Here is a 143,054-nt window from a genome sequence, read left to right as displayed (position 1 = left end):
CTCTTGCCACCCTACACACTGCTTTAGCATTCCAAACTAAGCAGTCCCTATATGCATTCCACAGGCTGTCCAGATCCATTTCATTCCAATTCACTGACTCTAACTCCTTCTCAACTTGGTCCTGTATTCATCTGCCATTTCTTTGATCCTCAGATTCTCAACATTCAGTCTTTCTCCCTGACTGCTCCTCTCTCTCCTGATCCACCTTACTCCTCTCAGCTTGATCTTGCATACCACAATCATATGATCTGACAGACCTCAACATCGTCCTCTCACGACCCTTGTATCAGCAACTATTCCCATCATCGACCTCTCTACTAGCACGTAATCAATCAGGCTTCTTTCAACACGATCTCCGTTCCCTCTATACAATGTATGTTTGAGTGGTAGGTGGTGGCGACCATCATCCACTCGCTTGATGTAGTGCTGCCTACTTCTTCCTTAGCCTTTATCATTCTTTTTCTGTGCCTGCCTTCCTCTCTTCCTACTTCTCCTATCTTTCCTGTCACTTCTTATTGCTTTTCTTCCCTTTACAGGTGGCTTTACATTGAGTGAGAAGCCAAATGGTTTCCTGTAAGCCAAGAAACCATTTACAACGCTGGGTGGTAACCATATAACGAAACCATAAGTGCTCCCTACGTGTCAACAAGTGGGTTGGTGGAGGGTTAGTGCCCCTCCCCGCAAAACAAATAACTCAAAGTCAAATGGCCACCCCTTACGGGATTGTGGCATCTGGCAATAGATAGATATATAGACCTTTGTGTTTGAAGTATCAGTTACAAATGCACAACCTCCTATCCTGATACATATCCTTTGGTCACCTCCCATTATCATTTTCTCCTGGTACTCCATTACATCCCATTAAATCATCCTCAGTACCAGTGCTTACTCTTCCATTCATATCCCCCATTATGATCACTTTATAGCTCCTAGGCATTTCTCCCACTATCTTCCAGCTCATCCTAAAACCTGTCTTTCTCTCATTCACTCCTGTCCTCACACGGTGCATACGCTACAATCACCGCCACTTTCACCTTCTCAAACTTGAACTTGACATACACACACCTCGACCTGACACATTTGTAGTCTCTCATTCCACTCTGACACACCTCATTCATCAACAGAGCAAATCTTTCCTTGCATTTTCCTCGCCCATTCATTCCCGATCTTACACATTTCACACCCTCCCACTCCTTCACTTCACATCCTTTCATCTTCGTTTCACATAGTGCCATCACGGTATATCTCGCACTCTTGAACTCATTCACCACTTCCACCCTCTTGCTGTCCTCATTCACACCTCTCACATTCCACATGGCCATGCGAATCTGCCCATTTGGTTGGGGCCCTGGGCAGGTATAGGGCCCTCCGAGGCTCTCTGAAACAACTGCCTTGATTAAGTGATTTTGGATAGGGGAATCTGGGGGACACTTAACCCTGCCTGAAACCCCGGTTGTATGGTTACCACCCAGTGTAGTAAATGGTTTCCTGGGTACAGGAAACCATTTGGCTTGTCACTCAGTGTAGAGAGCATATGGCATCTCTACATTGAGTGAGTGGATGATGGGCGCCCCCTCCACCACATTTCCTTTGTACAGAGGAATAATTATACCTGACTTCCAATCCTCTGGGACTATACCTTCTTCCACATCAATTCTAATACTATCTCTCTCCCGTGCATCAGCCTTTCACCACACACTTCATCCATTCTTGGGGCTTTCTCCAGTTTGACTTTCTTCATTGCTTCCACTACTTCCATCCTACATATCTTTTCCTCTCTTCACATCCTTCCTTTTCCCAGCCATTCCCCAGTCACTTATACTCGGATTACTTTCATTATCTATAGTCAACAATTCCATAAAAGTGTTCTCTACATCTACTCACTTTTTCTCCCCTCTCCACTAGCAATCTGCCATTTTTATCTTTCTTCTACTGCTACTTTATCACACAGCCTAACTCTCTTTCCCTCCTTCCAGAACATTTTCTTACATTCCCTCCACTTTACATTAAAATTTCTTCGAAACTCCTCATCCACTCTCTTCCTACTCTCTCTCTTACTAATCTTTTTCTCTTTCTTCTTCTCGACATATAACTCTATTTCCTCTCTCAGCTTCCTCCACGCCTCTGCTTCCCATCCATTCACTTTATGTTTTCTTCCTTTGCGCCAAAGCTTATCTCACCTCTTCATACCACTATGTTGTTCCTTGCATCCCCTTTTGTTTTCTCTTCACCCTACACACCATCTCACATGCTGCACAGACATCTTCTGTGATTACGTGGCACATAACTTCCACTTCCCCATCTCCTCTAAATTATATTTCCCCAGTTGTTCCTCCAATTGTCTCCTATATTGTCTTTTTTCTTTTCACCCTCTTGCAACCTTTCTACCCTCTTTGAATGGACTGCTTCCTCCTGCCCTTCTCTCCTATTCATCCATCGCATTTGCCCTAGCTTGCAACATTACCAATCATTGGTCAGAGAGTCCACTTCCCCAGCCTTTGTATGCTCCCGCATCCAGCCCATATCTTCTTAATACCTCATCCACACACACGTAATCAAACAATACCTTCTGTTCATTCAGTTCTCCCACCCTTTTCATCACTCGCCATGTATACCTGCGGATCATTTTTTGCCTAAAGAGGGCATTGGCTATCACCAGTCCCCTCCCCACACAAATGTTCACTAGAGCACTACCATTCACGTTCACTTCTTCAGGCACGCCCTACTCATCAGATGCTCCATCCACCTTTACATTCCCTACATTTCCATTCATATCTCCAATCAAAAACACTCTTTCACTCCTCTCTAACTTTTCTATGCATGCTTCCACATTTGTCCAGAAGTCTTCTTTTACTGTGCTAGAACAGATTTCAGGCTCTAAGTAATGCCGAGTGTGAAATTGATGAGTTGAACTATAATCTAGACTAACATAAGTGATAAGAGAATCAGCGGAGTTAGTACGGAAAGCTAATACAACCAAAACCAACAAGTATTCGGAAAAGACACTCGAACTCATGAAATGGAGAAAGGAAATAAAGGTAAAAACAAAAAGAGATGAAATAGAACGAGCAGACTTAAATAGGTTTATGAACAAGAGATAGAGAAAAGACAAAAGAAAGACATAGATCAGGTCAAAGAAACGATTAAAAAAGGAAAAATTCTGAAGCAGGTCCGAAGTAAAGTGACACTAGGAAGGCAACACATTATTCTACTGAAAGACAAAAACGGTGAAGTTATTAAATGCAGAGTTGAGATGGTTAAGAGACTTGAAGAATTTTACAAAGAACTGTGTTCATCAAAAACAACAGCATCAGTAGCTAACCTTTCAAATGACTCAAGTGAAATACCTGAAATAACACCAGAAGAAGTAGATAATTCTCTTAAAAATATGAGAAGAGGGAAGGCCCCAGGAAAAGATTAAATAGTAGCAGATTACTGCTGAATGCATGAGTAGAAGTACAAAGCAGGCTCGCCCATTATTCACTCAGTGTATAAGAAATGAAGAAAATTTCCAAAACATGGTGTAATGCAATACTTATTTACCTCTACAAAAAAGGCTACTCGAAAGATCTTAAAAACTATCGACCCATTAGCCTATCATCAGTTATTTACAAACTCTTCGTTAAAGTCCATACAAACAGAATAACAACAATCTTTTAAGAAAACCAGCCTCGTGAACAGGCAGGATTCCGAAGCGGATATTCGACTACTGATCATCTACACATAGTGAATCAACTAATTGACAAAACTACAGAATATAATAAACCACTGTGCTTAGGTTTTGTTAAGTAGGAAAACGCTTTCGATTCAGTGGAGCGCATAGCAATTATGAATTCATTGCGAGAACAAGGAGTAAATGGGGACCTTGTAAAACCGATAGAAAACATAGAAAAAGAGGGAACTGCCACAGTTAAATTAAGATTGAGAAGGGCGTGCTTCTGGGAGATGCAATTTCACCAAATTTATTTACAGCATGCATAGAAAGTTTTGTCAGAAAGGTAGACTAGGAAAACAAAAGAGTAAACATACATGGAGAAATTCTGAACCATTTAGGATATCCAGAATGACATTGTCCATATCTCAGAAACAGCAGAGCCATTGCAAGAAATTTTAAATGACCTAACAGAGAAAGTCTCAAAGTAGGGCTAATAATGAACCGGAGTAAAGCTTTGTTTAATCCAAATACACAAATGTGTGTTATCAGAATAAGCGAAGAAATTCTTAAAGAAGTCGAGGAGTACAATTACTTGGGGCAAATATTAAAATTAACGAAAGACCATGAGAGCGACATAAAAAGACGCATTACAGTTGGATGGAAAGCTTTATCATGAAAAGTAACTTACCAATATATATGAAACGAAAAGTGTATTAAAACGAATGTATATTTCCATCTATGACAAAATATTATGAGACCTGGAAACTGACAAATTTCATGGAAAATCAACTAACCAGTTCTCAAAGGGGAATGGTATGGTCAATGTTGGGAATATCTTTAAGAGACAGGAAAAGATCAACTTTCTTCAGAGCAGACTATAGTCAAGGGCATTATAGAAGTTATAAGAGAACGGAAATGGAGATGGGCAGATCATGTAGCAAGAATAAGGGAAAACCGAAGGAACAAGAGGGTGACTGATTGGACTCGAAAAGATTGTAAGCATAGCAGAAAAAGGCTAGACAAGAACTAGTGAGGAGGGATACAGAAGTTTGCGGAGAAAACATCAGAAATTGGCTCAGTCAAGGAATTCGTGCAGAAGGTTGGGGGAGGCATTTGTTAAGCAGTGGACTTGCAATGGCTGATGATGATGATGATGATGATGATGATGATGATATCTATCTATCTATCTATATCTATCTATCTATCTATCTATATATATATATATATATATATATATATATATATATAGGGGACTGTGGCTGAATCGGTGGAGAGATGGTCTGCACTCCTAATGGACCCAGGTTCGAATCCCCGCTGGGGCAGGGAAGAGTTTAAGGATTTGAATTTCATAAAGCAGACATTACTGACCTACCTGGAGCCCCGCCGCCCTGACATAAAAATACACCCCCTATACCAGTACACCAGTCCTATATGACACAGCCCTACATGTATTCAATATGGACGGTGGGTGTTAGCTCCTAAATGGTGACAGTGGAGGTGTATGGTATTAAGGAAGACAACTGGGCCTTGGGAGCCTATATATATACATATATATATATATATATATATATATATATATATATATATATATATATATATATATATATATATATATATATATATATATTCATGATGTAAGAAAGTAATTTCATTTTTGTTACTAGCTGATGTACTGTACCACTCACGTATTGAATTCTTCATTTTTAATGTACCTAACTGTGAATGAAAGCAGTAATTGTTATCACTGATTTCCAAGCCATCCACGACCTGAATGTCGAGCTAAGTCGTAAGGAAATCGTTGTGCTTTGCCCTAACAACGTGGTGTGTGTGTGTGTGTGTGTGGGTTGCTGCCGAAATAGGTTAGGAAATATTAGCCTAAGTCTTTCTTATGAATATACATAAACGTAATTCTCAACTGGCGCTTCCTGCATGTAACATAATTTGAGGAAACTTATTGATAAGCTAAGGTAGTATTTTGTGTAGAAAATGAACACCTACAATAAGATGGCGTATTATCCACGTTATTGCAATTCAACCATCCCTGACCCTCACGCCGTCTACGGGTGGGACGTAAATTGTTTCATTTGTAATTGAAGAACACACACACACACACACACACACACACACACACACACACACACACACACACACACACACGATACATGGAATAGCCGAGTGAACAGAGTAAGAAACATTCTGCACGCAGGGTTAGTCAGTTCTTTCAGCTGTTGCATTTCCTTTGCTGCTATGTTGTATGTTTCATTACTTTCTTGCTCTCTAGAGGTGGTTGTATTTTCAAGCTGGAGGGACTTAACCCTCCTCTGTCGAAGGTGTCATTCCAAACAACAATATGGTCTGGTAGCTACCAGAGTAAAACGGAAAGTACGTCATCGTTGTGAAAGGGTTATGCAGTAACGCACAATACCTCATGGAGAGAGAGAGAGAGAGAGAGAGAGAGAGAGAGAGAGAGAGAGAGAATGTAGTAGGATGATTGGGATGCAGGTGCACCACATATGTGTCTGCACAGCTGTTGGTGATGATTACCTGCACTGAACTCTGTGGACTGAACCGAAGAGCGAGGTGGAAATCACACAACTTTCTCTTCTTAAATCTTTAACTATCTTTATGATTAACTACTTTTACGACTGTGGTTTACTGCCAGTATTATTCATGTGCAGTCGATAAGCAAAAATCAGTTTTTACTGAATACAAGTGTGAACCAGACTGGCGGCTACACTGCTTTATACGGAACCATCATAACATTCTGAATGCGGAGCACCCCCACACTACCTTGTGTGTGGAACCCTCATTCCAGTACTTTGAATATTAGGCCATCAATATATCACTCGATATAGTCATTACCATTATTAAGTTACTGTGATTATACATCCATCATTACAGTACTCAGGATAATTAGCCAACTTTTCACTTCTCTCCATCAGGAACACCCTTACACTGGGCCACAAGATACATCATTATTCTGTTCTAAATACGAAGCACACAGTGCTATACAGAACATCATCACATTACTCTCAGTACGGAACATTATCACATTATTCTCAGTACAGAACAACACTACACCATACCCATAGAGTGGAACATCATCATAACGCTGCCAGTACGGAACATTGTCACGCTACTCTCAATACAGAACAGCATCACACTTTTCTCAGTACGGACTTCAGCAAACTGCTATCCATCTGGGTCATCATTATTATAACCATAACATCAAACATTATCACAGGGCACTAATCTTAATACTGAATTACCGTTGCACTATTTTGAATACAGAACATCATCACACTACTCTCAGTGCCAGAAATCGTTAGGCTACTGAGCTCTTATTACGAACACCTTTACCTTGACTCATAGGAACCTACGGCTCTTTCTTGCATAAAATAAAACTGTCTTTCATTATATATATATATATACATATATGTTAGAGAGAGAGAGAGAGAGAGAGAGAGAGAGAGAGAGAGAGAGAAAATCATCATCATCAGCCATAACTACTCCACTGCTGAACAAAGGCCTCCCCCAATTTTTTCCACGAATTCCTTGACTGAGCCAATCTTTGCCACGTTTTCCCTGCAAATTTCTCAATCTCATCCTTCCACCTCCTGTCTGGCCTTTTTCTGCTACGCTTACATTCTCTTGGTGTCCAGTCCGTCAGCTTCTTACTCCAACGGTTATCACTTATTCTTGCTACATGGCCTGCCCACCTCCATTTCTGTTCGTTTATAACTTCTATAATATCTTTGACTTTAGTTTGCTCTCTCACCCAAGTTGATCTTTTCCTGTCCCTTAAAGATATTCCGAACACTGACCTTGTCATAAATGACTTTGTAGTTTGTTGTAGTGGAGTTTAGATCAGTTATATATATATATATATATATATATATATATATATATATATATATATATATATATATATATATATATATATATTAGACTTGTGGAGCTGCCTATCTATCTATTTATCTATTATGATTTGTAATTATAATATGGAGTCCTAACAACCTTTTCATTGCTCTCTGAGAACGGATTAATTTATTTTCCATTGATTTTGTCAGTTTCCAGGTCTCACAACCATACGTCATAGCTGGAATTATACATTCGTTATATACTTTTCGTTTCATACAAACTGGCAAGCTACTTTTCATAATGTCTCTGTGTTTACTGATGGCTTTCAATCCAATTGTAATGCGTCTTTTTATTTCGCTATCATGATCTTTCGATAATTTTAGTACTTGTCCCAAGTAGTTGTACTCCTTAACTTCTTCAAAAATTTCATGGCTTATTCTGATAACTCTCTTTGGTGTTTGTGGATTAAACATTACTTTAGTTTTACTTCTGTTCATCTTCAGTCCTACTTTTAGACTTTCTCTGTTCAGGTCATTTAACATTTCTTGCAATGCCTCCGCTGTTTCTGAGATTAGGACAATGTCATCTGCAAATCTTAAATGGTTTAGCTTTTCTCCATCAATGTTCATTCCTTTGTTTTCCCAGTCTAGCTTTCTGAACATACTTTCTGGGCATGATATATATATATATATATATATATATATATATATATATATATATATATATATATATATATATATATATATATATATATATATATATATATATATAGCCTGACGCCCTAATCCCGCAAAGGGATTTATATATATATATATATATATATATATATATATATATATATATATATATATATATATATATATATATATAGGATGTTTCCCCCAAGGAAAGGGAGGTAGCCGAGACAGGACGACACACTCCCAATTCACTCATCCACTCAAACACATTCATTCGCATCTTAGCGCCAAAAGGGAGAAGGGACAGATCCTCACCGCACCACACCGCACGAGGGTCAACAGCGCAGTTCAATCAGTGACATCCACAGCAGGGCCCGACAGCAGAGCTGGTTTACCCCTGCCACATCATAATAGACACATTCCCTTACCCGCACTTGACCTGATCAGCTGATTAGACCTAATGCGGGAGAATATCCCCTCAGGGCTGCGTCATCATTTACTCATTCACAGTTTCTGTCCATTTATTTCTGTCATGCACACCCACTCTTCCTTGCTCAACAGACATCCCTCTCGCATCCAACGCTCTCTTCACACTGTCCGTCCATCCTATTCGTGGTCTTCCTCTCAGCCTTACACCTCTCACATCATAACTAGTTATCTTTTTCACCAATCGCTCATTATCCATTCTCTCCATATGCCCAAACTATCCACCCACTTAGTGTAGTGGTACTCTGTTAAAAAGTAGCTCTACATAGAGTGGCAAACCAAATAATTTTCTGTAAACCAGGAAAGCATTTATATTGCTGGGTGGTAATCTTATAACCAACCGACAGGTGTTTCCTACGTGTCAGCAGATGGGTTGGCGAAGGGTTAGTGCCCCTTCCCGGAAAACAGCTAACTAAAAATACGAACAAGAAGCCTCGGACCAGGACTGACCAAAGGTAACGACTAAGGACCGAACAAAGGACATGATACAGATGGTGACGTGGAAATTAAGGGGGGCAAATTAATGACGAGGTGAAAGAGAGAGAGAGAGAGACTATCCAGGTGCTTGAGGGTGCGAAAGTGGATGTATGTGGATTAACTGAAACTAAAAAATGAGGTGAGAGTGTGAGAGAATGGGAGCATAGATGGGGTATATGTGCAGGAGTAGGTGAGAATGAGAGGGCAAAAGGAGTGTGTATCGTTGTGAGTAACAGATGGAAGAATATAAGAGAGTATTGATCAGTTGGCTCAAGGATTGTGTGGGAAAGATTGAAAGCTGGACTACAAAGGAAGAGAGTGTATGTGAGTGAAGTGGAGGGGGACAGAGGGAGGGGGAGGCTAAGGATGAGATGGAGGGATGGAGTGGAGAGGTATATGAGAGAGTTGGGAGCAGGGCAGTGAAATGGCGGCGAATAGGGCGACGTGGAGGCGATTTGTTTGTGGGCACCCCGCATGGGATTAAGGCGTCTGACAATATATATATATATATATATATATATATATATATATATATATATATATCCCATAAGGAGAACACTCTAATCCTATTTGCTCTAGTTCAATTTTCCTTTCTACCCCTGAAAGACCATGTACAGTACCTCTTGTGCCTCTGAAAGGGATTATAAGAGGTCCAGGAACTTTCTTTTTCGGCTTTCGCAGACTAATGCTTAGTATAGGTGCACACTTGTTTATTATTACTGGTGACCTCAAATGACATCGGAGGTCACCCTCATAATTATCGCCAATGTTCTGACTGGAGGTCATGTGAGTCTTCTTGCCAAGAACTGGGCTGCTGGGTCCAGTCATTTGAACATGTATTACCGATGACCTCAAGTTACCTCCGAGTAGTGACCTAAAATGACCTCGAAGGTCAACCTTACATAGCCTATGTCCGAATCGGAGATCATTTGAGCCTCCATGTTAAGAATTCGGCTGCTGAGTCCAGTCGTTCAAGCGTGTGTTATCTGTGACCTCAGATGACCTCGAAGATCAACCTGACATAGCCTATGTTCGAACTGGAGGTCATATGAGTCTCTGTGCCAAAAATTGGGCTGCAAGAGTACCCGGCGTTGCCCGGGCATGTAGAAAAAAAAAGGCGAACACTCTACCAGTGACCTTAAATGACCCAGATCTGAATTTTTACCTCCCTAACACCATCCTTGGGTCACCTTGATTCAGAATATATATGGGTCTGGGGGTCTCTGACTTTTCTTTGGGCGGGAATGAAGGACAACAACCAACAAACAAACAATGCGGCTCATATATATATATATATATATATATATATATATATATATATATATATATATATATCATCATCAATCATCAATCGTCCATCAGTCATGCATCATCCATCATCCATCAATCATCAATCATCCATGCATCATCCATCCATCATCAGCCATTTGAGTACCCACTGCAGGCCCGGTCTATCCCGACTTAAGTCGGGACGATACAGCCAATGTATCTCTACCAAGTGGCTTAGACTGTCTGGTAGAGATTGCATGTAAGGTGAGAAGTGCTTGTAAGTGTAACTGTAGTGTTGGAGTGGCTTTGGATGTGTGTGTAGTCTGTGAACCAAGTGTAACCAGCCCGTACAAGCCAACTTGGTGCAAGCATACTTTATAGTAAGTGACACTGGTTCAACCACAGCACCCCTTTTGTCCGCCAATGCAGTACGTGGCCAGGTGAACACTCCCAAAGTTTATTACCCTGGCTGGGCGCGAAGCCTGGTTCACCCGTATACGAAGCGCACACTGTACCACTGTACAACAGAGGCTCCATATATATATATATATATATATATATATATATATATATATATATATATGTATATATATATATATATATATATATATATATATATATGTATATATATATATATATATATATATATATATATATATATATATATATATATATATATATATATATATATATATATATATATATATATATATATATATATATATATATATATATATATATATATATATATATATATATATATATATATATATATTTATGGTGGTCCTTATTAGATGGCCAAAATGGACTAATGGAATTCCTCTGCTTCCCCCCCCCCAGTAGTAGTTCCACTTAACACAAAAACTGAAAACTGAAAATTGGCCCTAATCAGCCTTCATTTAGAGGTCGCCCTTGACTAGTAAAGAGGATGACCTTGATAAGACAGCCCTTACTGCACATCATGGGGCCAAAACAAACATAAGAAGAGCGAAAACTACTCAATTGTTTTTTTACTTGATACAGTAAGCACATTAACACTAGATACACATGAATCGGCATAAGCGTACAAGGCGTAGGGTCTGTGGGTGTGGGATCATTATATTCACTGGTTGAGGATCATTTCTTGAGCAAGACAGACTTCGTCAGAACAAGGTGACTCTGACGGCAGTCTGCAGCGACTTGGAGCAGGAACTGGAGCTGCTCTTCCCCCACTGTCAGCTTCTTACTGAGCTCCTGAACGAGAGCCACCGCCCATTCTGCCCGGTCATTCACGACGGGGACAGCTGCAACAATGGCCTTGGTCCTCAAAAATTCATATTTGTGTGACGAAGTGTCAGGTGGCTGAGTCAGGATCCCCACTGGCAAACCTAGCTTAACGAAGAATTCTTTTGTATTCTTTGTCAGAAGTTTATAAAGCCCGTTGTCAGTGAGGAACGTCGACTCGGGAAGCCATGGACTCTTGGGTGGTCTATCAGCGGCCTTGTCTTCTAGCACCTTTGCCATGTGGCTCTTCACATCGTCAAAATCCACTCATTGAGGAAAGCAAATCAAACTGCTTCCTTGGACAGGTATCATAAGTGGTAAATTGCTTATTCTTTTTGGCATAAGCAATATTCTTGTTTCGGTGTTGCATCAACGCCCTCATCAGAGTCCAGTTGCTCAATGGGGCTTTGATGGGAAGTGACGCTGTTGTCCAATCCTTCATGCAGACGAGGACAGAAAAGAGAGAAAGATCTAGAATCACTTGTTCCTCAGTCTTTGCCATCTTGAACTGGCTTAGGAAAACCCACATCTTGATAGAATACACTGCTTTGGTCGTGCAGCGAGCTCGATGCATGACGCCTGGCACACAGAACTTCTCTGTTGGAAACACCTCCAAGGAAGATAATGGACGGATCCAAAAGTTCTTGATAGTCATCCCGTAACATAAGCACCTGAAATCTCATGAACTGAATCAGTTCAGTTGCGGACTGAGAAATTGCTTTTTTTGGTGATCTCATCTGTTTCACCTGGTTGGAACTAGTTTTGGTCGATGAAGGCTCAGTGGTCTCGAAAACGCATGAAGAGCAACACCTCTGAACTGGTTGAGGCAGATCCCAGTGTTGCTTCGAAGGCAGCTGCAAACAGCAAGTCTATAAAATGGTGTCTGCACGCCAAGTACAAGAGGTCGCGTCCCAGTTTTGCCTCAGCGAGAGTGCAGGCATCTCCATGTTGACCAGTGTTTGATGCTATTGTGTTAAAACACATTGCCTTCACTTGCTATGTAATCCTCCACTCTTTGAGGTACTCCATGATAGCATGAGCTCATTCTTCTCCAGTTGAGGATGGAATCTGGGGGGACTCCAGGTAGCTGCTTGGGACCAAGTCCCGACACAATCACTGGGAGTCAGTTGACATGCTTGTGAGAGGTGAGGTCCTCCATCATCTTGTCGTCCCAGTGGACTATCAGAGGACATTCTCCCTGGAGATGTTCCTTCCGTTCTTGCACACAGCAAGCTCGATCCTCTCTTCAAAGACGGTTAATAGAACTCTGATTGATGATGTACTCAGAGACGCCCATACTAAAGCTTCCAGCTGCCTCAGCCAGGATAAATGTTGCCATCCTGGAGGACATTTGGGTCAGGTCCAAGGCAATGGACAGCTGAGAAGTCATACATTCTTCATGCCTCTCATTCTCTTGGGTGGGACAGGACTCATCCACTAGCTTCTTTGGGTGGCTCCTCCTCCTCATCCTGGCTTTCATCAGTGTTGCTGGAGGATGAAGAAATCAAGACAACTCTACTATTTGTGGCCTCCATCACAGCCTCGGCTCTTTAATTCCTCTCTGTTTCATCTTCCACCTGCTTGGCTTTGTTCATTGTGTGACGAAGATGGATGGTGTCCACACCACCCATTGAGCCAGGACGACCCTTCTGTCTCTGCAGCTGAAGGTACTCCCAGTCTTTAAGATAGCTAACCAGCTTTTTGGCATCTCCATGCGCAGAGTCAAAGAGATCTTTCAATTGTTCTACAAACTCAGCTCCTTGGATTTATGGCTTTCACAGGTTCTGGAGGTGTGCTTCCTCAAGGATGTCTTCCAATTGTTCTACGAGCTCAGCATCCTTGGCCTTATGGCTCCCACTGATTCTGGGGGCATGCTTCTTCATGGCACGGGGCTCCTGCTGACTGGGAATGTGTGCTTTGTCCCACAAACGCCGTGGCCTGAACAGGCTGACAGCTTCTTTCGATGGGGGTACATGAAATACCCAGAAGCTTGCCGATATGAGGGCAGCTTTGAGTCTTTGATATCATCCACTAATAATCCGAGTAAATAGAAGCATTTCCTCATATTCATCTGCAAAATAGAGAAAAAAGAAATGGTTATATGGAGAGTAACACCAGAGATGTACTACAGCGCGTAGGATTATGAACTTTGGAAAGTGGGGGACGACCTGTAGAGATTATTCAGTCCAAAGATTTTTCATATCTGATTTTTTTCTTAACCAACAAAAAAAATTTAGGGGGGGCAAGCAAGGAAATTCAAGACTTCGAAAATAAAGACCACCCTAATATATATATATATATATATATATATATATATATATATATATATATATATATATATATATATATATATATATATATATATATATATATATAGAACATAATGATATACAGACATATATATATATATAATATATATTTATATAATACAGATAGATAGATAGGTAGGTAAAATAAATAGCCTGATTGATTGATTGACTGATTAATACGTATATATGTGCTGTCCAGAATATGTTCTTACCTAATTATTCTTACCTAATTGTATCTTTACAGGAATGAGTCAAGCTCGTACTGACCCGTGTCTTAAACCATATTTATCGTACATATCCTTAAATTTGTGAATTGTTTTGGCACACACTATTTCATTCGGTAGTGCATTCCATTGATCAATTGCTCTGTTTGGGAAACTGAATTTCCTTACGTCTTTATCACCTCTCTTCTTATGCAGTTTTTTGCAGTGTCCTCTTGCTGATGCTTCTCTATATGTTAAGTAATTATTTATGTCTATTTTCTCCTTCCCTGATATGCACTTATATAGCATTATCATGTCACCTCTTTTCCTTCTCTCCTGTAGTGTTGGTAGATTCAGTTTATTTAGTCTTTCTTCGTAGCTTAGGTCCCTTAAGCTTGGTATCCATCTTGTAGCGGCCCTTTGAACTTTTTCTATCTTGTCTATGTGTTTTTTGAGATGAGGACTCCAGACTACTGATGCATATTCCAGGGTTGGTCTAATGAATGATGTTATTATCCTTCTTAGCATGTCTTCATTTATGTATGTGAATGCTATTCACATACAAGCAGTGTATACATGTTCCGTACCTTCTTGCTGATGTGGTCAGCCGGAGATAGTTTGTTATTGATAATCACACCTAGGTCCTTCTCTCTTTCTGATCTGTGTAGGGTTTTATTTCCTAACTTATAATCCCAATCAGGTCTTTTTCCACTTTTACCAAGCTTGATTACGTGACACTTGTCCACATTGAATTCCATTTGCCATGTATTACTCCATTCATGAAGTTTATTTAATTCTTCTTGTAGCTCTTTACAAGAGTCTGTGTTAGTAATTCTCCTTTGTATTTTTGCATCAACTGTAAAAATATTCAGATAGCTCTCATTTCCAGTGTTACTGTTTATATCATTTATATACACTAAAAACATGATTGGTGCCAGCACTGAACCCTGTGGTACTCCACTAGTCACTTCTTTCCATGATGAGTAGTTTCCTCTTAGTACTGTTCTCATTTCTCTTTTTATGAGAAAGTCTTGCATCCAACAAAACAGTTTGCCTCGAATTCCTCCTTGATGGTACAGTTTCCATAAAAGTCTTTGGTGTGGTACTGTGTCAAAAGCTTCCTTGAAATCTAAATAGATACTGTCCACCCATCCTTCTCTTCCCTGTATTGTGTTTGTTACTCTGTCATAGTAGCTCAACAGATTAGTAACACATGATTTTCCTTTTCTGAAACCAAACTGTCTTTCTGTTATCATACTGTGTTCTTATAGATGATTTACCCAAGCTTTTCTTATAAGCTTTTCTAATACCTTGCTTACCACACTGGTCAGTGATACTGGTCGGTAGTTGAGTGGATTTTGTCTATTTCCTTTCTTGAATAAGGGGACAATATTTGCTTTCTTCCAAATATCAGGTAGTTTACCTTGACTCAATGATTTGTTGAAAATTAAAAATAATGGTTTACTTAACTCCTTTGCACATTATCCTAGTACCCAACATGAAATTTCATCAGGACCACTTGCTTTTCCTCTGTCTAATTTACTTAACTCCTCCTGTATTACTTTTTCTGCTATTTGTGTATCTGGTAGTATGTGTGGACATGCATATTCCACATAGTCCCTTTCAAAAATTTTTTCTTTTGTAAAAACTAATTGGAAATTCTTATTTAGTGCTTCACAAATATCTTTCCCTTGCGTATAAGTGATTCCCTCGTCCGTAATGGATTGTATTATATCTTTTACTTTGGTTTTGCTTCTGATGTAGCTGTAAAACAGCTTTGGTTGATCACTACTTTTATTTATTAAATCCTCCTCAAACTGTTTTTGGGCTTCCCTCCTTATTCTTGTATAATCGTTTCTTGCCTGTTTGTAATTATTATACACCCTTTCACTATTGTGTCTTCTGTATCTATTCCACAACAAATCTTTTCTTTCTTTTGATTTTTTACATTATTGAACCATTTCTGTATTTTCTTATCTGCTTCTTTGTGCTGTGGGATATACTTCTGGACTCCTATTTCATAAAATTCACAGAATTTTTTATATACAGCATTTAAATCTTGTCCTCTAAGCTCATTCTCCCAATCAACTTCTAAGAAATACTTCTTTTGGTCTTGATAATTTCCCTTTCTATAGTTTAGGCTCTTTTTGTAACTTTCATTGCTGTTTACTATGTCATATGCTATCCTGAAGTTGTAATTTAGTACTGCATGATCGCTTTTGCCGAGTGGAGGGTGATATATTAAACTGTCAATATCATTTTCTTGCCTAGTAAATATTAGATCTAGCACTGAAGGTACATCGAGTCCTCTTTTTCTGGTGGTTTCCCTCACATGTTGCGTTAGGAAAAACTCTTGCACGAGATCCAGGAGCTTTTGGTCCCAACAGCTTTCTTGGCTAATTACATCTAGAGTATTCCAATTTATATTTGTATTAAAATCTCCAGTTAGTATAATTCTTTTCGATTTCTCTTCCATTTTATGTAGTAATGATCTTAAACTCTGAATTGTACTCTCTGCCAGGTCCTCATATTCGTCTCTTTCCCATGTGTTTGATCTGGGTGGCATGTACAAATTGGCTACAATTACTTTCCCTTCAGATGTGTCGATCTCTACTGCAATCAGTTCTACTTGTGATGGTATATCTAGTTTTATTTCATTGACTTTTAGATTTTTCTTGGTTAATATTATAATTCCTCCTCCTTTTTTAAATATCTGTCTCTTCTCCATATATTGTATTCCTCTAAGTTTAGTATGTCATTGGATATCCTCGGTGTTAATTTTGTTTCAGTTAGGCATATTATTTGTGGTTCATTTTCTCTGACATAATCATTCATCTCTAGTAATTTAGATACCATTCCATCCACATTTGAGTACATCAACTTTATCATCTTGTTTATATACTTGTCATGACATGGTTTTACTACCTTCCTCCTTTTTATTCCATCCTGTTTATGTACCACTTTCGTACCTGCAATCCTATTACTTTGTAAAAAAAATTTGTTCTTCTCCTTTTCTGATCTTCCCTCTTTTTTTGTTTTTGCTTCCTCCCTCTTCTCTTTCAGTAATTCCAGTTCCTCTTGTGTTAGGCATCTTTTTATCCATACATTTTTGAACTCCTCTTTTTCCATAAGATTCTTTGCATTTTTTAGTACCTCCTCCACAGTGTTTACACTCTGGAAAGTCACCTTTAGAGGTCTTGTCTTGTTTTTCTCGTATTTCCCTAACCTTTTGTGTTCCTCTATGTCTTTACTACAGATTTCCTCTGATACTTCTTTCAGTAAGCTCATTACATTTGCCATCTCCTTTTTGTCTCTTGTGATCTTGTTTTTTACTTCTTCCTCTTCTATACCAGTGATTACTATAGATTTGTTTATATCTACTGAATCTCTGATTAACTTTGGATTTTTTGGATTATTCTTTTCACTTCCTGTTTAATGCTTTTCTCCTCCACCCTTGTTTCTAAGTCTTTCTTTACTTTCACCATTTCAGCATACGTGGTTTCCACATCATTTTTGTAGCTTTGCACACCTTCATTCATCTGTGTTATCTTCTCCCCAATATCACTGCTTTGGTCTATCAGACTACTTACTTGCCTAATTGTCTCTGTATCATTTTTGAACTCTTCCATAACACTCTCGTGATTGACTACTGTACTTGCCATTTCACTTATTTTCTTCCTAAGTGTACCCAATTCCACTGTTAGTTCACTGATGGTTGTGCCTTTCTTGTTGGCCTCCTTTCCTAGTTTTTCTATTTCTTCCTTTTGCAAGTGCATCTGCTTCTTTATTTCATCAATTTAATTTTTGAAAGCCATTTCTAGTTTCTGTACACGTTCAACCAGTCTATTGTGCATCTCCACTTCAACCAATTCTTGGTAGAAATCATCATCTTGCTTTCTACCTTTATCCCTTTTCTTTTCCAAATTTGCTTTACTAAAGTATGTGTCCATTTTGCAATACTAAAAGCACAGAGTACATGTACTTACATTCCCCGTGCAGCTGTAGTCTAAATAAACCTCAGCTGACTGAGCGCATTCCTTCGCCTCTTGGTTCTCTTTTCTGTTTGAACAAGTCTTGTTTAAACTTCTTATATTTTTTTTCTTTTAATATTGAAAAATCATTTAGTCTAACCTGGTACAGAGCTTGACTCATATAAAGATACTAATTTAGGTAATGCCACTGGCCGTGCTGGTTCGGAGCGCCGAGGTCGCACGCCTGCTATCTGTGACTCCTCCTGTGTGTGTGTGTGTGTGTGTGTGTGTGTGACTTTTTCATATCGATGCCAGCATTTTTGGCCAGCTCCATGCTGCCTTTATTCTTATTCATGTTTTCTTTCTTGCATTTTTTCTTTCTTTTTTAATTGTGGCAGGCACTTCTGCCCTACTGAATTAACCAATTCCTACCAGACCTGGATACAAAGACCAGCCTATGACCTGGTTGTGTCCACAAGGTCTTCGTTGCTAGCCAATTACATGTTGCCTAGCGATGGCCGAAAAAACGTTTTTTCGTACTTGTCACGTTTTGAACTGTAGAAGAATTAGTAATGGTTGTAGAAAGCTCTGACTTCTTTAGGCGTGATCTTGAGTACATTCCATATAGGAAGTGTGCCACCATTTTTCCCCTCTCTCATCAAGTTTTCCTGCAAAGACTTGCCTCAGTGTCCCTAGCAGTCTTGTTTAATTGTGGTGGGGACTTCTACCCTTCAGAATTAACCGATTCCGACCAAAGCTAGACACAATGACCAGCCTGCGATCTACTTGTTTTCATAAGCTTTGGGTTGCTAGGCAACTAGTTGCCTAGCAACGGCCTGCTTAGCCCCTCCGTGGCCGTGAGTCCAGAAATTGTTGGGTAACAATCGTCAACCCCAGCACTTTTTGTTTTTTTCAAATTTTGAAAACTGATTTTTTTCTTACCAAATTGAAGGGAAGCATCTGGCAAACTTGGCAATGCAATTTTTAGCTTCCTAAACCCATCTTGTGCTTCATAATGAAGCGCGAAAAAAAAAAAATGCAAAATGACTGCGTGCACACATGTGAAAACTAAGAAGATTGAAAACACATTGCATTAAGAAATATCCATATTTTCACCTCCAAAAAGATTTTAATGGGGAATGGCTACATACATGTATTGTGAAGAAAATCAGTATATAATATGGGAGGTTTCATATTTTTTCCCACACTTTTTGATGTTTATTGTGTTTATGCAAGTATCAAATTACTTCTTTTGTTTGAATGGTTTGTGTCCAGAGGCTGGAGATAGTAAGCTATTTTTAGACACTAACCAGTTAAGGGTCCTCCTTTGTGTGTACAGGCTGAACAACAATGGCCTGCTTAGATTTGGCCATCGTCACCTACCGGCTTGCCTTAATATTTAATGGCCAGGACTCCCGTGTGAGGGATATTGTTGGATGGGTACAAAGCGTACTGCCCTCCACCTGCTGGCTCACAGTAATGAAGCTCTTACACTGGGGTTCCCCTTTTACTATCTTTTAGGAATGCCTTCTTCCATCCTCTGTTTGGGATACTTGGCACAAATGGGTTAATACTATGATCACCAAATATACCTGAGGTCGCGTATTATTCAGAAAACGATGTCCTTTGGAACAGAAATTAATAATTGATATACAGTAGAACAGAAAAATAATGCACAGGTTGGACAGTGACTGCATATAAAAGAAAGAAATATGTACCAGTTCCCACTTTAAACTTTATGGAAGTGTGGTACTCTATGGTGTGACTGTGAATCGTAGAGTGAAAATATTGGCTACAGGAATGTCGAGGAAAACATACTGTACATTAAACGTAGTGGAAACAAAAAGTTTGTTGATTAGGCAAAGAGTGGTGGGGAAACTAGTCTATGTTCTGTATGAGTGAACTATAAGCCAGGAAAAATGAAAAGCGAAGATGGTGATGGCCGGATAGTGTCAGTAAATATCTGAGAAATCAAAGTACTGTTGACGAAAAAGCAAAAGAACTGATGAGTAACGGAACTTTTTGGATGAAGTATGAATAGAGCACAAGAATATCCAGTTCTTAAGTTTATGCTAATCGTCTGCACGAGTTTAAGAATTATACTAAGGTCCAGTTTGCCCGCTGCTCGGCTGTGATCAAAGTCCCCAGTTGTACCGCAAGATGAAGAGCAGCCTGGGGAACCAAAGTCAGGGCAAGAGTCTGACAGGCCGCTGAATGGGACTCCTGAGTTTCCTGCTACGAAGTGGGTATGCTAAACTATTAACCACTTTCTCCTTCAACGTATGGGAATGTTCTGTCGCGATCCATGTTTTTTTTTTTTTTTTTTTTTTTTTTTTTTTACCCTCCTGACTGTAGGGAGATCTCAGGTAAGATTTCTGAAAGGCAGTGTTAACAGACTGGGAAGAGTTCAGTGATCTGTTAATGATTTTCTGTGGTAATGGGGCTCAAAGTTGAAGCCACCAGTAAATCAGGTAAAACACATGGGAATAGTTTTGAAGAATAGAACTTTAAAGATTGCCATTCTTTAGAAAAAATGTATTCCTAACATCAGACGCTTTAAAGTTCTTTCGTCAAACAATACAAAGACAAATTAGCTCGTGCGATAAAAATATAAAAATGATCAAAGAAACCTGAACAAAACCATAAGTTCATAATAAATATATGTCTGAAATAAAGAATAAAGACCAAAGAATACTTCGGGTAGAGCCTGAACATGTTGCATGCACAGACAGGTTAGATCCAGTTGTAAATACTTGGTTAATGCACGTGATTAGGCCTTAAGCTAAAACTAGGATTCACGGTGGGTGCCTGGAAAACTTGAGTCATAAACATGGAAGAATTTTTAAATATTCTTACAGATTAATACTGTACAACTAATTTTGAAAATTACAGTAGTTCATCCGTAATTGCAGTTAGTACCCATTTCACTGCGATTGGTTGACCCGGATAACTTATTCAAGCTCGGACACACACACACACACACACACACACACACACACACACACACACACACACACACAAAAGCTAACACCACAAATTTTGTGCATGACAAACCCTAGCAGCCAAAGGTTGAGGAAATTACCTCGAACAAACTGAATTTGATACACGAGCAATTTTGCTTAAGCTAACACAGTTGGCCTTGTTCTTGAAAGAAATCTTGCAGTCACAGCTAAAAAAGTATTTTTATTTGTACCTGACACCAGTATGGGCGTGTGCGTGGTGCATGTGCATGGCGTGGTGTGGCGTGACGGTACGTGGAGAAGCCAGGTCAGGTCAACTGTACTCCTCGCTGGCGCACATGGAAGCTTTGTTTACCTTTGATCAGCTGGTGGGGGACCTGGTAATGCGGCTGCCGGGGCACCTGGACACCGCAAACAGTTACTTGCAGAGTTACCAGAGCGTGGTGGTGGACCAAAGCCGGGGGCAGGAGGTGAAAGGCAACCCCCTTCACGTTTATGCTCTCATTAAGCGACTGGTGCTGTATTGGCCTGACCTCAGCAACACCATCACTGCATATATTGATAGAGGTATGCTTCTTAAAATATACTTCTGTATACTTCACATTTTATTCTCATGTGTATATTTTATATTGCACTATCACAGGCACTTTCTTTATTGTACTCATGTTAGCATACTTCTTACTGCACTGTTATTGACATGCGTTTGGGGGACATTCCTATAGCCAAATAGCCTTGTCTCACCTCTGTCTCTGTCTGTCTGTCTGTCTGTTTCTCTCTCTCTCTCTCTTAGAATTAATGCCTAACTTTCACTACCAAGAGGATAATTGTCCTCTGTGAACTAATACAGTTTTAAACTGTTAACTTTCCACTTTGGACCAGAAACATGGAGTAATTCTACATTCAGAGTGAGTCCTCAACAATTAATATCCATGTAAAGTATATTTTTCTCTCTCATCTCTGTTCGAAGTCTAAAGAAAAATCATAGTGACGAATGTTGAGGTATACAGTATCTGTAAATGATTTATATTCATTGTTTACTTGCTGCTGAAATACTAATGTCTTGCATGAATTAATCTCCTTAATTAACCTTTAACTATACAGGTGATGTCGCATGTGAGGATAAACATCCCGAATGCGATTCATGGGCGATGACCAACAAGTGTTTGCTGAACCAACCCTACATGATGCTTCATTGTACCCGTTCCTGCCACTTATGTATCGACAGTGGTGAGTAATGCCTTATACTTAAAACTGAACTTGCGACGTGAAAGGCAGGTGCATATATTTTTAGGGTATTTGGGGGAGGCGGTACCTCAGTCGGTAGAGAGGTGGCCTGCAGTCCTACCGGACCCAGGTTCAAATCCCAGCTGGGGCAGGGAACAACTTGAGGATTTGAATGTAATAAAAGCAGACTTTACTGATCTACCAGAAGACCCGCCGACATGTAAAAATACCCCCGCTGATACTAATACACCAGTCTTGTATGAGACAGCCCTAGCATGTATTCAATATGGACGGTGGGTGTTAGAGTCGAAGTTGTGACATGTAGAGGTGTATGTTATGTAGGAGGACTACTGGTCCTTAGGAGCAGGCTGTGAAGCCTATGCCCAGAGTCGGACACATAAAAAAAAAAAAAAAATCTGTAAAGCAAGTGACAATAATAGAACATGTCTGACCAATTTACATCATTGTTAACCGCTCCTTATAATATGGGAACCAGGCTGGTTACATGTAATAACCACAGACGATTTAAAAACAATCATCAGATATTAGTGGCTGTATTTTCCTTTCGAGGTTATATGTGGATTATAGAGAATACCTGCATGGGATTCTTAGTTCAGCAACGAATATACATCTGTAAAAATCATACACTGAGGGAGAATACTTCATCACTACTAAAAAGCACTTTAACAATACGCCACAATTGCCCCAAGAGCAGTATCTGGCACCTAAAAACAATCAGTATGTCACGGGTAATATAAGTTTTGCCTCGCTAATTACATCGTAAAGCAGGAATAGTTCAGTGACGCAAAATAGTGTGTAGGAGTTGTGGCAAGGGTATATGAAGCTCATGGACAAAGGGAAAAGGCATCTCAGTGTTAAAAAATGGTTCATTTAACGTAATATAGGTGATTTAGGTTCTCGAATGCGAGATCCTTAGTGTTTCATTTATTTTCGCTTAGTATTAATGACAAAGAAAAAGTAATACTTTTACTCAGAATGAAGTCAGTAGATGAACGACAATACCTAACTCAATGTGAAACTCAGAATTTTATATTCTGTTGTGTAACTGATCTTTAAGAATATGGCCGTAAGCTACAGCTGTGTGGAATATCCAGGAAGCGGGTAATAGATGGGATGTTAGTGATAGATGATATATGGGCGATAGATGGGATATGGGTGATAGATGGGATATGGGTGATAGATGGGATGTGGGTGATAGATGGGATGTGAGTGATAGATAGCATATGGGTGAGAGATGGGATGAGGGTGATAGATGAGCTGTGATGTGCACAGGCATTCAGAAGAGCAGGGGCTCAGTTGAAAGAAGAAGCAATCCCCTAACATTTTTTTCAATGAAATCCGCAATGGCATATAGGCTCTCTCTCTCTCTCTCTCTCTCTCTCTCTCTCTCTCTCTCTCTCTCTCTCTATATATATATATATATATATATATATATATATATATATATATATATATATATATATATATGTTAGGGGATTGCTTTTTCTTTCAACTGAGCCCCTGCTCTTCTGAATGCCTGTACACATCACAGCTCATCTATCATCCACATCCCATCTCTCACCCATATGCTATCTATCACCCACATCCCATCTATCACCCACATCCCATCTATCACCCATATCCCATCTATCACCCATATCCCATCTATCACCCATATATCATCTATCTTCTTCATTTTTGCAACATTCGTGGCCTTTCCTCTAACTTTCGCTCTGTTGAGCACCACCTCTCCTCCTTTAAACCTCACCTTCTTTTTCTAACGGAGACTCAGCTGTCTGAGGCAACTGACAGCAAACCCTTTTCTGTATCCCCCTACTTTCTCTATACTCATTTCAAAGCCAAAGGTGGCTGTTGTGTATATATATATACGCAACGACTTATCTTGCTCTCGTGTTCCTGAACTCGATTCTTCTGAATTCTCTACACTCTGGCTTCGGCTTTCCTATCATTCTCTGACTAAATATATCTGTGCTGTTTACTTATCCCCTAATTCTACTGACTATCAAAAATTCTTTGACTATCTTACTTCTACGATGGAACACATTCTATCCATTTCTCCTTTCTCTGAAATCTCCATTCTAGGAGATTTCAATGTTCACCACCACCTTTGGCTCTCCTTTCCTTTCATGGATCCACCTGGTGAACAAGCCTACATCTTTTCTATCCTTAATGACCTAGAGCAGCTTGTACAGCACCCTACCCGTATCCCTGACCGCCTTGGAGAGAGCTCCAACATACTTGACCTCTTCCTCACAACTAATCCTTCTGCTTACTCTGTTAATCTTTTCTCTCTGTTGGGCTCCTCCGATCACAACCTTATTACCTTAACCTGTCCTATCACTCTGGTACGGCCTGTGGACCCTCCAGGGAAACGTCGTCTGTGGCATTTTGGAGCCGCGGACTGGGAGGCCCTCAGGCAGTACTTCTTTGATTTTCCCTGGAATGAGTATTGCTTCCATGGCCGGGAGCCATCTGAGTGTGCCTTGCGCATTACGGAGGTTATTCTCTCGGGCATGGAAGCATACATTCCTTTCTCATATCCTTTGACTAACGCAAGAAAGCCTTGGTTTAATCACGCTTGTTCTAATGCTGTCCGCAACAAGGAGAGGGCCTACAAAAGGTACCGGAGCCAACCCACCCCTGAATCACATCATCTTTATGTTTCTGCCTAGAATCGTGCTAAGTCTGTTCTTCGCTCTACTAAAAATAATTTCATCCGTACTAAATGCTCTCAACTCTCCAACTCGAATTTTTCCCGCTTCTTCTGGCACCTTGCCAAAAATCTTTCTAACAACTTTACCTCATCATCCTTCCCTCCTCTTTTCTACTCTGATGGTTCTGTAGCTATTTCTTCTACTGATAAAGCAGATCTCTTCGCACAGACTTTCTCCTCCAATTCCACCTTAGACGATTCCGGTGCTGTTCCTCCATCACTTCCCTCCTCTGACTTCCTCATGGCTGACATTAAAATTTCTTCAGTTGATGTATTTTCTGCCATCACTGGCCTCTGTACTAACAAGGCATATGGGCCTGATGGGGTCCCTCCTGTTGTTCTCAAGAACTGTGCTTCTGTGCTTACACCCTGCCTAGGCAAACTCTTTCGCCTTTGTCTGTCAACTTGTACCTATCCTTCTTGCTGGAAGTTTGCTCTCATTCAGCCAGTCCCAAAGAAGGGTGACCACTCCCAACCCTCCAACTATCGTCCAATTGCTTTAACGTCCTGTATTTCAAAAGTTTTCTAGTCAAATCTCAATAGAAAAGTTTTAAGACATCTTTCCTGTCACAACCTTCTTTCTGATCGTCAGTATGGGTTCCGTCAGGGACGCTCCACTGACGATCTTCTCACCTACCTTTCAGACTCCTGGTCATCCTCCTTTCGGGACTTTGGCGAAAGCTTTGCCATTGCACTTGACATCTCAAAGGCTTTCGATCGAGTCTGGCATAAATCTTTAATTTCCAAACTGCCCTCCTACGGTTTCTATCCTTCTATCTGTGCCTTCATCACTAGCTTCCTTTCTGGTCGTTCTATAGCCACTGTTGTAGACGGCCATCGTTCTTCTCCTAGATCTATCAACAGTGGTGTTCTTCAGGGCTCTGTCCTATCACCAACTCTCTTCCTTTTATTCATCAATGATCTTCTAAGATGTACATCTAACCCTATCCACTCATACGGTGATGACTCCACCCTTCACCTTTCCATTCGGTTCCCGCAACGCCCATCTCAACAGTTACTTCAACAAACAAGGGATGAGGCTATGGCACAGGTAATGTCTGACTTGGCTCGTATCTCTGACTGGGGTAAAAATAATCTGGTTGTTTTTAATGCATCTAAGACTCAGTTCTTACACCTGTCAGCCCTACAGGGTCTTCCACAGGTGTACCCACTAATGTTTAATAATATTCAGCTTGATCCTGCATCATCCTTGAACATGCTCGGGATTTCATTTACTCGGGACTTATCTTGGAGGGATCATGTTGCATCTCTTGTGGGATCTGCTTCCAGGAGATTGGGTGTGCTTTGCCGACTCCGCTCTTTCTTTGCCCCTGCACAATTGTTGACTCTATACAGGGGTTATATCCGTCCCTGTTTGGAGTGCAGCTCTCGTGTGTGGGGGGGCTCCCCACATACAGCTCTTCTCAATAGGGTGGAGTCAAAGGCTTTTCGTCTCATTAACTCTCCTCCTCTTACTGACTCCTGTCAACCTCTGTCTCTTTGGCACACTGTTGCATCTTTATCTCTTTTCTGTCGCTGCTTTGGTGGTCGCTGCTCCTCTGAGCTGTCCGCTTGCATTCCTCCGCCTCTGCGGCAGGCGCGTGGCGCCCGTCTGGCAGCAAACTCTCATCCCTTTTCTGTCCAACTCTCTGGTGCAAGAGTTGGTTGTTGCTCCCAGTCTTTCATTTATGCGGCGAGTCAACTCTGGGGCTGTCTCCCTCTGTCTGTGTTTCCTGCTGCCTGTGATCTCCAGTCTTTCAGGTGCAGTGTGTCCGGGCATCTCAAAATGATCGGATCTTGAATTTGGCTCTCTATTGTATTTTGTTTTTCTCTTGGAGGGAACTGTTACTGCGGGCTTATGGCCTTTGGTTCCTTCTTCCTAACATTAAAAAAAAAATGTATATATATATATATATATATATATATATATATATATATATATATATATATATATATATATATATATATATATATATATATATATATATATATATATACATATATATATATATATATATATATATATATATATATATATATATATATATATATATATATATATATGCATTGGCGGACACAAGGGGTGCTGTGGTTGAGCCAGTGTCGCATACTATAAAGTATGCTTGCACCCAGTTGGCTTGTGCGGGCCAATTACACTTGGTTCACAGACTACACACACATCCAAAGCCACTACAACACTACAATTACATTTACAAGCACTTGTTACCCTACATACAATCTCTACTAGACAGCCTAAGCCACTTGGTAGAGATACATTGGCTGTATCGTCCTGACTTCGGTCGGGATAGGCCAGTCCTGCGATACACAAACGGCTGATGATGATGATATATATATATATATATATATATATATATATATATATATATATATATATATATATATATATATATATATATATATATATATATATATATATATATATATATATATATATATATATATATATATATATACATACGTATATATATAAATAAATATCTATCTATCTATCTATCTATATATATATATATATATATATATGTATATATATATATATATATATATATATATATATATATATATATATATATATATATATATATATATATATATATATATATATATATATATATATATATATATATATATATATATATATATATATATATATATATATATATATATATATATATATATATATATATATATATATAAATATATATATGTATATATATATATATATATATATATATATATATATATATATATATATATATATATATATATATATATATATATATATATATATATATATATATATATATATATATATATATATATATATATATACAGAAAAATGTTAAAATTGCATGTGGTATATGTTCTTGAATTGTATTAAATTCAATGAATTATATTAATAAGAGAGAATAAGAAAAGAGTGGATGAGGAATTTGAGTGTAAAGTGGAGGGAATGTGAGAAAATGTTCTAGAAAGGGGTAAAGGGAGTTAGACAGGGTGTCAAAGAAGTTAGTCGGGAAGCGAAAGATAATAATGGTAGATTACTATTGGAGAAGGGAGAAAAAGTGAGGAGATGGAGAGAACACTTTAAGGAATTGCAGAACATAGAGAATGAAAGTAATGCGACTATCAGTGCCTGCGGAATGGCTGGGAGACCGAGGGATGTGAGAAGAGAAGAAGAAATCAGTAGGATGCAAGTTGTGGAAGCAGCGAAGAAAGTCAAAATGGGGAAAGCCCCAGGAATTGATGGAGTGTTTGGTGAAATGCTGAAGCATGGGGGAGAGATAGTAGTAGAATGGGTGCGGAAGATGTGCAGATTGGCCTGGAAGGAAGGTAGGGTCCCGGAGGATTGAAAGTCAATGTAATTATTCCCCTGTACAAAGGAAAAGGGGGAAAAGAAGTGTGTGGTAATCATAGGGGCATTTGTCTTCTTAGTGTAATAAAAGTATATTGTAGGATACTTACTGACAGGGATATAACAGAGGAAGTTGTTGGAGAAGAACAGCGGGGCTTTAGGAAGGGAAGAAGTTGTGTTGATCAGATATTCATTCTTAGATCTTTAATGTAAAAGTTTCTAGAGAAGGGAAAGAAGTTATATCGGCCTTCATGGATTTGGAGAAAGCATATGATAGGGTGGATAGGCATAGATTGTGGAGAGAATTACGAATATGTGGAGTAGATGGGAAGTTGCTGAATGCCATAAAGAGTATATGTGAGAGTGCAATGGCTGCAGTGCATGTGGATAGAGAACTGAGTGAATATTCTTATCTGAAGGTTGGATTGAAACATGGATGTCATGTCTCTGTGGTTGTTCAATCTGCATATGGGTGGGGTTATAAAAGAGGTACAAGGTAGGGCAGTGGATGTTGGAGCGGCCATAATGAAAGAGAGCAGTGTTTGGAAACTCCCTCTACTGTTGTTTGCAGATGATACTGTGTTGTTAAGTGAAGACGAAGAGGAGCTCTAAGGTTTGGTGGATGAGTCTGGGAGAGTGGGTAAGAAGCAGAATCTAAAGGTGAGTGCAGGGAAGAGTAAAGTTATGGTATTCGAGTGAAGTGAAGTCAGTGAATGTACAGTGAGGTTAGATGAGGAGGAAATGGAAAATATGAGTGCGTTTAAGTACTTGGGTAGTGTGATGACTAAGGATGGAAGTTTATAGGGTGAAGTGCTTGAAAAGGTACAACAAGGAAGAAGAGTTACTGGTTCCTTGAAAGCAGTGATGTGAAACTGGGAAGTGAGCATGGAAGTGAAATAGTTACTACATGACAGTATCGCGATATCAGCTCCAACTAATGGAAGTGAAGCTTGGACCTTCTTGGAGAGACAGAAGTCAAGTGTGAGAGCAGTGGAAATGAGTTATTTGAGAGGACCATGTGCAGTCTCATGGAGAGACAGACTGACGAATGAAGAGGTGAAGGAGCGTTGTGGTGTGGATGTGGATGTGAGAGGAAGCGTTGGGAGAAACACATTGAGGTGGTTTGTCATGTGGAGAGGATGGAGAGTGACAAATTGGCGAGGAGAGTGTATCGGAGTGGGGTGGAGGGAGAGGGAGGGAGGGGGAGGCCAAGGATGAGATGGAGGGATGGAGTGGAGAGGTATATTGGAGAGAGGTGTGTGAGCTGGGAGCAGGCTTTGGACATGGCGACCTGGAGGCGATTTGTTTGTGACCACCCCTTATATGGGATGAAGGCGTCTGAATAGATACATAGATAAATTTTTATATATAAAAGTTATTAAAGGAAATAAACGAAAATTTATTGTAAAAAAGGCATGTTTTTTGCTGCAAGATTTTGAAAAGATATGAAGATATTGAAGTGTTGCAGTGCGTTTACAATTTTTTAATGTTACTTATATTGACTTTTATCTCGCTCATCATATAAATCACAGTATTTTGGAGATCCGTTATTAAGAGGACAAAGCAGAAAACTATTCAAAAAGAGAGGCGACAAAGATATAAAAAAGTTTAGTTTCCCTAGTAAAGCAATTGACCTTTGGAATGCACTGCCAGACCCAAATGGAACTATGTGTCAATACCATTCAGAAATTTTAAGATTTGTATGATAAATATGACTTAGAAAACGGGACAATAAGAGTTTGACTCAGTCCTGCAAAAATGAAATATTAGGTAAAAAAATTAGGTAGGAACACACACACACACACACACACACACACACACACACACACACACACACACACACACACACACACACACACACACACACACACACACACACACACACACCACACACACACACTCACTTGTTATGGTATGGTACCTTGCTCTAAAATTACTGTGAAATGTGCCCAGACGCGACTTGAGAATACTGTTTGTACTAGGCCAACAAGTGCTGAAGACAGTAGCTTTAGCAATCCGCAAATAGGAGGTGGGGTGGACAAGGTGGGGGCAAGTCCTATTCTGAAGAGGTCCTCTGCTCTACAGTGTGTACACGTTAAATAATGTGACATTTCAAATGGGGGCTGGGAACAAGGGTCTGACTGGGAGGCCCCGCATGGTTTTGACACTGGCCGAAGAGGGTTGCCTTCCCGTGGTGGTTTCGATATAACTGGCTGGCTCCACTGGCCATTGATACAAATGTCAGCCAGTTCCTTCCCTGTCCTCCGAAGAAGGATGATGAAATGCAGGAAAAGAGATACTTCAGCCTGCAGTCCACCTGATTCACATTCGTGTTTTTTTTTTATGTGAAGAAGAAGGAACCAAAGGCCATGAGCCCGCAAAATTGTTCCTTCCAAGAGAAAAACAAAATACAAGAGAGAGCCAAATTCAAGATCCATTCATTTCGAGATGCCTGGACACACTGCGTTTGAAAGACTGGAGATCATAGGAAGCAGGAAATACAGACAGAGGAGACAGTTCCAGGGTTGACCTGTTGCATAAATGAAGGACTGGGAGTAACGGTTAACTCTTGCATTAGAAGGTTGGACAGAAAAGGGGTGAGAGTTTGCTGCTAGACGGGTGCTATGCGCCCGTCGTAGAAGTGGAGGAATGCATGCAGACATTTCAGAGGAAAAGTGACCATTGAAGTATCGATAGAAAAGAGATAAAGATGCAACATTGCGGCGATGACACAGAGGTTGAAGGGAGTCAGTAAGTGGGGGAGAGTTAATGAGACGAAAAGCCTTTGACTCCACCCTATTGAGAAGAGCTGTATGTGGGGAGCTTTCCCACACATGAGAGTTGTACTCCACATAGGGGCAGATAAAACCCCTGTATAGAGTCAACAACTGTGCAGGGGCAAAGAAGCAACGGAGTCGGCTTAGCACACCCAATCGCTTGGAAGCAGATTTTACAAGAGATGTAATATGATCTTTCCAAGACAAGTCCCGAGCAAATGAAACCCCAAGCATGTTCAAGGATGATGCAGGATTAAGTTGAGTATTATTAAACATAAGTGGGTATACCTGTGGAAGATTTTGTCAGGTTGATAGGTGCAAAAATTGAGTCTTTGATGCATTAAAAACAACCAGATTATTTTTACCCCAGTCAGAGATACGAGCCAAGTCAGACATTAGGTGTGCCATAGCCTCATCCCTTGCCTGTTGAAGTAACTGTTGAGATGGACGTTGTGGGAATTGAATGGAAGGGTGAAGGATGGAGTCATTAGCGTTTGAGTGGATAGGGTTAGATGTACAGCTTAGAAGGTCATTGATGAATAAAAGGAAGAGAGTTGGTGATAGGACAGAGCCCTGAGGAACACCACTGTTAGCAGATCTAGAAGATGAACGATAGCCGTCTACAACAGCGGCTATAGAACTACCAGAAAGGAAGCTAGAGATGAAGGCACAGAAAGAAGGATAGAAACCGTAAGAGGGCAGTTTAGATATTAAAGATTTATGCCAGACTCGATCAAAAGCCTTTGAGATATCAAGTGCAATGGTAAAGCTTTCGCCAAAGTCCCGAAAGCAGGATGACCGGGAGTCTGAAAGGTAGGTGAGAAGGTCGCCTGTGGAGCGTCCCTGACGGAACCCATGCTGACGATCAGAAAGAAGGTTATGATAGGAAAGATGCTTTAAAATTTTTTTATTAAGAATAGACTCAAAAACTTTTGAGATACAGGATGTTAAAGCAATTGGACGATAGTTAGACGGTTGAGAATGGTCACCCTTCTTTGGGACTGGCTGAATGAGAGCAAACTTCCAGCAAGAAGGAAAGGTACAAGTTGAAAGACAAAGGCGAAAGAGTTTGCCTAGGCAGGGTGTAAGCACAGAAGCACAGTTCTTGAGAACAACAGGAGGGACTCCATCAGGCCCATATGCCTTATTAGTACTGAGGCCAGCAATGGCAGAAAATATATCAGCTGAAGAAATTTTAATGTTAGCCATGAGGAAGTCTGAGGGGGGAAATGATGGAGGAACAGCACCGGAATCGTCTAAGGTGGAATTGGAGGAGAAAGTCTGAGCGAAGAGATCTGCTTTATCAGTAGAAGAAATAGCTACAGAGCCATCAGAGTAGAAAAGTGGAGGGAAGGATGATGAGGTAAAGTTGTTAGAAAGGTTTTTGGCAAGGTGCCAGAAGGAGCGGGGAGAGTTCGAGTTGGAGAGTTGAGAGCATTTTGTACGGATGAAATAATTTTTAGCAGAGCGAAGAACAGTCTTAATACGATTCCGGGCAGAAATGTATAAAAGATGTGATTCAGGGGTGGGTTGGCTCCAGTACTTTTTATAGGCCCTCTCCTTGTTGTGGACGGCATTAGAACAAGTGTGATTAAACCAAGGCTTTCTTGCGTTAGTCAAAGGATATGAGAAAGGAATGTATGCGTCTATGCCCGAGAGAATAACCTCCGTAATGCGCAAGGCACACCCAGATGGCTCCCGGCCATGGAAGCAATAATCATTCCAGGGAAAATCAAAGAAGTACTGCCTGAGGGCCTCCCAATCCGCAGCTCCAAAGTGCCAGAGACGACGTTTTTTGGGAGGGTCCGCAGGCCATACCAGAGCAATAGGACAGGTTAAGGTGATAAGGTTATGATCGGAGGAGCCCAATGGAGAGAAAAAATTAAGAGAGTAAGCAGAAGGATTAGTTGTAAGGAAGAGATCAAGTACGTTGAAGCTCTCTCCAAGGTGGTCAGGGATACGGGTAGGGTGCTTTACAAGCTGCTCTAGGTCATTAAGGATAGAAAAGGTGTAGGTTTGTTCACCAGGTGGATCAGTGAAAGGAGAGGAGAGCCAAAGGTAGTGGTGAACATTGAAAAGGAGAGATGGATAGAATGTGTTCCATCGTAGAAGTAAGATAGTCAAAGAATTTTTGATAGTCAGTAGAATTAGGGGATAAGTAAACAGCACAGATATATTTAGTCAGAGAATGACAGGAAAGCCGAAGCCAGAGTGTAGAGAATTCAGAAAAATCGAGTTCAGGAACATGAGAGCAAGATAAGTCGTTGTGTATATATACACAACAGCCACCTTTGGCTTTGAAATGAGTATAGAGAAAGTAGGAGGATACAGAAAAGGGTTTGCTGTCAGTTGCCTCAGACAGCTGAGTCTCAGTTAGGAAAAGAAGGTGAGGTTTAGAGAAGGAGAGGTGGTGCTCAACAGAGCGAAAGTTGGAGGAAAGGCCACGAATGTTGCAGAAATGAAGAAGAAGAGAGTCAGACAGTGGTTCCAGGCACCTTGAGTCATCGCCGGGAGAGGGGCTGAAGGTGGGGGCATTTATGGTCCCCCCCCCCTGGGGACTCCGAGGCTATGTTATTCGACGCCTAGGCATACAACAATAACAACAAAATGGTCAGCAGATATTTGTGGGATATCTGCATTTAAAACACTCCACAAGAAATAAGCTGAGCTCACATTCTCCTATGGCAGAGTTCAAAACGTCAGTAAAGATCGGAGAACCGTAACTTATAAACCATTACAGGCGTGCACAGTCTAGAGTTTAGTGCCTGACCCAAGGAAACAAGAATATCCTGTCAATCCCTGTTTCGTACTGACTTATACATCATCATCATTATCATCACCAACGTCCACTATGGACAAGAAAAAAAGCTTATACCAAAAGTAGAACAGTATCCACCAATTAAACGGACTAGTTGAATAATTAACCATGAATTATTCAAGACTCCGAATTGCTGTTTTGACATCACAAGCATTACCACTTGCACATATTTTTTTGGAGATGCACTTCATATCCGCCTGTGGCAGTCATTCCATGGTCGAGGGGTGGTGTTTACTGTTTACCACTTTGTTTTATGCACATTTCACCACAAATAAATTGTAATTTCTTGGGCCTTTCTCATTTTACAGATTTACCAATACAAAAAAAATGATGTGATCAAAAGAAGTAGGCCTGAAAATTATAATGGAGACACAAAAACAGGATTTTCTTACCTGAAAAGTTAGAGTTGCATCGCAGTACCAATTAGAGACCTGTGTCCCTGACCAGTATGGTCGCAAAATTGTGGGGGGGGGGAATCTTGAAAGACAGGTGAATGAAATATCTATAGGAGAAGGACATTTGGGCAGGAAGTCAGTTTGGATTCAGAAATGGAAGGTTGTGTGTCTCTATTGTGGTGAGCTTCTACTCAAGGGTGATTGACGTGCTACAAGAGAGATTACAGGGTGAATTGTGTGTACTTAGATCAGAAAAAAGGCTTTGACTAGGTACCAAATAAGAGACTAATGTGGAAATTGGAACACATAGGACTGAAGGGGAACTTTTTGGAGTGGATGAGAGACTTCATGAGAGATCGACAGATGAGCACAGTAATAAAGGACAGGATATCAGGGTGGGGGGAAATAACAAGTGGAGTCCTGCAGGGCTCGATGCTGGAGCCTGTAATGTTCCTGATTTACGTAAAGGATATGGTGGATGGAATGAACAGTTATGCAAGTCTGTTTGCAGACAATGCAAAGATCATGAGAAGAGTAGAAGTTGAAGAGGACTGCAAAATGCTGCAAGAAGATCTGGACAAGATTTTGGCCTACGACTGGAGTAGGGTATGGGAAACGAATTTTCTTTTTTTTTCTTTTCTTTTTTTAAGGAAAATATTGGAAATGGGTAGAAGTACTAAGAGTCCATCACTGAATTACTTGATGGAAATGGAACCAGTCACAAAAGCGAGAGAAGAGAAGGACCTAGGAGTGTTAGTCCAGGATAATTGTCACCCGAAAAACACATTAACAAAATTGTTAGACATAATATGAGCTCTTGACAAACATATGAGTGGCTCTTCAATACCCAGATGAGATGATGAAATAATTGATAGTGGCTCTGATCTGCCCCAGGTTAGTATATGCAGCAGTGGTTTGGTCCCCACATAAAAAGAAAGATATAAACAAAATCGAGAGAACACAAACAGCAGCAACCAAAATGGTCCCTAGCCTGACAGATCTATCGTACAAGGAAATGCTAGAAAAGCTGGGTCTTCCTTCCTTAGACGAAAGAAGAGAGAGGGGTTACATGATTGCAGTGCTCATGGCCATGATGGAAGTAGATAAAACTGACAGAGAAGATCTGTTTGTATGGGATGGGGGAGCAACAAGAGGACATGGGAAGAAATTGAAAAAGACAAGTTGCTTAAGGATATCAAGATATACAGTTTTCCATGCAGATGCATTGACCTGTGGAATAGCCTGGGCAAAGAGATCGTCCAGTCCAAAAACATAAATGAGTTTAAAGCAGAGTTTGACTGCTTGAGACACGGAGACCAGGCCCTACGAGCGTAGCTCATTTCCCGTACGTCACAACTAGGTAAATGCAACTAAGTAAATACATCCAGCTGGCTTGGACCAGGCCAGCTGTCGAAGCAGATCAGTTCTCTTCTATACATATCTTAGGAAGACTCAGCTGGAAGGCTGGTATTCGTTGTAAATTGATTTGTGTGCTAAAAATTCACAAAATAAAAAAGTACATAATGAGCATGAGTTTACAATAAGATAGCGCGAATTATAACAATAACATTTTAAAATACAGGCCGAGCATAAAGTCCCTGATTTTGACAAAAAAGGCACTTATCTTTCCCTAATTTTGAATAAGTTGCCCTCTCTTATTGTAGGAACTAAAAAGAGTGATGAAGTGCGATTAGTGAAAGAGATAACTGGATCGGATGTGAGAGGTGTAAAGCTGAGAAGAAGACCACGAATGGGATGATTGGACGATGTAAGGAGAGCGTTAGATGCGAGAGGGATGTCTGTAGAGCCAGAAAGAGTAGCTGTGCACGTTAGGAATGATTTGTGAGAAACTGTAAATGAAAATTGGTGACGCGGCCTTGAGGGGATATTCTCCCGCATTTGGTGTGATCATTTGATCAGGTCAGGTGCGGGTAAGGGGGTGGGTCCATTATGATGTTGCAGAGGTAAACCAGTTCTGCTGTCGGTCCCTGCTGCGGATGTCACTGATTGCACTGCGCAGTTGACCCTCGTGCGCTGCGGTGTGGTGAGGATCTGTCCCTTCTCCCCTTGGGGCTAAGATTCGAATAGATGTGTGTGTGTGTGTGTGTGTGTGTGTGTGTGTGTGTGTGTGTGTGTGTGTGTGTGCGTAAATCAGGAGTGTGTCGTCCTGTCTCGGCTACCCCCTTTCTTTGCGGGGAAACAGCCAAGGTATATAGATAGATAGATAGACATTTATTTTTTACTAAAAGGACACTTTTGATGTGAAGAAGAACGGCAGGGGCTCAAGCACCCCGAGTCCCCCCCACCTTGTGCACGTCCCTGCAGATGAGATGTGTCTGATGTATGGGATGTAGGTGATAGATATGTCTGATAGATGGGATGTGGGTGATAAGATTTGAGTGATAAATGGGTCACGGGATGGGATGGCGACAGATATATGTGTGATAAATGGGATGTGAGTGATAGATGGGATATGGGTGATTGATGGGATGTGGATGACAAATGAAATGTGGGTGATAAATAGGATATGGGTGATAGATGGGATATGGGTGATAGATGGGATATGGGTGATAGATGGGATATGGGTGATAGATGGGATATGGGTGATAGATGGGATATGGGTGATAGATGGGATGTGAGTGGTAGGTGGGATATAGGTGATAGGTGGGATATGGGTGATAGGTGGGATATAGGTGATAGGTGGGATATGGGTGATAGATGGGATGCGGGTGACAAACAGGTCGTGTGTGACAATGTAGGAAATAAATGGGATGTGATGGATAGCTAAAATGTTGGTGATAGATGGACTGTGGGTAGTGAGCAATAAGTGAGATGTAGGAAATGAGTGACTGATGCAATATGAGTAGGTCTAGTAGGTGGGATGTGAGAACGGAAATGTCTTAAACATATTTTGAAATAGGTGGCGTACTCTGTTGGTTAATTCTTGTTACTCCAGATGATTATATTTTGCTAAGACCTTCTGTAGCCAAGGGGCACATAAAAACTATATCTAATCTCCCCTAGTTCGCAAGTCTCCTTTAAAAAAAAAAAAAAAAAAAAAAGCCTCATCTGGAAGTAGTGAAAATATGATAAAAAATTTCATCCTCTACTGCATTATTATACTCCTGGTTCAAAAATCTAGCGCTAGAGAAGTTATAAAGAGATTCCAGTTTGTTTTTATGACTTTCACTGCTTCTCCAAGAGTCCAGTGACATTAAAAAAAAAAAAAAAAAATGCAGATACTGCAACCTCAACATTTTTTTTTTTATGCGATGAAGAAGGAACCAAAGGCCATGAGCCCGATGTAACAGTTCCCACCAAGAGAAAAACAAAATACAATAGAGAGCCAAATTCAAGATCCGATCATTTTGAGACGCCTGGACACACTGCGTTTGAAAGACTGGAGATCATAGGCAGCAGGAAATACAGACAGATGGAGACAGTTCCAGAGTTGACCTGTTGCATAAATGAAAGACTGGGAGTAACGGTTAACTCTTGCATTAGAGAGTTGGACAGAAAAGGGATGAGAGTTTGTTGCCAGACGAGTGCTGCGCGCCCATCGTAGAGGTGGAGGAATGCAAGCAGACAGTTCAGAGGAGCAGTGACCATTAAAGTAGTGATAGGAAAGAGATAAAGATGCAACAGTGCAGCGAAGAGACAGAGGTTGAAGGGAGTTTAGTAAGAGGAGGAGAGTTAATGAGACAAAAAGCCTTTGACTCCACCCTATTGAGAAGAGCTGTATGTGGGGAGCCTCCCCACACATGAGAGTTGTACTCCACACAGGGGCGGATAAAACCCCTGTATAGAGTCAACAATTGTGTAGGGGTAAAGAAAGAGCAGAGTCGGCTTAGCACACCCAATCTCTTGGAAGCAATTTTACAAGAGATGTAATATGATCTTCCCAAGATAAGTCCCAAGTAAATGAAACCCCAAGCATGTTCAAGGATAATGCAGGATTAAGCTGAATATTATTAAACATTAGTAGGTATACCTGTGGAAGATTTTGTTGGGTTGATAGGTGTAAGAACTCTCTTAGATGCATTAAAAACAACCATATTATTTTTACCCCAGTCAGAGATACGAGCCAAGTCAGACATTACCTGTGCCATAGCCTCATCCCTTGTTTGTTGAAGTAACTGTTGAGATGGGCGTTGTGGGAACCGAATGGAAAAGTGAAGGGTGGAGTCATCAGCGTATGAGTGGATAGGGTTAGATGTACAGCTTAGAAGATCATTGATGAATAAAACGAAGAGAGTTGGTGATAGGACAGAGCCCTGAGGAACACCACTGTTGATAGATCTAGGAGAAGAACGATGGCCGTCTACAACAGCGGCTATAGAACGACCAGAAAGGAAGCTAGCGATGAAGGCACAGATAGAAGGATAGAAACCGTAGGAGGGCAGTTTGGAAATTAAAGATTTATGCCAGACTCGATCGAAAGCCTTTGAGATGTCAAGTGCAATGGCAAAGCTTTCGCCAAAGTCCCGAAAGGAGGATGACCAGGAGTGTGAAAGGTAGTTGAGATCGCCAGTGGAGCGTCCCTGACGGAACCCGTACTGACAATCGGAAAGAAGGTTGTGATAGGAAAGATGCCTTAAAATTTTTCTATTGAGAATTGACTCGAAAACTTTTGAAATACAGGACGTTAAAGCAATTGGACGATAGTTGGAGGGTTGGGAGTGGTCACCCTTCTTTGGGACTGGCTGAATGAGAGCAAACTTCCAGCAAGAAGGAAAGGTACAGTTGACAGACAAAGGCGAAAGAGTTTGCCTAGGCAGGGTGTAAGCACAGAAGCACAGTTCTTGAGAACAACAGGAGGGACCCCATCAGGCCCATATGCCTTGTTAGTACTGAGGCCAGTGATGGCAGAAAATACATCAACTGAAGAAATTTTAATGTCAGCTATGAGTGTCACGAATCAATTCGCGACATTTCCTTTTTGTGAGAAGCCACGAACTATTAGTGGAAAACTCACTGTGTATCGCTCAGTTAACCGTTTCTCTCTCCATTTCGGGGTATACTTTTCAAATAATTCGTCACCGTTTTCAAAAAGTGACCGATTTAATGCACGTCACTAAGTGCGCTACTGAGCGATACAATTATTTCTTTATCGTTTGCCTCTGCTTCCCTCAACCGTTAGCCACGCCTTGCGTCCTGCCCATTCAATGTATTTGAATTCAGTCTTGTGTTTGCTGTGACGGAGAAAGGGTCTGTGCTCAGAAGTGGAGAGGTCAGCTAGCACCCCAAGCTCCATTAGTACAGTTAATCCCAGTACTCCACCCCACTCCTCGGGTGATACATAGTATTCATCGACTGGTATTTCCTTTGTGTATTTTGTAGTTTTAAGAGCTTAGTTAAGGTGTTTTTCCCTAGGCGTAAGTATTTAGCTTCTGTGTGAGTGAGCGAGTGCGTCTCATTTAATTTGATTTGAAATGTAATGTTAAATTTATTTTTGTAATCAATAAATTTAACAGTTCTATTTCTTGAGCTTAATGTAGAGTAAAAATCTTGTTTCATTTCTCCATAATTAAGCTTATTTTCCATATAGCTCCTAGCTTGCATAAACGTTTGCTTTCATAACTGGTACTTAGACCAGTCTTGTTGTATTAACTTAAAATCCGTTGTGCCAGGAGTTAATGCATCAGCAAGAACCTGATGTTATTATTATTAGTATTAGTTATTTATTGTCAGGGGTGATGTAACTTTCTCCAGAGGCTAACAGTACAGTAATTCAGCAATTGTGAGTAATTAGTCTCTGCTGTGTACTGTTGAGAAAGTTTATAAATTCTCGTTCTTAGAGAATCGTGCACAAGCCAGCGTAAAGTAATCGTTGCTTGATGTAGCAAGACAATCATTGTCTCTGCGCTTCAATATTATTGAATATAAATATCAATTTAAATAATATTTAACCATTTATATCAAAATTACCGTGATAATATAAAAACCCCGTGACAATTGGCGACCTCATTCCAGGATATTAACTCCTAGCTCTAAAGCTATTCACGAGATAGTGCTCACTCATTCATATATAGGTATTTATCATTAAAGTTTATAGGCACAAGCTTACTGGTGTTTACCCTTAATTTAGCAAGTGAATTTTGCTTTATTAATCAATAGAGTACTTAACTCTAGTTTATTCTTGGTAACGCCACACGATTTTATTCGCTCCTGGGAAGTCGGCGTACCCATTGTGTTTATTATTGAGTCTTCCCAGTCATTTACATTTTTGATTTATTTTTTGCCAGTTAACTGGATAAGACTGGTCACCACTAGCTTGTGTCTGTACTCTATACGTGTGTTTATTAGTATTCGTCGCTAAGCAGTCAGTGCTCAATTTCGGGTTGCTTAATAAATTAGCGCCATGGCTACCGCTGTATTTGTACAGGAAGCCAGAGATATGGGTCTCACAGACCCAGAGAAAATACAGAGTTACGTTCTCTCACGGTTCAATTACGAGCAAGAACGTGAGAAAGATGCTCGTGAAGAGCGTAGGATTCAGCGCGAATACGAGCGAGAACAGCGTGAGGAACGTGAAAGAGAGCGTGCATATGAACAAGAGCAGCGTGAGAAAGCGCGAATACGAGCGGGAACAACGAGAACACGAACGTGCCGAGCGAGAAGCACGGGAAAAACATGAACTTGAAGTGCTGAAGCTCAAGCGAGATTCCTTGGCTTCAGACACGTCTGCTGCAGTTGGTCCAAGCTCCACGAGCTTTCTCCCTGCACATGTCCTGGCGACCCCACGCATCAAGCTTCCTTCATACAAGGAAAGCGAGCGAATCGAGCCGTACATAGCTCGTTTTGAGGACATGGCAGACATGTATCAACTGGATGAGGCAGCTAAGCGGCTTCAGTTTCTTAGTTTATTTGAGGGCCCCGCCCTCGATATTCTCCACAGAATTCGTGGAGACAATCTCACATATGAGATGATGAAAGCTGCACTCATTAAGGCGTATGGTCTCACAGTAGACGACGCCAAAGTTCAGTTCATGCGAGCTCGTCTCCAAGACAAGGAGACAGCTGTTCAGTTCCTTGATCGTCTCACAGCTTACTTAAATGAGTGGATGGAGAAAGATGAAACTCCTTCCACGCGTGAGGGGATAATTGACCTTATGCTGCGTACACAGCTAGAGAGGTCGTGGCCTGCTGAGCTCATAGCACAGCTTAAGATCTGCCAGGTGAAAGATGCCAGCCAAATGGCAGAAAAGGCTGACGCATTCTTTACTGCATACGGGTATCAAGCTCGTAAGCAAAACACCTGGAGTAGAAAAGATACTGCCAAGTCTGGGAAGCCGTCTCAGACTGAATCCCAGCACCAAGGCCGTTCTCAGAGTAATGGTCAAGGTCCAAAACCGCAGTGGAAGGACCAGGGGCAAAACACTCAGAAACCTGAGTGGAAGAGGTACAACAAGTACCCTAACCAGCAGCAGTATCAGCCACGCAACCGACCGACGGGACAAAGTTTTTCACCACCAACTCAAAAGAGGCAGGAAGCGAATGCAGCCTTCATTCCTCAGCAGCAGCCTGGTGGTCACATCCCTACCAGTGTGGGTACTTCCCCACAGTTCACTAGTCCCACAGTGACAGTGAACCCCCCTCCACAGATGGCCAATGTTCCATCTCCCCAATATAACCTTCAAGGCACAATGTTTGCCACATCAATTCAGCAGCCTCATGAGTGGCTAGCTGCTTCCTCCACAGGCCCTCCCACAGGTGACAGTACCTTCCTTGTTCAGCCAGGGTTTGTGGGAGACATTCCTGTGAAGGTCCTGAGAGATAATGGTTCCTCAGGTTGCTCTGTCAAGCAGAGTCTAGTTCGGCCTGAACAGTATACAGGTCGACAGATCCATGCAAAGCTTATTGATGGATCAGTGAGATTGTTCCCTGAGGCATGTATCCAGGTGGCATCTCCATTTTATACTGGTACGACACTTGCAGTTGTCATGCCAGAGCCTCTATTTGACTTAATAGTAGGCAATATTCAAGGAGTCAAGGATAGTTGCTCCGATGATGACGCTACTCAGACTTCGGCTGCTGCGGTAAAACGAGCCATGACTGAGGCTCCAGACTGTGTCACCCCAGTGATCATTGAATCGCCGCAAGATCTGATGTGTAGTCAACTTGTTGTGCAAGAACAACATTCTGACCCGACACTTGCTACCGTGCGGAACAAACAAAAGGGTCGAGTGATTAAGTATTCACGGGGAGGTCGAGCCAAGTTCCTTCGTAAACAAGGACGGCTCTACCGTGAGTCACGAACACCCGAGGGCGAGGTTCGACTGCAGTTTGTCATTCCCGCCAAGTACCGCCTAGCAGTGTTACAATGGGGTCATTGTTCAGCCTCAGGAGGTCACATGGGCAAAAGGAAGACCCAGGGCCGTATCCGAGCTGACTTTTTCTGGCCAGGGATGGGACGGGACATAGATAGTTTTGTCCGTTCTTGCAGTGTGTGCCAAAGTATCACCACTAATCAGGGACATGCCCTTCCTGTGCCATTTGTAACCACACCTGTAATCTCTGAGTCAGTTGAGAGACAGGGTAGTGGTGAAGTGGGTGCAGACCTGACGTCTCGCCCATTGGCCCCACAGGACACATTATGTCCAGGGCCTTTACATACATATTATGTACCGTAGGTTAAGGGGGAAGTTGAGAGGCGACTTGAGGCTATGGAAGACCCAAGTTTGCATAAGGATTCTCAGCTTCCCGGTACTAATAGAAGTACTGTAGGTTAAGGGGGAAGTTCGAGAGAGAACTCCGCAGTGGCGACTTGAGGCTATGGAAGACCCAAGTTTGCACAAGGATTCTCAGCTTCCCGGTACTAATAGAAGTACTGTAGGTTAAGGGGGAAGTTCGAGAGAGAACTCCGCAGTGGCGACTTGAGGCTATGGAAGACCCAAGTTTGCACAAGGATTCTCAGCTTCCCGATACTAATATAAGTATTGTAGGTTAAGGGGGAAGTTCGAGAGAGAACTCCGCAGAGGCGACTTGAGGCTATGGAAGACCCAAGTTTGCACAAGGATTCTCAGCTTTCCGGTACTAATATAAGTATTGTATTGTAGGTTAAGGGGGAAGTGAGAACTCTGCAGAGGCGACTTGAGGCTATGGAAGACCCAAGTTTGCACAAGGATTCTCAGCTTCCCGATATTAATATAAGTACTGTAGGTTAAGGCACAGGTTGAGGACCCGTGTGCGGCTCGAGGCTATGGAAGACCCGAGTTTGCACAGGGATTCTCAACTTGCCGACCATAATCGTGTGCTATAATTAATGGCGACCTCGAGTGTACTTTTCATAGCATGTACTGACTGCTAGCCAGAGAGAGTAATTGTAACATAATAAGAATTTTGTCTCATTGACACTTTTGATGCTCCACCTTAATTGGTTTTGCAGGTTCAGCAATGGGTGTAGCAGTTTTGCTGTGCGGGCCAGCTGATCGTCTGCCGCACGCTGCCGCCTCTTCTCCTCTGCCTTCGTCGTCGCCATATTATTTACTGTGTCATTTTACACGTAGGTACAGTTACACTACAACTGTCACACCTACACCGCGTATTACATACACCACGCTACACAACAATTAGTTGTCAGTGTAAATGTAGCGAATTTTCGCTCAGTTTGACCTGAGTACAGGATTTTCACCGTCATCACGGAGTTTTTCCCTCAAGCTTGCTTCTATTAACGTAAATACGAGGTTTTTTCACTCACTGGCGACTGCGATTTTCTCCTGTAGCAGGATAGCACACACACCACAGTGTGAATCTTGTGTGACTGAGTTAGGATTTATATGTATGTATATTGAAATCTTTCTTCTGAAGGAAGAAAGATTTAATTTTCATGGGGCGTAATGTCACGAATCAATTCGCGACATTTCCTTTTTGTGAGAAGCCACGAACTATTAGTGGAAAACTCACTGTGTATCGCTCAGTTAACCGTTTCTCTCTCCATTTCGGGGTATACTTTTCAAATAATTCGTCACCGTTTTCAAAAAGTGACCGATTTAATGCACGTCACTAAGTGCGCTACTGAGCGATACAATTATTTCTTTATCATTTGCCTCTGCTTCCCTCAACCGTTAGCCACGCCTTGCGTCCTGCCCATTCAATGTATTTGAATTCAGTCTTGTGTTTGCTGTGACGGAGAAAGGGTCTGTGCTCAGAAGTGGAGAGGTCAGCTAGCACCCCAAGCTCCATTAGTACAGTTAATCCCAGTACTCCACCCCACTCCTCGGGTGATACATAGTATTCATCGACTGGTATTTCCTTTGTGTATTTTGTAGTTTTAAGAGCTTAGTTAAGGTGTTTTTCCCTAGGCATAAGTATTTAGCTTCTGTGTGAGTGAGCGAGTGCGTCTCATTTAATTTGATTTGAAATGTAATGTTAAATTTATTTTTGTAATCAATAAATTTAACAGTTCTATTTCTTGAGCTTAATGTAGAGTAAAAATCTTGTTTCATTTCTCCATAATTAAGCTTATTTTCCATATAGCTCCTAGCTTGCATAAACGTTTGCTTTCATAACTGGTACTTAGACCAGTCTTGTTGTATTAACTTAAAATCCGTTGTGCCAGGAGTTAATGCATCAGCAAGAACCTGATGTTATTATTATTAGTATTAGTTATTTATTGTCAGGGGTGATGTAACTTTCTCCAGAGGCTAACAGTACAGTAATTCAGCAATTGTGAGTAATTAGTCTCTGCTGTGTACTGTTGAGAAAGTTTATAAATTCTCGTTCTTAGAGAATCGTGCACAAGCCAGCGTAAAGTAATCGTTGCTTGATGTAGCAAGACAATCATTGTCTCTGCGCTTCAATATTATTGAATATAAATATCAATTTAAATAATATTTAACCATTTATATCAAAATTGCAGTGATACTATAAAAACCCCGTGACAATGAGGAAGTCAGAGGGGGGAAGTGATGGAGGAAAAGCACCGGAATTGTCTAAGGTGGAATTGGAGGAGAAAGTCTGTGCGAAGAGATCTGCTTTATCAGTAGAAGAAATAGCTACAGAAACATCAGAGTAAAAAAGAGGAGGGAAGGATGATGAGGAAAAATTGTTAGAAAGATTTTTGGCAAGGTGCCAGAAGGAGTGGGAAAAATTCGAGTTGGAGAGTTGAGAGCATTTAGTATGGATGAAATTATTTTTAGTAGAGCGAAGAACAGACTTAGCACGATTCCGGGCAGAAACGTAAAGATGATGTGATTCAGGGGTGGGTTGGCTCTGGTACCTTTTGTAGGCCCTCTCCTTGTTGTGGACAGCATTAGAACAAGCGTGATTTAACCAAGGCTTTCTTGCGTTATTCAAAGGATATGAGAAAGGAATGTATGCTTCCATGCCTGAGAGAATAACCTCCGTAATGCGCAAGGCACACTCAGATGGCTCCCGGCCATGGAAGCAATAATCATTCCAGGGAAAATCAAAGAAGTACTGCCTGAGGGCCTCCCAGTCCTCGGCTCCAAAATGCCACAGACGACGTTTCCCTGGAGGATCCACAGGCTGTACCGGAGTGATAGGACAGGTTAAGGTAATAAGGTTGTGATCGGAGGAGCCCAATGGATAGAAAAGATTAACAGAGTAAGCAGAAGGATTAGTTGTGAGGAAGAGGTCAAGTATGTTGGAGCTCTCTCCAAGGCGGTCAGGGATACAGGTAGGGTGCTGTACAAGCTGCTCTAGGTCATTAAGGATAGAAAAGATGTAGGCTTGTTCACCAGGTGGATCCGTGAAAGGAGAGGAGAGCCAAAGGTGGTGGTGAACATTGAAATCTCCTAGAATGGAGATTTCAGAGAAAGAAGAAATGGATAGAATGTGTTCCATCGTAGAAGTAAGATAGTCAAAGAATTTTTGATAGTCAGTAGAATTAGGGGATAAGTAAACAGCACAGATATATTTAGTCAGAGAATGACAGGAAAGCCGAAGCCAGAGTGTAGAGAATTCAGAAGAATCGAGTTCAGGAACACGAGAGGAAGATAAATCGTTGCATATATATACACAACAGCCACCTTTGGCTTTGAAATGAGTTTAGAGAAAGTATGAGGATACAGAAAAGGGTTTGCTGTCAGTTGCCTCAGACAGCTGAGTCTTAGTTAGAAAAAGAAGGTGAGGTTTAGAGGAGGAGAGGTGGTGCTCAACAGAGCGAAAGTTAGAGGAAAGGCCGCGAATGTTGCAGAAATGAAGAAGAAGAGAGTCAGACAGTGGTTCCAAGCACCTCGAGTCATCACCGGGAGATGGGCGGATGGTGGGGGCATTTATGGTCCCCCCCCCCTTGGGGACTCCGAGGCTTGGTGATGAGACGCCATTTTAGTTGAATTTTGAATAGGAAGTGTAGTGTGTACTGTGCATGTAGTCTGGTGTAGATAGGTAGAGAAATTTGTACTGGAGAGCATGCTGGCCTACTCTCTGTGTAACTGAGACACTGAAAAAGTTCAGCAAAGGGGGATGGTCAGGAACTAGTCCTGAGGGCTGATGAAACGGGAGCTCCAGCACTCCCTGTCATCAGCTTTCCATCCACCTCGGGAGTACTGCCCTGCTCGACTGGTGCTACAGTCTACTCCTCTGAGTAGACTGGCAACGGCAGAAAGAACGATTTTTTTGTATTTTTCACATTTTGACCTGTAGAAGCATTATTAACCCTCTCGCACACCATACGTTTCCATTAAGTTTCAGTTCCATGCACAGAACGAAAACCTCGCTCAGGCTGGCTCCACGCAAGCAGCAAGGGAAAAATTTCTATGGCCCGATTTATCCCCAAAAAGTACTTATATTGTTATAAATCACTTCCCATCATCTTCGATGATGTTTATATTATAAGATATAAAAAAATATAAAGCAAATGAATAAATGTACAGAAATGAAACCTGAATAAACCTTTACGTGAAAACTAGCTTCTCATAGCTTCCCAACATCACCGTGAAAAATTTTTCCTGTGACGCACAGCTGCAAAGGACATGTCTATATGCAGAATTTCACGATCTTTCATCTGTGAAAGTTTCAAGTCGATACGTCCAACAGTTTTCGAGTAAATTAAAAAAAAAAAAACGCCTAAAAACATTTGATTTGTTTCTTATATTGTATGTTGTTAGTGACACTGTAACAAACATATATGTAAATTCTATCCAGTTTTGTAGCCCAAAGGTTAAGGAAGCCCATGATATAATTCACAGTGTTATAACCATTATTGCTATGGAGAAAATGAATTTTGTAAAGTTACGATGGGTTGAATGCGGTTTGCGCTGTGACAGCACGAACGCTCAGGCCCGTAGGCTATGTTCGTCTTTCGTAACGTTTCCCCATTATTTTCACACATATGTTACTTTGCTTTACAAAAGTATGCATAGGAAATCATCAGCTTCATCAAGCTTTCTTCAGATTTTTTATGCGACCTACAGTATACTTTACGAGTAAAATGACGGAGAATAGCAATGAAATGCACCGCATTTTCCCTATGAGAAATATATAGTAAACACGCAATTTATACCTTACAATACAATAGTAAAAAAGCTAGACAAATAAGCTGGTTACTCAAGTCCTCTAGCAGTGTTGTAGTGTTTCTTGAAAGGAGATGGAATTGCAGAGAGGACGACAGGTACGATCACAGCTGGAGTATGTGTGTGTGAGTATTTGTGATGTGTGAGTGTCTGTGTATGTGTGTGTGAGTGTCTGTCTGTCTGTGGTTCTGTGCATGTGTGTGTGTGTGTGTGTGTGTGTGTGTGTGTGTGTGTGTGTGTGTGTGTGTGTGTGTGTGTGTGCGATGTGATTTACTGCTGTATGCTTTCATCAGTATGGTGGTCTCTGGAAAGGTGAAAAATGTCGTCTGAGTGATGGCAGTAAGAGTTGTAGTAACACCAGTTGTGGCAGTGGTGAAAGGACCAGTGGTGGCAGTGATCAAAGGAATTGTGGCAGTGATGGTGCTACTACCACTCTCTACAGTGCTTATCACGGCAGCTTTGACCGCAGGTTTGCCCTGATCACTTATAGGGTCATATTTCACCCTTGCTCTCCTGCTCCTCATTCTCTCCTCCTGAACATATTCACTTTCCATTTCACATTCATTACTTTCTTCACTCTCACTTCCACTGAATAAGTATTTCATGTAATCATTCTCAGATAAGTCCTTGTGAGACATTTTTCAGGTTTAGTGTAATGTAACAATAGCAAGGGAACGGTGAAAATCAGTTAGGAATTTTCAAATCTTGCTTTCTCTGAAAATATATAAGAAACAGTTATAAACGTCCTTCACAAGCACACTGCACTATATACAACACAGTATCACTATGCACATGTGAGATATGGACGGTGCCGTAGCAGCCAAACACGGGTTTAAATGCCCGGCCATGCATTCACACACCCTTTCAGCCTGACTGATGGGACAATACTGAGCTAAATATAGGCCGCCTACCTTTCCGATAAGCTCCCGGCTGTTGCCATATATTTCCCCTGGACCTGGCAACCCTCAGCTTTGACTTAACAAAATTTGATGCAAATCCATCCACAGGAAAAGTTTCTACGACCATTTATAGGGAAGTTGCATCATGTTGCATCATCAGTTACTCTTCATATTGCAAGGCTTATGACTCGTGGTGCGTCATCTTGCATGAGGGAGTTAATGTGTGCAGAAAGCTCAGACTTCTTATGGTGCAATCTTGAGGTCATTCCCTGTCGGAAGTGTGCCATCCATTTTCCCTCTGTCCTCTAGTTTTTGAGTGGCAACCCTGCGAAGATTAACCTCAGCATCCCTAGCAACTAGTACGAGTTTTCAATAATGGCCCCCTAGTTCCCCAGCGGCTCTATGGAAATGCATGAAACTTTGCATGCTTATTATTCTACAGTACCCTCACATCCAACACGGTAATATTGTCATGCACGGGTCCTGTGTTGGACCAAGAATGTGTTGGACAAACAACAGAGCTTATGGAGAAAAATCAATTATGTCAGCAACCCTAGGAAAAGTCACCTTAAATTTCTACCATATTCCTATACATATATTGGTACTACCGTAATTATAATAAATGGTACGGTACTATGAAAGATAACTAACTTTTTAGGATAGTGTTGGTGGGCTTGCTGGCCTTGGCGATGTCCATATTCCTCTCCCCTTTCTTCTTCCTCTCAATGATTTCTAGCTTGGTGGCCTGAGGGAGGTGCTGCCGCTTCTAAGGGTTCTCAGAAGGCTTCCTAGGCATCGTGAGCAGAGTAAAGTACAGTAGCAAGGGCAGAAAATGCAGCGAGAGAAAAGCACTGTCCAATGAGAATTATGCGACTGAGTGGCTCTGTGGCAGAAGAAATTTAAACAAAACATCACGTGAGAGCAGAAGCGTTTTTAATTGGGCGACCATACGATCAAGTCATGATAGCGGTCAGGGGAGGCTACTTGATCGAAAGTTTTGATTGGTTGTCAGCATCATGGGAATGTCCAGTATGACCATATTAGACCAGGGGCGATCGTGCTAGAGACGAACTCTGCGGATTTCGCCCACTTCTCGGAGCTCCGTCCGTATTAACCTAACGCACCTGCGTTACAGTAATTAAAACTTAATAAATTGTATTAATTTTTTGCACTCCGTCCTGGACATGAATCGTGCTGGACAAACGGATGTTGGATGCGAGGGTACTGTACAATGTTCTATTGTGCACCTATGTGCCACATTGGCCAGGTCAGGCTCAAAGGCCATCCAGTGTAAAAATGGTGAAAATAGCTAAAATCATGACTATGCTCTTGCCAAATGCTAAGGCTCCGAAGATTATTAAGCCAGGGCCATTATTCTTGAATGGAATGTTGCACTGGAGTACCTCCATACAAAAATGATATTTAGTGTCGAAACTCACTTCCAGTCACTAGTGCCACCTAGAAGTTGTACCTCTGGTGAGTCATTCTGTGAATCTCAAGTTCCCTAGCTCCACAGTGGGTGGATGGAATCGAATAAAACTTTGCGTGATTGTATATGTTAATGAATATTACAAGTATGCTTCGTACATCCTTGACCTATATCTGCCAGATCAGGGGTCAAAAGTCATCAAGTGCATAAATATGAATAGTGCTAAAATTACAATCTTGCTCGCACAAAATGCTAAGGCTCAGAAGATTATTAAGCCAGGGCCATGATTCTAGGGTGGAATGTTGCACTGATTACCTTCTTATAGAAATTACTTTTAGTGTTGAAAATCACTTCCAGTCACTGGCACCACAGCCTATAATTTGTACTTTGCATGTACCATTCTGTGAATTTCATGTCCTCTAGCTCCACAGTGGGTGGATGGACTCGAATGAAATTTTGCATGCTTTTAGGCGTTGGTAAATACCATAAGTCTGCTTCATACAGCCAGGACATTATATCTGCCAGGTTAGGGTTCAGTGGTCAGCAAATGCAAAATATGAAAATCGCTAAAATCACAACCAGGATCACGCAAAATGCTAAGGATCCGAAGGTTATTGACCCAGAGCCATGATTCTTGGGTGGCATGTTGTCCTTCGATATCGCCATACAAGAGTGACTTTTCATACTGAAACTCCTTCCAGTCGCTGACAAAACTTGGTTCACTTAGAGCTGGCTATCATTGCCTACTGGCTTCTTTACACATTTATTAGTTAACGTCAAATAAATTCATACAGTTCGTGACAAACTTCCTCGTTGTGTAATGGCATGATGTTATCCATTAATCCCTTGAGGAAAAACAGTTTTCATTCATTTTTTTTTACCACCAAACGATTTTACCCAGCTAAACTTGAGAAATCTCTTAACAAAGTTTGAAACTAGATAATGGCACAATGATCATTAAGTTGTACTTCCTGCATTAATTCAACTTAAGACTGCCAACTCTCCATACAAAAGGCTGAACTGTACTGAGAGGGTAATACGGCAGTATGAGGGTATCAGAAATAGCCTTGGAAATTATGCATTTATAGTACTGTCATAATCTGCCATTGAGCTATATGAAATAAACTGCAAAATGAAGAACATTTCTGCTAAATAAAGGTGAACGAATTATAGTGTGGCCTGTGTATTTATGTAAGTTTTGGCACTATCTGTCCCCGTGTGAGGCGGTGGTGTGCTCGGCCCGAAATCAAGAGGCCCTGGGTTCGATTCCTGTGCCAATCACTCGACTTTTGAGTAGGGTTTCCTTAGCCCCAGCTTGTCTGCACCTGGAACTGATATAGAGACCTAAATTTGTAAATTAACAGTTGTGTAATGTTGTTCAGGGAAATGTTGTTGGGTGCTTTCCTTAACAGACATGTTTATGTGTTTGCAATTATCCCTTGCCACAAAATATTGTGTGAGAATGTTAGGTTAAACCTCGACTATTTGTTTTTCTGTAATCCAATTCCTCACTAACTGTTCCTTATCTATCCCTCCCCTTCCTTCAGAATTTGCCACAAGCTTTACAATACTTTGGGCTAATATACTGTCACTCATCTGTTTCCCCCCCTCACCCCTGTGATAGGGATGTTGTCAGCAGCCAGAGAGGTGCGCGATCGTGCAGCAGAGACGGTAATGCCGGTTGAAGGAGATCTGCACGGCGCCGCCTTGGCCCTTAGCCGGCTGCAACAAGTGTACCGACTGCCCATTGGTTCCATTATGGGCGGTACACTCGCTGGTGTGACCTCAGCTATCAGTAAGTGTTAGCACTGGGGAATGACAGTAAGCTATGGTAACTAATGAGCGTAATAAATGTTAATAATGGGTTATGCTACTGATGGGTGCAGCAGCTGTTGGTAGGGGGTCATGGTAACGGGAGGGTTCAAGTGTCTAATGCAGCAATTCCCAACCTGGGGGAAATTTACTGAGGGAAAAACAAATCACTAGCAATTAGCCGACAGAAAAAAAAAATTCTCATAGAATGTGGCGATTGACTTCAAACTTTATTTTCCTGGTATCAACACTGAACATATTTCAATGAGGTTGTTGAGGAACTCATTCATGTGCCAGGTGGATGATGTCTCTGAGGGAATGCAGGATGAGTTCTTGGCGCTCACACATGACTTTTCCACCAATGATGAACTTCGTGCACAAGACCTCGAGGATTTCTGGCTTCATGTTTGCGGAGCATACCCACAGCTGAGCACCAACGCAATGAAAATTCTCATTCTGTTTTCCACAACTTATCTGTGTGAATCTGGTTTCTCTACTTTACTCACAATCATACCCAATGCACGAAACCATCTTGAAGTAGAATGACATGCATTGCGTGCTCTCTGCTACCTCCCCTGACACTGAGGCACTGATCAGCAAGAAGCAATTTCAGCCATCGCACTAAATGACTAAGTCACAAGTAAAAAAAGGAATTTTTTATTTTCTATTTATTACGGTTTTTGTATTATTAGGCAAAAAAAATTGTGTTTTGACTTGTTTTTTTCCTTGTCTATATGAAGGGCGAAATCCGAACAGGTGAACTGGCTGAAGGGGGAAAAGACAAAATAGGTTGGGAACCAGTGGTCTAATGGGTGTTAGTACTTGATCGAAGCAGTTGACCATGTTACCAAGTCATTCTTGTGAGTGATGGTTATGAGCCATGCTAGTTGGTTATGGTGGAGGGTGAGCAAAATTATTCTCTAATGCAAGGAAGAATATAAAAGACAAATATATAAAAGACAAATTCAAGATCCGTTCATTTCGAGATGTCTAGACACATTGCATTTAGAAGAGTGAAGGTCATAAACAGAAGGAAATAGAGTGTTAGTATTGGGTAATGGTAGCTTGTAGTAGGTGCTGCAACTGCGTGATGTCGCTGGTTATGGTAACTGATAGGTACCCTTGCTAACAACCAGTCGTCTAGCATGGCTACTATAGTCCAAAACATGTAAAGCAAGATAACTGCTTTATATATCTTCAGCCACCTCCTGGAGGTAACAGTCTTTGTATAAAACTCATGGCCTTCACACTGACAAGTTCCTCGACCTGCTTATCGTATTTAAGAACGATTTGATACTAAATAGTAATAATACTGTATATTTTCGAAATTCATATTTGTAGAACAAAGGGAAAACAGAGTAAGAAAAGAAAGAGCTCTCAGCTTGAATATTGCTCACCCTTGTGGAATGGATGTGGAGAGGGTTGCATTAAAACTAGACAAAATTCAGAACAAGGCTGTTAGAATTATTAACAACCCTGCCATTACAAATAAACTACCTCCCCTACAAGTAAGAAGGAATGTTGCCTCCCTTGCATTATTTCTCAGATATTTTTATGGCAAATGCTCAGACGAAGTTGAGTCCATGGTGCCACCTCTCCATGCCTTCCCTTGTGCTACACAGGCATCTGGTAGTGCTCATGACTGGAATGTCACTCAGCCATATTGCAGAACTTCTGCCTATCAGAATTCTTTCATTCCCTGTACTGCATCTCTTTGGAACTCGCCTCCCCAGAGTTGTTTCCCTCCAAACTTCAACCCACAGCTGTTAAAGTCTGTTACAGATATTTTATGAACAGAGGACATCAGTAATCTGGTGTATGGATTATTTTTTGTATTCATTTGTTTTTCCTTCCTCTGTTCTGTTATTATATATATATATATATATATATATATATATATATATATATATATATATATATATGTGTGTGTGTGTGTGTGTGTGTGTGTGTGTGTGTGTGTGTGTGTGTGTGTGTGTCTGGGAGAAAATGCAGCCAGATAGACAATTTCCTGGTCAGGAAGGGTGATGGAAGGTTGGTGAAGAATGTTAAAGTTAAGTGTGTCCAGCAACACAAGGTATTGTATTATGTGACATGGTGCTTATTGAGCGGATGATGAATAAGAGTACCTAAACACCTAGGAGGAGAATATGAAAGTTAAAAAATTCAAGCAGTAAGGGATGCCTTCTATAGGGAGATGAATAGTGTGGTGGCTGAATAGAGAGCAGTTGACTCTCAAGCACAACCCCTTGAGAGTTACTGATTCAGTGTGTTGATGGACAAGGGACCCACCAAGACATAAAGTAACTTAGTGGTGGTATAAGGATGTAGAAGCTGCAGAAAAGGAGAAAAAGCAGGCTTTTCCTGGAAAGGAAAAAGCGTGGTAACAAAGAGGAATACTTGGCTGGCAAGCGTAAGGCGAGAAAAGAGTTTTACAGGGCACAATCTGAGTCTCAGAGACTTTTACTTGATAACCTAAATAGTGTGAAATGGAAGAATATGATATTTAAGGTGGCAAATCAGATGAAGAGGGAAAACAGGGATATCAAAGGTAACCAGTGTGTGAAGACTGATGAAGGAAAGGTAGTGGTGAACAGTGGGGATACTAAGGACACCTGGAGAGAGCATTACAACCGGTTCTTGAATGAGGAGCTTGATTGGGAGAGGGAATGTTTGGAGTCAGCAGATCCAGTGTGTGGCCCTTGGCCTTTGATTGACGCTGTTACTGTGAGCAGGGCAATAGGCAGGATGCAGGTGGGGAAGTCAACAGGTGTGTCTGGGTTGGCTGCTGAAATGTTGAAAGCCTCAGGAGATATAGGAGCGTTAGTCACTGACTTGATAAAAACGATCTATATGAGTGTGTTGTCCCAGTCTAGTCTACTAGACTAGTGCAGAGTGTTGCTGATGTTTGTGAGCATTGTACATTGAAAGTAAATGTAGAAAAGAGTAAAGTGATGGTCATTGAGAGAGAAGGTGGCTCCCAGTGCGATGTTACAGTCAATGGAGAGAGACTGGAATTGGTGAGAGAATTGAAATACTTGGGTATAGTGATAGAAAAGAGAGGAAACTGCAAAAGAAGTGGAGAGTAGAGTGACACAAGGAAGAAAAGTAGATGGTGCAATGAAGCTTTGATAAGAAACAGAGGCTTGAGTGTTGCAGCTGCACGAAACTTACATTAAGGACTGTTAGTGCCAACTTTACATTATGGATGTGAGACTATGGTGTGATATGAAAATGAAAAGTCAAGAGTGAGAGCAGTGGACATGGGACTGCTGAGGAATGTATGTGGAGTACAGAGAGTGGATAGGTTATGAAATAATGGGATTCGTGACAGATGTGGAGTGAGGATGTCTATAGACACCAGAATTGGAGAGAGTGTACTGAGACGGCATGATCATGTGGAGAGCAAGGATAACATAAGTGTGATGAAAAAGGTATATCTGAGCGAATTTGAAGGAGGCAGGAGGCAAGGTAGGCCAAGGAGAGGTGGAGAGATATGGTGGATGAGTGTGTGAGGAAGAGAGGTTTGGAAGTCGGTGAAGTTAGGGAACTGACAAGAGATCGAGCTGGCTGGATGAATGTTGTGAGAGGTGCATATTTGACACCCCTTCTAAACCTAACAGCGTCCAGACTGACTCTGTCTTAAACGTCTCTGTAAAGCTACAGAACGTGGTGAATGTGTTTGGCGTATCAGACAGAGCCAAGATTCCGGGGCTTCAATGGTGAGCGAATGGAAGCGTGGCCCATTGGATTAGGCAAATTTGGGCTGTCTGAACATTGCCACTCCTCACCCAGCCCTGGGGTGGGAAAAGAGGTCCGGATGATGATGGTGATGAAAGGAGGTCCGGATAATGATGATCATGATCATGATTATGTGTTGTCCCAGATGATTGGCTGAAGAGTGTAATTATAAATGTGTACAAAAGGGATGAGTGGTGCCCTAGAAAGAGGAAATAATAGAGGCACAAAGCTTTTGGATCCAATAATGAAGGTAATGGAGAGAGTTCTTGAATGTTTGATTGGAGAAAAGTGAATATTGATGAGATGAAGCTTGAGTTTATGCCTGACAAAGGGACCACTGATACCATATTCATTGTTCGACAACTTCAGGAAAAATATATAGGAAAGAAAAGGGATCTGTACTTTGTTTTTGATAATTTGGTGAAGGCCTTTGACAGAGTTCCTTGAGGGGTGGTGAAGTGGGTAATGAAAATACCTGGGATCGAGAAGTGGCTGGCTAGGATGGCTATGGCAACGTACGAGTATGTGGGTACTAGCACCCAGGTAAAGGTGAATGGAAATTTGAGTGATGAGTTTTCCATGAATATTGGTGTGCACCAGGGGTCAATCATGAGCCGCTTGTTGTTAATCATGGTACTTGAAGCCCTCTCACATGACTTCAGAAATGGACTCCCGTGAGAGATGTTGTATGCTGATGATTTGGTGTTGATTTGCAGAGAATGAAAGGGAGGCGGATTAAAAACTTACGAAGCGGAGAAATGGTATGAGGCACAAGGGCTTAATAGTAACTGCAGATAACACAAAATTGATGGTATCTAGGGCTGGTGGCAGTACTGTCAAAGAAAAGGGAGAGTGGCCATGTGCGGTTTGTCACAGGGCATGGGAAGCAAGTCCATCTTGTGCAGTGTTTGTGATAAGTGGGTGCATAAGAGATGTGATGGTATTAGAGGTAGACTGCGAGATAATGCTGATTTCTTGTGTGCGATGTGTCGGGGAGAGTAGGTGGAGATTTTCAGGCATGAAAGGATTGATCTTGTTGGTGCGTCTCTTGAGTGTGTGGAAGAGTTTTGTTGTCTGGGAGACATGTTATGTGCAGGAGGTGGGGCTCTGTGGCTCTGTGGCTTACGTGATGAGGGGTTGAAAGAAGTTCAGGGAGCTGTTACCTCTCCTGACATTGAGAGGGCCCTTCCTCCGTGCTAAGGGATCTTTGTATGTGGCATGTGTTAGGAATGTAATGCTGTATGGCAGTGAGACCTGGGCAGTAATTGAAGAGGATATTCGTAGTCTCAAATGTACAGAAATGACTATGATTAGGTGGATGTGCTATACGTCCCTGAGTCCGAGGCCTGGGGGGAGGGGGTACTAGGTTTACAATGGAAGAGTTGAGAGATAGGATGGGACTGGGGTGTACTTGTGTTGTGATGAGGAGAGGCAGATTGAGATGGTTTGGACGTGTGGAGAGGATGGGGGATGATAATTGGGTGCAGAAAGTGAGAAGTACACTGGTGGACATGTGTGCTGGGAAGGACTTTGGCAGTAGCTAATACCCTTTTCATTCACAAGATAATCTAAGGTCTATACGGTGAGTAATAAGGAGGATGGAAGGTGAACTGGATGAACGTAAGGCAATGATTGATGACTGTGTGTGTGGATAATCAAATGAGATGATCTGTGCTTGATAAGATAGTGTCTGGACTTTCGGAGAACAGATTGATCAGAAAATAGAGGTGCAGAGCTGTTGGTGAACAGAGGTAATGGAAGACAGGAGGAAGCAGTTGTTGCAAAGAGGGTAGAAAAATGAAAAGAAAAAAAAGAGGTGAAAAATCAGGGAGAACCTTGGGAGAGACGGCATAGATGTGAGGTGGAGCAGATGAAGGAGGTGCAAGGTACGTGTAAGTTATTCATGAAAGAAATCTGTGTTCCATGTGAGGTACTGTATTGTGTGGGATGAATAATCATCATAATCATCATCACAGGAACAGACTGTAGCACCAATCGAATAGGTCCTTACTCCCAAGATGGATGGAATGCTGATGACAGGGAGAAATGGAGCTCCCGTTTCATCAGCCCTCTGGACTAGCTTCCGACCATACTCCTCTGTTGAACCTTTTCAATGTTTCACTATCACAGAGATTAGGCATGCATGCCCTCCAGTACGAGTACAAGCTCCTCTAACCTTCAACACCAAACTACATGCACATTACACACTACACTTTCTGTTAAAAGAAAAAATTGGTATCTAAACACCAAGCCTCAGAGTACCCAGGGCGGGAGACCATAAGAGCCCTCACCATCCGCCCCTCTCCCATTGACGACCAAGCAAGATGCCTGGAACCACTGTCTGACTCACTTCTTCATTTCTGCGACATTCGTGGTCTTTCCTCTAACGTTCTCTCTATTGAACAACACCTCTCTTCCTCTAAACCTCGTCTTCTCCTTCTCACTGAGGCTCAACTGTCTGATGTGAATGATAGCAGACCCTTCTCTGTATCTTCCTACTTCCTCTATACTCACTTCAAAGCCAAAGGTGGCTGTTGTGTATAATTATGTATGGAACACCATATCTTGCTGTCATGTTCCTAAACTTGAATCTTCTAAATTCTCTGTTCTATAGCTTTGGTTATCCTGTCATTGTCTAACTAAATATATCTGTGCTGTATACTTATCCCTCAAATTCTTCTGACTATGAAAACTTCTTCCACTATCATTCGTCTATGGTGGAATAGATAATATTAATTTCTCATTTCTCTGAAATCTCCATTCGAGGGGATTTCAATGTTCACTACAACCTTTGGCTTTCCTCTCCTTTCGCTGAGCCACCTGGTGAACAAGCCTACATCTTTTCTATCCTTAACGACCTAGAGCAGCTTGTACAGAACCCTACCTGCATTGTTGACTGCCTTGGAGAGAGTTCTGACATACCAGACCTTTCCCCTACAACGAATCCTTCTGCTTGCATTGTTAATCTTTTCTGTCAATTGGGCTCCTCCAATCACAACCTTATCACGTTAACCTGTCCCATCGCTCCAGTAAGGCATGTGGACTTTTCCGGGAAGCAGCAGCTGCGGCATCTGCTGACTGTGAGGCCCTCAAGCAAGACTTCTTTTACTTTTCCTAAAACGATTATTGCCTCTATGGCCAAGAGCCATTTGAGTGAGCCTTGTGCATTCCAGAGATTATTCTCTCCGGCAGGGAAGCATACATTCTCTTCTCTTAGCCTGTGACTAATGCAAAAAAAAAAAAAAAAAATGATTTAATTATGCTTATTCTAAAGCTGTCCACAACAAAAAGAGGACCTACAGGAGGTACCGGAGCCAACCCACCCCTGAATCTCATCTCCTTTATGCTTCTGCTCGGAATCATCCTAAGATTGTTCTTCATCCTTCTGAAAATCATTTCAATCGTACTAATTGCTCTGGACTCTCCAACTCAAATTCTTCCTACTCATTTTGGCACCTTGCCAAAAACCTTTCTAACAACTTTACCTCATAATCCGTCCAACCTCTTTCCCACTTCAATGGCTCTTTAGCTGTTGCTTCTACTGATAAAGCAGAATTCTTCGCTCACACTTTCTCCTCCAGCTCCATCTTAGATGATTCCGGTGCTATTCCTCCATCACTTCCTCCCCTCTGAATTCCTCATTGCTGACATTAAAATTTCAGTTGATGTATTTTCTGCCATCACTGGCTTCAATACTAATAAGGCATATGAGCCTCCTGTTGTACTCAAGAACTTCTGTTTTTGTGCTTTTACCCTGCCTACATAAACTATTTCGACATTGTCAATTTGTGTCTTTCCTTCTTGCTGGAATTACTTTCTCATTCAGCCTGTCATAAAGAAGGGTGACCAATCTCAGTCACATAACTACCACCCAATTGCTTTAACATTTTGTATTTCAAAAGGTTTTTAACCTATCATTGAAAAAAATAAGGCACCTTTCCTGTCACAATCTTCTTTCCGATCTCAGTATGGGTTCCACCAGGGATACTCTACTGGCGATCCTCTTACCTACCTTTCAGGCTCCTTGTCATCTGCCTGTGGGGACTTCAGCAAAAGCTTTGCCATTGCACTTGTTATTTCTAAGGCTATCGATAGAGTCTGCCATAAATCTTGAATTTTCAAACTGCTCTCTTATGGTTTCTATCCTTCTCTTTGCGCCTTTATCTCTAGCTTCCTTTCTGATAGTTCTATAACTGATGCTGTAGACGGCCACCGTTCTTTTCCTAGGGTTATCAGTAGTAGTGTTCCTCAGGGCTATGTCCTAACACCTTCTCCATTCCTTCTATTTATCAATGATTTTCTGAGCTGTACTGTACATCTAACCCTATCCACTCTGATGACTCCATCCATCAGCTTTCCATTCGCTTTTTGCAGTGTCCATCTTACCAGTGACTTCAACAAGAAAAGGATGCAACTATGGCACACCAAATGTCTGACTTGGCTCCTATCTCTGATTGGGATAAAACTAATCTTGTTGTTACCTCCTCCAAAGAAGTTGGAGGAGGTTATGTATTCGCCTGTGTTTGTCTATTTGTTCGTCTGTCCACACGATATCTCCAAAAGTTCTGAATAACTTTCAATGAAATTTTGTGGAAGAGTGGGCTATGGGCCAAGAAGGAATTGATTAACTTTGGGGGCGGATCTGGATCAGGATCATATGTATCCCACATTCAAAAGTCCTCAGTGAAATTATAGATAGATAGATAGATATAGATATAGATATATAGATATAAATATAGATATATAGATATAGATATAGATACATATTGGAAGAGTGGGCCATGGACCAAGAGAGAATTGATTAAATTCCGGGCCGGATCCGGATCCGGATCTGGATCCAGATCCTATGTATCCTGCACAATATCGCCAAAAGTTCTCAATGAATTTCAATAAAATTTTGTGGAGGGATGTGGCATGGGTTAAGGAACAATTGACTGAATTTGGTGGCTGATCCGGATCCTATGTTTTCCACACAATATCTTCACGGATCCAGATCCGGATCCCTTTAAATGGCAATGGTATTGGTGGAGGTATGCGCTCTCTTAGTGCTTTCTAGATTTTAATGCATCAAAACCTCAGTTCTTACGTCTTTCAACCCTTCAAAATCCTCCTCATGAGCATCCTCCAATCTTTAGCAATATCCAACTCAAATCTTCCTCATCATCTATAAACATATTTCATATTTCATTCCTTCGGGATTATCTTGGAAAGATCATATAACCTCTCGTGTAAAATCTACTTCCAAGAGATTAGGTGTCCTAAGCCGGCTATGTGCCTTCTTTACTCCTGCACAGTTGTAACTTTACAATCTGGTGTTATTCGCCCCTCTCATGTCAGGGAAGGCTCCGCACATACAGCTCTTCTCAACAGGGTGGAGTCAGAGGTTTTTCATCTCATAATCTCTTCTCTTTCTGGCTCCCTTCAACCTGCTTGCATCCCTCCACAACTACGGCGGGTAATAAACTTTCATCCCTTTCCTATCCAACTCTTTAATGCATGAGTTAACTGTTACTTCCGGTCCATAATGTAAGTAACAGGTCAACTGTGGAACTGCCCTCCTTTGTCTGTATTTCCTACTGCCTATGACCTGCTGTCTTTCAAATACAGTGTGTACAGACATCTAGAAATGAACGGATCTTGACTTTGGCTCTCTGTCAACTTGTTATTGCTTTTTCTATGAGAACAATCATGTGGGTTTTCGGCATTTGATTCCATCTTCCTTGCATAACAAAATATAATTCACTGCAGGTCCATTGCTGACCATAACCTCTGCAAACCTTCTTTATGAATTCTTTGACTGAGCCAATCTAATATACTGTAGCACTAGGCATGTGTGTGTGTGTGTGTGTGTGTGTGTGTGTGTGTGTGTGTGTGTGTGTGGTGTGTGTGTGTGTGTGGGTGGGTGGGTGGGTGGGTGTGTACATTAAATTCGCTGATGTGAAAAAAATTGGTCCCATCACGATTGAAAAAGTTTTACTATATTTACTGAGCAATCAAAGTTTGATCAAAAAACGCCGTCCCGGCGTAAGTGAAATTAAGGTTGCATTCACTATAGAGTTTTTGATGACTTTATATCGATGTCGCCTTGACAGCCGATGTTGACAACGTTAAACTAGAACAGCATATAAACGGGACTCGGATTACCTGAAATGATCGCAAAGCACGCGCGAAGCACAGGGAAACAAATGAGGGGCAACGTTAGACTAGAACAGCACATAAGCGGACCAGCATGGGCCCCTTCGATGTCGCCTTGACGGCCGATAATGACAACGTTAGACTAGAACAGCACATAAACGTGACTCGGATTACCTGAAACGATCGCATTGCGCGCGCAGAGCGCGAGGAAACGAGTGAGAAGCACGAGGAAACAAGCGCGAAGCACGAGAAAGCGAGCGTGCAGTGCAAGAGCCCTCCGCAGGAGCAAGTGTGAGAGGGCCCGAAGTGCCCATGAGCACGTGTCTTTGCTAAGTTTTGCCTGCAAACTTCACTATTTCTTGTCTCCACCTCTTGGTTGGCCCTTTTCTGCTACGCTTGTAATCTCTCAGAGTCCACATAGTCAGCGTCTTGCTGCATCAGATATCCCTCATTTTTGCTACATGACCTGCTTCGTTTCTATTCTAACTTTTATAAAGACTGATTAGTCTGCTCTCTCATCCAAGTCAATTTCTTCCTGTATCTTAAAGATATGCCCAAAACTGACTTTTCCAATGCTCTGTGAAAATGAAATAGTACAAGCCGACTAGGTGCAAGCATACTTTACAGTACGTGACACTGGTTCAACCACAGCACCCCTTTTGTGCGCCAAAGCAGTACGTGGCCAGAAGAAATCTCCCAAAGTTTATTATCCAGGCGGGGCACGAACCCTCGTTCTTCCATGTACAAATATGCACACTCTACCACTGTAACACAGAGGCTCCCTTTATATATATATATATATATATATATATATATATATATATATATATATATATATATATATATATATATATGGAAATGGTTGAACATGTTTGCTATTGTTGCAACTCATGGCTCGTGGGTCATCAATTCCGGCGACTTCAGGAAATGGCCACATCAATTGGGTTTTTCCAAATATTTTTTGTTGATGTTGTCTGATGTGTGATAGTGAGTTATGTGTGGCAACTATGTTTGTTGTAGTGCCGGGTGGCTGCATTGCCGTCTGGGCCTATTGGATTCATTTGGAGTAATATTTTGTGTTAATAATGTAGCAAGGAAGAGTGATAGCCGCATTTAAGTTGTCTCTTTAACCCTTCATTATTAACGTGTTTTGCATTCTCTAGGTACACTATCTATCTATTTATTGCCAGAGGCCTTAGTCCCGAAAGGGATGACCACAGACAAATCGCCTCCATATAGGATGTCCACTTCCAATTTACTGCCCTCCCGTACTCTCTCATATACCTCGCCACTCCATCCCTCCGTACCATCCTCGGCGTCCCATTCCCTCTCCATCCCTTCCACCTCACTCACACACATTCTCCTCGTTAGTCATACTCTCCATCCTCTCCTCATGGCCAAACCACATCAGCGAATTACTCCTAATGCTTTCTATCACATTCTCATCCACACTACTGTATAACGCTCCTTCACTTCCTGACATGTCAGTCTGTCTCTCCATGTAATTCCAAACGCTCCACTCAGATAACTCACTTCCACTGCTCTCACTTTTCACCTGTGTCCTTTCACAAAGGTCCAAGCTTTCCACTACTTTCAAAGAACCGGCAACCTTTCTTTCATGTTTTACTTATTCAAGCACTTCATCCTCCCAACTCCATCCTTAATCATCACACTACCCAAGTACTTAAATGCACTCACATTTTCCATTTCCTCATCATCCACCCTCACTGTCCATTAAGACACTTCATTTCTCTCAAGGACCATAACTTTACTCCTCCCTACATTCATCTCTAGATTCGTTTCTTACACACTCTCCCAAACTCATTCACCAGACCTTGCAGTTCCTATTTGTCCTCACTTAAAAATACAGTACCATCTGCAAACAATACCACAGGAAGTTTCCAAATACTGCCTTCTCTCATCAGGGTCGCTCCAGCATCGACTGCCCTACCTTGTATCTCGTTTATAACACCATCCATGCAGGGATTAAACAACCATAGAGACATGACTCATCTATGTTTCAGTCCAACATTCATATAGAAAATTCAGTTAGTTCACTATTCACACGCCTTCATACCCACTCTTCACTGCATTCAACGTTTGCTCTACCTCTATCTGTATTTCCTATGATCTCCAGTCTTTCAAACGCAGTGTGTCCAGGCATCTCGAAATGAATGGATCTTGAATTTGGCTCTCTTTTGTACTGTTTTTGTTTCTTTCCTGGAAGGAACGTTAATGCGGGCTCAGCTTTTCATTCCTTCTTCCTCGCATTATATATATATATATATATATATATATATATATATATATATATATATATATATATATATATATATATATATATATATATATATATATATATATATATATATATATATATATATATATTTATATATATATATATATCTATATATATATTTATCTATATTAATCTATATATATATATCTCTCTCTCTCTCTCTCTCTCTCTCTCTCTCTCTATATATATATATATATATATATATATATATATATATTCTTAATATCTCCGACATTCCTTGTATATCCAATCTGACATAATTATGCTTTTTCCAAATCCATGAAGGCCGCATACAACTTCTTTTCCTTCTCTTAAAACTTTTTCTCCTACCACCTACGGATTAGTATCTGATCTGCACGACCTCTTCCTTTCCTAAAAACCTCCCTGTTCTTCAACTAATTACTCTGTAAGTATCCCATCATGTACTTTTCCTGTTACACTCAGAAGACAAATGCCCCTATGATTACCACACACTTCTTTTTCATGGTGTCCTGTTCCCCTTTTCCTTTTCTAATCCCCCAGGACTGTGCCTTCCTCACAGGCCAGTCTACACATCTTACATATCCATTCCACTACTATCACTCCCTATTGTTTCATCACTTCACTGCACACTCTATCGTTTCCTGGGGCTTTCCCCATTTTAATTTTCTTCATTGTTTCCACTACTTCCATTCTACTGATCTCTTCCTCCCTTTTCACCTCCCTCCTTCTCCCAGCCATTCCCAGCCACTTATACACGCATTACTTTCATTGTCTAGGTTTAACATTTCTTTAAAGTGTTCTCTTCTTATACTCACTTTTTCTTCCTTCTCCACTAGCAATCTAACATTTTTGTCTTTCACTCCCCTATTAACATCTTTATCACCCTGTCTAACTCTCTTTCTCTCTTTCCAGATAATTTTCCCTCCATTTTACACTCATGTTCCTTTCAAATTCCTCGTTCATTCTCTTCATACTATCTCTCACTAATCTTTCCACCACTCTCTTCCCCTCTGCATATAACTCTCTCTTCCATCTCTCAATTTCCTTCATGCCTCTGCTTTCCATCTACTCACTATATACTTTCTTCTTTTGCGCCACAGCTTGTCTTACCTCTTCATTCCACCTTGGTCTTCCTTGCACCCCCTTTCGTCTTCTTTTCACAGCACACACCGCATCATATGCTGCACAGATTTCTTCTGTGAATATCTTGCACCCCCCTCCACCTCCCCAATTTGGTCCAAATCCTACTTACCTAATCGCTTATCCACATCTGGCTTATATTTTGTCGTTTTTGAATCTTCTTGTACCATTTCTACCCTATTTGTATGAGCTATTTCCTTCTGTCCTTCCCTCTTTCTATTCCTCCATTGTACTTGAAAACCCCCAAGTGATGGTCAGAAAGTCCACTCCCCCAACCTGTGTATGTTTTTGCATCCATTACACACTTCTCATTATGTCATACACGCATACAGTTTATGATCAGTCATTGCATTCCATTCATACAGTTCACCACCCACGCTTCTACCACTCTCCATGTATACCTCTGGATCATTTTGTGCCCCCTTCCAACACAAACGTCCACCAGAGCACTACCATTCTCATCCACTTCTGTAGGCACACCCCGCTTGGTAACAACTTCATCCACCATCACATTCCCTACTTTTCCGTTTATATTCCAATCAAAAACACTAATATCTTTTAAATTTTTCCATGCATGTTTCCACAGGGGTTTTATTCGCCCCTGTGCGGAGTACAACTCTCATGTGTGGGGAGGCTTCCCACATACAGCTCTTCTCAATAGGGTGGAGTCAAAGGCTTTCCGTCTCATTAACTCTCCTCCTCTTACCGACCCCCTTCAATCTCTGTCTCTTCGCTGCACTGTTGCATCTTTATCTCATTTCTATCTCTACTTCAATGGTCGCTGCTCCTCTGAACTGTCTGCTTGCATTCCTCCACTTCTATGACGGGCGCGTAGCACCCGTCTATCAGCAAACTCTCATTCCTTTTCTATCCAACTCTCTAATGCAAGAGTTAACCTTACTCCCAGTCCTTCATTAATGCAACAGGTCAACTTGGGAACTGTCTCCCTCTGTCTGTATTTCCTGCTTCCTATTATCTCCAGTCTTTCAAACGCAGTGTGTCCAGGCATCTCGAAATGATCGGATCTTGAATTTGGCTCTCTCTTGTACTTTGTTTTTCTCTTGGAAGGAACAATAATTGCAGGCTTGCGGCCTTTGGTTCCTTCTTCCTCACATAAAAAAAAAAACCTCTCCTTTCACTCTGCTTGCACGATCTTGCGTTGGCGTATACACACACATAATCGCCCACGTTTGTAATCCTACTTTAAATCTTACCCACACAATCCTTGAACCAACTGATCCATACTCTCTTTTATTCTCCTTCCATATCTTGCACACAACAATACATACTCCCTCTTTTGCTCTGTCATTCTCACCTACTCGTGTGTATGTACCCCATCCATATTCCCATTGTCTGACTCTCTCACCTCTTCTTTCAGTCTCAGTTCATCCTCATACGGATGTCCACTTTTGCACCCTCAAGCAACTTAACAATCTCTTTCTTTTTCACCTTATCATTCGCACCCCTTACATTCCACGTTCCATTACATACCATGCTCTTTGTTCGGTCCTTGGTTGTAATCTGTTTGTCAGTTCTGATTTGAGGTTTCTTATTTGTACGAGTATTTTTAGTTAGTTGTTTTCGGGGGACGCGCATTAACCTTCCGCTAACCCACTTCTTGACACATAGGGAACACGTATTGGTTGGTTGCAAGGTTACCTAGTTGGCTGATAGGTTGGTTATAAGGTTTCTCAACGTTGTATGTGATTTCTTGTTTTACAGGATATCATTTGGTTTGCCACTCAATGTACAGCTACCCTGAAATAAGAGTACCACTGCTCTAAGTGAGTGGATGATGGGCGTCCCCACCGACACTAACGCGGGGTATAGTATATCCGAAATTGGGAGGGGGAAAATCAGTTCGTAAAAAAATACAAAGAAAAAAAAAATACATGACAACTTCAAATCATGTACTAAGGTTTTCCTCTAAAAACCAAAAGAGAAAACGAAAGGATAGTATTGAATGGGACACTTAAAAAAACAACAGAACCGATTGAAAAAGGACACATAGTTGCTAAAGGCATATAAATAATAGTACGATGTTTCTCTGTGGTCCACATATGCCAAAGTCGTGTGGGTTTTGTCTGTGGATGGTTAAACCTTTCATAATCACCACAAACTGTAGAAGGGATAGATCAAAATGGATCTTTTTTTTGAGTACCTAAAAAAAGACCATTTCATTGCAATATATATTTTTTATCACTTCCCTTGTAACTGAATTATGTGTGTGTGTGTGTGTGTGTGTGTGTATGTATATATATTTGTGAGATGATAGTTTTGGGCAAATTCCAAGGCCATTATAGGGGATGTAAACCAAAAATATGGCAAACGGGGGAAGGGAATGACTGACGAGGAATCCTCTTTTTTTTTTTTTTTTTCAGTATGATTCACCCAGTTTTGATTTCCTTATATCTCAGTGACACAAAAATAAGAATTAAAGTTGATGATGTATATTCCAATTTCCACTCAGTTAATGCCGGCGTGCTTCAGGGATCAGTTCTGGCATCAACCCTGTTCCTGGTTCATATTAATGATCTCTTATCTGTCACCCACAATCCCAACCATTCATATGCAGATGACTCAACTCTTCATAGTTCATTCACACTCAGACACCCATTTACAAAGTCTGATATCTCTAACTCTCAACTCAGTACAGCCATCTTTATAAATCAAGACTTATCTACGATCAGTGAATGGGGACAAAACAACCTTGTCTCATTTAATGCTAGTAAAACTAAATACATATACAATTTACAATGAGTCAGGTATTGCCAGATTCGTATATTACCTTCAATGCTACAAATATTCCCATCTCCAAAAGTATTGAAATCCTCCGTGTCTCACTTAACAAAGCCCTCAGCTGGACCTCTCATGTCAGATCACTTGCTAAAACTGCCTCAAAGAAACTTGGATTATTGTACAGAGTCCATAACTTCTTCACTGACCAGCAGTTAGTTATAATTTTAAGTCATGTGCGCTCTCAGCTTGAATACTGCTCACCCTTGTGGAATGGATGTGGAGAGGTTGCATTAAAAAAACTAGACAAAATTCAGAACAACGCTGTTAGAATTATTAATAACCCTGCTACTACTAGTAAACTAGCTCCCCTACAAGTAAGAAGGAATGTTGCCTCCCTTGCATTGTTTTAGATATTATTATAGCAAATGCTCAGACGAAGTTGCGTCCATTGTGCCACCTCTCCATGCCTTCCCTCGTGCTACACGGGCATCTGGTAGCACTCATGACTAGGCTGTCACACTACCATATTGGAGAACTTCTGCTTATCGGAATTCTTTCATTCTCCGAACTTCATCTCTCTGGAACTCGCTTCCCCAGAGTTGTTTCCCTCAAAACTTCAACCTACAGCTGTTCAAGTCCAACTGTTACAGATATTTTATGAACAGAGGACACCAATAATCTGGTGTATGAATTACTTTTTTTTTTATTCATTTGTTTTTCCTTCCTCTGTTCTGTTATTAAAAAATAATAAATAAATAATCTGTCTGCGATATGTACCTTTGATCATTATACACATATGGATTGTAGGCACATTCCAAAATCATTATAACTTACCTCGGCATTAGAGGCAGTTGGTACAAGCAGAAGAGAAGTGTCGACGGCACAACAGTAACACCAGTGCTGGGTCTTCCTGTCAGACCCTGAAGGTCAATCTTGGCCCGTCAACTAGACCCCTCCAATTTCTGATGCCACTGGTCCACACTTGTCTGTGCCAGGGGGAGGCAGGTTAAAGGCACTGCATATGATGACATGGCCAATTTCTTGAGGCAAGCCTCTGCCCTGCTTATGCTTGATGAAGACGACTGCCAGCACCTCAATGAATCTCATTCTTTTCATGTGGTTGTCACCTCTCTTCTTAGCATTTTCCTTGTGAATTATTAAGGAGCTGATGACATCCACATTCACCACTGAAGATAGGATACATAATGGCCATGTCGTTACTTACCACAAGAGCAGTGGCGCACATCTGATTAAATGTGTCCACTTCATTTGTTGCATTGTAGTTTTCCACCACTTCAGGCTTCCCATTCCTCTATGCTAGGATGTTTGTGAGGGGTGGATATCCGGTAGTGATTCAGTAGGGATATTGTTTCACAGGAAGTTTTAGATGGCCCTGGTGGCTATGTGCTTATGTACTCTCTGTGTTTGTGAAGTGTAGAGCTGGGTGGAAGAGGAGGGATGTTAATGAGGCATTCCTAGTAGTGCTGGACTTTTTTACCAGTGTGAGATAATGCCAACATAGAGTTAGATGAATGGCAGTGGTCTTGATCAATATGAAGCGAAAGAATGTGCTCCTCTAATACTCTGTCTTTGACTGGGTGAATTTTTTGTCTCGTGATGCGAGTGAACTGTATTTGTAGTCTTTGTGCATCATGTCATTATTCCGAAGACGCTGTTCTGTATTTTTGACCATTTTTTTATGTTATGACCGTGAAAATGGCGGTCGAGCGTGGGATCACGCAAAATTCTGCCTTTCTAATGAACTGTTTGTGGACTGTTTTCAGGTTCCTGCTGTCCAAACGTATTGCCTGTGTTTTCAAGGAACTGAGTTTACAGAATGCCCGTGCAGTGATGCTGTTTCTGTGCTGAAAAACTGCCATAAGTCTGTCCAGTCGATAGATTGATTAACCGAAAGAAAATCTGGCGGCGTGACAGCCGCGGTCAAATTCCACTAGTGAGTCTGTCGTAGGAAAGTCCTAGAACTCTGGGGTGGTTATCCATTGGAAATGGTCGGTTAACGAAGGAGAACTGAAGTAGTGTTTGATATAAATGTTAGTCTGGAATGAAGAGGGCAATAGTTAAAAATATTGCTGAAGCAGTCATTCTGTTTTGTCTAGGCCAATGTTGTAGTGATTAAAGTAACTGTTCGAAGTGGCATGCAGCCTGATTTTGGGGGTGTTATGAATATGTTATGTCATCAACGTAGGACAGCACACTTACTAAAGGAGATGGGGTTGGCGTTTCATTCTGGAAAATAGTATTAAGTAAAAGTCAAACGACCGAGCTCTAGGAACATAGTTACGTTGTACACTAAATCTGGAACTTTGGTTTTCATAGAATCCTAGGCAAGTCTGCCTGAGATGAAGGTGGTCTTCCAGTTCTTTCGTTGTCTTCAGTGTTTGTGTCTAAGGTATTACTTTTAAGGATGCCTTGGTATTCTATCGAAAGTTTTGTTTATCTGTACTGTTGATAGTCTGCTCCTTAAAAGGGAATGTTTCTTGTTGAAACCATTTAAGATCAGTTTCATCAGCCTGGAATAGTGAGAAACTAAGTGTTGGTTGCATGCTTAGGTTGCTGTCTATGTTGGAAGTTATATGGAGGGATGGGAACAGTGATGTTTCTTGGGAGTAGTACTTCTCAATTTCAGAATGTGCACAGAGCAGCCACGTTAGTCTATACTGTATGATTAAAGGCTATCGGGTTGTTTGCTTGAGTATAGTGATAATGTCTAATTCTTCCAGATGTGGGACACTTATCTGAATCAAAGTGATGTAAAATAATTTATGTGTTTGTGGCTATGAGACTCTTAAGTTTTAAGTGGATATTTGAAACATGAGCTGGTCCTGCTGCTTTAAAGTTGTTTGTGCTTTAGATCGCTTGCTAGATTTACTGTGAGGCGATTGAGGGTAATATGTTTATAATTTTTGTTAGAAACTGTTTTTTTTTTTTTACCCGTTAAGCCAGTGTTAACTGTGCAACTCAGTGATCGTTCCTTAGCCCCTAAGCATCAGATGACAGTCATATCTGATGCAAAATTGGTGAACTGGGGGCGTAGGATGATGACTATAACTGCATATGTTTTCACGTCACAGTTTGAAGTGGCCGCCACTTGATCCTGTCAGCCAAATGTGGGGATAGCCTCCCTAGCACTTGAGGCAGGCATACCCCAGCCGTTTCTGTGACTCTGCCAGGTGTAGAACGATGTTTTCTTACGTCTCTTGTCCGATTCTGTTCCTGCCTTGCATGGACCCTCGTATCATCCACCCCTGCTAACCTTTTTTTCAGGAGTATTAGAAAAGGGCTCAGTGATCGTGCCATAAGGCATACCCTGGATGCAACTGTGTCTAGTTTATCTAGTAGTGGAGTAAGTTATCAAGTTGAGAGCAAAGCCATAGTCGGCGACGCGGGCAGACTCATACAAAAAATCCTGCTCTCACGCTGCTCTTGGGGCGAAAATGAGTTCTCTTCCTCGCGTAATTACTTATCAACGCAACGACCCAGAGACCTGGGGATACTTTCATTCGCAAGAGGAAGAGTTGAGGAGTAAAATGGTTGTTAATTCATTTCCCCAAGTGCTATGCTTTCCGAGATATTAAGGTCTGAAAACAAGGAATTTTCAGCAGTTTCCTAAAAATTGCCCGTGGTGAGGTGACGACTTCGTTAGATATTGCCTGGCGTGTGAGGGTTAGAGATAATTTCCGGATTCACTGGAAAACTCAACGTTATCAAACATTAATGAAAATGCTAATTGCTTTATCATTCCAATTAAATCATCATTTAATGAATATATCTGAAGAGTGCATCTCCTTGTCTAACACCTCTAATGTATTTTTCTGACCTTTTGTGGCACTATGTTAGCAGTACCACATATGTACAGGTAGATGTCCTATGATTTGCGTAAGCTTCTTTAGTTTGTCTTTACTTTGCTCTCAATAATATCATTTTAAACTGAATGATTTTATTTTTCCATTAGTAAATACCATGCAAAGAGATTTTCTCAATGACAGTTTATAACTCGAATGTATGCTTTTGATGAATAACCATTATGATATCTACATAGATGCAACTAGTTGTTTCTAGTGTAGAACTACTTAAGTTTCTAAGATCCTGGGGGAAAAAATGCCAACAACAGTGATATGGCATATTGCATGATGTTTTCAAGTTCATACTCTTACTTTGTTCACGATACAGTAGAAGACATGTACTCGTTTCCTTATTTGGGTATTATGTTACTTCTATTTTGTTTTCTAATTCTTCCAATTCAAAGGCATAATATTCATTCACTGTACATTCTCAGTGAAGTTATTAGTGATCCAGTCTTCAGGTCCTGCTAAATTTCTCTAATGTGCTGAGAATCTGTGCATCTCTCACTTCTTTGATTGTCGTATCAGCTATTTTTAACAGGTGAACAAAGGAAAGAAAAACAATTTAAATAACAAAAAAATCCATTCATCAGATTACAGGTTTCCTCCTTTCATAAAAATCTGTAACAGTTGGATCTGAACTGCTGTAGGTTGAAGTTTGGGGTGAAACTTGTCTGGGGAAGCGAGTTCCAAGGAGATGCAGCTTGGGGAATAAATGAATTCTGACAGGCAGAATTTATGCAATATGGTAGTGTGACAGTCCAGTAATGGGCGCTACCAGATGCCCGTGTAGCACGGGGGAAGGTGTGAAGAGCTGGCACAATGGATCCAACTACGTCTGAGCGTTTGCCATAAAAGTAACTGTACTGTAAATAAGGCAAGGGAGACAACATTCTATCATACTTATTGTGGAGGTAGTTCATTTGTAAATGCTGGGTTATGTATTAATTATTCTAACAGCTTTGTTCTGAATTTTGTCCAGATGTTTTTGTGCAACCTTTCCACATCCACTCCACGAGGGTGAGCAACATTTGAGCTAAGAGCTTACACGACTCTTGAAAATAATAGCTAATGGCTCATCGGTGAAGATGTTAACGATTCTGTACAGTATCAGAAGTTTCTTTGAGGTTGTTTTAACAAGGGCTTAGTAATTTAACATGAGGTACTGAGGGTATTGTTAAGTGAAACACAGAGAATTTCAGTAGAGGCAGGAACATTGGTTGCACTGAAGGTAAAAATGGAATAAGGCAATACCTGTCTACTGGTAAACTGACTATATTTGTTTTTTCTACCATTAAATGAGAAAATGTTTTTTTCCTCATTTGGAAAACTGGATTAGTCTTGATTTAAGTAGACTGGTGTGCTGAGTTGGGAGTTAGAGATATCACATTTTGTGAATGGGTGTTTATGTGTGAAGAAGCTGTGGAATGTTAGGTCATCTGCATATGAGTGAAAGGGATTATGGATGATTGATAAGAGATCATTAATATGAATGAAGAACAGAGATGGAGCCAGGACAGAACTTTGCGGCACGTCAACATTGAGTGGAAATTGGAATATACATTTTTTGCCTTTATGCATATCTTTCTGCTGTTGAAATATGAGGAAATCAGTGGGACAAAAGATGATAGGCCGTAGCAATGGAGCCAGGATAAAGGGAACGGTTCAGCACTCTAGCAATAAATTTATTAATATCAAGTGTTACTACGCGAGTTTCTTCATGTTGGTCAATTCCCCGCTAATACCAATACACCAGTTCTGTGTGAGGTAGCATGTATTAAATATGTCCAGTGGGTGTTAGCGCTGAGGGGGTGACATGTGGAGATGTATTACATGTAGGAGGACTACAGGGCCTTGGGAACAGGCTGCGAAGTCCATGCCCAGAGTCGGACACATAAAAACACCCACCTACCGCCCATAAACCTTGCCCACCTACCCACTCATTCAATCTGACACCCGTCTTTCCCAAGCACCTATCTATTCTAAACTTATTTTCCGAAATGTTCATCCAGACACCCGTTTTATCCTTAGTACTCAGTCAACTACTCTGGTTATCCATTCACCCTCCCTGCTCACCCGTTCATTCGGCACCTACCTACTTCCGAAGGACCTTTTTTCCTAGTATCTTTCCAGTCATGGCCATCCACTCACCCACCCACGCCACCTCAAACTGTCAAGTCACACTCATCCACTCACTCAACCTAGGGTGCCTACATTCTTGTTTTTAGGATGAAGGTAAAACCTCTACGATAATTGGCCTATAAGCATCACCATGTTTACTTGATTAGCGACTTCATTAGTTTTTATTTTCGCCGTTAGTGGCTCCACTATATCAGCATTAAACCACAGAAATAACTCTTGGTAAAGAATTAGCCCTGTTAGGCCCTTCGAAGTCCTCTAGATAGCCCCACTTCCCCTTTGATTTTCATAATGGAAAACCATATGGACAGGCAAACATACTGTCTTCACAATAAAGGAATACACATTCCCACCCTGGCCCTCTGCAGGACTGAACGTGGACGATTGTGTGCGTGTGGCCAACTCTACCCTTGATCAGGGAATGTACAGTTACGCTCTGGTGTGGTACCGCCATTGTCTCGTCCATGCCCACCGCACCCATGCTACTGCCACCACTACCACACTCATCAACCACCTCATCACAACCACCGAACAGGAGGTAACCTTACTCTTTCCCTCTCTGTCTTTACTCCCATCTCCCTCTCCATTTTTTATTCTCTCCCCCCTTTTCTCCATACCTTCCCCATTTTTCGCCCTTTTCTATTGTTACCTGTCTTTGATCGTTCTCTCTCTCTCTCTCTCTCTCTCTCTCTCTCTCTCTCTCTCTCTCTCCGGTGTTTCCCATTTTCCTTCCTCCTCTGTTCCCTGTCGCTGCTCTTTCCCCCATTCGTCGTTATCTTCTCTCCCTTTTTTAGACCCACGTTCCTCTTTTTATTTCTCTTCCTCACTTTCAAAGCATGTGAACATACATACGCTTAAATCACATGTATTCAGATTCTGCCATGAATTCAGGAAAGTTTGCCGTTTGTGTTACCTTCAATATGTATGCATTCTAGGTTCAAAGATATTAGTGATTTGTCCTATTCCTTCCAGCACCAGGTTGAGAAATTCGACAATCTTCTTTCCTTCTTTTTTTTTTTTTTTTTTTTACTTAAACGGCTTTGCATTGCTGCTGTGTCGATTCCTCATGAGACTAAATGCTTTGCAAACAATTGTTTCTAGCTCCACGCTGACTAATTTTTTGTGGTCTTCTGCAGCCTCTTTTGTCATACTGTGTTAAGCCTTTTATCTCACGATTAGAGAATTGATCCTAAATTTCACCAATAAAATAATGCTGGCACCATATAAACCTGTGTAAGCCTTGTCTCTCACCTTCCTAAGAGGCAAAGTAAATAAGAACTTTAAGACATACTGATGATGGAAAGATCAACTAGGCATTCATAGGTTTAATGGAATAAAAAATTTATAGCAATGAACAGCAACAAGTAACAGTATAAAAAAGTGGTTTGCACATACAGTAGACTAGTAGCAGATCTGCAAAACATTACTCTTCTGGCTATACAAACGGATGTGATAACCCAGTGTGTGTGTGTGTGTGTGTGTGTGTGTGTGTAATTCACCGGGTCAGTCAGGATCACTTGATGGTCGTGATCGTCAGCTTTTACCCTCCCGGAAAGGAGCTGAGAGCTCATATAGTCCGATCTAAGGCCAAGGGTGTGACCTTCACACTCGCACACACCCGTCCCCTTGCTCAAGGGGGACAATAACCACCCACTTCGTCAGTGAAACTTCTCGCATCCTGAGCGAGGCGCAAACTCCCGTCTACCAGATGGCAAGCGAGAACGCTACCACTGAACCAGCGAGCGGTGTGTGTGTGTGTGTGTGTGTGTGTGTGTGTGTGTGTGACAAGAACAGTAAACTTCTACAGCAGTTATAAGCCATGTTACTCGCATGTGGCGGTTCCTCCTCTCCTTAATGTCTTCTTGAGGATTCTGGTTGCAGAGTAAATGAGGTGACGAGATGAGTGAAACTCACGCGACTCGACGATCTTATTGCATGATAACATTAATTCACTGGAACGATAGATAGCTCCTCATGAAACCGTAGTGTACGCATCTTTACCTTCTTTCTCTTCTTTGCATTACTGAGAGAGAGAGAAAGAGAGAGAGATTAAAAATGAAGATGTGCAGATTGGCCTGGGAGGAAGGTAGAGTCCCGGAGGATTGGAAGTCAGGTATAATTATTCCCTTGAACAAAGGAAAAGGGGAAAAAGAAGTGTGTGGTAATTATAGGGGCATTTGTCTTCTTAGTATAATAGGAAAAGTGTATGGTAAGATACTTATTGACAGAGTTAGAGAAAGAACAGAGAAATTAGTTGGAGAAGAACAGGGAGGCTTTAGGAAGGCAAGAGGTTGTGTAGATCAGATATTCATTCTTAGATCTTTAGTGGAAAAGTTTCTAGAGAAGGGAAAGAAGTTGTATGCAGCTTTCATGGATTTGGAGAAAGCATATGGCAAGGTGGATAGACAAGGATTGTGGAAAGTGTTAAGAATATATGAGTAGATGGGAAGTTGTTGAATGCTGTGAAGAGTATGTATGATGGTGCTAAGGCTGCAGTGCGTGTGGATGGTGAACTAAGTGAATTTTTGTCTTTGAAAGTTGGGTTGAAACAGGGATGTGTCATGTCTCCATGGTTGTTCAATCTGTACATGGATGAGGTAATAAAAGAGGTACAAGGTAGGGTAGTGGATGTTGGAGTGGCCCTGGTGAGAGAGGATAGTGTTTGGAAACTCCCTGTACTGTTGTTTGCAGATGATACTGTGTTATTGAGTGAAGACGAAGAGGAGCTGCAAGGCTTAGTGGATGAGTTTGAGAGAGTGTGTAAGAAACGGAATCTAAAGGTGAATGTAGGGAAGAGTAAAGTGATGGTCTTTGAGAGAGGTGAAGTCAGTGAATGTACAGCGAGGTTGGATGGTGAGGATTTGGAAAATGTGAGTACGTTTAAGTACTTGGGTAGTGTGATGAGTAAGGATGGAGGTTTGGAGGGTGAAGTGCTTGAAAGGGTACAGCAGGGAAGAAAGGTTGCTGGTTCTTTGAAAGCAGTGATAAGAAACAGGGAAGTGAGCATGGAAGTGAAAAAGTTACTACATGACAGTATTGTGATACCAACTCTAACGTACAGAAGTGAAGCTTGGACGTTGCTGGAAGGACACAAGTCAAGAGTGAGAGCAGTGGAAATGAGTTATTTAAGAGGAGCCTGTCGAGTCACATGGAGAGACAGCCTGACGAATGAGGATATAAAGGAGCGTTGTGGTGTTGATGTGGATGTGATAGGAAGCGTTATGAGGAACACACTGAGGTGGTTTGGCCATGTGGAAAGGATGGAGGGTGAAAGTCTGACGAAGAGAGTGTATGTGAGTGAGGTGGAGGGGGGAAGGGGGAGGGGGAGGCCGAGGATGTGATGGAGGGATTGGGTGGAGAGGTACATGAGAGAGGGGTGTGTGAGTTGGGAGCAGGGCAGTGAAATGGCGGGGGAAAGGGCGACTTGGAGGTGATTTGTTTGTGGCCACCCCAAACGGGATTGAGGCGTCTTGCAATAGATAGATAGATATTCCTACTCATACTTCCTTATAATTGTGTTTCCTCGTACATTGTCAGAAAATAGGACTGCATGTTATTTTATAAATATATATATATATATATATATATATATATATATATATATATATATATATATATATGTGTGTGTGTGTGTGTGTGTGTGTGTGTGTGTGTGTGTGTGTGTGTGTGTGTCATCTCTACAGTAACTCACTGTAGAGATGCCATATGATCTCTACAGTACACTGAGTGACAAGCCAAATGGCTTCCTGTACCCAGGAAACCATTTACTTCGCTTGGTGGTAACCATATAACCGGGGATTTTGGCAGGGTTAAGTGTCCTTCAGATTTCCCTTTCTAAAATCACTTAATCAAGGCAGTTGTTTCAGAAAGCCTCGGAGGGCCCAATACCTGCCAAAGCCCTAACCAAATGGGCAGATTCGCTTGGCCATATGGAATGTGAGAGGTGTGAATGAGGACAGCAAGAGGGTGGAAGTGGTGAATGTGTTCAAGAGTGCAAGATATGCAGTGATGGCAGTGTGTGAAACGAAGATGAAAGGGTGTGAGGTGGAGGAGTGGGAGAGTGTGAAACATTGTTACCGGATCTAGCATAATTTTATATTTTTAGCATAATCTGATGTTAATTTCATAGGCTAGCACAATATATGGCATACTCATGAATGTAAAATAATTTTGGCATAATTTTGGTACATTTGGCATGAATATAGAATTATTTGAGAAAAATGAGAGAAATAACAGTGGAATATGAAAGCAGTAATAGATATCCAATGGAAACAAACAGTCATGTTTATACGACAGTAGCTATTATTCCATGTTTCATAGACAGTTGAGTTTAGTGTGTAGTTTTAAGGAGCTTCAGTATATATAAAAAAAAAAAAAAATTAGTCTTGTTTATGAGTTGCTAATTGGCTGTGATCATGGGCTAATCTTCTTATTCAGTCACCTTTATTAGCTAATAACAGAAATCTTAACAGACATAATTCCTTGTAGTTGAGTAGTGATGGACTTTTTTTTTTTCATTCAAATGCCGGTAGCTAATGGTCATAAGAAAATATTATGTAGACAGTAGAAGGATTGTGAAACCGATCTCATCTCAGTCAAAAAATTTTTAGCCTTGTTTAATCTGTTACAACTGAAAGGCAGTTTTATGTTCTTATTCAGTACTATCTCCAATGAGATCTGTGCAGTGCAGTTGATCTGTGCTATTACTAATGCTTGTTGAGGGCTGTATGATAGTTTACTGTGAAAAAAAAAAAAAAAAACTAACTCTGAAAGTTAGCATAAAGTTGGCATAGTATTGTCACCCCAGTAGCATAATTTTGCTGGTCTCAGCATAATTTTAAATGGAGTCTAGCATAATTTGGCAATGGAGATCTGGTAACACTGGTGTGAAATGTGTAAGATCGGGCATGAATGGGCGAGGAAGATGCAAGGAAGGAGTTGCTTTGTTGATGAATGAGGTATGGCAGTGGAATGAGAGACTACAAATCTGTCAGCTCGAGATGTATGTATGTCAAGTTCAAGTTCGAGAAGGTGAATGTGGAGGTGATTGTTGCGTATGCACCGTGTGAGGACAGGAATGAGAGCGAGAAAGACAGGTTTTGGGATGACCTGGATGAAGTAGTGGGAGAAATGCCCAGGAACTATGAGGTAATCGTAATGGGTGATATGAATGAGAGAGTAGGCACTGGTGCTGAGGATAACATAATGGGTTGTAATGGAATACCAGGAGAAAATGATAATGGGAAGTGGCTACAGGATATGTGTCAGGAGAGGAGGTTGTGCATGTGTAACTCGTACTTCAAACACAAAGATGCACATAAATATACATGGTATAGAGGGAACGGGGTTCGTGCTGGAAGAAGCCTGATTACGTGCTAGTAGAGAGGTCGATGATGGGAATGGTTGCTGATACGAGGGCCGTGAGAGGACGATGTGGAGGTCTGTCTGATCAAATGATTGTGGTATGCAAGATCAAGCTGAGAAGATTGAGGTGGATCAGAAGAGAGAGGAGCAGTCAGGGAGAAAGACTGAAAGTTGAGAAGCTGAGAATCAAAGAAATGGCAGATGATTACAGGACCAAAGTAAAGGAATAGTTAGAATCGGTGAATTGGATCGAAATGGATCTGGACAGCCTGTGGAACGCATAATGGGATTGCTTAGTTAGGACTGCAAAAGTGGTGTGTGGTGCGGCAAGACTAACAACAAAGAAGAAAGGTACGGCATGGTGGGATGAGGAGGTTAAGAGAGCAATGGAGGAAAAGAGGAAAAAGTGGCTAAAGTGGTTACAGGACAGGGGTTCAGTTGAAATCAGAACTGAATATACTGAGAGCAAGAAGCACGTAAAGAGACTAGTGAAAAGGAAAAAGGAGGTAAATGATGATCTAGGAAGAAATATGAATGCAAACTACTCTGAAAATAGGAAGTTATTCTGGAAAGAGGTGCGGAAATGTAGAAGTGAAAGCAGAATGAAATGTGATGGTGTGAAGGATGTAGGTGGTAGATTATTAACCCATGGGGATGAAGTAAGCACCAGACGGAAAGAATATTTTGAAAGCCTGGTGAATGGGAATAGAGAGAGCAGAGCCACTGTAAACATGATTGGTTTTGGGGGGGTGCGGAGAAGGAATGCAGTGCCAGGAGACGTGACACCAGCACAAGTGATGAGTGCTGTGGAGTGGCTGAAAAATGGGTTAGCATCTGGGGTTGATGAGGTGTATGCAGAGATGCTTAAGTGTAGTGGACAGAGTGGAATGAAGTGATTGTTGGAGATAAGTAAGGAGTCATGGATGAGTGAAACTGTGCCAGCAGAGTGGAAAAAGGCTGTGATTGTACCCCTGTACAAAAATAAAGGTGAGCAAAGTGAGTGCAAGAATTATCGTGGCATAAGTTTATTTATTATAGAGCAAGTAAGAAAGATAACAGAAGTCCTAATGAGTGATGAACAGGATGGCTTTAGGAGTGGCAGAACGTGTGTGGATCAAATATTTGCCGTGAGAGACAGCAGAGAAGGCTTGTGAGAAGGACCCTAAGGTGTTTATGACATTCATGGATCTGGAAAAAGCATATGGCAAAGTGGACAGAGAAAGATTGTGGAAAGTTTTTCGCATGTACCATGTAGATGGTAAGCTGCTAGGTGCCGTCAGGGAGGTTCTGTGATGGTAGCGAAGCATGTGTAAGGGTTAATGGGCATCTAAGTGAATGGTTCACGATCGGTGTGGGCGTACGACAAGGTTGTGTGATGTCCCCTTGGTTGTTCAGTATATATTCAGTATATGGATGGGGTGATGAGAGAAGTAAAAACACGAGTAACGGAGAGGGGGATGGCGTTGATAATGGATGGTGATGGATGGAATATACAAATTCTACATTCTTCTCCCAGGTTTTAAATATGAATTTCCGTATACATTCTGAATTGATTTATCATGGGTTAGAGTTAACCTCATCAGTCCGACGACGTACATCGTTTCTACATTCCGATTTTTTTTTTTTCAGGGAGATAATATTTCAAAATGTAAAGTTTTAAAGAGCCTTAATTGACTTCCTTGTTGATAAACATCTTTCCTAACTAAAATATAATCGTTTGGTGGTTGTAAAACTCTATTAAAATCATACCGATTTTAAGCGGAATTTACAATATACTATCCATCCATTTTCTAAAATCCAGTTCACAACGCCAAAAGTTCTTTCAAGTATGTCAATTTGCCCCATCCTATTTCCCTTTTTTGAAGTTAAATTAACGGTGTGCAGCGTTCCTTTAAGAATGTCACCCTGTTCCTGTCTTCCTTTCATTAGCACAACAGACTCTGGAAACCGAATAATGTCCAGTACTTCAAGGCACCCTTGTCTCCCGAGAACAATGATCAGGTGCCTCTGGACAGCACATACGGGCAGATGTGTCGCGGAGAGCATACACCGGTGAGTCATTTATGGCAGTAAATTAGAAGTGAGTACATTCTTAAATATGAGAATGTGAAGGTAAACACATGGTTTTTTTTTTTTCAAGAATACTCCCCCAGTATCCCTGCTTGTCGTAAAAGGTGACTAAAAGGGTTGGCGGAGGGTTAGAGCCCCTCCCCGGAAAACAACTAACTAAAAAGACAAACAATAAGCCTCGGACAAGGACTGACCAAAAGATGACGACCAAGGACTGGACAAAGGACATGGTAATCGGAACATGGAATGTAAGGGGAGAGAATGATGAGGTGAAAGAGAGAGAGATTGTCCAAGTGCTTGAGGGTGCGAAAGTTGATGTATGCGGAATAACTGATACGAAATGGAGAGGTGAGAGTGTGAGAGAATGGGACTATGGATGGGGTATATGTGCAGAAGTAGGTGAGAATGAGAGGGCAAAAGAAGGAGTATGTATAGATGTGAGTAAAAGATGGAAGAAGAGCATAAGAGAGTATGGATCAATTGGGTTAAGGGTTGTATGGGTAAGACTGAAAGTTGGAATACAAATGTGGGCGATTGTGTGTGTGTATGAGCCAGTGCAAGATCGTGCAAGCAGAGTGAGAGAAGAGTTCTGGTCAAATGTGGAAGTGTGCATGGAAAAGTTTGGAAGGAATGAGAGAGTGTTTTTGATCGGTTATATGAATGGTAAAGTAGGGAATGTGAAGGTGGATGGAATAGTTGGTCAGTGGGGTGTGCATGCTGAGATAGATGAGAATGGCAGTGCGTTAGTGGACATTTGTGCTGGGAGGGGGTTGGTGATAGCCAATACCCTCTTCAGGCACAAAATGATCCACAGGTATACATGGCGAGTGTTGAGAAGGGTGGGTGGTGAACTGAATGAAAGAAAAGCAATGATTGATTATGTGTGTGTGGATGAAAGGATGCGAAACTGTGTAATGGATGCAAGAGCTTATAGAGGTTGGGGGAGTGGACTTTCTGACCACTACTTGGTGGTGGCCAGAATCAAGACCCATTTAAGATGGAGAAATAGAAGAAGGGAAGGACGCGAAGAAGGAGTATTTGTAAGGAGAATGGAAAGGTTACAAGAGGATGAGAAAAAGGCAGAGTATAAGAGAGAAGTGGAGGAACGATTGGGCAAATTATGAATTGGAGCAGATGGGGGACTTGGAAGCTGTGTGCAGGATATTCACAGAAGAAGTATGTGCAGCATGTGATGTGGTGTGTGGGATGAAGAGAAGACGGAGGGTGTGCAAGGAACAGCATGTTGGAATGAAGAGGTGAGACAGGCTGTGGCACAGAAGAAGAAAGCATACAATGAAAGGATGAGAAATAGGGGCGTGGAAGAAGTTGTGAGGCGGAAGAGAGAGTTATATGTAGGAAGAAAAAGAGATGTGAAAAGATTAGTAAGAGAGAGTAAGAAGAAAGTGGATGAGGAATTTGGAAGGAACTTGAGTGTAAAGTGGAGGGACTGTAAGAAAATGTTCTGGAAAGAGGTGAAAAGAGTAAGACAGGGTGGAAGTGAAGTTAGCAGGGGAGTGAAAGATAAAAATGGTAGATTACTAGTGGAGAAGGGAGAAAAAGTGAGCAGATGGAGAGAACACTTTAAGGAATTGTTGAACATAGAGGATGGAAGTAATGCGAGTATAAGTGGCTGGGGAATGGCTGGGAGAAGGAGGAAGGTGAGAAGACAGAAAGAAATCAGTAGGATAGAAGTTGTGGAAGCAATGAAGAAAGTTAAATTGGGGAAAGCCCCAGGAATTGATGGAGTGTGTGGTGAAATGCTGAAGCATAGGGGAGAGATAGTAGTAGAATGGATCTGGAAAATGTGCAGATTGGCCTGGGAGGAAGGTAGAGTCCCGGAGGATTGGAAGTCAGGTATAATTATTCCCTTGTACAATGGAAAAGGGGAAAAAGAAGTGTAATCATAGGGGCATTTGTCATCTTAGTATAATAGGAAAAGTGTATGGTAGGATACTTATTGACAGTGTTAGAGAAAGAACAGAGGAATTAGTTGAAGAAGAACAGGGAGGCTTTAGGAAGGCAAGAGGTTGCGTAGATCAGATATTCATTCTTAGATCTTTAGTGGAAAAGTTTCTAGAGAAGGGAAAGAAGTTGTATGCAGCTTTCATGGATTTGGAGAAAGCATATGACAGGGTGGATAGACAAGGATTGTGGAGAGTGTTAAGAATATATGGAGTAGATGAGAAGTTGTTGAATCCTGTGAAGAGTATGTATGATGGTGCTAAGGCTGCAGTGCGTGTGGATGGTGAACTGAGTGAATTTTTCTCTTTGAAGGTTGGGTTGAAACATGGATGTGTCATGTCTCCATGGTTGTTCAATCTGTACATGGATGGGGTAATAAAAGAGGTACAAGGTAGGGTAGTGGATGTTGGAGTGGCCCTGGTGAGAGAGGGTAGTGTTTGGAAACTGCCTGTACTGTTGTTTGCAGATGATACTGTGTTGTTGAGTGAAGACGAAGGAGAGCTGCAAGGCTTGGTGGATGAGTTTGGGAGGGTGTGTAAGAAACGGAATCTAAAGGTGAATGTAGGGAGGAGTAAAGTGATGGTCTTTGAGAGAGGTGAAGTCAGTGAATGTACAGCGAGGTTGGATGGTGAGGAATTGGAAAATGTGAGTACGTTTAAGTACTTGGGTAGTGTGATGAGTAAGGATGGAGGTTTGGAGGGTGAAGTGCTTGAAAGGGTACAGCAGGGAATAAAGGTTGCTGGTTACTTGAAAGCAGTGATAAGAAGCAGGGAAGTGAGCATGGAAGTGAAAAAGTTACTACATGACAGTATTGTGATACCAACTCTAACGTATGGAATTGAAGTTTGGACGTTGCTGGAAGGACACAAGTCAAGAGTGAGAGCAGTGGAAATGAGTTATTTATGAGGAGCCTGTGGAGTCACATGGAGAGACAAGCTGACAAATGAGGATATAAAGGAGCGTTGTGGTGTGGATGTGGATGTGATAGGAAGCGTTTGGAGGATTACACTGAGGTGGTTTGGCCATGTGGAGAGATGGAGGGTGAAAGACTGACGAAGAGAGTGTATGTGAGTGAGGTGGAGGGGGGAAAAGGGAGGGGGAGGCCGAGGATGAGATGGAGGGATGGGGTGGAGAGGTATGTGAGAGAGGGGGGTGTGAGTTGGGAGAGGGGCAATGAAATGGCGGGGGACAGGGCGACGTGGAGGCGATTTGTTTGTGGCCACCCCGAACGGGATTGAGGCGTCTGGCAATAGATAAATAGATAGATGATAAAAGAACATACTTGACCTTTTTGTATCATTGTTGACTACACTCATAAGTCTTGAATGCAAGCTGATCACATGTAAAAGTTAAAAGTGTTTCATAAAATGATCATCAGACATTTGGAGCCTTCTAATACCTTCGCTCCTTCATTGTTTAATCATACTGCCATGGGTGCAAGTATATATTTCATCGCTTTGTGGGAAAATCAGCGATGATCAGATTAGACCATCTGGTTTGCCACTGGAAGAACCAGAGTTCGATTTTCGGCCTCATTAGATTATTGGATAGTTATTTTCTCTCTCTCTCTCTCTCTCTCTCTCTCTCTCTCTCTCTCTCTCTCTCTCTCTCTCGCTTGTCCCTTTTCTACAAGGACACTGAGACATGAGAAAGAATAAATATACTGTTTGCATTAAAACTCTCAGGAAAATGATGTACTTTTTAGTTTACTGTTGCCGCTACGAAACTGTTTTATTCAGTCTGGTATTTACAGTGGCATACCGAGAAATTTAGGCTAGACCTACTGTAACAACCTCAAGTTTAGAAAATCCCAGTTAATGAATATAAAAGATTCTGAGAATAGCAAATGTATAGTACGAACTTGGCTCTCGGAAGGAAGATGTTAATAACAACTTTGCAGTCGATAGGCTTTCTTCCAAGCTCCCGCCTTCTCTTTGATATTTTCATGTCAGCGCCCTGGGTATGAAACAGTTTAACTATTTAATCAGCATATGTAGTTCTATCCTCCACAGATATGATCTGACTACTTCTCATATTACAGTATCCAGTAAGCAAAGAGTCAAGGCCCGCTGAATTCTCACGTGCTGCGGAAAATACCGTTAAAACTCTGGTTTGCTTATCATTTTATGATTTAAGGTTCACAAACACGATCTTTATTTTACAGTCACCCCTCTCGCAACTCAACACTGGTTTTGCAGAAAGATCAAAAGATCTGGGGAGAGCCTGTGCTCTACTTTTCATCTTGTTTCTGCAGAAATTACTAGGTATAACTTTGGATAATTTGTATCTTGTAACCCCTAGAATACTTTTGAATGAAAAGCAAAAGCCACGGAAAATTTTTGCACGGTCTTATTGCCACACCCACAGTGGCGGCCGATAGTGCTTGTACTTTACTGTGTTCCTCCCATTTATTCTATTATTCCCTGAAATATATTCAGATCCATTCATCTGTGGTTAGTCTTCTATATAACTTTAACTGTAACAACTAATAGCAGTTAATTCTGCCTCTCACAGTATTTCCATGTCACTTGACTCTTAACAATGTCTTGGTCACGGAGGGAAGGAAGGAATGGTAAAGAATTAGCACCAAGCCATAATATGGCTTTATGGCACTGTAGGAGCAAAGGGGAAAAGGGGAGCCAGAAAAATCATGGGAATATCTGGAAGAGAGGTAGAACAGAAGAGCAGAAGAGGACAGTAAGGAAAGAAAAACTGGAGACAAAAAGGCCCCTTTTCGTTTACTCTTACAACAAACAGGGATACTGGGGAAGTATTCTTTCTCCCTCCCCAGGGGTGAAGAATATATGCCGCTGACCGTGTACATATCAATGACTTATTTTCATGCTCAGTGTTATCAGTGGTAGCAAGCAATGACGTTCATCTCTGTGAAACTGTCTTCTCTTTCATGTTATAAAAATACAACAGTGTAATTAGTAAACTAAACTCTCATGAAACGAGGGTCAGCTTTGGCTGCAAGTTGTTGTTCTCAGGTCACTATACGTTCGTCTTCATCATCGTTAAGAAACTGGTCTACTTTGGAACTGGACATATCCACTTGGGAGGATTAGGTTGAACTTGGTCAGTACAAATTTAGAATAATCAGCTGAAGTAGAAAGTACTGTATGCTAATTTAGATCTGCATGGATTGTTAGGGCACACAAACTTAAGCTACATGAAAAGAGTTGAGCTACTGTGATAACGAAGTCCTGTCATTTCTTCTTTCTCTCTTCATAATTAATTCTCAGAGATCTACACTGATGACAATACTTGGCCACAGATCAGTATCATATAGTGGCAGTTGCAGCGGGTCTTCGACATTACTTTTCCAAGTCTATGGAGAGAAAACGAGAAGCGACAGGACTTTTGCTACATCGAGTACATGTAGGTGCGTTTGATGTGTCGCAGGTTGGTGAGTTGTCGCGGCTGCGATGTTACGTGAGCCACCGCAACGCTGCGTCACTGCGGCTGCGGCCAGTGCGGATGGAGCAACTTCATCATAACCCGGAACTCTATATCTTCTATGACATCATCTCCAGTTCTGAGATAGAACTAATTAAGAACGTCTCCAGAGTGCTGGTGAGATCAAACATAATACTAATAACCTATAAAGCCAGTGATAATTAACCCTTTCAGTCCACCGACATACTATACAGTCCATCCTATTCTTGCCACTAGATAATTGTAATCTACTTAAGGAGAACCTTTTAAGTGATGATGCTGATGAACATTAAATATAATTCTCCCAGCTCGAAGCATCTCCTAATGTGATTCACATCGTTTGAAGGTAACTATATAATACGTCATCAGAGTGAAGTGGTTAACTGTTCAAATAAATATTGATCTGGTGCCAAACTTCTGTATTTCATAAAGTTACTGAGTTCCGTCACAGTATTCTGGAACTTATTATTATTATTATTATTATTATTATTATTATTATTATTATTATTATCGTTGTTTTGTTGTTGTTATTATTAATATTATTATTATTATTATATTTTAGTTTCATATAATAATCATTTCTTGCCTGTTTTGTTGGCGTATATATTAATGATAGTTCTAATATTAATACTTCAATGTTTTAAGTAAACAGTACTATCAAAATGAATGACATGTTAAGGAAAATATAGTATTAACTTATCTCCTAATAACGATAAATATTTGACAGGTGTGTGTGTGTGTGTGTGTGTGTGTGTGTTTCTGTAGGTATATATATATATATATATGGATTTCTGTTTCTCTGTTAATCTTCCTTTTCTACAGTAGACTTACCCGAGTACAATACCTTTGTTTAAATAGCATTATAAGATTCTTAATTCCATCCCCATACCTACACTCCAATACTTATAAGAAAGCTGGATTTTCTTTCCCTTGTAGAGGCATGGGAAGGAAATCCTTAGCTGATTTACTTCCCCTCGTAAGGTGCTCGAAGGGAATGATTTTTTCTTAGAGCAGCAGAAATTATTAGAAACTAAAGGAATTATTTGACCCGTCTCTTCAAAAATTACTTCGCAATTTTTGCATGTTCTGTTGTGGTTCGTTGCCTTATTATCTCTGCCAGGGAAGTCGGGGGAAGTTATGTATTCATCTATGTTTGTTTGTCTGTCTGACTGTTTGTCCAGACGATATTTCCAAATGTTCTAAGTAAATTTCAGCGAAATTTTTTGGAAGGGTGGGACATGGACCAAGGAAGAGGTGAATAAATTTTGGGGCGGATCCGGATCCAGATCCGGAGTATCCCTCACAATATCTCCAAAAAATCTCCATGAGTTTCAATAAAATTTTGTGGAAGGGTGCACCGAGTGCCAAGAAAGAATTTACTAAATTTGCGGGCGGATCCTCTCTCCACGAATCCGGATCCAGACCGTATTTCCACGGATCGGGATCCGGATCCTCTTTAATGGTAATACTATTGGCGTAGGTATGCTCTCTCAGAGTGTTTTCTGGTATATATTTATAATGTTGAAGGAAGCTACTGTATAATTGTAACTTGCAATACTTTGGTGATAGAAACTCCGTGTACAAACAGCTAGATAAGGAGTTTATTATGAGCTCACAGTAAAATAGTCTGCCCGTCTTGGCTGCCTGCTAAGAACTGATACAATAACCCCTTCTTCCCAGGCTTCAGGTTCTGGGAAAGCGTGCTAGGTCAGCAGTTTTAGTGGGGGCATGTATGCATTGGGGGGGGGACATATAAACATCGGGGGTAGACATATTGTGGAAGGTTGTGAGCTTCTGTAACATAGTGTGTTGGATTTTAATGACTCGGCGTTGTGATTCTAGGGCTGAAGCTAAATGAGTGGGATCAGATTTGAAGCCAGAAATGTCACGGGCCGTAGCAACGCCAAACAAGCCACTCAGAATCTCACCGCCGAAGTCGAAGAGACCTCGTTTCACACGAGAACGACCAGCGGGTGTCGGAATGGAAAATGTCATTGAGCTCAGTGAATCTGTTACTTATGTATTGCAATTGCCAGGAGAGTGGGAGGAAAAGGTTATAGAGATACTCATTCGGGTTGTGTGTCCCCATGAGGGCCGTGAGATGGTTCCTGATTCCGTGGAGCTGGTGCGCGTAGGCAGGTAGGGCAATGGCTACGTCGGCCAGGGGCGCAAGATCGTAGCGCAAGGAGGCTATGTCTTCGATAAGCATTACCTCGCCTCCCGAGCCCACCAAGGCCCCGGGACGTACTCCACCATTGTCCTGACCTGACCCAGACCCCAGGAGGGTCAGCACTGCCAGCAGGGAGATCGCTAACATCGTACCTAGAAAATCAGGGTAGAGTTAATGGGGGAGGTCGTGAAGAGGTTGACGGGCAGAGCGCAGTTTGGACCGATAATGATTGGTTGATGAATGAGCAGATGGAGATGGAGAGGAAGGAGACTGAGGGATAGGTGGAGACAAGGTAGACTGAGGGATGTGAGGAGGGGAAGAGGGGGCAGGAGGTTGTGTAAGTGACTCTTCCAACACGAGGCCACGGGGTGCTCGCTTTAAGTCATCGACGTGGACCCATCTGGTGTCCTTAGTGGACAGGTCCTGGAGGTGAAATTTGTTGCCTTGTTGAGTGAGGACGCGGTGGGGCCCTGTAAATTTGTCATCCAACTTGGGGGAACGCGTATGGGAATGAGCAAAGACAAGATCGCCTACACTGATAGTGATAGGAGACGCGGACTTATGCTGGCGCTGCAGCATGTCCTCCTGAGAGGAAGCCAAAGTGGATTGGACATACTGGTGGATTGTCTGGAAGTTGGCCAATTTTAGTTTAACATAATCATCCATGTTGTATTTGGGTTCTGGCTTTGAGGATAAGAGAGAGTATGGGAGGTCCTTGTCAAAACCAAAGAGGACGAAGAAGGGAGATTCAGCAATGGATGCATTGATGGAGCTATTGATGGAGGACGCCACTTGGGGAATCCAGTCATCCCAGGACGAACTATGGGAGCCTAGATGTCTGAGGCACTCTAAGATTTTTCGGTTGTGGCGTTCTACAAGGCCATTGAAAGCCGGATGGTTAGGCACGACATTGCACTTACTGATATGAAAGCGGCAACAGATCTCATCTAGAAGGCTATTGTTGAACTCTGTACCATTGTCAGTAAGAATGGTATGAGGGGTACTGAACGGGCAAATTACGTGATCTACAAGGGCACGTGCAACGCTCTTCGCGGTCTTGTCGGAGAGGGGTACGAGGACACAATAGCGGGAGAAGTGGTTGACCGCTACGAACAAGTACTCAGCGCCAGATTCTGTGAGAGGTATTTTTAAGAGATCGATTGAGACAGTTTCCCATGGTCGTGACGGGATTGGGTATTGTAAGAGAGGTGCTACTAAGCCAGTTGATCCTTTGGCGGTGGCAGGAGAGGCAAGAGTACAGTGGGCATTGATATCGCGGCGCATGGTTGGCCAATAGTATTTGAGACGTGCTTGGCGCAAGCATCAGTCTTTACTTGGATGGGAAGCTTGAGGAGTATTATGAACAATATGAAGAACCTTTGGTATCAGGGCAGTGGGGACAACAAGTTGGCGTACTTTGCGATTGGGAATATCTTTGCCTGTTAGCAGTGTTTTCCTGTACAAGAAATCATCATCTAGCATGAACTCATCTAGTGGTACTGGCAGAGTAGGTAAGGTCGAGGCATCGCCAGATTCTAGGAAATAAATGACTTTGGACCACATGGGGTCGTGGTGCTGAAAGTTTCGAACAACTTCCGACGTTAGTGTAGTGTTTTCAGTTACTTCGGGCTGCAGTGATGTTATAGCTGCTGCTACGTGACGTGAAAGTGCGTCTGCAACTACATTCAACTTGCCTGGTACATATTGAAAAGTGGGATTAAAGTCCTGGATGATGACAGACCATCTAGCTAGCCTACCTGTTAGGTTGCGATTCTTGAACAAATCACATAGTGGAAGGTGGTCTGTTTGGATATGCACTGGATAACCATAGACTATATCTCTGAAATGTTTCAAGGACCAGACTACCGCTAGCACTTCGAGATCTGTGACACTGTAGTTATGTTCAGCGGTTGTAAGGGTGCGACTAGCATACGCTATTACGCGCTTCCTTGATGCTTCATCGAGGGCACCAAGTCCAGTGCCTGAGGTGTCTGTGTAGAGAAGGAAGGGTGTGGTATAATCAGGGAATGCTAGAACAGGGGCATTTACAAGAGCTGTCTTTAGCTTTTGGAAGGCCTGTGACTGGTCGTTAGTCCAAACAAAGGGCACATTCTACTTGAGTAAGTGGGTCAGAGGAGCGGCGATCTTTGCATAATCCCGTATGAATCGACGATAATAGCCACTGAGGCCCAAGAAACTTCGTACAGCTTCGGTAGTGGTAAGTTCTGGGAAGTTAATAATCGCCTTTGTTTTATCCTCATTAGTATGAATGCCTTGTGCATCTAAGACATGGCCTAGGAATTTGATTTTCTTTCGCAGGAAGTCACATTTACTGAGATTGATTTTCAGGCCTGCGAGCTGGAGGCGTTCAAAGACTTGCTGGAGTTTGGTAAAATGATCAGGGATGGATTTACTCACAACAATGATATCATCTAGGTAAGCAAAAAGAGAGTGTCCCATCATACCGCTGAAGACTGAATGGATAAGTCTCATGAACACGGAAGGAGCATTTCTCAGACCAAGAGGGAGTCTCTTAAACTGAAAATGTCCGGAAGGGGTGCTAAAGGCTGTAACTGGGCGAGAGGATTCTTCCATTTCGACCTGCCAGTACCTGCTGAGGAGGTCTAAAGATGAAAAGACTACGTTATTGTCACCAAGGGATTCTAGCAAATCAGTGAGGATGGGTAACGGGAAACGGTCTGGAACGGTGACAGAATTGACCTTACGATAGTCAACTACTGGTCTAAAGTTGCCGTCCTTCTTTGGTACTAAGAAAAGTGGGCTATTCCATGGACTGACAGAGGGTTCAATAATGTCTTGGTCTAACACGTTCTGTACCATTTGATCTGTCTGCTTTCTCTGGCTGTGAGGAAATCGATACGCTGGTATGTAAATCGGCTGAGTTCCTGGTAGTAGTTCAATCATATGTTTGACAAGGTCTCTTCTACCCATTGGTTCACCGGGTAAGGCAACCACGTTTCTGTACGAGGTCAGAAGGTCGAGGAGTTGAGGCATATTTTCTGGGAAATCTGTGCAATTGAGATGTGAGAGCATATCGAGTGAATATGTCGGCGCAGATCCCGTAGAGTTAATAGTACATACACCGATTGGCGTACTATCATCAGTCTGAATAGTAGGAATTGAGGAATCCTGGCACACCTTTACGGCCGCTGGGTATACTAGGAAGTCTCCAATCTTTACACCACTTTTAAGTTTTAGTGGAGCATTTGTGACATTGAGCAAGTACAGGTAGCATAAACTGTCCTCTAAGACTGTACACCACGCTGACTCATAAGTCAAGCCATTCACACAACACGTCTCAGGTAGTGTTAGTACATCCACTCCTTCTTTCACACCGGCAACACAAACAGAGACTTTGGTGAACTCATGCGGTAACAAAATTGAGCACGTATTCGTTACTGCACGTTTCGTCTCTGCGTGTTGGAGAAGATCATTCACACTGTGTGAGGTAGGCAACTGAGACATGTCTGAGTCAGCGATAGTGTTGTCGGGAGAGGAGGTAAGAGCCATGTTCGAGGGCTGAGATGATGTATCAGGAGACATTGAGGAATTTATGTCCTTGCTCTCAGTCAGTAAAGGAATGATCTCTGTATCCTCAGATGATAATAGTGGTGGTTTGGGCTGGGTTGGACTTTTTGGTAGTGATAGGGACAGAGGTAATTGAAGGACTGATTTGATCGGAAGAACAGGATGGGGACATTCCATAGTGTAAACCGGGAATCCAGAAATGTCTATACTACCACAAGCAGGTAATAATGCAATGGAGTGTTGTGCCATGGTGGAGAAACCAATAAGGGCATCTGCGGGATACTGCAAGTCATTAGTGACATGAAATTCAATGGGGATAGGGGGCAAATCTCTGTGGAGTTTGACTTCAAGGGTGACTCTTCCCTTAACCTTAAACTCTGAGCCTTCGACACCACATAGACGAATGTCTGGTGGTTCTAGGAAACTGACGTGGTTGTGATGTCGATGAATAATTTGTAAGGAATTTTCGGAGATGAGATTTACTATAGATCCTGTGTCCAAGAAGAATGACATTGATATGTCATGACTGCTTCCGAGAATGACTAAACCCGAGGATGTTATAGGACATACATGGCGGATGGGGAGTTGGGTGTCTGGTTCTACGTGATATTGGTCCGATACGGGCGCGGCGCTTCCCCCGACTGTTGGCGGTTGAGGTAATGACATTCCTCAGTGGTGTGAGTCGTGCTTCTTGATTTGTGGTATTTGCAGTGTGGACGACGTGAGCGGGAAGGAGTATGCTGTCTGGTTTGGGAGTGAGGACGTCTGTATGTACGGTCGCAACTGGATGCTCGATGTCCAGGATGACCACAGTACCAGCAAAGAATCGAAGATTGTCTGTTCTGTCGGGCGCTAGATTGATCACGACCTGCGGTAGGAGAACGATGTGAGGCAGGTCTGCCGTGTGTGGTGGGATGGGAGGGAGATTGGTTTAGGATAGTGAAGGTGTGATTGACTGAGGAGGCCAAGGGTTGGGTGGTGCCCTGATGCGTGTAGTTCGAACCGGTTCTTTCATGAATGGCTTTAGCGACCTGAATAATTTTATCTCCTGGATTGAAACCGATTTCCAAGGCTAGCTCTCGCTGTTTAGGAGTAAGCCAGTGAAGGAATCTCAGGTAATCAATTAAGTCAGCAAAGTTGGTGAGTGAAAGCATTGGAATGCCATTCTTGTCTTCTAACCATTTCGTGCCTACCAGTAACTGGAGCATCTCGCTACTAGTTGCTTTCATGGCGGCGGCAGCTTCGCGGAGCTTGGCATATTGCGCTGGGATGCGCAAGTCCTCATCTAGTTGGTTTAGGAGATTAATGAATCCCATGAGAGACGCGGTATTTGAATGCTGGCAACAAAGGCTGATGAGTTCCATACGAAAATCAGCAAAGGTACGAATGCTATCGAAATGTCCTGCACGGATTGCAGATCCGATGTCCGATTTGCCGTGGTGCAAGTGACCCATGAGGTAGGCTACTTTGAGCGATTCATCGGCGATTTGTCTATTGTGTATTTCTGTTTCGACTTCTCTGAGGAAATCATAGACAGACCAAGTTGGGTCCTGGCCGGTAAATTTGGGACGATTGGCATCGTCGAGATAGATAGACTGTGGATGGTTGGCCATGGCTGGAAGTGCAGAAGTGGCGGCTGGAGAGGTGTGGGAGAGAGAGAAGGTAGTGGCAGTTAACGGCGAGCAAGACGGGGTATGAAGGGAGGCAGGAGAGGGAACGACAGGGGAAGGAGTAGAGGAAGAAGAAGGGAGTGTAGAGGCAGGAGTAGAGGAGGAGGTATCTGGATTTACAAGTGTAGGATGGGTAGTAAGTGATTCTGCGGGAAGTGAAACGGGAGTCTCAGGTACAGGGCGGTGGTACTCTTTGCCACTTCGTAAATGAGTGATTGTGTTAGAGTCGGCAGACGGGGTATGGTCATGTGATGTTTCCGGGTCGAGAGGGCTGGTGTTAAGCGGTTGACGTGGAAAGTATGACATTTAATGCGGCAATGGAAGATGAAAGGATGAAGATGGATACGTAGGTGGAAATGTATAATTAACAATGAGAGAATGGAATACACGAGTAGGCGTGAAAATGAATGAAGGTGCGGGGATGGATGGTTTAAATAAAAGGCGAAGGATGAGCTGGAGTATAAATAACGTTGGTGAAGATGAAAACGGGGTAATGGAAATGAGATGGAATATTTACAATATCCAATCTGTAGAGAAAATCGAGGATAATCTCTATAGAAAGGAAAGATATACTATAGTTACACAGTAGAGACGGGAGTGTCGAGATGTATGACGTGCAGGGGTGGCTGGGCGTAGCTGGGCTGGGGTGGGGCGGGGCTGGGTGGGGCGAGGCGGGGTGAGGCGGGGCGGCGGTGGAGAGACAGCTGGGCGGAGAGGAGAAGAGACGCCGCGATGAATCACCGGCAGGGAGTGGCGGTCTTAGGAGGCTCCGTAATGCAGACCAGATGCAGGTGACGGCAGGGCGTGGCGGTGATGGGGCCGGTGGTAGGTTGTGAGGGCAGATGTTGGTTCAAGGCAGGTGTAGAGCTGTTGAGTTGCAAATGCAGAGAATGATGGTGGGCAGGCAGTGGGCAGACAGTGATCAGTGGCACCGTGGGGGCAGGAGTTATGAGGATTTCGGAACAGGTGCTGGGAACAGGTGCAACAGGTGCGTAGGTCGGCGACGGTGACACGTGCGGTCAGGAACAAGGCGTATGGGTGGGGTTGTTTGAGAGGTGAGCACTGGTGAGAAAAATTGTACACTCGGAAAGCACAGCCAGGTATTACACCACTAAAGGCACTGAGGAGGGGCGAGGCTGGGAGATGCGAGATGTCGGGTATCTTGTGATGTCACTAAAAATCAGTGGCGGCGGTCAGAATCTGATGGTTCGAAACACCGCTGCTACCAAATGTAACTTGCAATACTTTGGTGATAAAAACTCAGTGTACAAACAGCTAGATAAGGAGTTTATTACGAGCTCACAGTAAAATAGTCTGCCCGTCTTGGCTGCCTGCTAAGAACTGATGCAATAACGCCTTCTTCCCAGGCTTCAGGTCCTGGAAAAGCGTGCTAGGTCAGCAGTTTTAGTGGGGGCATGTATGCATTGGGGGGGGGGGACATATATACATCGGGGGTAGACATATTGTGGAGGGGGTACATAATTTTATTAATACACTATATGGAGATATAATAATGTTTGAGATATCTGTATCTTTAAAAGTATTACCCATGTCAGATAAGATGTTTAGTCAGGTGTATACAGAGCAGACTACGTACTGACGCATGGTAAAGTCACACACAACCTCCAAGATTCATCCGATTTTATAATGATCTGACACTGCCAAATCTTCTACATGAGGTCAAGGTCAAATGGAAAAAAAAAATTGCATGGTATTTTGCCATCAAGGTCATACAAGTGGTTCGGCTGGTGTCATCCAGCTGAGGGGAAACAAAAAAAAAAAAAGGAGTGCCTCCACGGTGTATATGAGACGGACGATAAACATGCAATTCTTATATTACGGAAAACAATATTAAGGCTAGTGATATTCCTCCAATATTATTTATATTCAAAGTATTATGTTCTGAGGAATGAAACCGTTGTGATGTTGGCCAGAACTCAGCCATAGAGGCTGAGTACAAACCGACAGTATGGATGTGGTGGCGACCTCCCACATCTTAAATGTGTTGACTTTTCATGATCCAGCACAAGCGATGCGTAACTTGAAGCATGAGTTTATAAATCTAACCCACCACCATACCAAATTCCAGTATGCTGGGTCTTTTGAGCTCAACAGAGCAACCAATCTGAAATATTTCCTTCCCTTCCAAGGAAATCTTTAAGCATACCAAAGGAAAAGAAAAGCCATTTGAAGGGAAGGAAAAGCATAGAGATGAAATTGTTTTTAAGTATTCAGCCGTTGAGTTTCCATCTAACCTGAAGGGAAAATAACGATATCCAACCCATAGTAGTGTGTGTGCAGTTCAGGCAACCCTGTCGCCAACTTCCCAAGCCTATAATTAATCTTTGGTGATAGTACTCCGAGGTGTATAGTCTTGTAACGACTGTCCTGATCATAGCAGCTGGAATATGATTTCGGATTTTGCCCATGTCGTATACAGTTGTGGGAAACTCGCAAATCCCTGTAGGTATATGCATACACCGTTTTAGTTTTTAAACTACAAGAATATAACTTGAAGTTATTACTATATGGTGATATGTGAAGGTAGGCTATATGGAGGACTACTGGGGGTTGGGAACAGGCTGTAAAGCCTATGCTCAGAGCTGGACACATACAAAAAGAAGCAAGTCATTATTAACATAATGGATACCGTGACTCAGCCTATCGTTAAGCTTCATGGCTAGAGCTCGTCTCGTAGAGACTTGTTCCAATTTCTTGCACAATAAACAAAGGGAATGTAATCAGTCTCTCTCTCTCTCTCTCTCTCTCTCTCTCTCTCTCTCTCCCCTGAGCCTTATCTTTTTAGTGCTTTAACGTATTGGACGTTCTCTTACTAGTTCTTTCAGACTCTGAGTTGATATATTTCCGTCAGTAGTTTCAGTGGTATCTTACATTGTTTCTTCCACCGCTCCTCCGCACAGTACATACATGTTTCTCCAGTCTCCCTCGATCAAGCATGCATGATGTAATAGTGATGAATTTTATCTGGTGGATATTTAAGCCAACATGTTTATAAATATCAACTGGTGGATTGTCTGACTTTGGAGGTGTTTTCAGGGCTTTATGTCTGTGTTCTGTTGACAAAGACTAAATTATTCAATCCTTTTTTTGTTTTCATCCTGATGGTGTCGTTACAGTCTGATGGTGTCGTTACAGTCTGATGGTGTCGTTACAGTCTGATGGTGTCGTTACAGTCTGATGGTGTCGTTACAGTCAAAGTCTTTGGTAAACGCTTATAGACTAAGGAACAAAGGTATTGCCACTTCATTCTACTGATCAACGTGGACTGCAATAGCCAGTGAAACTCCTCTGTACATTTATTTAAGAGGTCACGGCATCTGTAACACATAGCGGAGTGGGACGAAAAAGCCTATGTCCTGTGAGTCTACCTGTCATGCAGATACGTCATCAGGCGATACTTAGTGTATTGGTTGGATGGAGGTATGTAAGTGATTGAAAGACCTTGAGCAGATGATGAACCAAAGCCAACCCACCACGGGCAGAGATGTTTGAACAAGGCAGGCCCTCAGCTATGCTGGCAGAATATTTGGGTCAACCACTGACGTCCAGTGGTTGCCTTATTAGTTGCATCAAAGACTTTCAGCAGTGTGAGTACATAACGGTGACGGACGATCATTCCAATGCGCTTCTGGGAATTGAGATTAAAGAACAGAGACAGAATCCTTTCTTATTGTCCTAGGTTAGCTAAGTAAGATCTTATTATAATGTAATCAGATTTCGAGCTGGTGTAAATGTTGTGAGAAACTATGACGAATGTGAGTCGAAAAATACCAGTAGATTCTCCTGTCCACTCTAGTTGTTGTCATGAAACACCAGTACACAAGAAGATGGGCCTAATTATTACACACACACACACACACACACACACACACACACACACACACACACACACACATTCTCTCTCTCTCTCTCTCTCTCTCTCTCTCTCTCTGTCTATATACTGTATATATATATATATATATATATATATATATATATATATATATATATATATATATATATATATATATATATACTGTGCCAACCGGATTAGGTTAGTGGTTTAAATCTGGAGATACTAGGATCATTCCAGAAATGATGTATATGCTTGTAGGATTAGATTAACTTTTTAAATCTGTAGATATGAGGAACATTCTAAAATCATCGACAAATCGATACGTTTGTTTGATTTTCTTTCTCTCTTACCTTAGGAATTTGCTCTTGCCATTATTGTTATTATGTATTGTTGATTTAAGCGCATTCTTGCGTGCGGAAAATCATAGTTCTCTCCTAACCTCTGGAGTGTTCTGGGATGTTCTGGTGGTGGAGTCAGGGGGTATTTAAAGGGATCTGTCCTGCCTTCGGGTCAGACAGTGAGCCAGTGGCAGTTACTGAGGAAGAGCTAGCCAGACAGTGAGAGTCAATAATGGACAGTGAACAGTCGGTGAGTCAGCCAGTCAGTCAGTTGGTCAGTGGTGGATGGACAGCGACAAGAGAGTCAGTGACAGTGAATTAGACAGTTGGAGTTACTCAGTGAGTATCGGAGTAGTCAGTCAAAGAGTCAGTGAGTGCCAGTCATTCAGTGAACGGACAGTGAGCGAGTACTAGTGAGTGAGGACGGGGGTAGTATGAAAGAGACAAAAAGCCACAGTGTTTTACACATGTACCTCAGCTGTGCCTGGAGGGAATAAAACCCTGAAGCATTCAGTGGCCTGTGAATAACGTCCTATCTTGTCTACGCGGCATTCTCGGCGTATCTACAGTTCCTAAGGTGTAATTATTTGGCATCAAGAGTAGGGATATATTTTTGAGATGTGGATATGCATGGCAGGCTGCAAAAACGGCGGATATATCTTTGGCAGATATACTCGCAGTGTTGAGAGCAGAGCAAGAACAAAAGAAACAGAAGAACAAAAGAAATATCAAGAAGCACAGCAAGAGGAGCCCAAGGAAGTTATATGCATAGTGTTGAGAGCAGATCAGGAAAAACAAAAGAAAGATATACTTGCTGTGTTGACAGCACAACAAGAACAAAAAGAAGCTCAAGCACAACACTACGTAAGACTTGAGATACAGCTAAGTAAGCAGAGACAGGAGCTTCACAATGTACTTGAGGAATTTGAGGAGAGAGGCCGAGCTTGTGATGAGGAGTTTCAGGAGGATCATGAGAAGTGGTGTGAGGAGTTGCATGATGTGACCAGGAAACTGAAGCAACAGCAAGAGGTGGTGCACAGTGAGGTAGAGAGAATAAGTGACCAGGTAAGAGACGTGAGGGAAGAGGTTTCCTGTATAGCAGAGAAAAAAGTGAGAAGTGAAGTACAGGAAGTGAGTAAAAGGGTCAAAGTCCTTGAACAGTGTTTTGTTGAGTGTCAATTTCCAGTACACCTCTTTGGTGCCACTGACAGAGTGCTGAGGGGGATAGTGAGATGCTGAATTCCAAGGCTCCTGAATATGTTCCGGTGAGTCACAGCAGTGTCGCTTGAGGCGGTTTGCACGCACAAGTGAAGAAAAAGCCTCTGGAGTCTTATTGTGTGTCGGGGTGACTACAGTATGCTGGCACAGACCTTGGAGTAGAGGTGTGGGATGAAACACCAGGTGGATGTTTTCAGGTCCTGGTTCCAGACTCACATCCAGAGGAGAGGGGAATCTTTACAAGGTCTGGCTCGGAACCTTGAGAATTTGGCTCATAAAGCTTACCCAGGAGCCATTTCTGACTTCCTGATGGTGCTGCTTCGGGACCAATTCATCACTGCCCTGGACATTCCCCAGCTGAAGGTTTAAGTGAAACAGGCCAAACCAGTGAGCTTTCAGGAAGCCCTGGCCAGTGCCCTTGAGTTTAAGTCCTATCAGGTCCAGCTACCCAAGCTTCCACACTGACTTCAGTGCCAGCTTCAAGGCACATAAAGGTTCGGTCAAGAGCAGGGATAAGCTTGCTTCCACTGTCAGAAGACGGTACCAAAAGGAAAACTGCTGCTACAAAAAAAAAAAAAAAAAAAAAAAAATTACGGCAGCAGAATCAAAGAGACTGAAGAGTGTCTGGCTTGTGCACAACAGGGACACTTGAAATAGAACTATAAATGGAAGACAAGAGAAGATGGAGTAGGCCTCTCAAGAGAGAAAGTTAGGATGCCTGGTGCAAAGGGGGAGCAGCCATCCTATGACAAGAGTGTCCCACATGGGACCTTGTGCAAGCGAGCTACTCCAGCCAGTTGTCAGGTGGATGGTGAGATTGAAGGAGTAGTGTGCCCAGTGGCTGTCAACCCAGGACCAAAAACAGGCTTTGGTGTGAAAGGATGTGGTGTGGTGAGTCATCAGCAACTTCCCAGAGACTCTGCAGCGGCTGTGTGGAGTCACATGGCATTGCACTGTGCTTTGGGGAACAGTGGATGTCAGGATATGGATGGGAGGGAAGAAAGAGATCCTGGCTAAGTAAGCCACTGACTTTGAGAACACCTGCATCCTGAGCTTAGACCACGTGGTGTCCCACCACTACCTGCTTGACTTCCATTCAATGTAAATGCAACTATAACAAAGAAGTGTTCCCCTGAGGGCCGTGAAGCATTGAAGTCTACTAGTGAAGACCAGTTGGACTACAGCTATCCCCCCTGAGTCAGAAATGCTGCTACTTTGCAAGATCAATGGCACGCTGTACACTGCCCTGGGTCTGGTGGAGCACACGAGCCATGGCATGATAGAAGAGGGACTGATGGTGGGTACGACCTTGGTTGACCCTATGGGAGAAGAAGTACCCATCATCGTAGCCAACTTTTCACTTCGTCCTAAGAAGATACATTAGAGCACCATTGTGGAGTTGTGCCAAGAAGTCGATTGGGAGCCACCGAGCCATGCATGCAAGATGATTATGATTAAGCCACAGACACAGTTACCCAACAAGTTGCAGGTTCTGTTTGCCAGAAGTGCCTAGTGTCTGGAAAAGCCACATATGGAGCAGCTGAAAAGACTCTTGGTGACATACATCAGTGTGTTTTCCACAGGAGACCTGGACCTCAGGTGCACCGACCTGGTGGAGCACCACATCAACATGGGTGATCATTGACCAGTAAGGCAAGCCCCTTGAAGGATGGCTCCAGCCTATTGCCTGGCGATGGAGATGATGGAAGAGCTATGCCGGCAGGGCCTAATTTGGAAGATCCAACAGTCCATAGCCATCTACAATTGTGCTGATGAAGAAGTAGGGTGGTTCCTGGAGGTATTATGTTGGACACTAGGCCCTGAACGACGTCACTGTTAAGGACTCCTACCCACCACCAAAGATGAACAACGCCCTTGATGCTCAGGTTGGAGGGAAGCAGTTCTCGATGCTAGACCTGAAGGCTGGGTACAGCCAGGCCAAGATGGCAGATGTATATACAGAGAAGACAGCTTTTTCATTTGGCCGTTTAAGGTTTTGCCCTTTGGGTTGTATAATGCTCCGACCACCTTTGAGTGACTGATGGAAAGGGTACTGGAAAACTGCATTGGAAGACAGCCCTGATCTCCCTGGATAATGTGAATGTTTTTGGCAAGACCTTCGAGCAAGAACAGGAGAGATTGTATGATGTCATCTATAGATTCAGAAGTGCACACCTTAAGCTTAGCAACAAGAAGTGTTACTTGTTCCAGAAGGGAGTCCAGTATCTTGGCCGCGTGGTGAGTGTGTCAGGAGTGTACACTGACCCTCAGGAGGTAGCTTGTGTGAGGGATTTGTCGGTGATAGCCAGTGTAAGCGAGCTGTGGAGTTTACTGGGTTTGTGCTCCTACTATTGCCAGTTTCTGATGAATTTTGCCACCAATGCAGTGCCACTACGCCGGATCAGGAAAAAGGGAATCAGGTTTTCACAGAGTGAGACAACTGAGGACTCCTACTAACAGGACTCCTTTGAACAGTGCTCCAGTGCTTAAATATCTGGATCCCCCCAGACCTTTTATCTTGGATTGTGATGCCAGTGATGCTGGGGTTGGTGGTGATCTCTCCCAGGACTGAGAAATTGGTGGCTTACTATGGCAGAAAGCACAATGGAGTGGAAAGGATCTACCGTATTACTCAGAAGGAAGTTCTAGCAATAGTGAGAAGCCTTGACTACTTACACCTTTACTTGTACAGGTCAAGCTTCATGATCTGTAATGACCATGCCACTCTAAGGTGGCTGAAGTCTCTGAAGAATTCTGAATCACAGCTAACTCAGTGGACTGGAAAGCTGGAGCAGCACAACTACACGACTGTTCACCAGCCTGGATGATATCCACAGAAATGTAGATGGTTTGAGCCAGAGACCATGCCCCCTAGAGTGTCTGTATTGCAGCCACAGAAAATGTAGCTTGAATGTTGCCATATGTCAGTGGAGTCAGAAGACCTTACAATTGATATGTGAATGTGGCAGCTGGAGGATCAGGTTCTGCAACCAATTGTGGAGTTCCTGAGCCAAAGTTCGGTTCACCCAGCATGGGAGAGGGTCTCCATGGTGAGTCTTGCTACCAAGGCTTATTGGGCTCAATGAGATCATCTGCGTCTGGATAATGGGCACATGCAAGTGTTGGATGACTTCTGATGGTCCTCACAGCTACTAGCTGATGGTACTGCCGAAAGAAGTTGTCTGTACTAGTTTTGGAGGATGTGCATAACAGCATAAACAGTGGACATCTGGGAGGAAAGATGACCTTGAATTGCCTGCATCAAAGGTTCTACTGGGTTGGTATGTGGTAGGATGTGTACGAGTAGCGCCAGGCATGTGATGTCTGCTGTGGAAAGAAGGGACCCAAGAAGCACCCATGTACTCCACTGCAGCTGTACCAGTCCGGATCTCCAATGGAAAGGGTTGGAGTGGACATTGCGGTATCTCTGCCTCTCATGTCAGATGGGAACAGACATATCTTTGTGATTAGGAACTATATCACCAAGTGGCCTGCAGCTTATGCCATCCCAGACCAGGAGGCCACTACTGTCACAAGGATGCTGGCAGGCCAGTTTTTCTGCCATTTTTGTGTTCCAAAAGAGTTCCAATTAGAACGGGAAGGAATTTCAAGTCTGCAGTCTTTGCTGAGTGTTGCAAGTTGCTTGGCATTAGGAAGATCAGGACTACACCACTGCATCTCCAGTCAGATAGAATGGTGGGAAGATTCAACTGGATGCTGGGGCAGGAGCTGGCCAAGCATTGTGTAGAAAGGTACACAGACTGGGAGCATAAGCTGCCTGCTCTGCTGAAGGCCTGCATGTCTGCAGTCCATAGAGCTACTGGATATTCTCCGGCAAAGATGGTATTTGGGCATAAAGTGCGGCTGCCATCAGACCTAGTAACTGGACGGACCTCAAAGGAATGTCTTCCAAAGGAAGTCTCTGAGTTTGCCAGAATTCTGGAGAAGAGAATGGATGAAGTGCATTATCAAGTTCAAGGGATGCTGAAGTTCTCCAGTGAGATTATGGAGTGGGGGTATGACCCAAGAGCTAGCCACATCATTTTCGAGATGGGAGACGAGTGTGGCTCTACAACGCCCAGAAGAAGATGCGTTAGTCTCCCAAACTTCAGTGCCCTTAAGAATGTATGTGGTGGCAGACTTTCTCAAACGTGACCTACAGGATCAAAGGGGAACAAAGAACCAGGCCAAGAATCGGGCATGTTAATCATTTGTGATGATACCGTGGACCTGGGAAGTACGCCTGGAGCAAAGCCGAAGACCTGCTTGGCACCAGAGATGAATGAGGACCCAGGACAATGATGGGAATACTGACAGCACTTGCAATCTTGGTTTTCTCGTCATGGGCATAGAGGCATTCAGTCTTCTTGTTCAGTCCTCAGGACACTTCAATTAGAAGGGACTACCCAGCAGATGATCTGGGAACAGAGGGCGCTCTGGACTGCAGGGCAAAGGTGACAGTGATGACCCACACGGCTGAAACATTATGTATACTGTACATGTAAAGTCATAAGAAAAAGTATCGTTACCCCAGGAATGCTCGATGCTAAACGAACGTTAGCTGGGCTATGTGGGCGGGTCCTTGCTCTTCGCCCTTCCCCTATCTAGTGTTGCCAAATCACAATCCCATTACAAGATTGGAATAATGAGCAAGAGCCAGCCATATGGCGAGGGAAATATATAGGACGTGTTTGCGTTACCCTGAGCGCTCCACCGAGGATTGGAAATGAAACTCGGCAAGTTCATTATTTTCCTACTATTCAACACTTATTATCTATAAAATACAACAAATAAATTATTTTGGAGGGTAATAAATCTATAGGCATGACTTTTTTTTTTTTTTTTTTAATGATAGTCTAGCAGGGGTGCACGAGTTCATTTGTTTGCTTTAGATGGGTGGTTAAATGCTTCAGATGGATGCTTCAGACGTCTAGAGGCTGTTTTGGACGCAGGGGTGGGTATACAAAATATTAAAGCAATGAGACTGAATATGTATTATTATTTTCCTTTTACTCAACATTTATTACATGTAGAAAGCAATACATATCATTATTACACCGAAATTTACTAAATTGGCTTGTATCGGCTGTAGTACTATCATACGTTTGGCATGGGTGCACATACTCATTGCCCGTCTGCATGTGTGTTGCCGACTTCAGACCATTCAGTTATATTTTTATTTAATGAATTCGGTGCCGGATAATAAAGCGTATTGTCTCTATGCACAGAGGACAAATGACCAAATTAGTTTTTATTACTTCTAGCACAAATTCTAATATCTGTCTCACATAACTGACATTGACGGGTATGGGGTACAAACTTTCCTGTCCCGTCATTCCACAACACTTCGTCGTTGTGTCATAGTGCATAGCTCTGAAGGGTAACGATAGTTTTTCTTATCACTGTAGATTGGTAGTATTGGGTGGTTGTGTTGGCCACAACACAGTTTTGAGGGAGGGGCAGACTTGTGCTGATAGGATTAGGTTAGTGGTTTGTCTCTAGAGATGTGAGGAACATTCAAGAAATTAAGTGTTATGCCATAGGATTAGGTTAATGCTTTATATTTGGGATGTGAGGATCATTCAATTAATGTCGACATGTCTGTTTTATTTTCCTTCTCTCTTACCATAGGAATAATTTCTTGTCATTATTGTTATTGTGTATTGTTGACTGAAATGCATTATTGCATGACAAAATTTGAGTTTGCTCCTAGACTGCAGATATGCGTTACTGCATCAGAAAATGTGAGTCACTCCTAGGCTGTAAAATATGCATTATTGCATAAGAAAACGTAAGTTCTCTCCTAGGTTCTGGAGTGCTCTGTGATGTTCCACTGGTGGAGTCCGGGGGTATTTATACGGACCGTCCCGCCTCCGAGTCAGTTAGTGAGCCAGTGGCAGTTTGTGAGCGAGAGCCAGTCAGTGTGAGTCAGAATCAGTAACAGACAGTCAGTGAACAGTCACTGAGTCTGTCAATCAGTCAGTCTGCGGTGGATGGACAGTGGCAGAGAGAGTCAGTGACAAAGCGAGAGTCAGACAATAAGAATTAGTTAGTGAAGGACAGAGTAGTCAGTCAGAGAGTCAGTGAGTAACATACAGTCAATTAGTGGACGGACAGTGAGTGAGAAATAATGAGCAGAGACAGAGGTATCATGAGAGAGAGAGAGAGAGAGAGAGAGAGAGAGAGAGAGAGAGAGAGAGAGAGAGAGAAGCCACAATGTTTTTCAAGAGTACAGTCGTGGTCATAAATCACCTATCTTCCGATACCCCTGTGCCTCAGGCTGGCTCATTAATGCACGGCAAGTCACAGTGGAGTAAGGCTGAGAAGGAGTCGCCAGAAAGAGAAGGGAAGGTGGGTGGGGGGACGAGTGATGGTGCTGGGGTGGAGTGAGGGAGGGGAGGGAGGGGAGGTAGAGGATTGTTGTTGCTGTGAAATATTTGACCACACATGGTGGGACATGGGCAAACTAAGAGGCCGTCAGAGATGAGCAGGATAAAAATATCACAAAGCAGAAAAAAAAAAACAGGAAAAAGAAGATGGGCAGAAAAACTCTCCAAATAGAGTCAAGTAGGGCAGGCGAAAGACCGAACGAGGAGGCAGCAAAGCCAGGAGAAGGCAATTGTGAAGGAGGCAAAGAGTGTGCTGGCAGCAAAGCCCGCAGCGTCCTAAAGCCAACCTGATGAGCACATCAGCGAGGTAAGCCACTCAAGACTAGTCTGCAAACTCCAGGTCAAGGTTGTTGTAAGGCTCCAGATTCCTCGAGTAATGAAGGTTGGAACAATGGGTCGGCTCCCAGTTCTCTATAACCTCGTCGACGATGGTCACAAGGTTCTCCTCGAGAATTGAATTTGGCGGCAGAGGGGAGCTTGAACTTGGGCCCAAGGTCGATGGCGGGCCTAGCATGACCAGGTGGCGAGATCGAGGCGGTGGTCAGAGGGCTGACAGATGGAGGATCTGGGGCAGCCCCAGGCAGAGAGGGAGAGGCAGAAGACCAAGCAACTGGTACGAGGCCCACTAAACTCTCAGCAGCGGATGGAGAAACCAAGGAGGGAGGGCCCTTAACTTCCAGATGGACTGATGGGACAGGAGAGGCAGCCCGTTCCCCCTCGGCTGCTGACGGCAGAGGGTGGACCTCAGCGGTGGTAGTGATGATTTCCATGTCCATAGCCAATGATGGTGCCGGGCTGATGATCGTAGAGCCAGTCGCCCTGTTGAGGGGACCATTCAAGTGTAGCCGTTTCCACGGTGTATTGCGGGACTAAGATAGAGGTGGCTGTGGCTGCGGCTGCGGCCGCCATGTTCGACACTGCTGATGAGGGACAGAACATGTACTGCTGGGAAACCTCCGAGGGTTGGCAAGGCGTGGCAGCCCATTCTCCTCAAAGATTTGAGGGAGGAGAATGTGCAAAACCACTTTGTCATCCCCATTAAAAGCCTCTGCTGCTGTGACACACATCGAAACGATGGTGTTTATCTCCCCAGAACACCGAGGACCCTTAGGCCGTCGCCTCTGGGCCGTGGGGCGTCGCCATGCATGGGCAGAGCCCTGCACAGCAACACCCCCCGGCCCAGTGACATCCCTAGCCTCAGGACCCTTAGGTGACTGATGAAGACGAAACTCCACCGTCTCACCCTCGCCGAGAGAGCGCCGGAAGTGCCGTGGATTTGGGGCAATGATCCCAAGTCTGTGTACGAAGACATCAGCACCAGTATCCCGGCACTTGATGAACCCGTACCCAGACTTCACATTGAACCAAATCACAGCACCAGTGATTTTCATAGCTCCCGGCGGCTCTGATCTGCTGCTGGATGCCCCCCTCAATGGGGCGAAGGCATGAGCAGAGGTCAACGAAGTCACTCACTAGTCAGGCATAGAGACAACTGGCCTGGCCAAGTGCTGGACTGGGAATGAGGTAGGAGAGGGAGAATGAAATGCTATCTATCTATCTTTCTATTGCCAGACGCCTTAATCCCGTAAGGGGTGGCCACAAACTTATCTCCTCCATGTCGCCCTGTCCCCCGCCATTTCACTGCCCTGCTCCCAGCTCACATCCCCTTCTCTCATATACCTCTCCACTTCATCCCTTCATCTCATCCTTGGCCTGCCCCTCCCTCTCCCCCCCTCCACTTCACTCACATACACTCTTCTTGTCAGTCTGTCACTCTCCAACCTCTCCACATGGCTAAACCACCTTAATGTGTTTCTCCTAACGCTTTCTATAACATCCACATCGACACCACAACGCTCCTTCACTTCCTCATTTGTCAGTCTGTCTCTCCATGTGACTCCACATATTCCTCTCAAATAACTCATTTCCACTGCTCTCACATTTGACTTCTGTCCCTCCAACAAGGTCCAAGCTTCACTTCCATACGTTAGGGTTGGTATCACAATACTGTCTTGTAGTAGCTTTTTCACTTCCATGCTCATTTCCCTATTTCTTATCACTGCTTTCCAGGAACCAGCAACCTTTCTTCCCTGCTGCACCCTTTCAAGCACTTCACAGTCTAAACTTCCGTCCTTACTCATCACACTACCCAAGAACTTAAGTGCACTCACACTCTCCATTTCCTTACCATCCATCCTCACTGCACATTCACTGATTTCACTTCTCTAAAAGACCATCACTTCACACTTCCCTACATTCACCTTTAGAGTCTGTTTCTTACACACTCTCCCAAACTCATCCACCAAGCCTTGCAGCTCTCCTTCGTCTTCACTTAACAACACAGTATCATCTGCAGACAACGGTACAGGGAGTTTCCAAACACTGCCCTCTCTCACTAGGGCCACTCCAACATCCACTGCCCTAAATTGTATCTCTTTTATAACCCCATCCATATACAGACTGAACAACCATGGAGACATGACACATCCTTGTTTCAATCCAACCTTGAAATAGGAAAATTCACTCAGTTCACTATCCACACGCACTGCAACTTTAGCACCCTCATACATACTCTTCACGACCTTCAACAACTTCTCATCTACTCCATATATTCTTACTACTTTCCACAGTCCTTGTCTATCCACTCTGTCATATACTTTCTCCAAATCCATGAAGGCTGCATACAACTTCTTTCCCTTCTCTAGAATCTTTTCCACTAAAGATCTAAGAATGAATATCTGGTCTACACAACCTCTTCCCTTCCTAAAACCTCCCTGTTCTTCTCCAATTAATTCCTCTGTTATTTCCCTAACTCTGTCAATACGTATCCTATCATATACTTTTCCTGTTACACTAAGAAGGCAAATGCCCTTATGATTACCACACACTTCTTTGTCCCCTTTTCCTTTGTACAGGGGAATACCCGACTTCCAATCCTCCGGGGCTCTACCTTCTCCCCAGGCCAATCTGCACATCTTCCACATTCATTCTATTACTATCTTTCCCCCATCCTTCAGCATTTCACTACACGCTCCATCAATTCCTGGGGCTTTCCCCATTTTAACATTCTTCATTGCTTCCACAACTTCCATCCTACTGATTTCTTCCTGCCTTCTCACTTTCCTCCTTCTCCCAGCCATTCCCTAGCCACTTATGCTTGCATTACTTTCATTCTCTATGTTCAACAATTCCTTAAAGTGTTCTCTCCATCTACTGACTTTTTCTCCCTTCTTCACTATTAATCTCCCATTTTTATCTTTCACTCCCCAACTAACTTCTTCGGCACCCTGCCTAACGCTCATTACCTCTTTACACAACATAATGTCTATTTTCATTCATTTACGGTATTATATGAATGAGTATATATTCGGTAGATAACGTTGCGTGACGCCTTGTACAGCGGCGTCAGATAACAAGCTTTAGATAGGTGGTGATATCAAAGGCTAGCTTGTAAGAGAAATATACTGACGTGACAGATCAAACGTTAGTGCAGTCAGCGAGACTGTGTGGACCCAGACTGTCAACACCTGGGGGCCAGAAAACGAGAAGACACGTGCTCGTATCCTCCAGCACACCAAGGACGAATGGGAGTTGCTTAGACGAAACCAGCAGACCATCAGCAACATTGTTTCCTTGGTGTCGCGAAGACTGCAAGAGGTTATTGAGACAGCAGGCCACTGGACTACTTACTAAGGCTTTCCTGGTTGCTTTGGCTTGGCCAATATCGGTAAACAATGAGACAGATATATTTGGGGAGTTTGAGTAGGATTTTGTTTCATTTTCCTCCTAACAGATTATGAGAGATATCGTTATTATATCCACCCATGTGTAAAGACATCAAATTTATTTATTTTGTATGTTCAATTATTTTAAATAGCCTTTTCATATAGAAATGCCATAATATGGTTGACATGATGGTGACTGTATGGAGGGAGTGTGCCGAGATGATGATCATATTTACTTTGGACACAGCCATGTCAGAGTTGGCATATATTTAGTTCCAAAAATTAATTACCTGTAAAGGTAGAGGGCCTTTCTTACACAAACATTACGTGCGTCCGAACTCAAAATACTCGGATAAGCACATATATATGGCTCCATACTAATGTTTAATCTGTCATGTCAGTACATTTCTCTCACAAGCCAGCCCTTGATATCACCACCTATCTAAAGCTTGTTATTTGATGCCGCTATACAAGGTGTAATGCAGCATTACCTACCGAATATTAAGTCTTTTGCATCATGCTCTGAATGAAAGAAAATAGACAAAAAATGTGACCACTACTTCACATTTCATTCTCCCTCCCCTACTTACCCTTCCCCCACCCACCTTCCCTTCTCTCTCTGGTCCCTCTCTCTCAGCCCCCCTTATTTCACTGTGACTTCCCGCGCGTAAAGGAGCCAGCCTGAGGCACGGGGTACCGGAGGATAGGTGATTATTAATGATCACGAATGTACCTCGGCTGTGTCCGGAAGGAACAAAACCCTGAAGCCTTCAGCGGCCTTTAAATAACATTCTGGCTTGTCTACACGTCGTTCTCTACGTCTACGAATCCTAAGGTGCAATAGTAGAGAGAGAGAGAGAGAGAGAGAGAGAGAGAGAGAGAGAGAGAGAGAGAGAGGGGCAGACAGACAGACAGACAGAGATTGCCATGTTGAATATTGTGGTAGTTGTATATGACTGAGAAATGAGAGACACTGCTGAGAGTAATGGTTAATATTTTGAGCAGGTACCCTGAAATAAACTTCTATGGTACCTCAATTCTCTCCTATATGCAGTATTTATACAACAAAATAGTCCCAGATATTCTGCTCATTTTGCCTCTTATCACATACTGCCACAGCTGGAAAGGTCCGCCATTGTAGGAACTGACCCAAAGACCGGCAAGACTCGCACTTCAGAGATTCGAGTCTCACAGACAGCCTGGATCTGTAACCACACGCACCCAGTCTTAAAGAGGCTGGCCAGGCGAGTTGCAGACATCACTGGTCTTCACGTTTTTGAGGGTCCTCCGGAGAACATGGCTGGAGAAAATCTACAGGTAAAACTGTTAACAACGAGAAACATTAAGTAAGTTAACCTGGAAGATCTAAGTAGAAAAATGCAGTTGTTGAAAAGGGTGCCGTATGGGTACGAAATTGTCACAAAAAGAGGAATCAGATTCTGTACGGAAGTAGTTTGAAGGAAGGTATTTAACGAGAAAAAGAATAATTACTGAACAAGGACAAACATCTGGGGGTCATTTTGCCTAAACCATTCCGCACAAGACAAAAATGCAAGCAATAAATACATAAATATGATTATATCTATATATATATATATATATATATATATATATATATATATATATATATATATATATATAGATAGATAGATAGATAGATAGATATATAGATATATAGATATATATATATATAGATAGATAGATAGATAGATGAGAGTTCAGGCTACTAACACAGCTGGACATGGAGGACAAGAGGTTGTAGGCAAGGACGGGTAATTAAGAATGGATATTAGTGGCTGAATATGCAAGGTTCCTTCAAATGATGTAGCCATACTTCTTAAATAACTTGTTTCAACAGTTTTCACTCTTGGTTAATGTTCTTCAAGCATCGTCCAACGACAAACACCCTTGCAATATTACAAGACTTACAACACGGGCTGGCGACGCTCACATTGCCCATTAAATCCTGACTCGACACACAATCTTTCTTATATATAAAATACAAGCCCGTGTATAATCGTGTATGGCAGGGGAGAGAGAACTATCATAAGAATGCCCAGATGACTTAAGAAATAGAAGTAATTCATAAGTCATGATTCCTGGTCATTCCTCCTCATGGAGGAGAAAAAACAGTATCAATGGGCCTCCCAAAAAATGAGAAGGGAGCACTCTCAGAACAGTATAGCCAAGAATACAGTCATATTTACCTCATTATAGGAATTGGAACCTAAATGGATAAGACGACATAGTTCAATGGAGACAAGCTTCATCATCATCATTTCATCAAAAGCAGCAGCAGCAGCAGCGGTAGCAATGTCATTTTTTGACATCATCATTGTCATCATCCACATTATTATTTTCACAATCATCACTGATCTACCCGTTTACCATCGCGTGTATCACCAACATCATTAACATCATTCCCTTTTGCATTTCCATCCATGGGTATTATTGAAAACTGACAGGTTCAATTGATAGCTGCCCTCGACACAACTTAGATCCAAATCGATATTAATAGTTGAAACGGCTACGGGCTGTAGTAAATCTTCAGCTGTCACTTATGGTTTAATGAAACAAAACAAAACTACAATTGAATTGGAAATTTTTTGTAATGTAATGGGAAAATACAGACATTGTGGTGGGAAAAATGTGAAAAAGTAAGGGATGAGAATGGAAGACTACAAGTAAATGGACACTGTGTAGGAAGCAGATGGAGATAAATTTTCGAAAGAGTAAACATGACTGGTTTTGGTGGTGAGCGAAGAAGGAATGTGCTGCCTAAAAATGTGACACTGATAGAGGTGAAGAATACTGTGAAGAGGTCGTAGGGCGATAAGGTATCACGTGACGAGTGTATCAAGAGATGATTTAGTGAAGTGGAGAGCACGCTGGAAGTCTGCACTAAAGCCTGGATGAATGGAACTTTATAAATGAATGGAAGAAGGCTGTGGCATTATCTCTGAATAAAAGTAAAGAGGAGAGAAATGAGTACATGGAAGGAAGATAGATGGTTCCATAAAGACCTGGAAAGTGAACAAAGATTTGAGTGTGGAAGCTGCAAGGTGTGTTAGTGTACATACTAAAATATGGATGTCAGACTTTGGTGTAGTATAAGACGACAAGGAAAGAGTAAGAGCAGTGGAAATTGGATTCGTGAAGAAAGGGTATGGACCCCCTAGATTGGATATACTATGAGATACTTTGGTTCGTGAAAGGTGTGAAGTAAGGATGTCTGTTGACCCTAAGCTGAAGAGAATGTGCATGCCTTTTCTATGGTATGGTCATATAGAAAAAAATGTAAGAAAATGAAGTGGGAAAGAAGATGTGTGAAAGAATATGATCGTGCGAGGGTGTGGTTGTGCCAAGACGAAGGTGGGTGGATAGGGTTAATAGATGTGAAGTGACATATGGACTTTGGTGAATCTAGGAAACTATCAGAGAATCGAGTTGATTGAATGAATAATGTACGGAGGAGCATATGAGAAGGGAATTGCAAAAGCTTTTACAACCTGATAGTTGATGAACTGATAATCTGGCAAGTACTGCGAATTGCATCAAAAAAAAAAAAAAAATGTACCTTTGGGGTTCAGCCAGAATTCTAGGAACTTAAATGCTGAGTGAGTGAGTGTCAAGACGATTACTGTGGGCATGTTCTTGATAGTTCTCCCTCTATCATTCTTTCTCTTTCCTTGTATTCTTGACTCGACCTTACTCCAACTTTGAGTGGGAAAAAGAAGTCATCATTATCATCTTGCTATATTTTCGCACTCAACGATAAGATGATGATGGTGATGATAACAAAAAAAGTATTATTATTATTATTATTATTAATTTTGTTGTTATTATTAACATTATTATTATTATTATTATTATTAATATTATTATTACTATTATCATTATTATTATTATTATTATTATTATTATTATTATCATTATTATTATTATTATTATTAATATAGTAACAAAAAACAATAAAATTATGAGAGTAACAATAATAATAACTAGAGGGGCACTCACTGGAGCGCATCTCTCCGATAAGGCAACATAATTTCCAAACCACTCTTCGCAATGGGTTAAGTTTTCTCATCACTGACAAGGGTTTCGGAGAAAGTGTTTTCCGGATCCAGAATCTGTAATACGATCAGGATCGGTCCCAATTGATTGCTCCCTGGGACATGGGCTATCCACTCACAAAAATTTGGTCCAAATCTCTCTTAGTTTTTGAGTAATCTCGTTAACAAACACGGGTGAAAACATACTTTCCTTGTCGGAGAGAATAAACAACAAAAATGATAGGGATAGTGGGAGCAAATATACTACTACTACTACTACTACTAATTACCTGCAGGTGCTGAACTATGGGATTGGTGGCCACTATGTCCAACACTTCGACGTTCTGTACAAGGACTTGCCAGAAAAGCAGGTGTGTAGATAATGTATATCTGTGGTGTATTAAAAAGCCAGAGGTGTGTATTATGTCAGAGGAGTGTAGGTATGTCAGAGGAGTGTAGATATGTCAGAGGTGTGTAGATATGTCAGAGGTGTGTAGATATGTCAGAGGTGTGTAGATATGTCAGAGGTGTGTAGATATGTCATAGGTGTGTAGATTTGTCATAGGTGTGTAGATATGTCAGAGATATGTGAATGTATCAAAGGTGTGTAGATTTGTCATAGGTGTGTAGATACGTCAGAGGTGTGTAGATATGTCACAGGTGTGTAGATATGTCATAGGTGTGTGGATACATCAAAGGTGTGTAGATTTGTCATAGGTGTGTAGATACGTCAGAGGTGTGGAGATATGTCAGAGGTGTGTAGATATGTCATAGGTGTGTAGATACGTCAGAGGTGTGGATATATAGGTGTGTAGATATACTCGTATCAGAAGTGTGTAGATTTGTCATAGGTGTGTAAATTTGTCACAGGTGTGTCGATACATCAGAGTGTGTAGGTATGTCATAGGTGTGTAGATATACTGGTATCAGAAGTGTGTAGATATGTCAGGGGTTTTTAGATACGTCAGACTTGTGTATCTTTAGCAGGAAAAGAGTTTAGACAAACTAAAAAAAAGTTCATATACAGCAGCATATATATATATATATATATATATATATATATATATATATATATATATATATATATATATATATATATATATATGGAGCCTCTGTGGTACAGTGGTAAGAGTGCGTTATCGTACATGAGAGAACACTCAAGAGGATTATATATATATATATATATATATATATATATATATATATATATATATATATATATATATATATATATATATATATATATATATATATATATATATATATATATATGCATGCCCGGGGAAGAGTAAAGATATGCCAGAGAAACTATCTAGAGAAGAAAGTGAAAGGTGAAAGTGTATAAACATGCCAGAAAAATGCAACACAACAGATACGGCCGAGAAGTATACAGTATACCTCACGTATGCCAGATATGTTTAGCCCAGATATGCCTAAAAAGAATTTGTTTACAAAATAATACGAAAAGATAATGTTAGAACAAATGTGTGTGTGTGTGTGTGTGTGTGTGTGTGTGTGTGTGTGTGTGTGTAAATGTTAGATACGAAGGTCTTTAAGAAGCAGATGTGGATATATCAGTACTTGCACTGTGATCTTGCTTCACTACGCACAACGAGATATCTCTTGCTTCATTTCGAATCCTTCCATGTTCTTATCATCTTCGTATCGTGAGTTAATTTCTTTGTTCTATAAAAGCCAGTGGAAGTAGTATTAATAAAAAAAAAAAAAAGGCGTATGGTTAGCACAATTGTTACTCCCTTGACTACGGTGATTATTGTATTTCATTCTTGCCACGACCCGACGAAATGATTCAGCTACGACGCTTCAGGAATTAAATAGGTTTTAAAAAGTCCTCAGAATCTTCTGTCCAGTTGGTGAGATTCTAATATCTAAATATTTAAGCTGACAGTAGCATGAACTGAATATATATGATGCACTCTTGCTGAAAGGTAGTGAAGACGATTTCTGCACCCTCCAATCGTTGAGCTCAATCTTCAACGCAATATACTCCTCTGGCAGTAGTACCTGTATGACAGAAGAACTACGCCTCATAGTAAGAAAAGCATTGAACTAGGATATACTCAAATACTGATGCTTACCAGTTCCTTCCTTGTATGTAATACTGTCAGTTTACTTTAACACATCAGTATCATACATCTGTATTTCCTTATTTCATCCATCATATCCGAGACACTGTTTTTTCCCCTCTCTATTCTAAAGCCACGCTAACAAACTAGGTCTTATATTTCCCACCTACAGTTGTTATGCTTCTTATTCTTGTAAATTCCTCATTATCTGTCTGTCTGGACTGCAACTTCCTAACATGAAGCTTGTCGTTGTTACTAAAAAATCATCGGTGTTTGCCACACTAACTTGTTTGTTGCTGCTAACCGTGTATTCGGTCACTGCCAGTCACTGATATTAGTATCAAGACTCACTATGTGCTTTACATTTTAAGCCCTGAGACGATGAGCTTCAAAATAGGTCCTGTAAGTCAGATTTCAGTTACATTACGTTCTGTTATGCCATTCATTATATTAAAATAGTTTTCCATTTACAATTTATTTAGACTTATCAGAATGGAATAATAGTGGCTCAAGTCCAGTTACATTGAACGTGAGGGCCTCGATTGGTTTGTTGACTGCGTGTCAGGATGACAGTTCCAATACTTTTTCTTTCCTTTTGTATTTCTACACCTCTAGGCACACTCACTGATATTCTTTCTACTTACAGTTTTCAGCCTGCTATCCCGTCGTGAGGAAAAACTGCTGTAAGTTATCGTTCCTACCAGGAGAACGGTTGGCAACATGGATATTTTACGTAAGTTGATACTAAAAAGTGGTACGTGGCGACGGCCACACTTTACTTATGCACTGTTCCACTAATGTTACCTAGTGTTGACTCAACGCAATATGAAAAGATATATGGTTTACTGTACTAAGATAGTTTTAGCGTAACGACGATTTGTCAAGGAGTCCTTCTTATTTATGTTATCACAATTTCCTTACGCACTAATCTCGGTCTTTCTATTATAATAATTTGTTGTACTTATATATTTTTACTGTGTAGTCCCATGGAACCAATGTCCCGTACTTGGCCTTACCCAACACACTCGGATCGAGACATAACCACATAGGATATACAAAGTCCAGGCTCAGATCACTACACAGACCATCCCATGTAAATCAGCAAAATATGATCCTTAAGAGGTGGGAGCAGAATACTATCATCGCGTGTACTGTGTCGTGGAGGTGCATAAACTGGTTTTCGGGAACTTGTAACCCGCCATTTAAAAATCGTGACACCCAAATGACCCCAGAATCGGACGAGCCAACAATTTATCGTCCTGGAATGATCAGGGGACTGTCTCCGGATGCCACTTAGATTTTTGGAGAAGCTAATAATGAAATAACAAACACGGAGAGTATTCATGTCCTTGAAGATGCAAAAGTGAACGTATGGAGAAGATGGGAATGAGTGGGGAAAGGAAGCTATATGCATCTGTGTAAGATATGGAAGAAGAATTTGCTGGAATATGTATCAGCTGGGAAAGGAAAATAAGAATGAAACGTTTATGCTCAGACAGTGAATCAAGCTGCTTGTGCGAAAGCAGAGTCTGGGAAGAATGATGATCCATGATTGGAAAACTTTTGTTGAGATGAGCTAGTATTTTGGACTGGAAGTATAGGTAGTAAACTGGGAAAGCAAGAGCAGATGGAATGGTTGGTCAGTGTGGTGTGCACTTGCTCCAAAACGTATCGTTGCTTTGCGTGAGATGGTATATTACCAAAGACGAAAGTTAATGCAATATGCCCGATGAGGCAAAACTGCTTTAATATGGATGCATAATATCGCGTGTCCGTTGCATTTATTATACAGTACTATTGTTGCTTAAATATTAAATTACTTAACTGCTGGGACATCTCGAGCTTTACTCACCATTTCTGGATATCAACGCAGCCCTCTTGTGCGGTACTTGTGGAGCTAGTGTACAGTCAAAGAAAAAAGTCGTGTCCCTGTTTTGTCCGAAGATTAGGTATAACACATGAAACATCATGAGGGTTCTACCACTGTTACATATTAGTGATTGGCTGGCCTAACTTCAAGTTTCATATCGACTGCTGACAGGATGACGGTGCAAATGACCCCAGGAAATTCCGATGCCTTAACACTGATGCACGGCAAGTGCTGCATCCGAGAGACGAAATATGAACCATGTTCTGTCAGGAGATGAATGCCTGGCCGTTATGTTGTGCATCTTACCACAAAACGTCAAGCAGACCTAGTATATACCTTGGTGTGGAGATGAATAGCAACATGCATCCAAATACAGTGGAGTCTATTATCCGAAAATCATGGGACTTTCAAAGTTTCGTTTAATCGATTTTTTCGGATAAAAGATACTGTAATAATATGTAGGATACAGGGGAACAGTATTGTACTCACCCATCACCCATTTCTGGCGACGTCTAGCCCACCACCACCACCAGCACCCCAAAAGCCACTCAACCATCACCAAAACACTTAATACACTGTAGTACCTACGTATGTAACTGCTCTTTTGTAACTGTAATAGAAACTCAACTTAAACAGATCTTCACTCAAATAAACTTAAATAAACCTTCACCAAAACAATTACGTCATTCGCTATAAGCAATTCGAACAAATACTGTAGTCTTAAACTCTCGCCCTAGTGACTAGCGGAGCAACCGTAAACTAACGCTTATGGCGCGATACAAGCCCGCCGTGTTTGAATTTTCGGATAGATTTCAGATTTTTGCGGTTAATCGAAATGAGAACGTTTTAGTAAAACTTACAGTTAATGGCACATTACGGTTAAAAGAATTGCTGATAAAACTAATGGTTACAAATAAGGAACGTGCTACACCTACACCATCAACATTCAGTATGAGGGATCGTCTTCTAATCCGCAGGCAGCTTGCACCACCACTCTACAGAAACGTTTTGTGACATACTGCGTTGTTGTGGGGCTGGGAGAGGTTAGATGTAGCATATTATTTTAGGTTTTACATCTTATTTATCGTAACACATTACCTTGCGTCAGAGCAGATGTAGGTGTTAGCACGTACGAATGTCAGGTGAAGTTGCTTCTGTAAATAACTGATCCTCGGAACTTTACTAAAACTGTATGTAGTCCCGGCAAGACTTGAACCTGTGACCTGTAGCAATGTACTGAGACACTACCGCTCTGCCAACTGAGCTACGGGACAGACGAATGAGGGTAGGTTGGAAACAAATTTGTACACAGAAGGGTACACCTTATACCGTACTAGGAAGATGGGAGGGAGCATAATCTACCTCTATTGAGGAGTACAGAAGCCCGAACGCTTAGTGCAAACAACTGGTGTAAGCAGAACGTGAAAAAATGGATTAGGCGATTTCTGGAGGAAGATACAGCGGATAACGGTCACCATTAGGGTAACAGCACTACTACAGTACCAGGAAATACTCACAGTGGTAGAAGGCAGCACCTGCAAACAGTGCTTATGCCGTAAGAGACGACATGCACCTAGAATGAAACACACGAATAGTTTTGCGTAAACTTCGGTCTTCTGGGTTGTGTTCAAACCCCAGCTTCTGGTATTTATTTCGCCACTTAAAAAACGTTCGAATATCATTATACAGTAACCTTGCCCTCATATGTAGAATAGTTTGAACAACTTTGATAACACCGAAAGATAATGACAATCACAGCTAATAAATTATCATCGTAAGCTAAATAGAAGTAAAATTATTACAGGATGAAAACATTTCGGGAGAGGTCATTATATAATTGGATTGTAATGTTGCTGAGATGATAGTCAAGAAGAGAACAGGTGAGAAACTGTTCATATATATCTAGTAAAAGTATTAATCGGACAAACACTAAATATAAAGTCGCTTCGCTTACCAAAAAATATGCTCGAATCTACAGGTTCGTCACCTGGAGCAAATGGTATCTCAAGTCAGTGCTACCAACCATCCGTATGACACAAAGCAAAGTTCACCAAAACTTGACCCATTCAGCAAATGTTTTCACAAGATTTCATTACGGTTGTACCTACTGAAAAAGATGGAAATGATAGTGCCTTAGCACACATGTGGACCTGGCCCATCCTAACAGTTCCTTCTTCCAGCACAGAATAATCCACAGGTGAACCTGGATAATGTCAAACGGAGAATGTGAACCGGTTAAGCACAAGACACTTATCTATTATTTGTGTGTGCTCCAGTGATCCAGTGAGATCACTGCTTGATTCCAAAGTATATAAGTTAGTTGGGGTGGCTTGTCGAACCATAACGTACCGATCTGTACAAATTATTACAGCAACATCTTAAATTCCGTGCCATGATAAGTTATGGCCTGCGTACTGAACCACTTATAACTAGTATTAAAGTCCCTTAGCATAAAATTAAATATTTGTTGGTGTTCTTTTCTTTATCTTTAGCACCTCTTAGAGGCAATTAGGCCAACTTCTGAAGTGTAAGAGACATTAATTCTTCCCAATATTTGCGGAACTCCTCTTCTAACTTGGTGACGTAAGGTGTCATGTATGTTCAGCTTGGCCTTTGTGGTCACCCATAACATTTTTGTCAGTATGCTTGTTGTAGTATGTGTCTTATGCGGTTGTCTGTGAAAGTATATATGTCTGAATGCATGTACAGTATTTATGTATGTATTGTTGTATGTATATATGTACGTATGTAAATGAAAATATGTATGTATGTGTTTATGATGTATCTGTGTGTGTGTGTGTGTGTGTGTGTGTGTGTGTGTGTGTGTGTGTGTGTGTGTGTGTGGCGCTGTTCTCTTGGGTCTGACCCTAGACAATACTAAACCTTTGATTATGACAAACACAAAAGGTTTTTACATCCATCCAGAATACTGGTTGTCACTTCGCAAGACTTCAGTCTATTCTTGTTTTTTGGCAAACTGTATCATATCCTCCCTCAGTTGCTTATTTTCAGAGGTTTCTTCATTTTCCAAATAGTACAGAGAGAGGCTCCCTCAGAAAATTTGGATTCTGCACTTAGACCTGTCGCACTGTAAGACTGAGTTTAGCTTTCGTCATTAACCTGAAACACTCCTGATCCTCATAGTTTTTTTTTTTTTTTTTTTTCTGATGTTACCATCAGAATATTTTAGTGGAGGTATGGGTAAAGACCTATTAATTACTGAAAGAGTTGAGAGTTAACCAGAATATTCTATCGTCATTTGGATTATTTAATAGTTTGTATGATTGGTTGTTAAAAAAGTTTGATTTAACTAGAATAATTACTGTCTTTGCATAGTTTCGAACAATTTCAATTGACTGAGTGATTCAAATGATTTTGATTTTAAGTAAAAGTTATATGCTAAGGCCTTTTGGGTCGCTGCTCTGCCACAGCTGGGGGAGTTCGATCATTTAGTGAATTGTTGACTGGGTGTGAACAGTTCCATATCAGCTTGCATTGTCATAAATGCTGGACTGGGTAGAATTGATGTCACTGGAGAAGAGACTGCCATGGAATGTCAGCAAAATAATTTCTAAATCCATCCTCGTCTGCTCTGTCAAAGTGCCATCTGGCCACCTTTACGGGTTCAGAACGGGGAGGTTTGGGACTATTGACTAATGAGGCTTTGATGAGATTGTGGTTGGAGGATCCAGCTGGTGACAGTACTTCTATCCTGCACTGATCTGGATCATTTGCCAAGAATAGGGCCAAGAGGTAGGCGTTATGTTCAGGATTATCTGGTATTCTGGTTGGTTGTTTTAACAATTGGGTGGGATTTGACGATTCTCCAAACAGCTTGCATTCAAGAGAAGTATCGTCAGCCCTGGCAGAATGCAATAACCATTCTACATTATGGACGTTAAAATAACCCAAAACGGTAATTTTGGTGGTAAGAGTGAGGTTAAGGTTAGTCAACACTGTGGATATGGAATCAAATAAGCTGGGTTCTGAAGAAGCGTTGTGGGAACGATAAACTACACATATATATTTGGCAATATTTAGGTAATTTAGTTTATATAGTAAATAATCAAAATTAGCTAAAGTGAAATTCAAATTGATGTCAATTGCAAATCCAGTTTTGATACAAGAACAGGTGCCACCCTTGTTACGGAAGTTTGTGACGAGACGGTAACCAGGAAAAAAAAAATGGGATATGACAGCGAAGGGAGAGATTTGGGTTTCTGTGAGGAACAGGGCTAGGGAGGATATGGGCTAGGGAAAAACTGAATGGAATTCAGACTGGTAATAAGGCCACGGATATTAGTGAAATATAAGGCCGATCTTGCGCTTCTCCGCTGACAAGCGGTGTGTTTGCAACAGCCGCTGTTGTCACAGTCGTTTGAGTGCAACCGGGAGGACCCTGTCCCGCCAGTCCTACGCTGCCGGTGGTGGCAATCCCGATATACCACCGGGTTTGCTGCTAATAATGCTGTGGCCATTACTGTGAGAGGATAGAAACAGAAAGTGTGATATGAACTGTGCATGTAGTGTGGTGTAAACAGTTGGAGGTAGAGGTATTATGAAAGTATGCTGGCCTACTCTCTGTGCTAATGAAAACACCGAAAATGTTCAGCAAAGGGAGATGGTTAGGAACAGGTCCTGAGGGCTGGTGAACCGAAAGCTCCAGCTCTCCTTAATACCAGCTTGCCATCCACCTTGGGAGTACCGCCCTGTTCGACTGGTGCTACAGACTACTGCCTACAAACTAAGATTACGAGACTGTCATGTTCAGTCAGTATAATTGGACAAGTAAAAAAGAAGTGTATAGATAGCTTATACTCCATCCTGTTATTATTAAGAAGATAACAAAAAAGTACATGTATAGCGTATGCTTCTTGCAATCATGTGGATGGATACTTGTTTTTCTTTTTTTCCCCTATTCCTTTCTCACACTTCTTTCTTCCGATCCTTCTGGATTTTCAGTACAGGTGCTACTTATTTATTTTTCCTGTACGGCGAATGCCGGGGGATTTGGAGGGTGGGGGAGAGAGCCTTCTGCTGTACTACTTTTATCCCATGCTCTTGTGGCAAGGTTTAAGTTCTAGCATTAAGGCTGGATCGCCTCGTAGGGATCGTAAGATATGTTCTGTATAGCTTTGTGTGTGTGTGTGTGTGTGTGTGTGGGCCCGCCCGCGCTGTACCTGGTGCTATCTAGTTATGTTCGAATATTCTGCTTGCTGCCGCGATGGGGTTCCACGTGTTATGTTATTTCACTTCCACTGAAACCTTATCATGTTTGGTAGGGTTTGCTGTTCCCGTCCCAGTGTATTAACAGAAGACATCGTACATTGGACTGATTTTGTTTGTCAAAAAATAATAATGTTATTATTTCCTTCCCTTGTTGAACTTTTATTATTTTTTTTTTTTATGCTGGGGAGAAGGAACCAAAGGCCAGGAGCCTGCAAACTGTTCCCGCCAAGAAAAAAACAAAATCCAAGAGAGAGCCAAATTCAAGATCCGTTCATTTCCTGTATGTGCTTTTGTTAATATAATTAAAGGGATAATGTACTCTTTTTATTTAGATCCTCGTCAGGATATGGTATTTACATGGGCTCATTCGCTTATTTCTCAGTTAGCCAAGCCTTTTTTAATATTCATGATACATTCGGCCATTATATTCGGACCAAGACTGGGTTGCCAAAATTTCTATCAGTAGTCCTTAATTCCTTTAACAACGCAAAACTTTAGCTGATATTCCCCCGAGAAATACAAACAAATTTGTGAAATTTTAAAGTCCTCGATACTGTTTGTAATTTCATATGATGAAATATAATTATCAGCCCCAATTAGTTACATATTGATATTACAGTACTTCCACGACTTGATGATATATGATTATCAATCTCGAACCAAATTACAGCCGCATACATTCAGTGTAATACCGATGGAAACTGAACATTACGTGCTTCCTCCACACTCCCTTAGACCCCCAGCCTTAACCACTTTACTCACATGACATATTTTTGTTTATTCTTGCAATAATCTGACGATTATATTCACATTAAAACAGACTTCTTGGACTTGAGTGTTCATATACAGCTTTCATTAACCTCCTCATTACTAAAAATCGTACGTTAGCTGAATAAAAGCATCACAAGGCAGCGTAATCAAAGTAAAACTTCGTCCCAAGATTGAAGGACTAATTAACACGAACTTTGCTCCGAGAAAGCCAGTGGTTCATAGATTCACACCTTACAATTGCCCAGATTGGTCAAGGGAATTTTCATCCTCTTGATAATATGATGATTTGTGCCACATGTTATGATCATGTATTTCGAATGTGAGGGTGCAGCAATATGGGCAAGTTAGTAGGCACGGAGGATACCAGGCTCGTCCTCATTGTAATCATTTTGTCATTAAACTCTGCCATCTATGTTACCCACACTATTTTTGCTACTGTATTCTTTTTTTTTCTTACAGAACCATGTTTGAGTTATCTGAATGGCTTATAATAAAAATGAGATGGAAAAGTTAAGTGGAACCTTGAAGAGGAAGTCAGGGCTGCCGGAGAAGGGTGGAAGATGTGAAAACCTAAATGCAAACCATTTTAGTTATATCCATTTTAAATTTCAGTCAAATGTTACGAAAATCAGTTCTATTGACTTATTACAATCAATAGATGTACAGTCCACAGTAGATCTAAATGACACTTGAGATGAATCATTGAAATCGGGAAGCCACGAGGGACAAAAATCTGTTGACTTCTATATAGCTGCTGCCTGCTGTCAGACCTAGGTCAGATTGATGTTTGCACAGTTGCCATGGCCTTAATGTGGCCGTCACGGTGATGTGACCTTTGGGGTCATAGATCCTGAAACTTTTAGCGAAACAACTTTTTTTTTTTTTTTTTTTTTTTTTTTGAGGGGGGAGGGCGCAATAGATGTTCTCGAGATCTTTGTCAAATTCTTGCCTACAAAATGCATATCTTATCTTTTTTTTTATTTTATGCGACTAAAAAGGAATCAAAGGCTAGGAGCCCGCAAAAAATTCCTTCCCCCAAAAAATCAAGATCTGTTCATTTCGAGATGACTGAACACACTGCGTTTGAAAGACTGGAGATCATGTGCACTTGATACATATGCTGAGGTTATTTGGTTTCCTGGCCCAATTTCATATCAGTTTCACCAGATTATATAGTAGTTTTCAACTCTATTGGTTGTGGCGCCTCACAGGACTCTGGCTTATTCGATCTCCTCCGAAAAGTGACGAGCCTTAAGCTTTCGAAAGCTGGCAGCTGATTGGTTGTTCGAGTGCGTTCATTATTCACAACGCATTTAAAATCATTTTTACTCTAAGGGTTACGATAACGACTTGACGATAAAATTACCAAATACAATATTATATAGAATTATTTGCATAGACTGATTTAAAAACTGGGCCTTACAAACTTTATTAGATGGACTAGGTACGTGTGAAATATTGAATTTTCGGGAAAAATCAAAATACGTCCAGGTAAAGTTTACGAGTACCTTTATTTTTTCTCTCATATTCAGGCAAGTTAAGGTAAATTATGTCATTACTACAATAGTTTGTAAAATCTAACCTAGTAAAGTATCGGAATTCGAATGCAGTGTGACATATGACCTGAATTTTGATGAACTGTGGACACGGCGGAGGGGGGAGGCCGCCTGCCGCTAAGCAGACGAATATTCGAATTTGAGAACGTTTTGCTGTCGCATCAGCCTGCAAAATGCTTTCTACTTTCGCATCACCTGTGAGTTTTCTATATTCTTAGTTTCAAATATCTAGTTACAGCTTCCAACAAAGTTGTGACATGGTATGGGCTAAGGGATAATTAAAAGTGACGGTGACATATGGTACCTTATTCACCCGTGTCTACCAGTCATAATTCACTGAATTCCGATGTTTTACTGGGTTAGATTTTATACACTGTTGCGGTAATAACATAATTTACCTTAACTTCTCTGAACACGAGAAAAAAAAAATTCACGGTACTCTTAAAACTTTACCTGGACGTGTTTTGATTTGTCCCGAGAATATAAAATGTCACATGAATCTGAACAATCTGATAGTCTTTGTATGCAGTCATTTCTAAAATAGCATATGCAAATAACTAAATATAACATTTTATTTGGGCAATCTTACCGTCAAACGGTTATTGTAATCCTTGCAATAAAAATATTTTTAAATGCGTCGTGAATAATGAATGCACTTGGACAGCCAAGCAGCTGCCAGATTTCACAAACTTCAGGCTCATATTTTCTCAGATCAGATAGAATAAGCTATAGACTAACTGCGTTGCATTCATTTCCTGGGCTTACTGCACCCTCACTTGATTAGAGTCAAGGTCTAATTATACAGTGCTCACCTTCTAGGCTTGTGGTACACTGCATCCAAATATTACTCCTTGCATTGTTGTTTGAAATTTTGACTGAATTATAATTCGTCTTTTCTTCACAATCTGTCTGATTGTACGTTAAATACTGAGACTACCGTATGTTGTGTACTACGCTATATATGCCGTGTCCATAGTTACATAATTCCCTTTACCAGTTGTATATATTTCAGAATTTCATTTTATTAAATGGAACATTACTTTCACTGGCGAATCAGCTGTACTGAGGTATCCATTTTCTTATCCAAAATACTGGAAAAAGCAACATTTATCATTATAATTACTCCCCCTAGGAGTAAAACTTTAAAATTTGGAGTGAGAAGGGAATACATGCCACATACATCACTCCACAGTTGCATCATTGTCTTGAATCCTAGGGAATGGAGGCAGTTGTAATCATATAGCCTAATTATGGCACTGAATATGCTATTGAATTATGGTATAGATTAAGTGATTGGGAGAGACTTTCGGAAGATGTGAGCAGTCGAGACATTAATTCGTTTGTGTATACGAGAGTTCGAATACCATCTGTCGCCATCAGCCACATTATCGTTCTTTTTTGCCCAAAAGAAAAATTCACGGATCACAGTAACCATTTAACGAGTAATGACTTTGCAATTCCCATTAAAATGTTCTCTTTCACACTTTACTTATCACCTCCTTCAATCCTTCCGACCACTATCACCACCACCACCATCCTTACTCTACCTCCATTTCAATTACCGCCACTCTCCCTCACTCATCTACTTCCCTTACTCCTTTCCCACCACTACTTGTAAAGCTGGAATTTTTATCCATCCCACCGGTTGTCACCAGTGTAAAGCTGGGAATGTTACTCTCCCCACCGTTATTCTTCATCCAGTGTAATGCTCGATATTTATAATCTTACCTGTTGTTGGCACTGATCAACTCATCCATGGATAATACAGGTGGTATTCGACTTAGTATAGTAGATGGTAATTATTTAAGAAAAAGAAGAATTGTGGTAGCGTTTGTAATTTTTGGCCGAGCTTAGATTTAGTTAGTACCACGGGTGGTCGTCGTTCCCTCAGCGAAGGAATCTTGAATTGGAAGGGGAGTGAATTTGGCTTGAGGACAATTTCCTTGATTAGGTACACCAATAAAGAAAAGAAAATGATATATACTTTACTTTAATAACTTGATGCTAGTTACCACAAAACATTTTTAATTACACGACCCTTTTTAGTATGAGAGAAGATTGTACATGTTACCAAGGTTTTGGATGATCATTCCTCTAACATTATTACCAGACGAAACAATTTGATACATACCAACGATTTATGAGGTTATTGTACTTTACTTTCTTTTTGGCAGTTACTCTTGGGCTCGACAATAGCCTCAAGCCAGGGACCTTTTTACGAGCATGGGTTATCTGTTCGGGCTGGCATAGCCTCGAACTAATAAGAATGATTACTTGTGTTCATTTTCATCCATATAATATAATCTCATCATGTAATTTTCTAGAATCCAATATCAATTCAGTACTATTTACAGTTCATAATCATCATTGCTATATAATCACTAGAAATACATAATCACTCGGGCTTGTTTAGCCTCGAGGAATAATTAAGAAAAGAAACATAATCACTAAGAATTCGTAATCACTCGGGCTTGTTTAGCCTCGAGGTACTATTCAAACATTGTACAATCACCAAGAATACATAATCACTCGGGCTTGTTTAGCCTCGAGGAATAATTAAGAAAAGAAACATAATCACTAAGAATTCGTAATCACTCGGGCTTGTTTAGCCTCGAGGTACTATTCAAACATTGTACAATCACCAAGAATACATAATCACTCGGGCCTGTCCAGCCTCGAGGTTCATTTCAAAATTACATCATTGCTCACAGTCACTAAGTTCCCTTCCACGCTCCTAACTTCCTTAGTTACAAGCAAGAAAACGGTTAATGGTTTTGAATTTCGCTCTTCCGTTACCAGATTACATCACTTTCAAATTTCTATATCTTATTTACAAAATAAAATTCACTTGATAGATCAATAATACTATTACATTTGGTTTATATAATAATTCATGGATAGTGTAATGTGTGTATGCTCAAGTCCTTGGACAATACTATGGGAAAACGTCGTGCTCACACGGACATCGCCGGTGTCTGGGGGACTGAACAAACGTCCATTATATACGACGTCTGGGGCTCGAGTGTCTATGTTAAACTTTCAACAATATTACTTCATATAGTCCATGACAAGTAAGGATTAAACAAAGAAAAAGAGGGGGAGGAAGAAGAAATGTGGACGGCTCACCTGAACAAACGTCCATTAAATACGACGTCAGGGGCTCGAGTGAGCTCGCTGGGCAGCGTAGCGACGCCACTGCCAAATCAAATGAGGTGGTGTTTTTGAAATATGGTGGGTTTCAATTCTCTTTAAAATTTATTTAGCAGTGTACCCATGACGCCAGGACTTTTGATTGAATTGGGGAAAATTTGGGATTTATTCCTTACTCAATTTAGATACTGATTCTATCACTATCTCACTTTGGATTTTAATTCAGCTCATGCCATCTAGTGACGGCCAAGACAAACGGGATCTTTAAATCCTCACAAATGACATTATTTAGGCCTTTTGGACTGTTAATCTTACATATTTGGGTTCTAGCAGCTTCATTAGCAAACGTTTCACAAATAGGTTACGGAAAGAATTGTATTTTCATCATTATTCTGTTTAAGGTTTAAACTCGGCGCCCGGCAACGACGCACAAACAAGGGGGAAGAGCTGCGCCCTGTCATTCACCACTCGACCAGACTGAGGAATTCCCATAGCTCAACATCCACAATTACAACACCCAATACATAGATACAGAGATACATACATATAAAATTAGAGTTAGCCCTGCACTAATTATTAACATATGAATTACTACTTAGGATAGGATTTTATAGACTAATATTCAGGTTACACCCTATCTAACTTAAAATTACAGTACTACTAGACACATACATGAATATCAAATGTGTGGCACTACATACTGTCGCCTATCTCACCCTCACAGCTTTACCCTTACTGTCTTCACATCATTCACTCCTCCGTGTAAACAACCCATTTTATTTACCACCAACCACATTACACCACAGCCTTGATTGTCATCTCACTCACCATCTTCATTCCTTCTCCATCTTAGTCACACTTTCACATCACTCTTTCACTCATTATCTTCGCTCTTCCCTCCTCATGCTCTCACTCACCACTTCAACCCTTCTCCACCTCATTCACTTACCACCCTCTCTCCTTCCCACCACAGTTACCATCTCCCTCATTCACCAAGTTACTCATGCTCTACGTCACTCACTCTTCCCCCTCTCCTTACGCACTCAGTCACCATAACCCTTACCCCAGCTCGGCATCACTCGTTACTTCAATCACCTCCCTCGCTCATCTCCCATCACAATTACCATTTCCCCTGTTCATTTACCACCCTCCTCACGACTGCTTTACATCAAACACTCCTTCCCCACTTCCCTCACTCCTCCCACCCACAGCCATAATTTAACAATCTTCCATTACCTCCGTTCTTTACAGTTGTCTGACGTGATCGCAGGAGGGCACACAGTGTTCCCTAAAGCTGGCGTCTCTGTTGCTCCCAGGCGCGGGTCTGCGGCGTTCTGGTACAATCTGAAGAGCAATGGCCAACTCAACGATATGACCATGCATGGAGGCTGCCCAGTTCTTATGGGTGAAAAATGGCGTAAGTTGATTTTCCCTCTTGATCTTTGCCAAACTTCCAGAGATGAATCTCTAGTTAAGTACGTAAAGTAAGTAAAAGGTATATGTTATGAAATCATGAATTAAAATACAGGGTGTCGCGGGAGTTAAGCCCCCAAAATTGGGAGTTGATAGATGAGGGAATCCTTGGCAAAAAATGTTACATCAACATGTGCCCAAATCTCAACCGTTAAAGAGCTACAGTTACTGATGACCTAATGGGGGAAAATGGTCTCCTTCATAATTCACCTATAAGGTCATCAGTAATTGTATCTCTGTAACGGTTGAGATTTGGACACATGTTCATATAACATTTTTTGCTTAGAATTCTCTCACCTATCGTTTCCCAAAGTTTTGGGCTTAACTCCCGGGACACCCTGTATACAGTAAGAGGAATGAATGGTGGTTTAAAAGGCTGAGAAACCATGAAGGTGACGGAGGCAGTGGGAATATGAGACTGGCATATGTTCAATAGTTATTGCTGATTGGGAGTGTTCATATGGAAATAGGTGGATAAAGGAAAAGATTGTGGCGACAAAGGAGGTAGAAAGGTGCGGGTCACAATGTTTCTTTTAACAGAAAATCGGTAACATTAATGTTTTAGTCTAAATGTGGAAAAATAAACGACTTAATATCTGGCGTCATTATGCAGGAATTGGGAATGATCCTCCAGTTTTAAGCGAACTAATTTACACATTACTATTTTCGCAAAGCAGATATCATATCTACACTGTCCGCTGACAGTGGGACGTCACAGTCTTACCTAGATAGCAAAGCTGCTTATTCTTGATAGTGTGAGCCAGGGTGCTCGTAATCACAAGAATTCAAAACATCATGACCAGTCTGCAGATCAGTCTTAAACATTGGATGGTAACCTGTTCATAGGAACATCGAAACTCAAGATGAAACTCAATATTAATCAAGAATAGCTAAGATCAGTGAAGGCTGCTCCAGGGATGTCATGGCCGATCGTAAGTGATCATGATTTCACTCTTGTCCACGCACAACACTACTTGACAAATTTCAAATTTTTATCTAGTTCAGAAATAAGAATAGGTGACTTTGGTTAAAATAATGGTGCTGATTATGTTTTTACTTTATCACGCACAGGTTTTCTGACAATTTTCTTCCACTAGTCAAAAATAAATATGCTCCTATCGCCTGGTTATGCCGGGAATATTTTTGTTAACCGAGAAATATTAATTTGGATGTAAGAGTAAAATCCAAAAACAAGATCGAGAGTATCATTCCACAGCTGTATGTAAATTTCGCTGTGAATACAGGTACTCATAGTTCGATTATTTCTCTTTGTGCTCTACATCTGTTTCCCGTGTCAGTATCCAACAACAATCCGCCATCATACCAGCGCCAATCCTACCTTGATATATTTATTCCATTACTGCAATATCCTGGTGAAATCGTTCACCCTTTTCGTCACTAACATCACCCAAGCTTGTTGGAAAAAAAAAAAAATGTGGGTGAAGAATATGGATTTTAAGGGACATGCAGCATCCAAATTCATGGGACGCAACCAGGAGCTCTTCAACGATTTCCACGCAATCTTTACTGCGGTGGCTGCCCAGAAAACAGCACAAATTTTCTTAGGAGATCTCCAATTCCACAGTCCATCTGCCTCGATTTTTTTTTGTGTGTGTGTGTCCGACTCTGGGCATAGGCTTCACAGCCTGCTTTCAAGGCCCAGTAGCCCTCCTACGTACCGCACACCTCTACATGTCACCACTTCGGCGCTAACACCCACCGTCCGTACTGAATATATGCTAGGGCTGTCTCATACAGGACTGGTGTATTGGTATTAGCGGGCGTATTTTTAAGACATGTTGGTGGGTCTTGTGGTAGATCAGTAAAGTCTGATTTTTATGAAATTCAAATCCTTAAACTGTTTCCTGCCCCAGCGGGATTTGAACCCGGGTCCGTTAGGACTACAAGCCACCTCTCTACCGATTGAGCCACCGCCTTCCGCAAGCTGACTGTCTTTCATCAGGTTATGCACTTGTGGGGCAACGAAAATGCTATCCTTCAATTTGGCATCGCCAATCTTAGGGATGACTTTCTTCCGGTACTCAAAGTTTGCATTTAACTTATCCAAGGCTTTGATGAAGCTTTCCATCAAGCCTAACTTCATGTGAAGAGGAGGTAGTATGATATTTTCTACTTGGACGAGTGGTTCGTTCGTACACGCTGTGTACACCGGCTTCGGGGAGGTCACTCACGCTGGACGTAATGCTGCTGCACATCACGGCTGTCCCAGAAACACAGGAAGGAAGAGTAGTTAGTGAAATCCCCTTGCAGTCCAAGCAGCATGGCTGCCACATTCAAATCGCTGCAGACTTTCCACTGGAATTCGTCGTACTCAGTCAAGAGTAGGAGATTTTGCATCGATTCGTACGATTCCTTCATTTCGGGAGCAAAAAAACAAGTGGTATGCTGGGTGACATGTTCCCACTGTGAAGGTGAACAGCCTTCAGACCTGATTTGCTGGAGTCAATAAAAATTCGTCATTCGTTAGGATCATGAATCCTTCCCAAGGCTTCGAACATACCTGCGATATTGCTGCAATAGCATCATACTCCGTCTGACTTGAAAAAACGTTCCAAATTTTGTTGCCACTTCCTGAAACTCGTCACTTATGTGTCTGGATGCAACAAGTTCAATTCTTGCAATCTCGAAGAGGGTAGTTCTGACTTGTATATCTATCATTCTATCTATCTATCTATCTATCTATATATATATATATATATATATATATATATATATATATATATATATGTATATATATCATCATCATCAGCCGTTGAGGTCCACTGCAGGACCGGCCTATCCCTACCGAAGCAGGGACGATACAGCCAATGTATCTCTACCCAGTGGCTTAGGCTGTCTGGTAGAGATTGTATGTAGGGTGAGAAGTGCTTGTGAGTGTAATTGTAGTATTGTAGTGGCTTTGGATGTGTGTGTAGTCTGTGAACCAAGTGTACTCGGCACGCCTTAAGCCGATTGGGTGCAAGCATTCTAGTATGCGACACTGGTTCAACCACAGCACCCCTTGTGTCCACCAAAGTAGCAAGTGGCTTGGTGAACGCTTCCCAAAGTTTTTACAACTCTGGCGGGAGGCAAACCCGTGCTCACCAGCGTGCGAAACACACACACTACCACTGTACCACAGAGGCTCCTATATATATATATATATATATATATATATATATATATATATATATATATATATATATATATATATATATATATATATTTAGGTCACGTACAAGACGTTAAGGTCTCCTTGGGTCACTTATGGGGTACCTTGCCAGATGGCTGACATTCGAAGTCAGAATCAGAGGCAGCTGCTCCAGATGCCTCTCCATCTTCATCCTCATCTGAAGTCTGAAATACACATTTATTTGTTGGTGGCCTTGGAATGGGATGGTCCTCTGTGTGATCAACCGGTCTTTTTGCTGACGGTAAATTTGGATAAACAATGCTGTTTTTGTTTTTGGGAAAAAAATCCCACAACTTTTGTCATGCAACAGTAGCAATCTCCACGACATGGGAACTGTGACGGCATCGCTGTTTTCCTTCCTGCTAGCCATTCGCAAAGAGAGTTGAAACAAGTCACGCAGCAGATATGGGAAGCCCTTCGTTTGTCTTGGTTGCCAATCCTAATGTCAAAATTCTGTAGATAAGACAAATTTATAAGGGACGTGATCTTCCTTTTCTGCTTCTTTGAAGTGAAATTTCCACATATATAAGAGAAAGCATCAGGTTCATTCACACATCCACGAGGCATTGTCATCCCATAAGTTTGAAATAATAGTTCCTTGTATACTAATCATAACGGTAATGAATTTACATAGACATACTTTATTTAGATAGTGGATTTAGACAATTGGCAATTTATGCTCGTATGTTGGATATTAATATATACCCTGCTTATATATAAAGACGCATAAAGAGCAAGAATAAATGCGTGAAAAGATGAACCACTATACTGTAGGGATGCGTTTATGGGTAGTGAGTTTAGAAAAACTGAACGTGTTAGAGGAAAATGAACAACATATCTGAAATGAATGCCACTTTATTCCCTTAGGATATCCAGTTTTGTCTCTGAGCTAAAATCCTTGTCGAGTAGTGTAAATTACACAGCACCCTCCGTCTGTTTCTCCGTCTGACTGTATGCCTGACATTGAAATTCTTCAAAAAATGTACTGTCTACCATTACTGCCGTCTATATTTTAAACATACGCAACGCTACGCTGTTGCAACCCTCCATCTGATCAAGCACATACTCCCTAACTGCCTGCATTCCTAACAAGCGCTTAACAGCCACCCCTCCCATGTATAACACAGAGACAATTAAATTTAGTAAAATCAGTGATATGGAATAGGGAAGTGTAATAAGAAGGAAAAAAAACACCACCATCATCACTACCATCACCATTATCACCACAGCCACAACCATCGTCATCATCATCACCACAACCACCACCACCATCATCACTACCACCACCACCACCATCATCATCATCATCATCATCATCATCATCATCATCATCATCATCATCATCACCACCACCACCACCACCACCACCACCACCACCACCACCATTATCATCGTCATCATCATCATCATCATCATCATCATCACCACCACCACCACCACCACCACCACCACCACCACCATTATCATCGTCATCACCACAACCACCATCACCATCATCATTACCATCACCACCACCACCACCACCACCACCATCATCATTAACACCACCATCATCATCATCATCATCATCATCATCATCATCATCATCATCATCATCACCACCACCACCACCACCACCACCACCACCACCACCACCACCACCACCACCAGCTCCACCATCATTATCATCGTCATCACCACAACCACCATCACCATCATCATTACCATCACCACCACCACCACCACCACCACCATCATCATTAACACCACCATCACGATCATCATTACCACCACCATCGCCTTCATCATTACCACCTCCATCATCATCATCACCACCACCACCACCACCACCACCACCAGCTCCACCATCATTATCATCGTCATCACCACAACCACCATCACCATCATCATTACCATCACCACCACCACCACCACCACCACCATCATCATTAACACCACCATCACGATCATCATTACCACCACCATCGCCTTCATCATTACCACCTCCATCATCATCATCACCACCACCACCACCACCACCACCACCACCACCAGCTCCACCATCATTATCATCGTCATCACCACAACCACCATCACCATCATCATTACCATCACCACCACCACCACCACCACCATCATCATTAACACCACCATCACGATCATCATTACCACCACCATCGCCTTCATCATTACCACCTCCATCACCATCATCATCATCACTACCATCACCACCAAAGTCATCACTATCACCACCATCATCACCATCATCACCACCACCATCACCACCACCACCACTATCATCACTACGACCACCATCATCATCATCATCACCACCACCACTACCATCATCACTACCACCACCACCATTATCATCATCGGCACCACCACCACCATCATCACTACCAACATCACCGCCACCCCGATCATCATCACTACCACCACCATCATTATCATCATCGGTACCACGACTACCATCATCACTACCAACATCACCACCATCGCGATCATCATCGGTTAACCACCACCATCATCACTGCCAGCATCACCATTACTACCATCATGACTACCATCACCGCTACTACCATCATCACTACTACCACCATCATCATCATCATCACCACAATCACCACCACCACCATCATCATCACCACCACCATCATTATCATCAACGCTACGCTGTTGCAACACTCCACCTTACTAAGCACATAACCCCCCCCCACCTCCCTGCACACCTAACCAAGAGCACAACGGCCCTTATCTCCCTCCCACCCCCTATATAACACAGAGCCAGCAAGTCGCACTGAAATCTCTGAGATATTTTTTTTATTAATATAAAGTAACCACTTAAGACACAGCATCCTACCTATGTAAAGGCACCAGTTCACTATAGGACACATAATTAAGCGAAGTTTCATGTATCTATAATGAACACTTTGCGATAAGTGACTTGAGACTACTTGCTCAGGTTGCAGTAAAATCTGAGAATTTTTTTTTTCTATTTAGAAAAATTAAGACAGCATTCTATCATAAGGCACCAGTTCGATATAAGACACATAACTATGTGAAATTTCATGACTCAATAGTTAATACTTTCTGAGATTTGCTTCAGGAGCGAAAATCTCTACACCCAGTCACCCAGCTCTACGGTTGGACACCAGTGATAACAATACCCTCTTCTGACTTCGTAAGGTGGAGGGTAAAAAATACAATCCTGATGGAGATCTTCCTTTTGTTTTCAAGAGTTGTACTGTCCTGCACCCTGTCTAGATATGCACTACTTACTTGCCTTTGTCGAACAACATGTTCTTTTCCTTCTTGCTGAAACTGCTTTCATTCAGCCTGTGCCGAAGAAGAGTCACCGTTCCCAACTCTATAACTATCACCAAACTGCTTCAGTATAACTCATTTCCGAAGTCCTTCAAAGGAATCTTTTGAAACACCTTTCATAACATAACCCTTCTTACCGCCAGTATGGGTTCCACCAGGGATGCTCCAATGGTGATTTTCTCACTTTTCTTTTTGACACTTGCTCATCCTCCTCGTAGGATTTTGGTGAAAATTTTGTCATTGCACTTGACATATTTATGGTTTTCGGCCGAGTTTAGCACAGATTTTATATTCCCCACTGTTTCTCACAGTATATATCACAGCAGTTACTTGTGAGTCACATGTCGAAGCGATGGCCCAGATTTTTGGACTGGCCCTCATCTGGCAAAAAGAAACCTTCTTCCTTTTGTTGCACCACAAACTACCTTTTTACATCTTACAACCTACAATTGTTCCACCAGCGTATCTTTCATTATTAGTAAGATATGGTAAATCTTTCATTTTCCATTAAGTATCCTTAGGGTATATATATAACTCGGGGTCGTTCATGGCAAGATCACATTAACTCCCTTGCAAAATCAGTTGATAAGAGATTGGATGTGTTATGCTGATTCTGTGCTTTCTTTACCTTTATTCATATGTTGACTATGTGCAGGGGACTTATTCTGCTGAGTGGAGTGCGAATCTCATATGCTGGGTTAGGGACGAGGGGGCTGTCCACAAACGTCTATATACTACTAAAATTCCCATTCTGTTTATCTGTTTGTCTGTTTGTACCCTCAAATTAGTCGAAATGGTACATTACAGTGCAACGGTTTTTGAATCAACGTTTCTAAAATGCGGTAACTTAAAGAATGCGAAAAAAAAAAAAAAAAAGTGCCGTCAGCCTCCGCTTCCCAAAAATGTTGTTAATCAACACTCATCCATATCTTATATTACGCGGTAGCCTACTGTATATGCAGTGGGGCGTTTCCGTGGAGGTTCATGTTTCTACAGAGAGAGAGAGAGAGAGAGAGAGAGAGAGAGATTTAAAAATGCATTAAAAATGGGTGCAATCGGCCTACGGTTACCAAAAATGTTGTTAATTAACACACGTCCATATCTTACAAGACTAATATCATGCGGAAAATACGGCGTGGCATTTCCGTAGATTTTCATGTCTCTGCGAGCGCGCGAGCGCCCACACAGACACAGACAGACAGACACACACACACACACACACACACACACACACACATATATATATATATATATATATATATATATATATATATATATATAGATATATATATATATATATATAATGATGGCCAGCAAAACCAGAGTGATGATATACATGATTTATTATTGGTGACGTTTCGGTTTTATAACACAAACCATCTTCAGTCCTAAAACAAAAATAAAAACACACAAAATAGAAAATAAACCAATATATAATTTTCTCATCTTCCACAGAATAAAATAACAGGGAACAGAGCAGGTCATATGAAATAAAAATTACAATACAACAATTTACCAGCTAAAAACAGAGCAACTGTGTAGAGGAGTCGTGTGAGCCAAGGGATGGTCGTAGCTCTGCCGTTAGTAGAGACTCCGCTACAAGTCTGGTCAAGTCATCTCGTGCAGTGAACAAAATTCGAAAGTTCTGGTTATTTATAGGGTGACTTTCCGGAAAGTCACCCTATAAATAACCAGAACTTTCGAATTTTGTTCACTGCACGAGATGACTTGACCAGACTTGTAGCGGAGTCTCTACTAACGGCAGAGCTACGACCATCCCTTGGCTCACACGACTCCTCTACACAGTTGCTCTGTTTTTAGCTGGTAAATTGTTGTATTGTAATTTTATTTCATATGACCTGCTCTGTTCCCTGTTATTTTATTCTGTGGAAGATGAGAAAATTATATATTGGTTTATTTTCTATTTTGTGTGTTTTTATTTTTGTTTTAGGTCTGAAGATGGTTTGTGTTATAAAACCGAAACGTCACCAATAATAAATCATGTATATCATCACTCTGGTTTTGCTGGCCATCATTAGATTCCGCTTCCCACAGCACGAAAGTATCGCTAATATATATATATATATATACTGTATATATATATATATATATATATATATATATATATATATATATATATATATATATATATATATATATATATATATATATATATATATATATATACAGGATGTTATTGAACGGCACCGACAAACCTTGGGAATAAATCCCCTATTGAAAAACAAAATCACATTATTGTATAATGATATGCAAGAAATGAGCCACTGATGAGATGCAGGACGTGAGCTGAAAACAGTGAGTGCTGTCCTAGGCCGAGCCTATGGATACTCAGTACCAATCCGAACACTGGCGCCTCCTCCCTCATCCCCTTACCCCCTCCCCTCTACTTGTTGTACCCACGTACTGTCCATAGTTGCGGTCGAATGATGATAATACTTTACATAATGTTTACTGTGGTATATAATAAATCAAACAATGAGTCCTTGAACAGTTTAATTATTATTGTTATACACTAATTTCGTGACGATTAAAATGATTGTAATAAATCGTGGCGTAGTAAACAGCATACGGTTATGACCCACTCACCGATGCAGATATGCTGTCATTTCCACATTGTCTCTCACCTCTCTGACATCAGCATAACATTCAGTGCGGTAGCAAAATAAATGGATTATGATTCTGAAAAATGACAATCAGAATTTCTAGCAATCTCAGTGTCTGTCACTGAGCAATGATTTTGTTAACTGTGAGTATCATAATGTGTGACATCCGGGGAATTAAACAATTCAAAACAGACTCACGTAAGTACATAAAAACAGACTCATGTACTGTACAACTGAGCAAGTAGAAAGTGCGAAATAATATTGGGGTATATGGAGACATTTGGCAGCTCCCCGTAGTAAGTCCACGTCTCTTTATGAATGAATCGCTCAGAACCTACAGTAGAGCCTGTGTAAGGTGGACCGTGATTGGCTGAACTTTTGAGTGGTGGTGAAGCAAATAATCTCATCATATTATTCGTAAATTAAGGTTGAGAACTAATAAGTGGCACAGCACAATGTGTAAAGAATACTACAATATTTAATTATCAAATGTGGAGTAAATAATTACTAATATAAGCGTCAGCAATCTGTAAAACGTAACTGACAACATATCACAGAAGAGCAGCATGTCAGTTGGTAGTTTGGTTTATTCATAATATTCGAAGCAGTGAAACGACGTCTAGTGAATCAGATTAATAGATGTTGACCTCAAACGAAAAGAACCGGTAATGCTTTCTTTAACGGATGTAATATTGGTGTTACATTTCATGAATTTCAAGGGTTATTATGCTCTGTGACACATGATATATGTTATTATGCATAGGCAGTAAATTAATACTAAACTTTTTGTTGTCTTACTACCTTGTATATTTCACCAAATAAATTATACTGAAATAAGAGAGAAGGCTGTACTAAGCCAGTAAGACCTTGTAGAACAAGGGAGAAGGAAATAGAGAGGGACAGCGAGCACGAGGAAAAAAGAAGGAAACAAGGAACAGTTGAAGAGCTGAAAAGGATTGATTCGGAACCAGTTTTTTTTTTTTTTTTGCCTATCGACCATTGGGGCCGAAGCCCCTGGTCATTAACCCCTTAACTGCAAGGCGTCACTTCCGTGACACTCAGGCGCAATGGATCATACCGCGGGGCATAACTTTTGCGATTCTGTGTTATTTTGAATTCTCCCGGGCTTTCAAGTGGTAGCTTGTATCATCTATCAGTACTGCCAGTGTCCGACAATAGTCAGCACTGCTAATGTCATCTGTACTCCCATGCATTGTTGACAATTTAGCTATTTATCCCCATTCTTGACTCCCCTCCCTACCTCCCCTCCATTTCCCTCTCCTTTCACCTGCCCGGCCGTACTGTGCTAAGCAAATCTTCCCCGGAATTTTCCACTGATTTCATCCATTGAAATAAGCCCTATGCCCTATTCTTATACAAAATAATATATACCAAAAAAAAAAAAAAAGGTAACTGATAGTGCCATACACCTGGAGTTGGCTAATTATCACCTGCCAACACCCCATGTGCACTTGTTCACTTATTTTCCCTGGTAATTTCCCTTTGAAATATGCCGTATAATCTATTCTTGTAATAATAAAAATATATATAAGAAAGGGAGAAGCCTAAGTGATATTTACATTCACCTGGAACTACCTAATTACCTGCCAATCATTTCACAGCATATAAATTAGCAGCTGTCACCTCGCTGACTTTGTCAACCCTTGGCGGCCCCATATCCGCCTCGTCATTTGTTTCTTGAGATGAAAGCATGTAGCACTCGCACCCCTCTATTTCTGCCGCTTCTAGAGGGCCCTGTGACCTCTACCCCTACTAAACCTCATGTGGGAAGGAGTAAAGGACTAAATGACTGCTGTGGAGTGTGAACTGGCTAATTTATCCATGATAATGATGGACAGTGACTACAATTTTTCTGGTGAATCGTGTGATGAGCCAGTGGAGGAAATGGTGATATACTACGAGTGCTTCAGTGTTCCAAGTTCATCCTGGCTCCAAGGGAAAGGAGCCCTTATTTACTGGAAATGACAGTGTATAACATAGTGTAAATGAAATAGAAATGTAAATAATTACTAATATAAGAATATGAGTACAAATACTTGGAGTAATGACAGTCAAAGCCTTGCTCTCTATGCCAGTTTACTGAACGAGAATGAAAATAAACTACTATTACTGAAGGAAATTTATGGATAAATACTGTATATATATATATATATATATATATATATATATATATATATATATGTAAGTGTAATAAAGTAATAAGAATATAAAGTGTGAGTGTGTTTATGAATAATATATGACAGAATACCAGCAGGGAACGAGCGCAAGTGGGAAGCTCGTACGCACTCATAATTTTCATTGCTTTCGCAGTTTTTTTTTTTTTTTTGGGGGGGTATGGATTCCAAACTATTTGAAAATCATAGAATAGTGTTTCTAGCGATAATATCAGGCTGTGGTAATCATATTACGGGGTGTCGGGAAGTGTAAAGTGGAGACTTCGTTACCCAACGTCAGAAGTCTCCACAAGTCCTATGGTACTCAACGAAGGCTCAACAAACATCCCAGGAGAAAGCTGAAGGTATGTGGCACAGGCATATATAATTATAATATTCTAGGACTAATAAATGATTTTTGGCAAATATTGTCTGTTGAGCAAGGAAGAGTGGCTGTGCGTGACAGAAATAAATTGAGAGAAATTGTGAATGAATAGGTGATGACGCAGCCCTGAGGGGATATTCTCCCGGATTTGGTCTGATCAGCTAGTTAGGTCAGGTGCGGGTAAGGGGATGGGTCTGTTATGATGTGGCAGGGGTAAACCAGTTCTGCTGTCGGGCCCTGCTGCGGATGTCACCGATTGCATTGCGCAGTTGACCCTTGTGCGGTGTGGTGCGGTGAGGATCTGTCCGTTCTCCCCTTTGGGGCTAAGATGCGAATGAATGTGTTTGAATGGATGAGTAAATGGGGAGTGTGTCGTCCTGTCTCGGCTACCTCCCTTTCCTTGGGGGAAGCAGCCTAGGTATATTGATAGATAGATTTTTACAATGTCTGTCGAAGCGCGAATATTCTCGTGGGACACGCAAGGTGTGCCAAAACAACCCCGCGGTTTAGGGGTTAAGGCAGTTATAAATATATATGTATATACAGTGAGACATATATACATATATATACAAACATATATATATACATACATACATACACACATCCATGCATACGAACATACACACTTTCATGCCCACACATATATATATATATATATATATATATATATATATATATATATCTAAAAATTTTTATTTTTTATTTTTTTGTATTTTTATTTATTATTATTATTTTTATTTTATCTTTTACCTTACATTATAAACAAAAATGCCTAATCTAAAGAACCTAAAACTAACTGACAAATCGCTAACCTATACTAAATCCTAAAGAGACAAATAACTAAACCTACACTAATGGTAAAAACACCTCGACCAAGAGAACACCATCGACTGCAAATATGTAATGCCTTTCAATAGTACATACCTGCACTCATCACCTGGTGACTGTCAGTTGAGGCACACCCTAATATAGGGGACATCAATATATGACAGAGAACCAGACGAGTCAGGAACATTTCCATATACGTCAGCTGTCGGCCCTAATTAGAATAACTTGAGCAAGATGTTAGAATATACAAGTATTTACATATTATGTACAAAAAGTGAAGAACCTCGCCCAAGAGACCACCATCGACTGCAAATGCCCAATACCTTTCTATATTGCACACTTGCACTCATCAGTCGGTGACTGTCAGTCGAGGAACGGGGTTTAATGTAGGGGACATAAATATTAGAAATAGATCAGTGGGAGGAGGAACTATTTCAAATATGCCAACTGTCAATCCTAATTAACAGTACAATATATACATATTTACGGTTGATAAAAACCA

General features: G+C 41.6%; 1 protein-coding gene across 1 annotated transcript; it reads left to right on the top strand.

Annotated features, from left to right (window-relative positions):
- Positions 1 to 21,400: 21,400 nt before the first annotated feature.
- On the top strand, positions 21,401 to 99,027 carry LOC145415396 (prolyl 4-hydroxylase subunit alpha-2-like). Its single transcript, XM_080284680.1, has 6 exons — positions 21,401 to 21,698; positions 51,883 to 52,053; positions 74,474 to 74,643; positions 81,399 to 81,521; positions 86,907 to 87,077; positions 99,001 to 99,027. The coding sequence occupies exons 1-6, from the start codon at positions 21,401 to 21,403 to the stop codon at positions 99,025 to 99,027; spliced, it is 960 nt and encodes a 319-aa protein (XP_080140806.1).
- Positions 99,028 to 143,054: the final 44,027 nt, after the last annotated feature.

This window comes from Coenobita brevimanus, chromosome 102 (assembly GCF_032717465.1).
Source record: "Coenobita brevimanus isolate Jiangsu-jjx chromosome 102, ASM3271746v2, whole genome shotgun sequence".
Lineage (NCBI taxonomy): Eukaryota > Metazoa > Arthropoda > Malacostraca > Decapoda > Coenobitidae > Coenobita > Coenobita brevimanus.
The sequence above is the reverse complement of the archived record's forward strand: the minus strand, read 5'-3'. Positions and strand labels throughout refer to the sequence as shown.

Excerpts from the sequence above, each read along its gene's own strand:
- LOC145415396 (XM_080284680.1), top strand. The coding sequence starts at position 21,401 with ATGGCGTGGTGTGGCGTGACGGTACGTGGAGAAGCCAGGTCAGGTCAA. Across the intron at positions 81,522-86,906 it reads GTCGCGGAGAGCATACACCG|GTTGGTGAGTTGTCGCGGCT; the intron begins GTGAGTCATTTA and ends GATGTGTCGCAG. Across the intron at positions 87,078-99,000 it reads AGAACGTCTCCAGAGTGCTG|CTGTGCCTGGAGGGAATAAA; the intron begins GTGAGATCAAAC and ends CATGTACCTCAG.